The 144,179-nt window shown below is 41.5% G+C and overlaps 5 protein-coding genes across 15 annotated transcripts in view; 2 read left to right on the top strand and 3 right to left on the bottom strand.

The window, feature by feature from the left end:
- The window catches only part of casz1 (castor zinc finger 1), a 166,671-nt gene extending 113,786 nt beyond the window's left edge, over positions 1–52,885 (top strand). For 2 of the 8 annotated variants that reach the window (XM_083976137.1, XM_083976134.1), the window contains 18 exons: positions 18,589–19,149; positions 24,819–25,719; positions 28,186–28,251; positions 30,992–31,088; positions 33,573–33,737; positions 35,344–35,516; positions 36,259–37,121; positions 40,389–40,521; positions 40,950–41,013; positions 42,016–42,179; positions 42,453–42,575; positions 42,683–43,003; positions 43,124–43,322; positions 44,117–44,288; positions 45,899–46,047; positions 46,858–47,062; positions 47,890–48,243; positions 49,020–52,885. In XM_083976137.1, the coding sequence (XP_083832263.1) occupies positions 18,633–19,149; positions 24,819–25,719; positions 28,186–28,251; positions 30,992–31,088; positions 33,573–33,737; positions 35,344–35,516; positions 36,259–37,121; positions 40,389–40,521; positions 40,950–41,013; positions 42,016–42,179; positions 42,453–42,575; positions 42,683–43,003; positions 43,124–43,322; positions 44,117–44,288; positions 45,899–46,047; positions 46,858–47,062; positions 47,890–48,243; positions 49,020–50,290 (5,937 nt within the window). In that variant the 5' untranslated portion in view covers positions 18,589–18,632 and the 3' untranslated portion in view covers positions 50,291–52,885. Of the gene's footprint in view, positions 1–4,232; positions 4,389–18,588; positions 19,150–24,818; positions 25,720–28,185; positions 28,252–30,991; positions 31,089–33,572; positions 33,738–35,343; positions 35,517–36,258; positions 37,122–40,388; positions 40,522–40,949; positions 41,014–42,015; positions 42,180–42,452; positions 42,576–42,682; positions 43,004–43,123; positions 43,323–44,116; positions 44,289–45,898; positions 46,048–46,857; positions 47,063–47,889; positions 48,244–49,019 lie in introns of those variants that run through there. The other 6 variants (XM_083976136.1, XM_083976133.1, XM_083976132.1 and 3 more) reach the window with 6 other exon arrangements.
- A 14,494-nt stretch (positions 52,886–67,379) lies between these two features.
- On the bottom strand, positions 67,380–111,504 carry pex14 (peroxisomal biogenesis factor 14). Of its 2 annotated transcripts, none has more exons than XM_083976347.1 (11): positions 111,475–111,504; positions 110,952–111,045; positions 109,806–109,856; positions 92,291–92,375; positions 85,822–85,947; positions 83,710–83,795; positions 81,668–81,770; positions 77,833–77,930; positions 71,700–71,791; positions 69,440–69,944; positions 67,380–68,071 (listed from the first exon to the last, which is right to left on the bottom strand). In XM_083976347.1, the coding sequence occupies exons 2-11, from the start codon at positions 110,985–110,987 to the stop codon at positions 68,048–68,050; spliced, it is 1,206 nt and encodes a 401-aa protein (XP_083832473.1). In that variant the 5' UTR covers positions 110,988–111,045; positions 111,475–111,504; the 3' UTR covers positions 67,380–68,047. The 2 variants fall into 2 exon arrangements, with proteins under 2 accessions (XP_083832473.1, XP_083832474.1); XM_083976348.1 differs by having other exon boundaries at positions 69,511–69,944.
- A 1,061-nt stretch (positions 111,505–112,565) lies between these two features.
- On the top strand, positions 112,566–125,934 carry dffa (DNA fragmentation factor, alpha polypeptide). Of its 2 annotated transcripts, XR_014595528.1 has the most exons (7): positions 112,566–112,746; positions 113,912–114,070; positions 114,192–114,346; positions 114,587–114,791; positions 115,908–116,035; positions 116,561–116,839; positions 125,867–125,934. XR_014595528.1 is itself a non-coding variant. In XM_083976350.1 (6 exons), the coding sequence occupies exons 1-6, from the start codon at positions 112,653–112,655 to the stop codon at positions 116,783–116,785; spliced, it is 966 nt and encodes a 321-aa protein (XP_083832476.1). In that variant the 5' UTR covers positions 112,566–112,652; the 3' UTR covers positions 116,786–119,538. The 2 variants fall into 2 exon arrangements, 1 of the variants encoding a protein (XP_083832476.1); XM_083976350.1 differs by lacking the exon at positions 125,867–125,934 and having other exon boundaries at positions 116,561–119,538.
- On the bottom strand, positions 119,755–124,750 carry masp2 (MBL associated serine protease 2). Of its 2 annotated transcripts, XM_083976351.1 has the most exons (6): positions 124,698–124,750; positions 124,402–124,624; positions 124,145–124,322; positions 123,185–123,316; positions 121,778–121,974; positions 119,755–121,551 (listed from the first exon to the last, which is right to left on the bottom strand). In XM_083976351.1, exons 1-6 carry the CDS (start codon positions 124,703–124,705, stop codon positions 121,378–121,380), a joined length of 912 nt encoding a protein of 303 aa, XP_083832477.1. In that variant the 5' UTR covers positions 124,706–124,750; the 3' UTR covers positions 119,755–121,377. The 2 variants fall into 2 exon arrangements, with proteins under 2 accessions (XP_083832477.1, XP_083832478.1); XM_083976352.1 differs by lacking the exon at positions 124,698–124,750 and having other exon boundaries at positions 124,108–124,322; positions 124,402–124,561.
- Positions 125,935–141,794: 15,860 nt separating the features above from the next.
- sst6.1 (somatostatin family member 6.1) lies at positions 141,795–142,470 on the bottom strand (the record flags this gene model as incomplete). The annotated part of the gene is made up of 2 exons (XM_083974890.1): positions 141,795–142,022; positions 142,366–142,470. 2 exons carry the CDS (start codon positions 142,468–142,470, stop codon positions 141,795–141,797), a joined length of 333 nt encoding a protein of 110 aa, XP_083831016.1.
- Between the last annotated feature and the right edge of the window lie 1,709 nt (positions 142,471–144,179).

Raw genomic sequence — 144,179 nt, 5'->3', positions numbered from 1 at the left:
GCCTGCACCCCTCCCCACCTCTACCCCCCACCCCCGCCCCACCTCCCCGTGTGTGTGTGCGCCTGCCCTCAGATGCTAAATGATCAGATCCACTGAAATATTTGTGGGCCTGTTTTCTCACAGAATGAGTCTGGGTGTCATGTGCTGTATATCACCGTACAGCTGAAGGTGTGTGTACACATTAGTCCCACTGCAAGGCCCCATTGTCTGGCACATGGTTTGGCTTGGTTTTGTAGGCCAGAAAGCACACGTTCCTGTCACTGAGGCTGCCTCCCCTTGGCTTTGGGTCAGGGTGACACTGGGCAGGGGGAGGAAAAAAAAATCCATCACCTCCACACCCTGCCCCCACAAAAATGAATAAAAATTGGAAAACAACATGCAAGGTCCACCTAATACAGGAACACTTGCAATATGCTGATGTTTTCTTTTGCACACTGTGTTTGCTAAATTGCCTTTGACTGCGTGCATCAGTAATGAAACTTTATGTCCTTGTGGAGAGGGCAGCAAGTCCGTTCCAGTTAGGACCGGGACTATCTCTCCTGTCTGGCTTTTGTGAGACTTTTTTTTCTAATACATGTCCTTATGAATAAATGAAGCCCATGAAGTCATTTTTTCCATATTTGTGTAAATTGCTTTAAAAGCATTTTATCATGTCATAAAAAAGCGCAATTGATCTGCTGGGCTTAGCCCATTGGACAGCTGTGTGTTTTGTTAATGGCCACTTTGCTCCGAGCAGCTTATTAAAAAATTTATATAGAAATGCTAAAATTGCATAAATTATTTAGATACAGTAAGCATTTTTTTGTTTTGGTCAGGCAGGGAGGGGCTGTTATCAGTATGGAAATTTACCATAGTATATTATCTGCTGAAATATAGTAATATATCTGCCCAGACACATATGTGTCCTCCTCACTGCACCCCCACACATGCAGAGGCGCAGGGAAAAAAAGTATATATTTTTTGATGACTTCGTTTCAGCAACCACGGAATGTCACCCATATCCTGGTTGATTGTACTTTCGAGTTTTATGATGTTTTTCCATTGATTTGTTTCCCCGGCGCAGCTGCCGACCTCTATTGAGGGACGAACGTAATCAGCGCTGACGCAAATTAGATGGTTATTCGTTTCGAAAATTGACAGAAAAACAATAAAAAAGATGAAATGCTCCCAAATCAATAGATATAATGAAATTCAAATAATCCGAGAGATGAGGTCTCCATGGCAACTGATAATGTGGAAAAGAAAACAATTTAATAAAGGACAGACACGCTTTGAAAACAGATTGGGGAGGGGGGTGGCTGTAAAGCGGGGAGAGGAGAGGAGAGCAGAGCAGAGGAGAGAGGAGGTGGGGAGATGGAGGGATAGAGAGAGAGGGTGGTGGAGGGGTGTTTGTGGCTGTAGTGGTTGCTCTATAGCTTGTTTCCCCCGGCGTGTGAAGGATCTGTGTCTGTCCCAAGGACACCGGAATAATTAGAAAAGCTTTCAGGCCAGAAAGTGCAGATTCAGGTTTTAATACACAAAATTATTTCAGGGGCAGTGAATCGGAAAACCATTTGTTGGTGACCTTCCTGAGAGGCCTCCCCCTCCCCGGTACAGGGCAAGATGGAGGCTATGTGGCAGCACTGCCTGAGTTATGGCATATTTGTGTTTTTATAGAGGCAGGGGGAATGGAGTTGGGCAAGTTGGGAGGGGGGATGCGGGGGTAAATGTGTGTGTATGGCTGTGTGAGGGTGTGTGGGTGGGGGGTGGGGGGGTCATAGGGAGACCTTCATGTTGTGTGTGTATGTGTGCGGTGGGATGGGGAGGAGAAAGAGAGGGGGGGGGGGGTTCTAGCAGTTTGGGCAGAGGGAGGCAGAGCAGAGATGAGAGGGGAGAGAGTGAGGCAGCGAGAGAATGGGGGAAGTTGCAGATCCGGCTTTATTTACAGATCAGTTGTCAAAAGGAGCCATTTAAGGGGAATGCGCCCGTTCCTGCGCTATGACAGGCGAGGTGCCTGTTTAAAAATCACAAGACAACTATGAACCTGAGAGGGAGATAGTCAAACACAGGCTTTTTCTGTTGAAGACAGACAGAGCAGGGGGTGGCGAGGGAAGCGAGTGGGTGTTAAGTGACTTTATTTGTAGTCTATTTAAGGTATGTTTTACTTGTCCTTGTGCTGCTCCTCCAACATCTAATACAGGGGCTGCGTTCTAGTTAGCACAGCAAGGGAATAATGACTGAGTGCATCGTTCTTATTTCCTGTAAATACAAATGACTTTCCTTCATCTGCCTAAAAACCTGTATTTGATTTCAGTCTTGCTGTCAAGGGAGATTTGCTACTGATGCAAACAGTGATAAGTCAACCAAAAGCACAGCTCTGTTTCCCTCATTAGCTTATCACGACTTTAAGTATGTACTCTTTCTGGTTGCTTTATTCAACATCCGTGTCCTGCTCTTATAATGTCCTATTTTCTTTATTACTCTTTGTCAACATTTTGACGACAGTCTGGTTGGGCGTTGGAGCCTTGTCTGTCAAGCAGTGACTACCATTTTTGTGTCATTATAAGGCTTTGTTTGACTCAAATAAAGGTGATCCACCCTCTGTTCAAATGATACTAACAGCAGGTCCGGAATGCAGATACCCTTATCCTGTTCCAGGAGCAATAAATGGAAAAACAAGTCCTCACACAAAGCTCAGCCTGATAATTACCGTTGTGATATTTTAAAGGCTTACGATCCTGATCGAGATCAGTGCTTTCCTGCAATAGAAACCATCATAAAAGTTGGGCAATATTTGATAAAATTATCGGATCAAGTTCCAGGTAGTGGTGATCTTACTACTTTCTTATGATTGGAATTAGTTTGTAATCAAGATTACATCTCACGCATCTTTCTTTCTTTCTGTTCTGTTCTTACTTGAACATTTTTCTTCTTTCTACCTTCAGTTGTTAACATGATGTTGCACACTGAAGATAATTACAGACATATTATTTAGACTCTGATAGCTGGATACTCCTCTCTTTCACCCAGGGGAATCAGCCCTTATTCAAAGGCAAACGGAGATCTGACATTCTTCAACAGGACAGCTAATATTCTCCAGTATTGATATTGCGATGTGAAAAGTGCCCCACAAGTAGGAGAGAAACTAGAAATTCCCCACTGTACACTAGCTAAGAGCCTTCAAATCTAACATGGCAGTGTCAATGAAAACTGTTTTCTTTTTTTTTAAATTAAAAAAAAAGAAAAGAAAAAAAAGAAAAACTCGGATAGAGTAGCAACCTGAAATATGAGAGCCGATAGGCATCCACTGTGTGTTTGTGGGTGCATGCACATGCACATGCACACCGACACAAACACACACACACACACTCTCATAGGGTACAAAGCACATGTTATCACTGTCAACAGCGGCAGTAGCAAACAGCAGCAGTTGTTCTGTGTGGGTATCTGTGTTGTTGTATATGAGTGAAAGTGTGTGTGCTCGTGCACAGTCTCTCTCTCTCTCTCTCTCTCTCTCTGGCTGCTGGCTCTGAGAGACCCACTGTAAGTCAATCTGCGTGTTCATATGACTGTGAGCGCGTGTGTGTGTTTGTGTGTGTGTGTGTGTGTGTGTGTGTGTGTGTGTGTGTGTGAGCCACTACTGTACTACACTTCAGGGGCCAGGAGCCAGGACCGAGCAGAGCAGAACAGGGCTGAACAGGGCTGGAAAGGGCCCAGGGCCAGCTCCCTGTGTACACCACCCACTTCACACCTGTCTCCCCCCCACCCACCCACCCAACTCTCTCTCTATCTCTCTCTGTCTCTCTCAGACACACACACACACGCACAAACACACACACACACACACGGCTCATACTGCCGTGCTGCTCGGCACAGGGCTCTCATTGTAGCAGTGACAGGAGGGCGCCCGTTAAGTGGCTCCCTCTTCCTGGGGCCTGTGTGTGTGTGTGTGTGTGTGTGCACGCGCGTGTGTGTGTTTTGTTCCCCCATGTGGCTGTGGGGTGGATAAGGGCGATGAAGGACCCCTACTGGTAAAGTGGGTAAACTCGCACAGCCTCGACATCTGTGCTCAGAGAGAGAGAGAGAGAGAGAGAGAGAGAGGGAAGGAGGGAAGGAGGGGGGGAGAGAGGGAGTGGAGTGGAGAGAGAAAGAAAGAAAGAGAGAGGGGGAGGGTAAGGAGGGAGGAGAGATAGACAGCGAGAGAGGAGGACAGAGTGGGAACAAGGAAAGGAGTGAGAGAAGGGAGGGAGGGAGGGAGAGCGAGACAGAGGGGGAGAGAGAGAGAGAGAGAGAGGGAACAGAGCCTTGACAGAGAGCAGTTGAGGAGAAAATGCCTTGCTTTGTGGAGAGAATTCTTCCAGGGCAGGAGGGAGAGGTGAGACAGAGCGCAGAGGGCGGTCTGCTGCCAGGTAAGACTCACACACACCTTCCTCTCCCCCTCTTCCTCTCTCCCTCTCTCCCTCCCCCCTCCCCACACCCCCCCCCCCCCCCCCCGCTCCTTACACACACACACACTCACACACACACACACACACACTAGAGTTGAGTGCTACCTCGAGGTGAGCGGGTCTGCTACTAGTTGCAGTTGGCATGAGTCAGGCACGCATGTGTAGTGATGTGGTGGGTGGTGTCAGAGTGTGTGTAGGTGTGTGTGCATGAGAGGGAGTAAGGAAACAGAGCAGGTGTAATGTTTGTTTTTTTGGAAAATTTGTGTAGCTTTTAATTACCGGTGCACATTTGCACCTATAGTGCACTGAATGTCAGTGATGTGTTTAATTAGTTTCAATGGTGTGTTGCTTCCTCAAAAGTTTCCTTGTTGACTTTTTGTGCCTATAGGACTCACACTCTCACTTCTTATATCTCACACTTAGCTTTGCTACTTTCTTTTTTTTAACATAACTACATTTTAGTTTTTTATTCTACTAAATTTACGTGACTCTTGGTCATTCGTTACTTATTTTGCAAGTAAATGAAATATATGTCAAGCTTATAAAATCCAATGATTTGTTATAGATTTAACTGCTAAGCAGTAAACAAAGTAGTTTTTAAAGAGCTCAACCTCAACCACGGACCACACTAATGGATTGCACGTTAGATGATAACACAGTTCAACATAATGTGAAGGTACTTTTACTTTGGATTTATTCAGTTTATTTTTGTAATAATACTAAAGTAAAGGCACATAATTGTTTCATTCATTTTGAATGCAGTGTTTGAATATTTCTATTTACTTTTTAGTTAAATTAGATAAAAAAAACTTTATCCACCTTTAATTACATATTACTTATTTTTTTCAAGAAATACTTTTTAATTATTATTAAATCCCTGTCAGGCTCAAAATTATTTGACTTGTAATGGAAAAGATACTTAAATACATAGTTCTAAAGGCTAAAAATTAAAATTATTGAAAAGCACCTAAAATCCCTCCGCTCCGATGTCAAGTGCAGATGTTCTCAGATCTGACGTGACGTAATTTGCGGTGTTGGTCGAGATTGATTTAGCTGTTTAGATACTGATGTTGTGATGGAGAGGTTTGTCATCGGAGGGATTTTCCACTCTGCTGGTGTAAACAGTGTCTGTTTAAGAAAGGCTAAAGAGTCCTTTTCTCCCTTCTTCAGACACAGTTCTGAGAGGAATAATCCTCCTCGTGTACAATTAGATTTTCTCCTTTTGTTTAAATAAATACTGTGTCTGAGAACATAAACACAGATTTACATGCGGCCTAGTGGGTGTCTGTCTCTCTAACAGCTACAGCCTGGGCCTGATATTTCTACTTGAGGCCCACAGGAAAAAAAGAAAAGAAAAAGAAAAGAAGACAAAGCGGAAGTTGGCCAGCTCTAACTTCACGCTTGCTGTTTATTTGTTTTTATAACAAATGGAACCAGCTTCCCGAGTGAAAGGTGAAGTCAGAATTGAATTTGGCTTGCGTTACCGTGGCGATCTGGCAACTGCTCCAGTGTCCCATAGGACTGCTCTGGTTGCTGTGTGCCGGGCGCGTGTGTTTGTTATTTAACTGGTGTGTGTGTGTGTGTGTGTGTGTGTGTGTGTGTGTGTGTGTGTGTGTGTGTGTGTGTGTGTGTGTGTGTGTGTGTGTGTGTGTAGGCTACTGCACTTCGTGCATATTGTGTTGGTGTGTGCGTGTGTGTTTGAGTAGTGGGTGGTGGTAGCAGCATTCACGAGAGAGACATTTTACTAAGCAGACATTTCCCCCTCTGTTTTCACTCTGACCTGGTAGGAGATTGATGACTGAATTGTGGAGTACATGTTAACAGTAACTGGTGATTTATGAAGATACTTAGGGTAAGTGAGGCCGCACAGGCTGGAGGGGAAGAAAAAGATATAGCCTTTTAAGTTAATGCAAAAATATAGCCTTTTTAAGTAATAATTGTTATTACTACTGCAGGGGTTTGGAGAGAGGTCTGAGTTAGAGTTGGATGTGCACAAAGTGCAATGTGAAGCTTTTCCTTTTTCTTTTGGCCATGTGCCTTTCTTTGTTTCTGGCTTTTTAACTTTAACTCCCCTCAACATTGGAAGATTTTTGCAAGGAAAAAAAATGAAATCCAAAATGAGTGCATTTAGATAGATACAGATTTTATAGGTTCATTTTGATAGCTAACTTCAAATATTTGAATAGAACTTTTTTTTAAAAGCTCTTCTTTTCCTGGGGAAACCACAATGGAAAACTTTTCTTGGATGAACCCTTGCACTGCAACAAGTGCAGTGTGTGTTTTGGCAGACCCCCTTAGCCAAAGATCCCTCTGAAAATCCGCATGCAATTTTAGAAGAATCAGATTCTTTCCCTTTGCTTGGCTCATGAACTGCCTTGATGTCATGCACACAGAGAATCCTCCTCTCTATTCAAATATGAAATTCAATCCACTTGGATGTGATCTATAGCATTTTTAAGGAATAAAGCAATTTTAGGGAATACGGAGCGGTGCTTCCTCTGGAAGAGGGATGGCTTTCATTTTTTTTCAAGGCACCTCTTAGACTGAGTGAAATGTTTCCCCTGTTCGCTCAAGGACAACTTTATTTCTTACCAGGGATTTAACACTCACTCAGTCCCCTCATAAATACAGCGTCCCTCGGCCCTTCGCTAGCCATAACTCATACACTAAGTCTCTAGCTAACTAAACTCATATAGCAGAGCCAACACTTGTTTGTCTTTTACCTCAGCCTTTCTCTCTCTCTTTTCCTCTCTGTCCCTTTTCCTCCTCTCAGCTGATTTATACATGACAGAATCGTCTCTGACTACCGTCTCACCAGGCTCCTGTGCTGATCTGCTTGGCCCACTCATGGAGTGGGTTTTAGAAGAAATGTGCATTTGAATATGAGCCAGCCTAATCTCCTTGAGGCTATTTAGAGTGAGCCTAATGCTCCAAGAATGAGCGAGAACAACACCGGAGAAAATGCGGACGTCCCTCTCGGCGTGTCACGACACAACTCAGGTCTCCAAACAACTAAGCAAGTCTTTGATTTGCTGATGAAAATCTCTGTGTAAGGCAAAGAACATAAAAACCTTACTTCCAGGGCACCTGTTGAAGCTCTCAGTCTCCTTCGAAAAACATCTTAGTGTGTGGTTTCCTTTTTGTCTTTCTGCCTTTATAGCACCTACCTGTGGAATTTTCACTTTTTTGCATGTTATCCCAATGGTGCAATAACCAGGAGACACACAGCAGATGAGAAACTTTCAAGCCATTTCACTTTCAGTGGATGAAAGTGCTCAGGTGGGATATTACAGTATGGTGGAAGCCTTTACTGATCTGGTGCCGACTGGCATTTTGGGAGGAGACGGTCTTCCTGGCGTGGTTCCCGTATTGGTTGTTAACAGCCTTCTGGTACCTTCTGTTCTCTCTGTTCAGTCCCACTGGCCCGACTCTGACAACTCCTCAAGCATCTGAAGACCCTCTGAAGTCAAAATCGCCCATTTTGATGTCTCATGGCAGTACCCAGCATTTTGTTGTATTTGCGTCTGAAAACACGGGCCCTGCTTGGAGGAATTATCCTCAGCACTCGTTGGCGTCGGATGGGGGAGGAGGGCATCATTCCCCTTTTTCCCCCCTATCTCCCTGCTCTCCTCGCTGTCCTTCCTCTCTTTTTGATCTCACCATCAAATCTTCCCCGGTTTTTATGAGTGACGTTTACCCGAAAGCATCTTGGGAAATGGCTGGCTGAAGAAGACGTTTGAGAAAATGCGCCTGAGCAAGCTATCACCTTTGATAAAAGCCATAGTTCCAGTGGGAGAGAAAGAAGAAAGCCAAAGAGCAAGAGCGTTGTTAGTAATGAAAAATGCCATGCAAGAGGGAGCATCTCTCTGATCCCGGCCTGTTAAACCAACAATGTATAGTACAACAGATACTGCACTGGTACATCAAGCATTTCTCTGTTGTTGTACCACAATAAGTGTTTGACCCAGAGGACTGATCTGAATCTGGGGTACCACACCGTGCCTTTATTGCACATCAGCTGGGCACCAAATAATCTCATAATACAGCGCTCACACAAACACAGTGAGTCACACTAGTGCTGCCAGCAACGTTGGCATACCTACAGCTGTGTCACCAGTTGGCAAAAGTCTGGCAAGGCATTTGAGAACACCGCAAAAAAACGGAGCGATATAATGGGGAAGTGGAGGGTAGTTGAAGGCACAGAGAGCAAGAAATGTTAGCTTTAGTAATTACTACCTCCATAGAGGAGCAGCGGAGAGGACAGTGAGGCAAGCGAGCGCACGAAGGAGGCCCCGTGTGCAGATAATGAAGGGGTATCATTGTAGCTCTGACAGCGTTAATCTTAGAGTGCTCCACAGTGTGTGTCGGTGTGTCTCTATCTGGTTGTGTGTATGCTCTGCGCGGCATATGTACATACTGCCAGAGTGTATGGGGTCGTGGTACAGTGCCACGGACTCTCAGCCCACCAGTGAGACCACCTGACAGCACGGTTTATCTAACCACGTTGACAGTTGCCGCCTCTCACAGCTTCTTGAAGATAGTCCTGAGTCTCCGCAGCCTCTCACTCGTCTGCACTAAAGCACCGGGATCACATCAGCACCCAAACCCGTCTTTTTCAGGAGGAGGGAGGAAGAAAAGAGGAAAGTGGGAAAGGGGAAGAGCGGTCCAACTTTCTTTGTGCGCTGCTTTTTCTTTTCTTTTTTCCTCTTCCCATTTGAAGTTGTGAGACACTCATTTAAGCCTCATTGCACACCGACACTCAACACACGAGAAAGTGTTATGAATATGTATCAACACAGCATATGGCAGCAGTAGCGCTGGGACTAGGTGTGTCCAGAAGGTAGAGTGCTGCCGATGCATTATTCTCCATTCAAATTACCACGGTAAGAATGCAGCGGGAAACTGAGAGCTGTTCGCCACCTCTTTAGACGGGGCAGGAGAAGAACCTGGATCATGTGAAACAGCAGGAACGGAAGAGCTGTGATGAGCACAGTAGTAGGCTGCCTGAGTTTCCGTGATTTGGTAGATTTTTTCGGCAGGTTCAAACCCAGCACTCGCTGACACAAGCGTGATTAAAAGTGATATTTCTGACACATTAGGATGCGCACGGGAAGTAACCTCCTCTAAAGCGTTCATTATTAGATGCATGACAGACCTGAATATTTATAAAATAGGTTTTAATAATTAATAGCAGCAATCTGCTCCCGTAATTCATCAGATTTGCACTTCAACAGAGTATCCGTTTTCACTTTAAAATAATAATAAGAGGAATATTAATGTTGCAGAAATGTAAAACGGGCAGCTGGATACAGCGCAAATAGGCAAGCGCTCCCTACACTTCTGAGGCTTTCCGTTAACATGTCACTTTTAAAATAAAATTACATTTTAAGCCATCAACACTGCGCCGTTTGAAAACCTTCAGCTGTTTGTGCTTGACAATTTACTGAGTGGCTTCTCACAAATGTGGCAAGTCATGAAGATAAAGCTGCAGGAAACAAAGTGGGTTTGGTGTAGAATGCAAAAGTAGTTGCTGTGGTTTTATCAAAAGCAAATTTATTTGTTTGAGTCAACTTAGCAGCACTTCCTTTTGTATACTGAGACCCAAAATAGACAGCATTCTTTTTTCCTGTAAAGCAGCTTTGCTTGTTTCATCGTTTCACAGTCATTTTTTTCTTCTTTTTTTTCTCCCTTATTGTGAGTGTTGTTTTATCACACCTTCAAATTCAGTCATGCACATTCCTCCTGCTACTGAACTCCCAGAAACAAGAATGTTCCTGTTTAAGGTGAAAACTGCCACGTTTAGTTCCGCCTCCAGTTCACATTGAACTTTTTGGTAAAGCACACTGTTTTAGTGCAGTCACTGGCACCGGTCCGTGTTTATCCTCACTGTGGATCCGTTTTTCCTGAGTGTGTAGAAATGTCAGTGTGCGTATTTGACAGTGTGTGTGTCTCAGAGCAAATGACGTGACCTGCAGCCACTAGACAGAGAGGAGCAGAAGGCGCACAATGCCCTGCTGTCTACAACTGTGCAAGCAGGCGTGCAGCACACCAACACACACACACTTGATATTGGCTCCAGCCACTTAACATGTGTTCACTGTGGACTGTGCACGTACCCACACTTCCCTTAGCAACACACTGACACTCATACTCTTTAAAAATGTCATATATCATTGCAACGGTGTTGTCACTTCCATCCTGCTTATCAGAAAAGTAAAAGATAACAAACTAAAGTTCTGGTATGGGAATCATAGCCATGGGCTCTAAAAAATGCAAATCCCACAAGCAGGAAGACTCATTGTCATCACTTCCTCTCTTAGCCCTACAAAGAATGTATTTTGATCAAAATTTAATTGTGCTTCATAAGAAGAGTACACGGCACATTGAAAGTATAAAATGGGATTAAAAGCATGTTTGAAAAAGCCTCCGCTTTGTAGTGAGCCATGGGTCATTCTTGGACAGGTAGACAACCAGCCCAGGATGACATTTTAACGGGCACCTGTGATTCATTCTACCGCATATAAAGTCCAAAAGAGGAAAAGTCTGTCAGGCAGAGCAAATGTTTTAATGGTAGCCAGGGATCGATGTTGTCAGCGCAGGCATCCTGTCTGGAAATACATGCTTTTTTTTTTTTTTTTTGGGGGGGGGGGGGGGGGGGGGGTAATGTCACCTCCTTCTTTCTTTTCAAGGAGAGAGAGAGAAGAAAAAGAGCAAAGGCAGGAGAGAGAGAGTGAGAGGGAGGTCAGTGAGATCTGAGCTGAGAACTCGGCAGAATTTAGGGAAATTGCTTGAAAAACATTGACTCTCACTCTCATTCACAGGGCCCCCGTATCTGAAAAACAAATTTGAAACATAACCTTGGAAATCAATTAAGAAGTCCCTGGGAGCTTGAGAAAAAAAAGAAGGGAAAGGTCCACCCCTCTTTTTTTTTCTTTACCCCCCTCTCTACATGTCTTTTTCTCTCCTCCACTTAACAGGGACTTGGATCTGCCCATCACAACACTGCCTTGTGTGAGGAGGCTTTGTCAGCGGGGGCTTTATTTAATTTTTTTTTTTTTTTAACAGCAGAGTGCCTTATATGCTGTCAAAATGTCTTAAGAGTCTTATTAAAGAAATGCCACAGCTCATTTCCTTGTAATGCAATTCATATGCTGGTGAAAGGGGGCATGTCTAAAGATCTAAACAGCTTTGCTTTTTAGGCTTCACATTAGGGGTTATCTGTGAGGGCTTGTCATTGATTGACATTATCTGGCCTGACAGGGCCTCATATCAAGGTTAACCTCATGGACAAAAGTGCCACCCGCACGGACACACAAACACTCCCTATCACCCACACTCATAGTCAAATAAGACACGGTCTCCTCAACTTCCTGTTGAGAGGGGTGTTACGTATGTGCGCCCGCTTCATCTGTGTGTGTAAGCCAGGTGGAGATTTCCAGACTTAATTGATAACTAATGGAGCGGCGTGTGCTGAGTTTACCCTGGAGGATTGACACTGTGTTTGTGTGTGCGTGCGTGTGTGTGTGTGTCCTGTGGAGAGACAGAAGGGTTAGGTGGTGGTAAGAGGATGGGGATGACTTACTCAGCGGTGCAGCTCCGGATTCTGGTAAATTAAATATGGCCCCGAAGATAATGACATGGAGTGACACACACCAGTCCGGGGGGCTTCTGACCTCTCGGACGAGCAGGCCGTTCACTTTGTTACAGAAGAGAGTGTGTAACTAACAATCATGTGAGCACTGTACGCACACAACCTCCCCTTCTCCCTCCCAACAAGCCACAAAGGCGAGGAGAGATCCCCGTGACCAAAATACAACTGAAGCAGTTAATCTGTACAGATATTAGCTCAAGGGCCCTTGAGAGGTGTACCACTGAGCCCCTTCTCCACTGTACTACCCACACTGCCTTGCTGCCGCACCAAGCACAGCGACCACGAGGGAGAGACACAGGGGTCGTCTGCTCATTTGCCATGGCGGTTGGCTTATCAAATTGCACCCTTGGTGTCTTAAAAACTGAACACGGGAGCCGAGCTTAAAAACAAAGCTGCTCAAATAAATATTGCTCGTTTCAGTCGGTGGTAGCACGCCACTGTGTGCAACTGTGCACTTTTCTTTTTAAAGCAAAGCTTCTGCCCCCTGCAACACACATACTTATAAATTAAGCCATCATCTGGCGCCAGCTGTGAGTCCAGATTTGATGTACAATTTTAACAAGTTAGCCGTGTGTCCCATGAATTACCCTAAGCAGCAAACTGAATAAAAGTTGGCTGTTTTGGTACGTGGCTGTCAGAATGGTTCTCGTCACTCATGTCAGATTTGATTTTTTTTTCTCTCCCTTAGACCATTTTAGGTTGCCTGTCCTCTGCTGTGGAAAATACCATAATTACCCTGTTTGTGATGAAGGCGGAGGGCGTATTTGTCCTTAGATTTCAACTTTCCTGCCTGATTGCCCTCAAGTTCAACGTCTTTCCTCTTCCGTCTGCACTTGAAATATACATTGTTTTCTTCAGCCATTGTCCTGTGCAGTCAGTGTGTGTGTTAGTGGGGCCGTTTGTGTCTGCCTTTGTCCTGCAGCGTCTTGTTTGTGTTTTTGCGGCAGTGTGACGGGAGCGTGGCACTTGGCTGAGGGCTTGTGTTTGATAACAGCCAGTGGACGGAGCTGAAGTGAAATAGACCAAACGGGTCCTTCAAGGTCGGCACCCCCAGAAAGACGGCACACAATGTGCAAGGTCACATTCTAGACTAAAAGCAATAAGTGCTTTATTGATAGAAAAAAACACACAACAAGCAGACAGATGTGCAACCAACTGATTAATAATAAAATAGATTTGTGAGAGAGAGGGACAGGGGGAGGGTAAGGGGCAGGGGAGAGAAGACAGCTACCTCCTGACTCTATGTCCATGTGTCTGTGTACTGTATGTGCGCCTGCATGCATGTACAGTACAGTACAGTACGCTTTGCAGCATAACATTGATCCTGTAGTGGAACCTAAAAAAATCTATGAGAAAAAAAAAGAAAAGAACCAAATGAAACATATTGGTGCTGGTGGAGGGTTTACCGGGTGCACAGTCTCTCTGCATGCCTGAATCATTTCCTATCATCACCGCAGTTTGTGTGATCTGCAAAGTACAGTGTGAAAGTGCTGTTAAAAAGAAGATCACAAGCAAACTCACTTCTCCTGTTTTGACAGTAATCTGCGTATCATATCTCATCAGTATCATGTTTTATGACAGAGACAACAGTCACTGTAGGTTCCTTTTTTCCATTCAGTCACTTTATGAACAATGTGCCTTTTGTACTGAACCTACTGTGCTATTATCTTTTTATGAAAATAAGCAGAGGGTATTGGACTGTCGTCATCTTTTATGTGCCTTTATCGTTCTTTCTCTTGTACTCTCTCTCTCTCTCTCTCTCACACACACACACACACTCTCTCTCTCTCTTTCTCTTTCCTTCTCGTCCCCAACCTGGCAAACCTGCCAAGTGAGTAGAGCTCCGAAGTGGATCAGTCAGTGGCAGGTTTAGATTTGAGGTGGGGAAAGCTAAGTCCCAGTCCCAGCCAAACCTGTCTCTTCAGGAAGGCTCTGAAGGACAGGAGGGCTGGGAGATTTCCATATGCTGTGCCTCCCCCCTTCACCTCAGTGCTATGGCAGTCTCCCCCCACTATTCTTCCTCCTTGGTAGTCTATACCCACCTTTACAGCCCTGTTTCTAAATCCCCTCTCTGCATAAACTTCTCCTCAGATGTGCCCACCCCCAAACCCCCATCTATCAACTAGTTGGCAATGGCATTGTTTTTAATCATCAGAACCTCAAAATTATTATTATCGCTTCTGATGCGGCAATTAAAACTTCAGGTCAGAGGCACAACGAGCGGTGATCAGCAGCCGAGCTGAGAAGTTTTAATTAGACGATCAGAACCATTAATGCACAAAAAAAAGGTGTGCGCTGGGAAATTAACGGGAACGTCTTAATCAGGGTTAGCGACTCCGAAGAGGAGTCAAGTGAACAGAGAGCAAAAAACAAATCATTTCCGCACCACTGGGACAAAACTCAATTAAATATGCATGCGGAAAAATGGAAATTTCTCAGCATCGGCTGCACCGACTGTTGGAAAACTATGGCAAAATCTCACGGCAGGGTCGGCGACCCGCTTATTGTTATTCTTGTGTAATAAAAATGAGAGAGGGGCCAGATGCTGGGGTCTGGGTGTCGTGGCGTAGTTGTCCATCAGTGGCTTTCCGCTTGACTTCCTTGCGGCTGCCGCAGCCCTCCACCGTGCAGGGGGGAGCGAAGAGAGAGAGAGAGAAGAGGAAAACATTCTCTTCCTGCGAGCCCTAAATTTACAAAAATAAAAACATGGTAATTTTCGAGTTTGTCTGTGCATGTTTGCTTGTGTGGCTCAGTGATTTCCCTGAAACACACACGCACGCTCGCTCTCTCATACATACATCTCCCATGAGAGCCCGAGACACAAAAGGTTCAGTGAACTACACACAGGGAGCTGCAGCCTTGTCGATTAATCTGCCAAAGGTTCATAAAGTTATAACTACACTTTTTCTCTTTTTTTTTTTTGGAGCAACTCTCGTTTGCGTATTGTAAAATAATCCTGAGCTGAGCAGACATCTCCCAGACCCTGTTTGTATTAATTAACTCCTGATATTGCAGGGGGTTTGTCCCTGTGTCAGTCATGTTGAAACTCAGCAGGAATCTCCAGCAAGCCCTGTACCTGTGTTTGATTAGGTGAAGAGATTAGCTTCGGTTTAAACAAGTAATATCTACCTCTCTTATATACGGACCCTCCTGTGTGCTCACTCCATACAAGCTGACAACTCTGCAGGAGGTGGGTGTGTTCATGGTGCGGCACTGCACTTTGAATGAACAATAAAGTCAGGTTATTTCATTTTCTGTGTGTTGCATATTTCCCATAAGATGATTACACAAGTGTTTTGGACATGAGCCGCCTCATCTTGTACATGTATGTCTTGTAGGAATGAGGTAAAGCCATGGCCCCGCCAGTCACAACTATTGTTAACTCCGACATCCCTTTTACCCATAGCTGCCTTGATTATAGTCTGTGCACGTTCACACAAATAATGCACTTCCAACAGCGTTATTAGGATTTGAAACACCACTTGATTGGGCATGATATCATTCTGGCACACAAACAGAGACTCTGCATCAAAAACCAACAAGACCTGTGGGGCTTGGAGCTGTGGAAGAGTAAGTTTGTCAGTGCGGCAGGCTAGACGGGAACACAAGCTGTGTCATCCAGCGCTGACGAGAAACAGGACTCGAAAGAACTTGATGATGCACTTATTTTTGACTGAAGATGAAAAAGAACCTGACGGAGTCCAAATGTATTCAAAATAGTTTCTTGACTTTTTCCTCAGGTTTTGGCCTTATACAGACAGTATATGGCGCTCCTTTGTGGCCCTGCTCTGTTTCCAGTAAAAATAGTGTCACAGTTAACATAAGCAGTTGGAAAAATTAGTTTCAGCTGTTGTGTTCAGATCTGAACCTGCCTATTTTTTTTCCACCTCACAGTGCTTACTGAGGTGTCTCCTCCTTGACAATTAGCACACCAGGCTAAAACAGAAGTGTAAATAATGTCCAATGCATGTGACAGTGTTGTTTTTCTTTCTGGTATTCATTAATAAGGCAGAATGCTTACTGGACTCTCAGGGAGGTGGGGGAGTTGGTCCCAGAGGGAAAAGTTGTTCTTTCATGTAGGTCCCCACAGATTTTATCTCATTGTACGCTATCATGCACACAAACGACTTGAGGTAAACAGCTTAGTGTTACCATAGCAATCCCTATTGTAAGCAATGGCAAAAAGCTGCTGTGGACAGAAACCCTCAGCATAAATAATAGTTTAGACAGCTTCCATAAACCATCGAACCATAGCATGTTCCTCCTCAGGGAAAGCTCACAATATTAAATTTGTTTTAAAGCACGCTTCACCTTTTAGAAAGGAAACACTGAATATGTGCTTAAGGTGTCTGTTAATTCTGTTAGGGGCCTCAACCAGTAGCACTCAGTCCTCTACTCACGCTCCTTATTGTTAACCGAAAATCATACATAAATAGGCACTAATGGAAAGAAACAACTGCGTAGGGGTCATTTCCTACAAGGAGCTTGAGATTGCAATGGAAAGGAAATCAGTAGTTAAAGCATGAAATACTGAACACAGTAAACAGAGAAAAAAAATCACCTCCACTGCAACACCCAAATGACCTCAATCTTCCTTTGGAGAGTATTTCTAAAAAAAAAAAAAAAAATCGAAAATTTATGTCTTCTACTTCCTAATAGTTTTTCCAGCTGATTTTTTTTCTTTCAAAATTGCTGTCTTCTAAAAGGTGACCCTTTCACCCCCGCCAGCAATTGTCTAACACTAAATTGTACAGTAATGCGCCGCTGATATATGGCCCCCTCAAAACTACATAATTCCTGAAGTCATTGTTTCAGAGAGGAAGCCCGCAATGTAAATACAGTAACTGAGAAAGCATGTGTGGGGAGCACGGGGTGCATTGTCTGGCGTTGGGGTAATCTGTAAACTCCTTCAAATTGTATATCCTCTAATGATGCCACAGCTTTGCAAAAGAAAATGAAAACAGGCTTTTATGTTGCACCGATGTGATTTACATAATGCCAGCAATGGCTCACACATGATTGTGCTTGGCTTTATGGTCGAGGGGAAATGAAGAGGCTCGTACTCATTGTTGTAGAAAGTGAATTGAGTCTTTAAGACAGAACTTTGTTACCTCTGATATCACACATTTTTCTCTGCTGAAATGGTGTGTCTGTAGCTCAGTGTAGTCCATCATTTGACTCACAGTGCAGCTGAGTTAAGACTCCACACAACTTCACAGAAGAAAGATCTCTGCTGTGTTAAACAGTTTTCACACAAGTTTTACATACTTCTGAATAAAAAGTTAACATGTGTGTTTCATCCATTGTGAATCTACAACTTTTTCTAATCTTAAATAGTGTTACTCACACTCCCCTCCTCCTCCTCCTCCTCTTCTTCCTCCTCCTCATTTTTTAAAAGTTATTTACAACTTGATAAAGATCTGGCCTTGATTTTGAATTTGGAAAACGTTGAGAGGTGAACTTTGGTGGCTCTGGAAATCAAGTGAAAGGTAACAGTGTGCAGTTTCTGCCCTAAAAAGGCAGCTCTGGATATGGAATGCCACAAGCAGCTGTTCCTGCCTCATCAGAGGACATGTTATAAAGATAGCCCCACTTGGGTTGAAATAATGCCACCCATTCCTGCCCCAAAGCACACTCTATCATACTCTATTGTTCAGAGAGGCCGCACCGAGGGAAAAAAAATGTAGAGACTGTGTAGTATGTTTAGTTAAGTTAAGATATGTAATGCACAGAAACAACAAATTTTTTTTGCATGATGTACCCATGTTGCTCTCGCGGCTGGACCGACAGTAAAAGGAGAAAGAGCTTCAACACATGGTGCATTATTTTCCTGTTAATAATGTCCTGAAATCAGCAGCTTCCAAAGAAACAGTTATGGAGTCTAATCTCACTGAATAGCCAACATGAGAACACGGCTCCAAAAAGCCCAAAAGTGCTCAGCATTTTCGCTCCACATACTGACAGCTTTAATGCTGAGCAGCCCCCCCACTCAGTAGCAAGACCACAGCCTCTTGAGGTGAGAGTGAAGATAACATTTCACAGTGTCTCTATAGCGCTGTCATGTGAAGGATTATGTAGCCGTGTATTTGCTGCTTGTAGTACCGTAGGGGGTCTGATACCTATCTGCCTGTGGTTTCAGCTGCCTGTGCTTTTTTTTTTCTCCTTTTTTTTCCACCACTGCATGAAACTCTGAGCTGGCCGAAGAGGTGTGACTTAGAAAGATATGTACAGTATCTCTGCGTGTCCTTCTAGTCTTGTGCTGTTATTGTTAAGTGCTTTTGGGTGTTATTAATAGCAGCGGTCACTGTTGTTCTATATCAGTTTGTTTTTCCACTGTGATGTTCAAAATCACAAATTTACTGACAAGGAAAACCTGAAAATGTGTTTCTGGTGATACTGGCACAACTTTGTTTGGAGGGACTGAGACATTTATTTCTTAATGTTTTTAACTGAGACACTAATTGTGATTTCTTTTGACTAATTTTATTCGTGTTGTTTTTGTTTCAACAGCTGAAAGGAGTTTATGCACTGAAACGACCTCAGGAAAATCCAAGATGGCCGCCAAAAGGAAAGGTGGCCTAAAACTCAATGCTATCTGTGCCAAGCTTAGCCGCCAGGTGGTGTTCGACAGCAGCTCCCAGAACGCAGAGGGAGACCAGAGTGTAGCAGAAAACAGCGAGCGTGGCAGTTCGCACTACGATGACAATGAGACCAACTTCCCTGAGAGCCTGAACCTAAGTCAGAGCCTAGAGGAGGACCAGAAAAGACGCGAGGCCATTGAGAAGTGGGTCAACGGCGAATATGGCGATGAACCGCCAGCTCCTGAGGACGAGCAGGAGCATGAACTCAAAGTCAGAAATGACGATGATGGCCCTCCCGAGGGCGTGTACATGGTACAGCCCCAAGGCTGCAGCGATGACGAAGACAATGCAGAGGACGCCGATCCTGTGGCGGGGTCTCAGGATGGCAGTTTCCATGACGACAAAGAAACTGAAGAAAGGCCTTCCAAAAACGAAACCTACATGCCACCAAGCGAGGCCCAGAGTCGCCGAGCACCTTTTTCCTCTCCAGGTATACACTCTGACTGTCTGTCCTCCCGTCCATGTCACACTGCACTTGACTTTTTTTTTTTATACGTCTTATACCAACACTACCTTTGCCCTTCAAAACATTCCACTGCAGAGTATTAAGGGGCAAAGGCTCTGATAAAGGGCGGGGGACACTGCCACATCCACATAAGCTTGTGTGCCCATTATTGGAAAGACACACTCTAGAGTTACATTATGAATAGCCAGTGACATTATTACCCCAAAGGCAGATTCAAGTGGCAGGCCAGGGGGGAAAAGACCTACTTGTCAGTGTGCGGTTAACTGTACGAAGAAATTCATAAATGGAGTAGGCTTACAACGTAAGGCCGTTTATGCACTCTCCCAGCAGCTGTGGGCCAACAGCGCATGGCAGGGCCAGGCTAAGCTTCATATTACACCCAGGATTACATATTGAGTCTTTGATTTTTCCCTAAGCTCACTAAACTTAGCCACTGCCTCAAGCTCCTCTATTACATGGAGTCGTAGTTTGCCTAGGAGGAATTTTTTTTTTCCACTATGTCAAATCCAAGAGATCAATTCTTGAATAAAGTAAGAAACAGGGAAATTATGTTGTAGCGTCATATCACACTGAAATATTCTATTGTCTCCCCACAAACAACAATGGCCTCGTGTATTTATTATTAGCAGACAGGAACATATTTTAATAAATTCCTTGATACTATGTGCTCTTGTAAATGACTCATAATAACCTCTGTTTAATTGTGACATGATGTTCCCTCGGTATAATTTACTGATTATCAAATAGATAAAGCTGGCAGAGACTTCCAACAGTCACGCTGAAGTAGCAAGAGAATGTGTTAACAGCACAAACAATCTTTTTAAAAAAGTGCCCTTTACAGTTATACACTTTGTGACCCTTGAAACTAGACACATGCGTGCTATAGGAGAGATTGGCCTTTGTATAGCAGAAGTAAAAACACAGAGCTGTAAAAAAGGAGAAAAAACGCAGCTCGGTTATATGAATAGATAAAGCCTGAGAGACAACCAGAGAGAGGAAAAAAAAACAGCAATTTGCAGGCGCGACCGGTTGTTGTGGTGCAAAAACAAGTTTTGTTTTGTGCTTGCTCACATCAGTTTAACAGTTTTTCAGTCTTTCATCTAGGTTTAGGTATCTACCTCAGAGTCATGTGCATGTGCTCTTTTTGTCTTCATTTCTTTTTGTTTTCACAATGTGCACAGCAGTAGCTTTGGCCATGCAGAATTGGGGGCAGGGGCTTCTCAGAAAATAAAGCAGGTTTCATTTCAGAGGCAAATGAAAAAGGCTTTGTGGTTTTAATTAGTCATTTTGTGTGTATTTCATTGCCTTTAAAAAAAGCCTGTCTGTAAATATGTATTACTGGTGTGTAGCAGGCCTACACCTTTCCCTCCACTCGCTCTTTTACAACTTTACATCTTACAACAAAGCCAGAGTGTTTGAAGACTGCAGGGAGAGCATACTGCATCAGTTGCAAATCTTGTCTTTAGTGTGTGTGTGTGTTTTTTCAGAGTTGCTCTTTGTTGATTGTAACTAGGGCATCTATATTGCCCTGTTTCTGCTCAGCTCACAATTAAAACATTTTTTTCCCTCTCTCTCTCTCTCTCTCTCCCTCTCGCCGCTGTCTTTCAAAGGCTGATGCGGAGTGCACATAATTATGCATATAAACATAGTGGCTTAATTATCTCTCACAACATCAGTGACAATGTAATTAACAAACATTGCAAGATCAATGAGAGAAACTGCGACCTTCAAAACATTTAACTCCTCACATTGAGGCATCGTGCGGATTTCCTATCAGTGCAAAACCCCAGAATACTTTTCCTAGATAATTTAGATGTCGCATTAGAGCCCTCATAAGCCAGTCAATGGAAAAACCAATGAATAAAAACTATGAAAGCAATGACAGAGATGCTCATAGCGATGGATCAAACAGGCTTGACCATGACTTCCATTTGCAATTCTGGGTTCACTGTAAAAGGTTATTGTTCATTTCAAGCTATTTCAAAGCCCTCTCTATTTACTGCCTGTTAATTAACTAACCAAACAGCGAGGAAGTTTGAAGCTCCGTACAGTTTTGTGTGTGTCAAATTAGTCCAAACAGATGCACATAATGTCATTTATTCAAACCAACTCTTTATTAGGATACCACTGTCCATTTAAACAAAACACACTTAAACTAATTCACGAACATGAAGACAAATTGCTTTTTAAAACTCTATTTAAATTATTGTACCATATAAAAGAACCTCACTATTCGAAACTTTCCCAGACTGAGCTCCACTGAAAACAGCACATTTCTAAGACATTTTCTTCACCAAACTGTCTACATTGATTGTGCATGTGTTGCCTCAAAAGTGACACCCTTTAGAGGGTATTCAAACTCAAGATTAGTCCATATATAGCCACATGCATGCACCTTTATCAGCAGTGACACCTCAGCCTCTCAGTCCTGTGAGTAGAGAAGCTATGCCACACCGATGTCCATGTTTGGTAGCCAAAAGGAGATATAATGCCCATCTCTTATCATATCTGGGAGGGAAAATGTGGCCTAATTGCAACAAATATAGACAAGGCAGGTCTGTGTCGTGTGTTGCATTTTGCTTGCCTGAAGTGTCAAGATTAGGAACCACTTCTTTGTAGATTTTCCGGTGGCACCAGAGAGAGTGCAGAGGGAAATGTCAGATGTGTTAGCAAACTGGGGGAAAAATTATGACAGTAGAGGAAAAAGAGAAATTTAATCAGTTCATTTATTTATTTGTTGAATTAAGCGGACGGTTGGTAGTAATTAGGATTGGGCAGATCTCACCTTAACCCACACACCACACATAGTTTCCCACTTGGTGTCACATCATCTTTAAGAGGCAGCCAGATAGGGCGTGAGTAGAAACCTCATTTACATGGTGTTTTAGAAAGGTTATCTCCTGTCGGTCCCAGTCATAATCCCTTCAAGTCCAATCATTTGCCTTTCGTTGATATCACGGCACGTGAAGGAATAAAGAGACTCCGCTAATTTTTCAGAGAAGGTGATGGTAATACCCTAAGCAAATAGAATATGAAAAAGGGGATGTCTGTGTTCCCCTGACAGAACCCACAAGTCTCTCTGCAATAATTATCAAAGACTCAGCAGCTAAAATTATTCATGTTTCCTTTAATTTCATTCCTGCTCCAAAGCAACAGTCAACAGGCCTGAAACCGCTCAATACAAAATCCACTGTGACATTTTTTATATTGGTGATGACAGCAGTGTTTTATTATTTTTATTTTTCATTTGAAATATGATTCCCCTCCAGTGATACTTATCTCACATGCTCTTTTAAAAAAAAAACAGCCCTCTGTCAGTAAAGTGTAGTTTCACTCTCTGTGTCGTACTGGTGTGGGTGGGTTGGCCCTAACTTTAGAGCTATATGATATACTGTGACCTGAGATGCCCTTATAAATACAGTTGCAGTTAAATCCGACCAAGCACTAAGCTCATCTAAACCTAAATCAAACAAGAAGACTATTCAGCCAAATTGTAGTTTAATGTTTTCATATTTTAAAATACTGTAGCCCTCTGTGTACTCTTATCAGTTCAGTAGCTAAAGAAAAACTTAAACTTCACTAGTGAATAAAGTCAATTGTAGTGGAGCATGCAGTAAATACTTACTATTTGTATATACAGCATGTCACTCTGTGGTTTTACTACATGTGAAAACACGTGGATCTGATAAAAATGATCTGTGGCAGACATGCAGGTATTTCCTCTCAAATACCTGATCCATTTCTCTTAAATTTTTCATGCCCTTTCGATCCACCAGATACTCTTTCATACTGATCCACTGTGCAGAGGAGCAACCCCATTGCAGTGAATGGAAATTTGGGGATTATTTTACATGCTACGCAGGAGATGTGAAAAGCAGGGCACAGCGACTGATTTAGCAATAACTGAGAAATCTGAGACAAGTGCAGAAATATTTATGTATTAATTACCCGGGTGGTAGCTGATATTACCTCACACCAGTTCATGTGTGGTTCGGTCACAAAAAAAGCAATAAAACATGTTTAAAAAAAAAAAAAGGATGACGACTGTGGTCTTGTGACTGTGCCAATGATGAGTTAAGATTGCCAAAGGTTTTAAATGACCCGTGCTAAATTATCATTGGGTGAATTACTAGCATATCTATATCCTGGTATCCTGCCTGCAACATGCAACCTGACATAATACAAGATATTTGAAATTGAGATAAATAAAACAAAACAGTTTGCAGAAAAGCTGCCTCCTGGGTCGTGCCTGTCTCTTAATACTTAGTTTCCGTCTCACACAGCCTTTCTCTGTGCCTTTTACCAAATGCTCTTCGTCTTTATGCAGAGCTTTGTCCCTCCACTGCTTTCAGGCCAAATCATTTTCCCTTTTCCCCACTCTCTGACCCCATGCACTAACCTGGATGAAAGTTAATGGGCCAGAATTAATCTCCACATAATGCAATTAAGCTATACATTGACTATATTTTGCTATGTCCTTGGGGAAGTTGTCCAATTTAATGGACTCTTAAAATGAAAGTGGTGTTTCAGTTCACAAATGTGTAAAAAAGAGGAAAGGATTCATTCTGTTCACTTTTGAAGGTGACACAGTAATGTTATTTTTAAAATACCTTGCACCAAGCTTCTTAGGGGATTTTATGAAATGCACTTAACATGCCATAATTTCTCTGCAGAAAGTAGTGATCTGTCATTTTAATAATGTTCAGCATCAGTCATCAGTAAATTTACACTTAAATGTGCTGATAGTGTTTCTTTTATATATTTATTATATACATGGTCCCTTAAAGTGGTTACTGTCATGTATGTAGAACATGTAGAATATTTGTTTGAACTATAAATTACCGTCAAATGTAACCCCCTCATTAAATTTCACAGCAGAAAATGATGAGCATAGACAATCAGAAAAAAGGTTTGTTTTTCAGTGTGTCCTTTGGTACAGTCACCTGCAAAATGTGCAGAACTGACTTATAGTGCAACCAAAACAGGAAGAGCATCACCTCAGACTGCTTGTTTTGCTTGTTTTGTAGACACATAAATACACAGCATACTATACAGATGTTGTTGTAGCTTGCAGTGGAGAGTCACTTTCCTGTGATTAAATTTGCTACAGTTCTGACGTAACAAGGATAATGGCTTGGCTTCAATCATAAGCAATCATTGTTAAAAAAAAAAATGAATATGCTATAATGTAGATATAGTTTTTCCAATATCTAAATGTTACAGTGTGTTTCCTGAAGTGGTGATGAGATATCATAGTTTCATTAATCGGGCTAACAATATACATTCTACACTTCACCAATGTGTCATACAGACTATACACTTTGACTTAAGAGCACATCAACAGTTGTCAAACAGTCAATATGAGCCGAGATTTAATCATCCAAAGTCTGATTTAGTAACCTGAATGTGGCAGCTGATGTCTTGAGCAGTCGGTTAAGTTTGGTGCGGTTTCAGTACTCAAATGAAAAAAACAAACAATCATTTTGATTTTGGATGTACTGTTTTAGTAAGCAAGAACTTTGTTACAGTCTTTTCAGTTTCAGTTTTTGTGTTTACCGGTAGCAGCTTCAAAAGGACAAATATGAATTCAGTGGACAATTTACAAAGTAGACTTTTTTTTTTTTCCCCTGCAGGAGAAGCATCTGCCCTGAGAGACTATGCAGCCAACACCATGAATGAGTTTTTGGGAATGTTCGGTTATGATGACCAGCAGGTAAGGGATGAGCTGACCAAGAAGATCAGCTTTGAGAAGCTCAAAGCCGCTACCTCAGACCCCTCATCCCTCAGCAGTGAGGAGGCCTCACGGCGTGCCCGCTTCTCCAAGTATGAAGAGTACATTCGCAAGCTAAAAGCTGGCGAGACCCTACCTTGGCCCATGCATGCTTCCCCACCAAAACCAGATGACCTCAACTCAAAACTGGCCCAAGAAAAGAGCGCTACCATCATCCAGTCCTCCGGGTGCCTCCCAGGGGCAGAGGCACAGATCTACCCTTCCAGCCTGGACCACAAACAGCCAGGAGGACCTCAGCTGGGCGCATCCCAGCCACCCAATCCCTCTCACATGCAGAACATGGCATCCAGAGCCTCCAAATATGACTTCTTCATTCAGAAGCTGAAGATGGGTGAGAGTCTACAGCAGCAGAACGGTAATGCTTACAAGCGCCCCTCAAAGTACGACCTGGAGAACGTCAAGTTTCTGCACCTCTTCAAGCCAGGTGAGGGCAACCCTGACATGGGCGGAGCGATCGCCTTTAAGACTGGCAAAGTGGGCCGTCCTTCGAAGTATGACGTCAGAACAATTCAGAAACTGATGCCAGGAAATCCTGAGGCCTCACTGATGCCCAATGTCATCGCTTCAGCACCGGGAAACCCTGGAGCACCGGGTGTCCCAACTGTTTGTGCAGCTGGGGCCAGCATCACTCCAGGACTCACAATGGACCAGACAGGACACATAAGCTTCAACGCCGCTGACTACCTTAAGTCCAGCTTTTCCAAGACTGACTCTATCACCACGGGCACTGTGTCCTCTGTTAAGTAAGTCTGCTCAAACATTGTTCATTTTTTTAAATTATTATTTGCATCAAAACACAAATTTTGCTGATTTGAGAATACGTAAACCCTGACCAAAAATATTGTGCTCTATCATAAAATGTTACAACTTCAACATCTGCTTTATTTGTTAAATCTGGTGCAAATTATATTAAATTTGTAGATGAACCGACCAAATAAGTGCTTTGAAGAAATAATTCAAAATAATGTAAGTTCTCAGTAGTGTGATTTGTATTCATCAAGATTGACTGAAATAATATTGCTCTGAAAATTGACCATCTACACCAAAGACAACAGTTACAGAAGTTACTCCCAGGCCCGTGACAGAATTTCACAATACATGTAACTGAAATCTGAAAACTGAAGTAACAAGTATGGCAAACTATTAAGACAACAATAAAGTGATAACATACATGCAACAGGTTCCTTTAGACCAGGGGTTCTCAACTAGTCTCACTCTGGGCTCCACATTTTCCCATGGTCATTAAGTCGCAGCCCACTTTTATAGAATTCAAACCAAGAATTTTTTTTTAAAGCCTTTAAAAACTAATTTTGCTTTTTATTGAGCAAAGTGCATTTCAGGGCACATGAATGAAACTGAGGAGGACCATGACAACTGCATGTACGGAAGTGAATAAAAAAATATCAAACTGCACAAAATAGAGACCAACAAAATGATATATTTGACTTCTAATGCATCTCTGCATTCAGAGCATATTCACAAAAGTGAATAAATATCAAATTGCACAAAATAAAGACCCACAAAACAAAACTAGATTCACTGCATTCAGAGAAAATAATAAGAAACTGAGGAGGACCATTACAACTGCATGTGTTCACATGACGCGTGCCTTTCAATATAAGTTATTTTTCAAAATAAAAGACATGTCTAACATCAGATGTGCATTAAATATTATTTACTTTTTTGACCAGCTGTCCGCGACCCATCCAGAACGGGTCCGACCGCGACCCACTTTTGGGTCCCGACCCACCAGTTGAGAACCACTGCTTTAGACCATGGCAGGCATCCTTTGTGCTTTTTGACAGAAATATTTAGACGCACTGGTGGATTGAAGAGATCTCAGGCTTAGAGGCCTATCTTCTTCACACTGATAGTCTCTCAGTGGAACACCTTGGAGCTAATGTGAAGCTCACATACACTTAACTGCTACTGTGAGTCAGTTAGCCTAATGCAAAGGTAATTGCTACCTCCACAGCAGCCAACAGGAATGTAGTGTGAAATAGCGCATAGCGCCCAATAGATCCACGACATGATGAGTTGCGAAGGCACATGAAGTGTTTACTCGCTGTAGCACTCCGTGGAGACTGATTTAGCACAGTCATCGCAAAGTGACTGACTTCTTTCGTTTGGCTAGGGTGTAACAACTCTCCCTTTAATTACTTTGGAGCCATGACTAACCTCCCGGCGAGTCACAGGGGCCGACTAAACACTGCCTGACGAGTGCACTTTAAAGGAAGCAAACGAGGGGTTTGGGGAGCTAGCCTACAGTCGTCTGCACTACCAGTAGGAAACAGCTCCCAGAGTCTGTTTGATTGGTTTTGACCTTGTCTCTAGTTAGTCAAGACCTATCAAAGACACTGTTCAAGAGCCCTCAGGCACCTCTCCCTCAGGCTTTGGCCTTTGTCAGGTTAGGGCTCAGTGGAGCTCCAAGCTTGGCTAACTGACCCAGTGTGGTGCTTGTATACAGGGAGGATAGGGGGTGCTAGGGAGAATGCCTGGCAGCACATCCTCCCCTCTGGGCCAGATTAACCTCAGGTCATCCCCCGTGTGGAGCTGCTCACATGGAGCTAAATGCCATTCCTGAGAGGGAGCAAGCTGAACCAATAACTGTATTATGACATCTACAGATAATACTGCCACCAGCTTCATGAAGGGAGTCACATCACAGGTGTAATGCGAGGAAATTTCTTCTCGATTTCTTGTTGCAAGCTGAATGTGATGGAGTTGAAACTGGTACTAAGTCAACTAGCTCGGACCATATGCATTTGAAGATGTAGTGTTGTCTTACATCTTATTTTGATCTAAGTCCAGACTAAATGGAGACGATTTCACATCAGCATTAGAGCCAAGGCCCTCTGAGATTATCAGAAAAGGCCTTTTCAGAGCCCCCCCCCCCACACACACACACATCCCCATTATCCAGTTTTGCATACAAGCATTCACCAAAATACCCCTATAAAAGATTAATGTCCCTTTGCTCCTGCATTTTGCCTCTCGTTGGCTGCGAGACCATGCATCAAAGTGCACACCTTACATCTCTGATTCATACACCACATGAAAACGCTCTTATGCCACAAGAAAATGCATATTGATAGTCCAAACTTTGGGAGCGGCTTGTAAGTAAATATTGTGTCAGTTTGTTTTTATTAACAACAGGCAACCCAACCTCACCATTAATCCTGTCTCCTTTGTGTTTGCTGTCGCATTAGGAATGGCCTGCCACCAGATAAACCCGCCGGTGACGAAACCAACCTCTACCAGAAATATATTGCCAGGTATGCAAATCCCTCAATGTGCCACACCAACGAAAAAATATACCCAAAACAGAGATGGAGCTTTTTTAATGTACTGATGGTGTGGTTTATTCAGTGATGTAAGCAGACTGCAGACAACACGGTGATATGAGAATGTTCTGTACGCAGTGAATTAATTAAGAAAAGAATTTATGTGCTGAGAGGAAGTAGAAGGATGGGGGTTTAATGAAAGAGAAAAGGTTTGATGGTAGCTTACTGTAACTGGTTGAATAAATGCTCACAGTGTGTATAGCACTAAAACAGCTAGGAGAACATAATTCAGTGTAACACTCTACTGGTAGTTGTGACTGACACAGAGAGGATATGAGCTCAGGCCGGGTTCTTCTTTAGTTTTGCCGTTTATTGTTGAACACACAAGGAACTGACTGATCTAAAAAGTCAGTCATTCACACCAGCACAGACAAAAACATCAGGGGAGGGGAGGTATCTTTCGTTTCAATGGACACAGAACAATGTCCCCCATTCTGGATTAATTTTGAGCCGACACTAGAAAGGTGATTATCACTTGTTTGTTTATTCCGTTTAAAAAGAAAGAAAAACAGCATTTGAAAAGCCAAAGTGGCTTTGGCATTAATGATTACTTCTCTAAGCCATAACATGAAGGGCACAAATCAAAGCCTTGGCACTGACAGACACACATCCTCTTCTCTACACACATACACACACACAAAACCCCTTCCTTGGACTGATTACATTTTGCAAGAAGATTTAATTAAGGAATTTTTAATGAGGCTTCTGCTGGCACTGCCAAGAACTGTTTTGATATTTGCGCTGCATAATGCATAAAATTTGTCTAAACATCTCGGCAGTTGATGCACGGGGAGGCTGCAGATAAGCCCAGATACAGTTTCAATTTCCGTGTTGAGGTTGGGAAAAAAAGAGAAAGGAAAGAAGAGGAGGGAGGAAAAAAAATGGAAAAGGAGGGCTCATAAAAAGGGCAAATGTAGCGCAGAGAGGGGAGGTAGAGGCGGGGGATGGTCCTCCTCGCAGCCAGGGCTAATGAGTGCACACTAATACTAAAAACCAGCTTTGTAAACGTGTTCGCGCCCAATCCTTGTGAAAAGAGAAAGAAAAAGTTCTTCATCTCCTCACCACACTGCAGTTTGATGTTTTAAAGAGCTTCCCTGGTAGTGTTTAGTTGCAGTTTTCACTCTTTAAATGCTTTCATGCACCCACTATTGCCTCGGCACTTTGATCTGTGTATCTCTATTGTAACTGGAGATGCGCTGCAATCTCTGTATCGTGGCGATATTAATATTTAATCTGCTGCTGAATAGCAGCGGCCCATTAGGCCCCCTGACGCGGCAAGTGGGAATTGTCCAGAGGCAAAGTGATACAGCTGGGCAATGAGCAGAGGGGTGGGCCACGTTCTCAGGGGGATAAAGGGGTGGGGAGGGGGCTTTGTGTGTTCATAAGTGTAAATGTGTGTGTGTGTGTGTGTGTGTGTGTGTGTGTGTGTGTGTGTGTGTGTGTGTGTGTGTGTGTGTGTGTGTGTGTGTGTGTGTGTGTGTGTGTGTGTGTGTGTGTGTGTGTGTGTGTTCATATGTATATGTATGTGAAAGAAGAGTATAGAAAACACTAATGTGTGGGCCATATGTTGGCTTTATTACATACACGTAGTTCCACTTGTTTTGACTGGTTTGGTCTTTTCTAAAAGAACCATCAAACCTTTCCAATGCCCCCCCCTCCTGCCCCCACTTCCATCACCATTTAGAGACTCACGCATACACTCAGACAGCCAACTTAAAAAGTGTAGTGGATATACCGTTCAATTAGCTTAATGAACTCAGCAAAGTGATCCGTAAATGCAGCTCTGGGATAATCCTAACAAGGAAAAACAGAAAGAGAGATGGAAAAAATATTACTTAGCCCCCTTTTCCCCCTCTCCTCTGCACTTGCAGATGGAGCTCTTGGCAGCAGCAGTGCAAATGTTTATTTGTGTGTTTTCACTGGTAATTGGAGGATTTTAACAGTCATCATCGTCAGGCTTATAATCACCACCGTAAAAGTGGTTGTACTGTAGCAAGCAGTGGACTTTTTTTTTTATATCTAGTGCCAGGCTAAAATCTGGTTGTCAGATGAGGGAATGGCAGGGTTTTTGAAGAAAAGTAGACAGAGATGTTCCTGCATCTCAGGATACCTGACCCCTTTCCTCACAGCGTAAAACTGTGGTTAACCCGAAAGAACAGCGCATTGATTTGACAAGGGTTTTCACAGCGTCGAGAAATAAAGTAGTTATGGGGCGTGTGAATGTGTGTCAAGGGAAAGGGTTTCAGTGTAATAAGTGTCTCTTACGGCTGCTTTAGAAATAAATGGAGCTAATTTGGCTGAAATTGGTGTGACAGACGGGTAAATTGTTGCAGCAGTGTGGAAAGCAGAATTCAGTTTGAAGGTGTAAGCTGTGTTACTTTGAAGGTGAAAGACATGCACTGCCTTTGAAAACTCCTTCACCTGTTTTTATTTTTTGCTGTTCCTGGAATTTTAATTTCTTCCCTAACCATTCTTTATTTGCTGTTAATCATTTTTGACATCTTCCCGAGCTGGTTTATCATTCAGCTTTTTCATCCCTGCAACTGTTCTCTGTGTGATAAGCTCTTGTGTGTCCCCAGGTTTTGAACCAGTCTTGATGTCGTCCTCTCTGCTGCTTACTGTGGCTGTTTAAAATGTGTAACTGTTGAAATGTGTCCTGTAACTTTTTCAGGTTCTCTGGAAGTCAACACTGTGGGCACGTGCACTGTGCCTACCAGTACAGAGAGCATTACCACTGCATGGACCCTGAGTGTAACTACCAGGTGAGCGTGAGTATTTTATCACTTTTTTGAGCATCATCCAAATACACATTTAGCATTTGTTCCTATAGGAGAAATGTGCCTCAAATTCTCACACAATGAGAAAAATGTGGTGTCACCCTCTCTGGTTAAATCCAGCCACTTAGTGCTAAGTTGCATTATTTATTCATAATAGTTAAACTCATGTGTCTTAAAGCAATGTCTCTTTTTTTTTAGAACATTGGGACACTGTAATAGGCAAACAGTATTATGTGTCATCCCTTCATTAGTGGTCACACCCAGCCAAAGTTTACAAAGGAAGTGTATTGGCCTTTAGTTTTCCTTAACAGGCAGTAGCTGTTTACACTTGTGCAGTGTGCAAGCACAGTTGGTCTCTGCCAGTTGCCCTTTTATCACAAGGGTTAATTGTAAATATCTTTGAAGTATGGCTCTTTTTATATTATTAGTCTTTTTTGTTAAGACATCTGCCAATGACTGCGGGCCTGCCTTTAATCCCCCTCCACGTTATTAATCTTGTCCTGGTCCCAGGAGTTGTCATGTATGGCACAGGAAGGGGAAAAACACAAAGCAGATCATGTTACAGACCCTGTGTTTGCTGCAGCATATGGCCTGAGAGAGTTAGACAAACACGGGTAGATTTGTCAGAGATGTCAAAAATCCATGCACAGATAGCGCTGTGTGTGTTTTCCTTCCTTTCTTTACAATTTTCCGAATTAAGCCATCTTCATCTGTAATCTCCTTTGTCTGCTCCTGATCAAGAGAGATTACCGCTCGATAAATATTGTTTATGTGGTGAAAAGCATTACATATCCAAGCTTTCATTTTCTGCATGAATTCCACTTCACAGTCTGATGAGACACATTCTTGGAGGAATACAAAGGAAAATCATTTCATGTCATTATTTAGAGTGTTAGTTCAGGTTATCATGGCAATTTCCACGGTCAGGTCCACATTTCTCTGTTGCTCTTGCGTTGGGTGGAAACACAGATATGCTTTGGAAGCCGGCTCTCGGGATGTCAATACCCTGAAAAAAACAGGCAGGCAGTGATGAGCAGTCCCTTTCGAAGCGATAACTCATGAAATGTTACATGACACACACTCCTGGAATATTATCCCACTGCCAGCGTCCGGGCGATTGGCTGAGTCTTAACATTCTCCTTTCATGGGCTTGTACATGAGCGAGAGTGTGCATCTTGCCACACTAGTGGGAATCCTAAAATAAATGTAGCAAGTGGCTCCCAACCTTCATCACCACTCAACTGAAAATTAGATCTTTTTCCCAGTCAGCTCTCTCCATGGCCTATTTTGGACAGCTTGATGGATCGAATGTACCATGACCGCAGTTCAACTTCAATCTTTCGTCATCATCAACTATTAGATATTATAAAGCCCAAAGGCCAGAACTATGATTGGGATTTTTTAAGGAAAAGTGAAGAATCTAAAGCATTCATCAATTAGATTAAAAATCTTAATGAAGTGTTTACTCCTACAGGAGTCAAACATCTCAGAAATATGCAGTGGGAAACGCGCCAAGAGTGGGGAAACAGCTGTGTGAGATCTTAGCTTTTTACTTGTGTGCGAGTGGAACACATGACACAAAGCAATTACCCTACTTTGTACAGCAATTAGTTGCTTTTTAGAATAGTTATTTCTGATCTTTTTCCCTCAACTGGAGATAAATATGGACTGGAGAACTGTCTCATTGATTTGTGCTTCTCCCGTTACAGTTTCTGTAACATCATCTTAAGTCCAATTACAGCAGATTTGGTTGCTGCAGGTCCCTGTGGAGTAACTTTTCAGTTTTCCTTCTTGACTCGTGGGTGTGGGAGGGGTTATTTATTTATTTATTTATGTTGTAATTTTCGAAGGCGGGCCTCTTAGCATATTCACTCATCATTACAGGCGAAGCCTGCACCAAAAGCAAGTGTTAATGCTTTAATTAAAAATGGAATCATATCTCAGCGAATTGAAAGGGAAAATGTTTTTTGGTTGGCTTGTTTGTTTGTTTGTTCCTGTTGTCTTGTGTTTTCCCCTGTGCACGTCTGAGAAACCATCTGCATGGAACATAATTTTTCCAGAGTCAGAAACATCAGAACTGTGATCTTGCATGCCAATTGATTCATCTTAATTAAAAAAAGAATAGATTTTGGTGGAAGAAAAAAATAATGTAAAGACAGGGGGTGTATGGGGAGCACACTGCATGTTTCAAGCTTCTCATTTTACTGAGAAAGTCCCAGAGCCGTTGGTGCAGCATTTGGATAGGGCACAACTTGGAGATATGCAAAGTAAATCAATAACCACAGAACACGTCATATTTAAGGACATCCTGGCCCTCTCCATTGCAGTGTGTGCAGCCCTCCCCATCTGCCAATTGGCTCCTAAATGTTGCAGCTGCTGCTTCCACAGAGATAAAGTGACTTGTTGCTGATTCTGTGACTGGTTTAAATAAACACCAACCTGTTGCTGTACATTTTTCCCCCTCCCCTTTTGCAGAGGTTTACCAGTAAGCAGGATGTAATCAGGCACTACAACATGCACAAGAAGAGGGACAACTCCCTGCAGCATGGATTCATGCGTTTCAGCCCTCTGGACGACTGCAGTGTCTACTACCATGGCTGCCACCTCAATGGAAAAAGCACCCATTACCATTGCATGCAGGTACACTACACATACTCACACCTCCTCCTCCACCCACGCACATACCCACAATAAACCCACAAACGCGTACAGTAGGTATGCATGTACGCACACGCGGAAACAGACAAATACGCATCTGCAAATATGGCCACATGTGCTAAAGCATTCCATACACAACCAACAACCCACAGTATGCTGATTTAAAATTTAAATGTATTTTGTCTGCACATTGTTTATTAATCATTTAATTCACATGCCAGGATATAAACATTTTAATCCAACCAGTTCACACGCAGTCCATCAAAAAAAAGTTAAAACAACCTCAACTTTAAAAGTAAGAAATTAGTTGCAGAGCATAATGACAGATATGATGCCTTTAAGTGGCCGCGTAAGACACACACAACCTCAGGATGTTTGAGAGTCGCACGCTTTAAGTGCATCTGTGAAATGGAATCACTGTTCCACGCTTTTTCCATTCACACCAAAGTGTCTTTAAAGAACAGTTTGGCCAAACGTGTTCTAAAGTAAATAAAAGAAAATTGAAAAAGGAAGAATACACGTGAGGCTACTTGTGCTTTCCCCACCTCTTCACTCTCTCGCTCCTTAATTGGCATGGATGAAATTCAGTTAGGTGTTTATATAAACTACACATTTTTCATCTTTTAGTACCAAGCAGCCTGTTGAAGGTTGTTCCCCCCTCTGGATTTGTTTAATTTTTTACATCTGCTTATTTTCAAAGTGTCATTGTGCCGAGAGCTTTCTCACCGGCAGGGCAGCAGTGCAGCGGAGGATGGCTTGAGATATATTCTTTTTTAAACCCCTCTAACGGCGTAATTGTTATTAGGACGTTTCAGCCCTTGTTTTAACAGTCCCTGAGAACCTGCAGATGTTGGCATGGGCTCTCTTGATTTAAGGGGGAAAAAAACAGAGTGGCATTTTTTTCATTGTTTGACTCAATATGGAGAAGTTGCCCGCTTTGTGCGGATGAAAAGTGCCAGGGATGATATACAATTGCTGCTTTTAATTCAAACATTACCTATTTTTTCCCCCCTCTGTTGGCTCTCAGGGCTCCCGAGTAGCAGATCATTTTAAACTACAGACCAAGACTGTCATCTTCCTTGTGTTTGCTTTCCTCTGCCCCTCCACCTCTGAAATTTGTTCTCTGAGTTACAGAAAGTGTGTGGTAACTGCACTATCACACTCTAAATATGAATTTCACTCTCTAAAAGGCAGCTTTGCCAGGAAGGTACTGTAGTTTCAGCTGCCTTCTGTGGCCACTGCTTCTTTCAGTCACTTTTTTCTTTTTTTCCAATTGTCTTGTGACAAGAGTGTTTCCAATTCGAAGGGGTTTCAGTTGAAACTTGCACTGCTCTGATGTGCATACCTACAAGACATTAAATGGTGAACGTGAGAAACAGCAGTCTTCCATCCATTTCTAGGCCACTAGCATTTTCTTAACCACACCGAGCTCCTTTCTCTATGACTTGTACATTATATCAGATCCTCTTTAAGCACACTGTTTTAGAAGTTGGCTTTTTTCAAACCATTCTTGCAAACTGAAACTCTCATGTCTGCTGTGGGCCTGCACCTTGTGTTTCAATAACCGTGCTTTGCCTCTTGCTTGCAGGTGGGCTGCAGCAAGGTGTACACCAGCACCTCCGATGTTATGACCCATGAAAACTTCCATAAAAAGAACGCCCAGCTCATCAATGACGGCTTCCAGAGATTTCGTGCCACTGAGGACTGTGGCACAGTCGGCTGTCAGTTCTATGGGCAGAAGACGACACACTTCCACTGCAGGTGAACAAACCTACAGTAGTAGTAGAGTTGTTGTTTTTTTATTTTCTTTCTTTTTTCCTTTTTTCATTCATAAAACCTTCACTGAGCATATATTAAGCTTTAGTATATTTTATATTATATACACCTATATATTTTCACTTTTTGATATTTGCAATTATTAATATTATCATATGAATGTTTAGTGACTTACATGGGAACTATCAGCTGTAGAGGCCATAATAGCAATGTGCATAAAACAAAATGGCAAAAAAGAGAAGTAAAGGTAGGTTTCTTGTGTAAAAGTAAAGAAAAAGTAGACAGTCAGCAAACAGTCGAACATCACAAATGAAATCATGACTTACAGTCATTTACTTTCAGTTATTTGTTCTGAATACACAGAATCACAGTGAGAAGGAAAGGGGAGAAAACCTGTGCATAAACCTGCATAGAGTTTCACAAGTTTGCATCATGCTCTTATTTTGAAGAGAAAGCAGCTGTCATTGATAGCTGCAGATAATCACTTGGTTGATTTATCAAACTCTCTCCTTGGAACGTATCCCTCTGGCAAAGGTTTCAGGTGGCGACGTGTCAATGAGCCGCTACTGTGTCACTGAACCACCTCGGTTATCATTCCTCTATTGTAAAGTATTTAAATCATGTGGACCTTCTCCATTACTCCCAACTCTACCCTTGTGCGGAGGAGGCTTTGTGACAGAGCATCATGTCTAATCATGTTTTACCTTAATTTCCATTCTTTTCCCAGGCGCCCAGGCTGCACATTCACTTTCAAGAACAAGTGTGACATTGAGAAGCACAAGAGCTACCACATCAAGGATGATGCCTATGCCAAAGATGGCTTTAAGAAGTTCTACAAATATGAGGAGTGCAAGTACGAAGGCTGCGTGTACAGCAAAGCTACCAACCACTTCCACTGCATCCGTTCAGGCTGCGGCTTCACCTTTACCTCCACCAGCCAGATGACCTCCCATAAGCGCAAACACGAGCGTCGGCACATCCGCTCCTCTGGTGTCATGGGCCTCTCCTCCACCTTCCTGCCGCCAAAGGACGAGCCAGAAGAATCGAGCAATGATGACCTGATGGATTTCTCCACCATCAGCAGCAAGAACTCAAGCCTGAGTGCCTCGCCCACGACCCAGCAGTCCACCACTGTATCGCACCTGTTGGCCACACCCACAACAGCTGTCTCTTCCTCCACAACAGGCCACACCCTCAAGCCTGCACCTTCACTGTCCAGCGCGGGCCAGCGTATGTCCAGCCTGCTGGCACAGGCGCTGCCCAGCAACATGCCGGTAGCTCTTGCTCTGTCCAACAGTGCCCTGGCTGCCAACCCGTTCCTCCCATTTATGCCCAGGCTGCCTCTCCAACCACCTCCACCGGCTGCTAGCCTGATATCAGCGGCATCCTCTGGGGCCCACTCCATGCCCACCGACTCAATGTCCCAAGGCTGCTCCACAGCAGGGGCAGACGGAGCCATGGCGTCCACCCCAACCTCTTTTGCCACCTCCTCCATCATGGAGAAGATCTCAGCAAGCAAAGGCCTGATATCACCCATGATGGCCAGACTGGCAGCCGCTGCCCTGAAGCCCTCCAACAACCCAGATGCAGGTCAGTCGCCACACATACTTCACTACATCACTACATAATTACACAATGAAAAATAGTCACCTTTCCCAAACAATGTGTCAATTGCCAAAAAATATCAGACAGATAAATTCAACCAGTTTAACACACTTGTGAAGTCTAAAGATACAAATTAACCAGTTTTTGTAAGGCTCAGTCACTCTCATATACAGTACATCTCTATATCTATATATATCACTCTATATATATTTAAGAGAGTATACTGCATGTAAAATAAAAGCCACATCCTCTTTTCTGTGTGCGGACCTCAGAGCAGAGAGAGTGCACTTAGAGGTCATTTCTATCACTATCCCACATTGGAGAGAAGGACAGAAAAACTGCTGCTTTCAGGCTTAAAGGGACATACCAGAGGCATGGTCCTCTGCTCTGGGCTTGTTATTGTGTTGATCGTTTGTTAGATACCCACAATCCATTTGGAGATAAATGCGCTGACAGGGGAGAGTAGAGCCTGTAAAAGTCTCTTATGATGTTCAGAGTGGGGGCTCCCGGGGCTTGTGTTGAACATGTTTCCTCATCATTGGTCTCTTATCTATGTCTGCGCCTGTTCCAAGCAAATGGAGGTGGAATGAAATTAAGTTCAGAAATTGCGAGAACAAAAAAAAAATGTTTTTTTTTCTCTGTATCCTCTATGCAAACTGATAAAAAAAAAAAAAAACTGAAATCGCTCAGGCAGAAATGACTCAATGCACCAGAGCTGAGAAGGAAGCTTTTTTTTTCATTGATACAAGAAGTCAGACACACTTGCATGCATCAGCAAAGACACACTTTTTGAATTTCCAGAAACCTTCTGTTCCCAGAAAACATGTCAATATCTATTTAGCATAAACACAATTCACATAATTTTTGGAGGTAATTGGCTTGTCTCTGTTTATCATATTGCTCTAAACAAAGCTTCCGAAAATGAAGTTAAAGTATTAAATTGATAATGCACTGCAGAGCACTGTCGTGCATTCAAGTAGCAGTGGGGCCTCCTGCGTTGAGCCTGAGCAGGTGGGGTGTGGATTGGAAATGGGGCTGCAAAGGGGGAGCATCTCCGGATGTTGGGGCTGGGAAGGATTACAATTCCTGGTGGTGTTCCTGGAGCAGGACAGGCCCTAGGAGAGAGCTGGGGCAGCTGCTCCAGGGAGCCGAGCTCAGCCCAGGCTGTCAGCGTGAGCTCCACCTCTGGGCTTCCAGCAGGTAGTCTGAACACTGTGGAAGGCCCCCACTGAGGGCGGGGGCTCCACAGATGGTGCATTCACCACCTCCTCTCGCTGGCTCAGTGAACGGGTGCAGCTCTTGCTTCTGGATAGCAGGGCTGCTTTAAAATAAACTACCTTACCTCACTCATGTTTTATCGTAAAAGTTGAATGCAGATACAGGATGGAGGGGTAGATGTGGTTTTGTTTCTCATATTTGCTTCATAAAACGTGTGAACAGGACATTTGGGGCTAAAATAGGGAGGAAGTGGTTGTGCTTCTCTGCCAAAAGGTGTGAGAAAAGTCACACTTTTTGTGGCTATTTTTCACTGTTTATTTTTTCTAATGCGATTCTGAAACTTCGTCTCGATTCCCTGTATCTGCTTTCAGTGTTTTCTCTCTATTTTTTTTATATTACTGTTCCACTCTAATTTACCCCTAAGTGTTTTTCCCAGAGATTCAAGCATCTGAAGGGTTTACTAATTAGACACACAGTACAAATGATCTTTCACAAGCTCTGTATCTTATCCGGAGTAATTACATGGTGGTACATTATTCCTGGATAATTTCCAGAAAGAAGCTGCTTTGAGTCAAACTCATTTGTTCTCCCTCTTTGGGAAGTGGATGGGAAAAAAATAACTTCACCATGTGCAGCAGTGTGAAGCGACTTTTGCTCTATAATCCACCTTAAACAGTCTCTGATGGTGCGGGAGAGCTTTTCTCTTCCTGGTGATCATGCATGGATCATATAGTGAGTGGCTGTTCTTGATATAATGTGCTCTCATTTGGTCTGAGAGTTGATGTAATTGTCAATGACAAGGCAGGATCTGTCTGGCTAGTTAATTTTGGGTGGACTGATATCAAGTTGGGGGAGGAGGGTGTTGTATGGAGACTCGGTAAGCATTCAGTGACCTCAAACCAGATGCAGAATTGTTTGACTGCTGTTTTCCTTTAGCCCCACCCCCAGCCCCTCCAACCTCAGCCATTGTCAGACTGAGCTGACACTGACACTTCCCCATCTCCTCGCTTTCAGCTGACAGGGCCCAAGACTGGCTTTTCCACTCGTATTCTGCCTGATATGTCTCTGGGTCATCTTGTATCGGGGGGGAACTCTGGTCGGTTTCTCCCTTACGTAGGCTGGTCTTGTTTTCTCCCCAGCAAGAAAAAGGAGAGGGGCTTTACCAGGCTGAGGGCCAAGGGCGTACACTTGGTTGCCCATGACCTTGCCTGTCACAATCCCTCAGCACCAGCCCCGATTCCTAAACAACAGATTCCTCACCAAACCAATCACAGCCGCCAGTGCTTTCCGGTTTTACAGTATCTAAGAGACCACACCAGGGGCCTCACCCCTCCTGTCTTTTTTTTATTTTTAATAAAACACCACTTATTGTCTACCAAAAGCCCAGCTTTCTCTTCATAGCCCCAGGACAAATTAATATTTCAATCCCTTGGGGATCAGGGGGTGGGGCAGAGTCAACTTCCTGTCAGCAGTTTTACGCAATGTCGTTCCCTTGGTCTTTATTTATTTCATTTCAGCGCTCCTCTCCTCGCTCACAGCATCCACTGAATACCTATTTGGAGGAGAATGTGATCGAGAGGTCACGCTATTTGAACCAATCTGATTGGCTGTCAGCTCCAATCTGACCGACATAGCACCCCTGTTCCTTGTGGGTATGCTTAGTGGCATTGGCTGCCGTCCGTTGTCAGGCCAACGAGGAGCCTGGGAAGGTGGGAAGGGAGGGGGTGGCCAATCTGAGACTGCCACTTTCCCTCAGCATTAGCATCTCACTTAATGACCAGTTAAGAGGCAGCCTGGCAAATGAGTTGTGACAAGTGCTGCAGAAAAAGGAGTATTTTTCCCTCATATCTCCCGCCTCTCAATCACCATTTAAAAGGCTTGACGGCCTGACATAATTTCACAATAATTATCACTCGGAGTATTCTTTTCGGGCCAGGACAGAAGTCAGATTGGATCTCATCACAGCGTAATAATGCTGACCAACAATAACTTTGTTGTCTCTTCTCTCCTCTGTGTCTCTCGCTTGCTCCTCAGGGAACGGGCAGCTGGCTTCAGCGAGCCAGTTCAATCTGGTTCAAGTAAAGCAGGAGCCAGTGGACGGCAACTGTGGGGTCTCCCATGACTCCACACAGGAGCACAGCCTGGACCTGAGCAAGAAAGACCACAGGTACGCAGCTGCATGGCATGTAGGGGGTTAATGCTGTATGCAGAATGTTAATTCTTGTTGTAAATTCCACTAATATATTCACAAAATAAATCAACAAACGAAACGAGGTTTCTCTGATTGATAGGTGATTTCTACACTCTTGGCAGCCAGAGCCCCGGTTACATTCACAATTATTTATCAAAAATATCTCATTTATATATATGTGCATACAATTACAAAATCCGGGCCATATTTCTCAATTTTGGTGTGAGAAGGATGTTTACATAAACCTTCAACTCCAATCTTCCCTCCAACTCACATTAGATCTTATTTCTTAAGAAGACAGCATTTTTCTTCTTCATTATACAGCACACCTTGTGTGATAAATAGTAATATTTACTGTTCTCATGCAAATCTTGACTAAACATTGTTCATTTTCCTTGTTCCAGTAATGAATCAAACGGACACCCTGTACCAGGGAATACATCTCTTTTATCCTCGCTTATGAATAAGGTAAGATCCATCCATCAAACGCCTTTCATCCCAAGACAAATTAGCGGGACACGGAGGGGCCTGTTTGTTTTTTAATGTTTCACCGCTAATAAGATGAGTTTGTATCATTTAAATTTTCCAGCCATTTTTCATACGGTGTAATTTTCACTGCACCTCTCACAAATTAATATAATGAAGCAGTAGCTGGGTGCCATGCCAGATATATAGAGATGTTTGTTTTTTGATGAGCTGTTTTGAACTCGCCGTCCATTTTTTCTCCTCCTTTATACTGTTTTCTTCCCCCGCCTCGCTCCACATTTATTTATAGAGTTTGTAAATTATTTGATTAAAAAGTCATGGCAGGAAAAAAAAAGAAAGGTGCTGCCCTCATTTTTTATGAAGTCTAAATGTTAGCGTATGGAAATTTCAGTGTGAGTTTTTTTTGTTGTTGTGAAGATTAAAATGGACATCGTCTTAATCATATATCTTATCTGACGGATACAAATGTGAGAGGTGGTTTCCATTATATTGATGATGTAATGACAAACCAGACTAACATTATTTTACTCTTGCCAACTGGTCAAGTCTGACCCCCCCTCCTCCTTGAGGCTTCCCCTCCACACACGTCGTCTTTTTTTGTCTCTCTGTGGGAGAGGTGAACTTCAGAGCTGTTTTCCTCACATTGCTCATTCAACCCAGTCCATAGAGGAGCTTGTGGATGCGTTGTCCAACAGCTCCTGTCATGTCAGCTTTTAGGGGTTTTGATTCAAGCCACCACATCACATAAAAGGGTTAACAGTTGCTCCCAGAGGACACTTGGCAAACGGGCTTGGCACTGCACTCAAGCAAAAGCCTGGATGTTTGTAAATCTGGCTGCGCTTTTTTGCTCTGCCAAATCATTTGTGTGTGTGTGTGTGTGTGTGTGTGTGTGTGTTAACAGTCACACTCTTACTAACATATGCAAGAACCCAGTTTACGTATGTTTAGCTAACGTGGTGCTGTATGTTGCTCTGTGTTTTGTAGATGTCGCAAGTGAACCCTGCCCTTTTCAACGCCATGAACCTGAAGACAGAGCTGGAGTCCGGGCACGGCAGCGACAGCTCCGAGGCAGCGCAGTATCTGAACCGAGTGCTGAAGAGACCCATGCCAGACAAACCCAATGAGTTATGGAGGACATACCTCCGCAGGTAGGAAACGTCTAGCTGGATTCAGTTACTTATTCATTGTGATAGTGAGAAAACAGTCAGAGTGTTTAAAAATACTTTACCTCGAAGGCCGTTTTCTCTAAGTGCCATTCCTCACATACAGTAAAGATGGAAAACCCCTAAACTTAAAGAATCCGGTTTTGCAGGAATTTGAGATGACTTACTGTAGAGTGAAGAGGATGAACAAGCATTAACTGTCAGATGAGGAGTTTAACTGCTCTTGATTTACAGTCTTTATTGTCTGTCTCTGTCAAGGTTTGACACAGATGACTTCTGTGAGGCTCAGTGTGACTTCCTTCAGAAAGTGCACTTTCACTGTCTGGTCGAAGACTGCGGTGCACTCTTCAGCACCGTGGATGGGGCTATAAAACATGCTAAGTGAGTGTCACACCGGTTCATGATCGGAAAATATACCCTTACTTTCCACATTTTAGTTTTCAGCTTTATTGATCAACATAAAAACGAGCTTCCATCTCCTTGTTTAGCTTCCACCTCCGAGCCACCTTGAAAGTGAAGTCAGAGCCTCAGTTCGGTGAAGGCAAGGAGTCTGGTGAGGGCGCCCCCATGCAGCCCGCTGCCCCGGTCTCTATGGCCAACAGTCCCTCCATGGACATGGCGCACCTCACCTCCTCTGGTGGCTACAGCTCCCCTTCATCCTCCTTGCTCGCCTGGAAGCAGCTGACGGGCAGCATCCCTCAGATGACGGCCTCGATGCCCAACCTGCCGGCCAACTCCCCTCTGGCCACCACCTCTTTGGAGAATGCAAAGCCACAAGTCAAACCAGGTTTCCTGCAATTCCAGGAAAAGTATGAAAAAAATCTTGTTCCTCAGTGCATGACATGATATATTAAAACATGTTTCTTTGTTTTCTTTTTTTTTTTGCCAAGTTGTGATTAAACCACATTTTTCCGTTCTCATTCACCCAGTGATCCATGTTTGGCTACCGACTGTAAGTACTCAAACAAGTTCCACTTCCACTGCTTGTTTGGGAATTGCAAGTATGTGTGCAAGACCTCTGGCAAGGCCGAGTCCCACTGCTTGGACCACATCAACCCCAGCAACAACCTGGTTAACATCCGCGACCAGTTCTCCTACTACTCTCTCCAGTGTCTCTGTCCCAACCAGGTGAGTGGTACTTCATAACTCTGCCAGGAGCTGAATCACCTACTGTCATCTCCCAGAGATTTCTAAGCATGAAGTATGCTATCTATTAGACCAGTATTTGAGGTTATTTGACTCAAGGCTTTCACAACCGCTGCTCCGCGTATTCCATCTCCGCTGAAAAAGACAGTCGACTCACCCCAGTAATGCCTGTTTATATGTCAATGATGTCATTTTGACTGCCGCATTCTCCTCTCAGAAAAGGCCAATTTAGCTGATATTACCCAATAAATCATTGTCACTTGCACAGTAAACAAGGCTGTCTGGAATAGGGCAAAAATCAGGGGAATGCTTCACAAATGAAACCTAAATGGCAGCCCCTGCCTGCTCTCATGAGCCCGTATTTAGAAAACGGTTTAAATGAATTCATTAATGTGTCGAAAATCACCCCTCTCACGAAAAACCCTCCCCCTCCTGTCCTACTCCCCTCGCTGCTCCATTCCTCCTCCCCTTAGTCTCCATCTCCTGAACTGAGGAGATCTTATTTGGCCCAGTCCTTTGGGATCTGGGTCTCACAAACAGATGGCGGTGTACAGACATGTTAGAAAGGAGGGGTGTTTGTGGGAAGTCTGGATGAAAAATGTAATCATACCTCAAAATGTGGGATGTACCAAATGACCAAAAAGGAAGGAAAAAAAAGACTGTGAGGTGTTGATTATGTTTCTTTAAAGATCAAATCATATTAATCCGCTATTGCCACTTTCAAACATTCACCACATTTGACTCATGAAATTGGAAATTGTGTGTCTCCACTGCAGCACTGCGAGTTCAGAATGAGGGGCCACTATCACTGTCTGCGGCCTGGCTGCTACTTTGTCACTAACATCACCACCAAGCTGCCATGGCACGTCAAGAAGCACGAGAAGGCTGAGCGCCGTGCCGCCAACGGGTTCAAGTATTTCACCAAGAGGGAGGAGTGTGGGAGGCTGGGTAAGAAAAAAAAAATCTGAACTGAAGTTTGAAGTTTTGGCCTGCTGTCTCTCTTCTTTACCTTTTTTTTTTTTTTGCTCTCGCCCTCCTAAATCACCTCCTATGTCGGCACAAACGCACCAACTCTTCATAATATTTTGCCAAGGAGAGATGTGTGGATTAAAGATGTTAAATTGAGAAAGATGTAGATTGATTTTTGGCAGCTGTTGCAGAAAGGATATTCTCTGTGTATACAAAGGGAGAGAGACCAGTGTTGGCAAACAGCGCCGTGCTATTTGAGTGGTTTAAGAGGCGTGAAACAAGTCTGCCTCATAGGTTTTGTTGCTGTGTTTTGCATTTGTGTATTCACAATGGCACCTCAAGTCCCAAAGGTAGTCTTGCCTGTACTATATGAGCAATAACGTCAAAGGGGGCAATCACATCCAGGTTGTTTTCTTCTTCCTTTTGCCCCTGTCAGAAATGAGCAATTAGGTTTGTGTTTGTTAATTATCCGGCTTGTCTGGTTTAGCCTGTTTGTGTTCTGAAGCTGCGCCTCACAGCCACCGCTGCCATCGCACAGAAATGAATTAAAAGTGATCTGTTTTTTTCAGGCGGTTACACAAGCTTTTCAGATCGCAGAAACAAAGCAAACAAAAACAGGCCCTAAACAGCTGTTTTTTGTCCCCAGCCTGATCTGCCAACTGTATTGTTTGGGCTGGGGGAAAAAACAGAAAGGATTACCATCGCTAGCACTCCAGTCATAAAGAATTGATGGGTTGCCAGTATCCATGGCAGCAACATTAAACTGAACACAGCTGATGATGTTACCTGGTTTCTGTCTCACAAAAGGCTCCTCGTGTCAGGGGGGTTACTGTTATTTGCTCAACTTTGCGTGTTTAAAACGTTGTGTGTGCGAAAGCTATTTGATGACACAGACATGTTGTGCTCTTAAACCGGGTGCCATGGTTACTGACATGCTAGCACCTGCCCAGCATGTTACTCTTTCAATTATTTCTGCCTGCTTTTATATAATGGTATTTGATTAACAGGCACAAAACAGAACATTCATTTAATTTGAAATCATAAAGCAATTAGACCCAGACCGGTTAAAACATGAGAAAAGAACAGAAGAGTATGAAGCAGACGGCAGTACAATTGAGAACAAAAGAAAAAATGACAATGGAGATACTTTGAAAAATGAATTTAATATGGTAATAATTGTATATTTACTTTGGTTTGCAGGGGTGTGTGCATTATTGGCCCACAGAAAATGAGAATTTATTTATGTAAATTCCTAATTGAATAAAGCATGTCAGTGTAATAAAAGAGCTCCACAGGTTTAGTGCACAGAAGCCTTGACTTGCTCAGTGTGACACCAGAGTGATCTAATATTCCTCCTACATGTGCACTTCCAAACACTTTGAAACCCGATCCCTCTTTTGTCAGAGCCATATCATGAAATTAAAAAAACCTAAAAATATTTCTCTTCGTGTTTGATCTAATCATAACACCGTCACACTGATAATATTGCATTTACTACCGTGGCTGCTCTCAGACGCCTCACAATGAGCCCGAGACAAATTAATCAAGCGAGCGGAGAGTTTACAACTGTTGCTGTTTTCTTTTCGCAGGTTGTAAGTATAACCAGGTCAACAGCCATTTCCACTGCATCCGCGAGGGTTGCCAGTTCTCCTTCCTGCTCAAGCACCAGATGACCTCACACGCACGCAAACACATGAGGCGGATGCTGGGGAAGAACTTCGACAGAGTCCCATCCCAGGTACACAACAAACAGAACAAACGGTCGCATGTGACACACACTAATCTGAAACGGGTAATTACTGGTATCTTAAAATACGGGCTGAACGCCTCGTGAGTGAAAACAGCCGATGAATAGTTTATTGACACGTATTGCAACAAAGCCAAGCTCACACACCCTTTAACTGACAGATTAAATAAGGTATGGAGTCTCTGCCTTTTAATCTGCTGTTCACATTTATGGTACATAATAAAGCTCAAGTGAGTTGTTTTTAGTAAGTTAACAAAAACAAATGTGTGTGTTTTTTTGTTTTTTTTACATTTTACACAAATTTAAAAGAAAATGCAGATGTTGTGGTTTCTCCGGCAAAAAGACTTTTTCAAGAACCAGTTTTTTAGAAATTACATTGTCACTTTGTGTTTATTTTTTTTATTTTAACCCATGAAGACAGATTTTTAGTTTTTTGTGTACATCCTGTTCTATGAAAGGTTCTACTCATATCCTGTCATACCAGTAACTTACACTCACCGGTGACCTTTTATTGATGAAAATTTTGAAGGAGTGCACACTCAATTCACTAACATAACCCCTGCGGTATGCCTTGTACCATCAAATATGTGGATTTTCTAGTTCTCGTCTCTAGTTTGTTTTTTCGTTTTGAAGTCCTTATATATTGACTCAAGTGCGAGGCTCATTCTTTTAAAAACACTTCTGATGTTCTGAGAAACGCTTGGGTGTAAGCCAAGAGCCAACACCTGCATTAATAACACGTTCTGTCCAAACATCATTGTGTAAAATTTTCATTTACAATGAAAACGATATGTTTCTCAGGCGATGTCACACCAGAGAGGAGATGGCATGGTTTCCATGTCCCATGGCATGACCTCCAGCTTCTCCTCCAATGCCATGGATGAGACTGATGACTACATGGACTACATGGGAGGAGGAGGCAGCCCCCTGGGCCTCTCCTCCGAGTCCTCCAACCAGGACCGGAGCTGCACCAGCACACCAGTAGGCAACGATGGCTCTCCAGCAGGTGAGACTTTGGGAGAAAAAAAAAAAAACCTGACAGGCGTGGCAGCATGTAGAACTGTATAGTTGAGTCGTAAAGGAAATCAGTGCATTACAAGTTTTCTTCTCTTATATTCAGCATTTTACATGAAGCTTTGCTCAGTCCACACTCATGCATCTTACCCAGAAATCCAGCATCTTGTCATTTCATGCATTCTTGAGTCAGGATTTAGTAGTTTGACTTTAATCAATAACATTAGTCATATTTTATGAGGTTGATGACATTGCTGTATTGTTGTTGATTCGTGGACAAACTCTTTTGCAGTTTGCGCGCTCATCCTCATAAAACATCCATTTTGTACATCAGTGGTTTGAGTTATTGCACTGTATGTAGCTTATTACATTTTCCTTTGGCCAGAGATCATCCCTGTGGCTTTATGTCTACTTTAGCACTTTTAGTGGGTTGAATTGTGGGAGAAAGGAAAGGAAAGGAGAAAGAGGCTCTTTTTTCCTCAAACCTACTGCACCAGTGGTTTCTCCTCTGCTTTTTTCTAAGTCTGAGCCTGCCTGTGATTTTCACTTTTCTCCATATGTTGCCAGTATTATCCACTACACTCATCATTGTTGTTTTGCCTGGTGTTTGGGTTACTTGTCTTGAATGGGCCTCATTTTGTATCATTCTCTTATCTTTTATCTTTCCCTTTTTACCTCCCATCCCTGTGTGCATGTGCGTGTGTGTGTGCGGGTGTGCGGGTGTGATTTGGCCCTTGTCTTTGTGTGTGTACCCGTCCGTGTGTTGTTTTCCCCCCTCTTGTCTGTCCTCCACTCTCTCTGGTCAACCTGTCTCTCCAGGACAAGGCTTCCCCGCCACCACTTCTGCTCCTACCACCCCTGCTGACACTAGCGCTACCCAAAATGCACCTCCTTCTTCCCCTCCTCCTCCACTACCACACCTTCCTCTTCCCTCCGCTCTTCAGCCTGGTCTCCAGTCCCAGGTCCCATCCCTCTCTCCTGCTCTTCTCCGACCTCCTCTCCCTTCACTCCCATACCTCCTCTCTCCATCCTGTCTGTCATACTCTCTGCTCAGCGCCTCTCTGGGAGCCACTCGGAGTGTTGTCATGCCAACCAACACACCAGCTTTCAGCCCCATCATTGCCACTCCGTCTCCGGTTAAAAATGACGTCCCTATAGTTCAGGATGCTGCAGGTACTTATCCCCGGCGCAAACCAACACTGCAGCTGTCACTCTGAATTGAGACCTGTACAGCATTTAACTGTGTGATCCAGCTCCTCTCTGCACAACTGTTTAGAAAGACTAGAAAGTTTTGGGGCTTTTCAAGCATGCAAAGAGTGATTATGTGGAAATGATGACACCTGCATGCTTACTGAGTAGGTACAGTAACAGGACAAATGTGTATAATTACTTCGCTTACACCTATGTGCGTGTTTTCACATTTAGTATTACAAGGATTTAGAGACAGAGTAGTAAATTTGGAACCTGTAGTATGAAGCCCGGGCCTTGCTTAGCCTACATTAACAAGGCTGCATCAGCAGCATTTTAATCACGCTTTAAGTTTTATCGAGGCCCACTGCTTCCTGTCTTGCAGAACAGGGATCACATCATTAGCAGTGACCCAAGGGTGTTGCAAAAGGTGGGTGCCCCTCGTAAAACAACGTGGAGATAAGAGGGTCGGTTAAGACCCACAGCTCCGCCTCTGTTTGGAGGCTGGAGACACCCTGTAAAAGTGTCATGTTCCAAAGTCAATCTATCATTTCCCCTCTCCTTTAATCATTCTGGGAGTTAGGAATAAAAAATTTGTTGCTCTCTGTGCTTACTCAGCTGTGAACCACTTCGGGCTGAGTAAGGTCGCATATTAGAGTTTCAACCAGGAGGGTCTCGCAGGCTAATTTGCTTGTAGTTTGTGGGTTTTGCCTTGTGAACCAACTGATTATGCTTTAATGTGCTTCCCTCCTTTCTCTCAGGCAACACCATCTCAATTCCTACGGCCACCGGTGCAAAAAAGCGCTTCTGGATCATCGAGGACATGTCACCGTTCGGCAAGCGCCGCAAGACCGCGTCGTCACGCAAGATGCTGGATGAGGGGATGATGCTGGAGGGCTTCCGGCGCTACGACCTCTACGAGAACTGCAAGGACACAAGTTGCCAGTTCTCTCTGAAGGTGACCCATTACCACTGCACACGCGAGAACTGCGGCTACAAGTTCTGCGGACGCACCCACATGTACAAACATGCCCAGCACCACGACCGCGTGGACAACCTGGTCCTGGACGACTTCAAGCGTTTCAAGTCGTCGCTCAGCTGCAACTTCCCCGACTGCCAGTTTTCAGGCAACAGCACCCACTTCCACTGCCTGCGCTGCGGCTTCCGCTGCACCGACAGCACCAAGGTGACGGCTCACCGGAAGCACCACGGCAAGCAAGATGTGATCACCGCGGCTGGATTCTGCCAGTTCAGCTCCAGCGTCGACTGCGAGGTTCCCGACTGCAAATATAAGCTCAAGTGCTCACACTTTCACTGCACCTTCCCTGAGTGTAAGCACACGGTGGTGGGCATGTCCCAGATGGACTCCCACAAGAGAAAGCACGAGAAGCAGGAGCGAGGCGAGCTGCCGTCTGTGTCGCCCAAACAGGAACAGGTGCACCACCACCTCGGAGGAAGCGTGTCGGCGGTCCCTCCGGTCTCCATGGGTCTTTCTACTTCCTCACCCGCCGGCCTCCACGTGCTGTCCCGCAACATAAACAGCAGCGCTCCCTCCATGCTCTACGCAACAGGTGATATGGGGTCCGACTATAACCACCCGTACCCCCCGCCCTCCATCAGTCTGGACAGCTCCCTCAACCTGGGCACAGACACCAGCAGCTCCCTGTTCTTCCTGAAGAACGCAGTCGGCCTGGGTCTCAGCGACTCGCTCGACCTCAGCAAGAAGATTCAACACGACGCGGTGCGAACTGGCCACAACCCCACACCCCCGCTGGGTCTGCCGCCAGCTCAGGACGACACCACGGGAACATCTGGTGAAGCTGAAGACGACCTGTCACCAGAAGAGGAGGTGCACGCTGAGGAGGAGGAAGAAGAGGAGGACGAAGAGGAGGAAGCAGAGGAGGACAACACTGATTCAAATGATGATTTGATGGCGGAGCCGGACGGCGAGAAGGACAACAATGAGAGTTTTGATGCTTCCGTTAACCACACTGATACTTCCCAACTGGAAAAGCGAGATGCTGACCCATGAAAAAAAAAAAAAAAAAAACTAACAGTGACCATAGGAACTGAAGAAAAACCCTGTGTACTATGAACAAAACAAAAATGAAAGTGGCCTCATTTGTCATGTTTAGAGACTCGAGATGACAAGAAAAAACAACAACAGCGTGGAGAAAATGATGGCCCAAAATGATTTATTATGATGTTTACAAGATGACCAACATTATTAATTCAATTATGCATTAAAAAATATGAACGGAGACACAGAATTAGGCCCTGTTTTACACACGGGGCAGCAATGTAAAGCATTTTACTACACATCAGTCTTTTTGTGTGCGTGCATGTTTGAGTTTAATTTATTTTTAATTTTTTTTTTCACTTTTTTGTGTGTGGAAAAAAAAAACGTTAGAAAAACAAAAACAAATCTCTCTATATAACTATATATGTAAGTGTGTGTGTGAACGATGATATACAAAAGGAAATTGCTGGCACAGACGACATGAACTGCAGGGCCGCAGATCCGTAGAAAAAAGGGACGTGAATCACTAAGGGGAAACAGGATGAGTTCAAACATTTGATCTTCTTTCTGTATTAATCTTATATTATTAATTATAATTATTATTATTAGACACAGAGAGAAATGGGGTAACATCGTGCTTGTTCCCAGCTCTCTCAGGTGTTTTTTCTTTGTTCTCAATGACATGTGGAATTGACCAGTAACTGTCCGGTCGGTCTCAGCTGCAGTTGGGCGTCCAGCAGGTCGCCATGTCTCAACAGTTCTCTGACATTCTGCTAGAAATGTTCTACTAGCACCAAAACCAAGCTCAGCCCTTGTAATTTTACATGCCCTGTGGAGGAATCAAGTTTGTGTGTGGATAGTGCACTTTTATATTAGCTGACCACAATGATACCGATGATGATGATGATGATGATGATGATGATGATGATGATGATGATGATGATGATAGATAACTCATAAGCATATTTAAAGATATTTTTGTTACCATTTGCATCTTTGCATTACAATGTCGTTTTGTTGTGTTGTTAGTCAGAAGCATATCGATCTGTAAGCGGGCGAGGCCGTGATTAACGGCTGTGGAGTGGAGGGGGAGATGAGGGGAGGGGCGGGGGTGTGTGGGGGTGGGGGTGGGGGATTGGACTGACCAGAGGAAACAGTGAGTCACTCACTCAGATGCAGCGACACCGGGGGCGACAGAGGAAGCGTCAGGCAGTGTGTTTTATGTTGAAAATGTACAGACCGAAAAATGTCTCAACAGCATTTTGTTTTCCATTCACTATGGCTGTGGTTGAGCTCCTGTTGTAACGGTTTTTATTTAATATTTATGTGACCTTCCAATGAGAAATTTCTAGGGTGTTATTGCACTTTTTAGGTTCATTTTTACCGTCTGAAAAAAAAATGATATATATCTTTTAACAGGGATTTTGCTTTAAAGATGTTGTTTTAGTTCACTTTTGCTTTAATGCACAAATAGATGTTAGTGTGACAAAGAACTGTTGTTCTGTGATTTATTTAAGACTGGGTTTTATTTTGCTTCTGTGATTGGACAGTTTGAAAAAAAAAAAAGGAAACGGGCGCACCAGAAAACCAGCACCCTGACAAGAAACACTAATACGGACTGTGATTTAAATTAATTCTTAAGAAGTTGCTCACTTACTGTAGTACTAAATTATGAATCTGTCAAAGCCACCCTGGTTCATATTGAGTGAATATGTACGACCGAGGAGTGGACACACTGATCATGAATTATCTCCTGAGCTTGGCATTGGAAATAAATGATCATTATATAGGGAATAATAATGTGTGTAAATGATATTCCTCCAGATATTGTTTTGAGAAGAAAAAAAGGTTGTACAGTATTTTCCTCTGTAAAAAAATAACTATATATGAACAAAATGCTCTTTGATGAACAGCTTCCTTTAAAAAGAAAACCGTAAAAAAGGAGAAATGAATAATAAAAAGTTAGAAATTCAAATAGCCTCATTATAGTTTGCTTGTGTGCGTGACCTTTTTTAATTACCCCAGACTTTTGGAAAAAGTTGTTGATACTTTAACATTGGCAGATTCCGTTATGATATTTGCAGTATATTTTTCTCTTTTTCCAAACTATGTCAGAAGCTCAAACTAAAATACACTGATTTGAATTCATTCACCGATGTTTCTGTTTTATTTATCGACTCGTTTTATTCATTGTCATTTTTCTGTGTGTGTGTGTGTGTGTCTGTGTGTATAATTTTTTTTCCTCATTAATTGAAATTCCTGGTTTTTATTTACTTTGCTGTGGGCATGCCTCGTTCACAGACTGAACTGTCTCCAGGGACTCTGTTACAGAGGAGAGGCATTACTACATTTGTTTGTTTTCTCATCATTTGCTGAGATAACTGTAGTGGCTTGGAGACGCTGTACACTTGAATTTAGTTTGTGTGTGTGTATGTGTGTGTGAGACTGTGTAAAATAGGAGGATTTGTAAAAAGTTGAAAATAAAGAAACTAAATATTATAATAACACACATTTAGTGCTTGATAGTGCTTCAGTCTGAGGAGATTCTGGGTGACGTGTTGAGGGGAAAGGTGAGGAGGTCGCTGCAGCCATCTCTGTCTGTTCTTTCTGTAGGTGACACTAAGTGTGTGTGTCTGTGCGAGTGTGTGTGTCTCCCCCCGAGAGAGACAGATAGGCTGCAACTGTAAGAACACAGACCTGTGGCTCCGTCCCAGCTGCTCAGAGCTTCGATTCATATTTCATGACCTTGTTCGTCTTTTCCCTGCTTTGTTCTTCTAGAAATTCAACTGGGACACTTTTTGCCACAGAATTTGGAGAAAATGAAAAAACAAAACAAAAAAAACAAACATCTGCATCCATGCAGGTAGAGGAATCAACAATATTTGTTGTTGGGGTCGCACGTTGTTCATGCTTGACTTTCTCGTGCAAGAACAAGATCAGAGCTGAGGACCATTAGGGAGATTTGGAGGCCTGCTACTGTTCACAAGATGGCTCTCTGTGTCTTGTTTGATGTTAACAGGGCACATTTAAACATTTATTTATCTTTTTTTTTCACTTTTTTTTTTCTTTTGCCTTGAGCCATGTGTTGGGTTTTCCTCCCACTCCCTCATGTCACCCAGTGGTCAGTGTGCTGTTTCTGTCTGTCCCCTCGTCTACAGCTGCTCCTGTCCTTCCTCCTTCTCTTCCTTGTGATGTGTTTTTTTTTTATTAAAAAAAAAGGAGAAAAAAAAACACACGGGTAAAGGCATCACCATCTGTCAGCCAGCTGGCATCCTGTATATAATCTACCAGAAAAAAAGAGAATAAACATGAAAATTATATTACACAAAAACCAGACGGAAACGACCTCCAAATCCTGCATAGGCTGCTGCTGAAACAACAGATCATTTTACTGTTTTAATTAACAGAGTAAAAAGGATGGTATAAAAAAGTGGTGGGGAAATAAACTGAGATGTATTTCCACTGCTGGAAAAAATGTAATATGAAAGCCGCCTGCTTACTGCAGCGTAGTGGCATAAACAGAATAACATTTTAGACTTTGTAAAATATATTGCACTTTTGGACTAAAAGCCATCTCCCTTTAGCGTTCAATTTGGCTAGATTCATGAGACATTTTATATGAGAAGTAGACAATGAAGCAATTTTTTAAAAAGTCTCTACTTGAATTTGTTGCCCTCAGCACTATACTATTCATTCTAGACCTATTGCTTATACTCCACTTGGATACAGTGCTGTTCATCTTCATTGTGCTATATTTATGTTTTTCTTCTGTTTCTGCATGTCTTATGCAAAGATTGAGCTTTTCACTCAGTGAAATAAAAACGTACTGAACGACTTTAGGCCTGTTTTCAGTGTCAATGTGTTTTTCAATGTTGAACTACAGTACAACGCATCTCCCAACAGATGCACTCTTTCTACCTTTCCACCAAACACCTCCAAGTCATGTACGTTGTAAATGGGTGCCAACAGTGTGTGTGTGTGTGTGTGTGTGTGTGTGTGTGTGTGTGTGTGTGTGTGTGTGTGTGTGTGTGTGTGTGTGGTGAGGGTGCGTGTGTGCCGGCCATGGCTGACATGCAGTCAGTTGATGTGCCAAGAACAGGTTGAGTGAGAGTGTGAGCAGCGTGGAGAGGCAACAGTCGGGGCTGGGAGCACATATGACAGGTGTGCACTGCATATGTGGTCACATGATGCCTATAAGGCAGATTAGGGCCCAAACAGATGAAGCGCTGCTTAATGGCAGCTTTTATTAAGTTCACAAAGCGTGGAGGGAGGGGGTGAACAGAGGAAAAGCAGGTGGCTGGGCCTGTGCACTCCTAGATGAAGACAGATATTGTACAGTGGAGTCTGAAGAGGGTAGCCACTGTGGAAGGATTTATGGAGATTTGCCCGCTCTGGACTACACCGCCTGACTGTTCCCGAATCCTGCACTAATAGCCAGAGAGAGAGAGAGCTGGAAAAACTCAGGGAGAAAAATGTGCCAGTCGCGAAGCCGCAGAGTTATCATATAAGATGAGATGAAACTATAATGATACCTGTGAGAAGAGTCCGTTACTGCCACCAGAGAAAAATTAAAAGACAAAAAGACAAAGATTACAGCTTTAATATTATGAGCGAAGCGTCAGTGCCAAGATAACTATCATAAACATCTGACATGCATTTTAAAATAAATGATCAGTGTACCTGTAATTAAAGATAAATGAAAGAAAGATCAGATGTGTGTGAGAATAAAATGTCCTTATATGACATACAGATTATTAATGTATTCACACTTGTTTGAAAAGAAGTGTTGAGAATGAAGATGTGTATTCTAATGATAAATTATCTGCCTACTGTAAATTATATACTATTCATATGTCAAGATAACTAAAAACCTGCAGGTTTGTGTACACATGATTACATTTCCATTTAGAGAGCTGTAAGTGGAAGTACAGCATGAAGGCAGCAGGGAAAGCTGACATTATGTGTACACAGGTCTGCTCTCATTATTGCCACATTGTGAACATTTGAGGACACAGGTGTCAATAAGTGCACTGGGGCACAAAGGTGCTGATTGGCTGAGTCTGTCTGGACTGTACGTACTGTACGGCATCATGGCCTGAGACAGACACTGTACCTCGGCCAGATGTGATGTCTACAGTACAGCTGATATTAGTTCACATCTCTCTGCACCCACTGCCTCCAGGCACACACCACTCAACACACTGTTCACTGCATTGTTCATTTGTCTGCCCCCCATTTAGCATTTTTCTCAAGTTGAATTGTTCCTAAAGAAGAAATTACTCTGTTAATTTGTCTCTTGAGAGGTGAAGCTGCAATTTTCCAACCTGACTGAAATGTGTTAATTACATAAAAAGAAATTAGTGAGTAAAAAAAATGAAAGCTAGATTCATATTTTTTATAATAAGAGTAGGTTAGGTTGCACAATTATTCATGTGAAAGGTGTTGCTTGTAATGTTGAACCCACAGGATTTTTCATTTTCCCACTTTCACTGCCTTGGTTGCCCCACATCAATGTTACTGTTTGGTTACACTATGCCGTTCTGATAAACGACAGACTGACAATGCCAACATTTAACTGCTTGACCATTGAACAGCAGGACATACGTGCTTTCTGCAGAAATTGGTAGGGACCAAAAGAGAGTGAATGTTGGTCAAAGATCTATCAGGCTCATCACAAACAACTCAAATTAGACTAATGTTGCAGTTTCTGCTAAACGTGCAAAGAGATGCCTATAACTGGGTTAAACACATCAAGGTAACTTAGTTACATTTTTATATCACTCAATCATTGAAATTTATCAAGGATTACAGTTTTGCATAACTAAGGGTGTGGCCGCTTTAAAGGAACTATGCAAGATTTTTACTGTTATCAACTTTAAATTAAATTAAAATTAAATTAAATTTAAATTAAACTTTTAAATTATTTATTTATTAAACAGCTTCAGAGTAATTGTGATGGTTAGATGACTTGTCACGAGGAGAATGGAGGCTCTCTGCCTTCCACGTAGCATCTCCTGGTCGAAAAACCAACTTTGCAAGATCAGCACCTCCGCCCGGTGTCCCAGCTCTTGTCTCAGCGTCACCATGACACGTAACCTGTAATCTCTTGTTTATGACAGATAAGACTACACAAATATACGCATTTGTAACACGTATATGATATATAATGTTATCCACCGCTGCACGGATTGCCTTCTCGTCGGCTTTGTTGAAAACAAATACACATGGCCGGGTGTGGATGGAGGAGGGTTAGCAAAACGGCAAGCGACTAGACTTGCATAGTTCCCCTTTAAGTGACAATCCTGAGTATACTTACCACAAGCTGGCATCTACTGAAGTCTTGGCAGTGTAAGGTAGCTACTGGCAAGATTATGACATTGGAACGGCCCACTTCAAGCTTCAAAACCGCTATTCAGATAGTTCTGGGTGACATCATGGTGGCTATGTCTATCTGTGCTCAAAGGTGATGATACAGTATGTTAGCTTTTCTACCAAGCAGGCGAATAAGGAAATACAGATGTATGATTGTCTTAAGAAGAATCAGCAGTAAATGAGGAAAGGATTTGTCAAATTTGGCTAATTAGCACAACTTGCTATAGCAAGCAAACAGATCACGTCAACATTTTTCATTCAAGTTGTTAGCTTTGATTTCCTCAAAGCTCTGATACTTCTTCTTCACAACTAAACAAATGTAGATTCCTCGTTTCTGCAGAAATACCATTGATTAAAACCAAATCCATTGGATAATTATTGTGTCAATTAACTGTATATCTCCATCATCATTTCCTCAATCTTCACTAGCCATCCCAAAGAAACCCAGTCAGTAAAAGTAGGAAGAAAGTACAAAGTGATAGAAATGTGTTTGTGACAACTGGAACAAATAGTCCCATATGAATAGGAGGATATAAAGGCATAAAAAAATATACAGTATGAATAGGCTACTCAAAGGACATGACAACTCTGCTTGTAGTTCATGAGAAATGCGGATTTAGACATGAAAAAGTTTTGACTTGAGCAGCTGATGTTAAACTCATCCAGTGAGTCTCATTGTGTTTGAAAAGTTTTTTTTATAACAAAGTCCCAGAGTTATACCTACCTTAGCAATGCAAACATGAGGCACAGGCCACAAACAGAAAAAAAATCATTTTGCATAAAATGAATCACCTGCCATCGTATCATATCTTTGTCATCAGACTTGTTTTGCTGTTCACTGGCAGTCGTGCAGGTATACTGTATATCATGTGTCATATACGACAATTTTACTGCTTCATTGACCCATTTTTAGTTCACGTGTTTTGGGATGAGATGTTTCCCCCCTCGCCTCCCTCAGCGCTCTGCCCTGGTTAGACCTCTCTTTAAATCCGGTGCCCTTTGCAATAGATGTTCATTTATCTATTTTTGCATGTGTATGGGCTTATTTTGGAAAGACCTTGGTCACCCAGCAGAAAAGGGGGCTGTGTGAAAAAAGCTGCTTTGCCATTGGTAGCAGCTGTTGCTGCTGAGACACCTCTGAGGAAATGGAGAATTGGACACACACTCATCCAATTTACCATTAACAAGACCTTATTGGATGCAGGGCCATAGTAACATGCGGCTTTGCCTTATGTGGCTCTGTTTAGATCTGCCGCTGTTCTTCCTGAATGTGTGCGACTGGGATCAAAGTGTGACGTGTGCGGTAATCTCCAGTCTCTTAACAGGCATTCGGGCAAGGAGCCCTGTATTGTTACATATGGCTACTGTACAGAGAACAAAGGAGTGACAGCACCTATGATCTGCAGCTACATGGAAAATGTGGCATTTGAGAGTAAAACCTGAAGGAACAGTAAAGTGCACAACAGTCACCAAAATAACATGAATTTCCATGTCTAGCATGTCTACGGAAGAATTACTATTAAAACCATCCATTGGAAAGTCTGAGTTGTAACATGAGATAGTTTCAGACATCAAACACTTAAGCTGGTCTACAAAGATCTGCAAAAACGAGAGATTTCCATCCGTTTTATATTTTCCACTTTTAAACCCAACCACACCAAGAGAACTAGGTTGTTGTTAAGCTTTTCAACATAGCAACCACTGGTCAAATGAGTTCTGGCTTCATCTTCCTCCATGATTTCATGCATTAACAAATATATAATTATCTTTTAAAGATCCTTTTCTGCGTGAGCCACAGATCTACTTCTCTATATGCTCAGCAGGTTTGAATCAGATATTATTCTCTTGTGCAACACCTGTGTTTTGTCTCTGGTCGGGTAAGATTTTTTTCTTTCTTTCTTTCTTTTTTCCATAAACACATCTCACATTCTTTAGTGGGTGGTGTATCTAGAAATCTTTGTCTTTCAACACATTTTTCTTCTGTTAGGACATAATGATAACAAAGCATTCTTCTCACAGTTTTGCTGGAACATTCGGTTGGTGAAAACAAACAACGGTGGTGTGGTTATTAACTTCAAAAACCTGAAAAACCTGATTAAACTTTGGCCAGTTCACACAGAAGTTGAGTAAACCGTCGGCAAACTGCTGATCCACTCATCATGGTAATCAACCAGATCTATTTTTTCCTTACCTTTTCTCTTTGATAAAGCTTTATTCCTTTTTGTCTTCTCATCTCTGCAGAGAAGTCGGGGTGTGTTTGAGGGCAGGGGTTTGCTCTCACTCAATAGCACTTTTATAAATACATTTTATTTTATTTTTATTTTATAAATTAAAACCCACTGTTTCAACACACTTGACACAGGCGTTCTGGATGAGATGATAAACACCTGATGCATCTCGAACGTTGATGGACGTTTGATTCTAAATAAAAAGTCAATGTGTTTGTGTCTCTCACCACAAGTTCAGATGTTGCTGTCATGCTCAAAATTAAACGCGGTTACTGTGCTGAGTTGGGAACAAACACAGTTCCTGTATTTCTGTGAGCTTTGTTTGAAGTGAACACAGTTTCAAAAAGGAGGGAGGCGGGGGTGTAATGTTACATGAGAGATGTTATTTAGTAAACACGCAGTTGTCGTCTCACAAACACAAACAGAATCCAGTGGAAAGATAACAGCTCGTGAAAAATGAGCCTCCTGTCAACCCTGTTACATAAATGTTTACTAAGAAATACCAAACGTTGTGTTCTATTTGTTTTACGTTGCCTCAAGTTTTCCCATTGCTGTAGATTAGTCATCCCCAGAGTTAAACACGACTTTGCCAGCAGAGCAAACAACTAGTAGCAGATGATAAACCAGAAGCAAGTGCACAAAACGGTTGAGCCGAGCTGGCTCGTAGCCACACGGCCATTACCCTTCAAGTAGTTTGCTTCAGAACTGGACCAGAGGTCTCCAGAGCTGAGTGTTTCATCACTTTATAAGCCGTATCCAAAAGCAGAGAGCTTGGAGCAAAAAAAAAAAAATCTAATGGGCCAACGCTCTCTCAGAAGCCAGAGTAATTCTCATTCCACTTCAATTGCCACAGCGCAGCGCTGCTAACTGGCAAGTGAAGCCTGCTGCTGCTGCTTTCTTGGCAAACAGAGAAGTTCTTAAGTGCTAAGCTGTAAATTTGCTTAATTTGACGTGAGTCCGAGGGGAATGGGATCGTTTTCTTTCAGGGAAAAGCCTGGCATATTGGCTGACAATAAGCTGGAATGGTCCAACATGGTGTTTCTGCTCCGCGATGACGACTTGAACACACAACGGACAGTGTTTGACAGAGCTGTAAAAGCGTTTGACTCTGGCACCAACGATGTGTGACTCATTCTTATGTTAATGCTGTGAAAGCCTTTCAACTGTAATTTCTGTGGAAAGAAAAAAAAAATGATTTTTTTTTTTCTGAGGTAGTTAAAGTGGTGTGTGTGTGTGTGTGCGTGTGTTTGTACATAAAATAAAGTAACATTTACTGAATATGCCTCTGGTCACACACTGATGTATTTATCCGCCTAAATAAATTCCTATTATTCTGAGTAGTTCTGAGCCGCCATGCGTGCGTGCAGCAAGTAAGTTAGCTACGTGACGCAACAGCCGCCACTTGTGGCCACAGGATGCAGGAAGTGTCACTCATTTCTGACTTTGGTCCAGGAGCATTTACAGGTCAATAAAAAAAGATGCAGATTTGGTCACAGACGTGGAAGTAAAACCTTTTTTTTAAATTGATAGGAACAAGTTAGTGTTGTAATACAGAGCAGTTACTATATAATAAAGAGGAAACCGTTTGATAACAAGAGGAAATACAGTGTGGGACTTTGTACAAATTACAATATATAGCCTACGTTGAAATGTATAATTATAATATATGTGTGTGTGAATATACAGTATGTATACTGTATATAATACTCTGGGTGACACAATTAATGACACTGCTCCTCTGTGGATGACACTGGCTGGGTGGGAGTGAGTTTATACTTGAAGTAGCACTGGGTTGAACAGAAATGTGACAACCGTGGCATTTGCTAGACCGCAATGGGTGGAGTTTTCTGTTTTTTAAACTTCATAAAAACACTCAGTGGGCTGCAGTCGAACAACATTTGGGAGTTAACTGTTGTTTGGATCTGTTATTTCACAACAGTTACAATACAATTAAAATGAAAGCATTACAATGGGTTTTATTTTTGTTGAATGACTCTTGAATATCACCAGCACCCCATGAACATCACGAGTCTTTAAAAAGACTGGTTTCAGTATCACAGCTGTGACCTTCATAAAACAGCGCTGGGCAACAGGTGGGCATCATGTGTGTGCTAATCTTCCACATTATGGTTGTTGATAACAGACACTGCACAGCCCCGCTCAGTTAAAACTCAGTAATTTAATATGGAAGACATCAGCAATGTGATATTTGCAGCATGGAAGAAGCAAAGGTTGGGAAGATTCTGCTGATGCTAATAATAGAAAACGTCCATCATTCACTATGGGTTTCTGTTACCAGAAGAATTCTGTGAGTACCGCAGACCCTCCAAAACAAGACATTGGGTGTCCACTGAGGGATTTTGGGATTATTTTTTTTCACTTACTCTCCTCCTCGCTACAGGCATGAAAATGCGGATTGTATTTCACTGTGACAATCCATGCCAATTTTGGAGGACAAGGTCGGTGAATGTGCAGCCTTCCCACTTTTCACAAACCTTCCCACTTATCTCACACATACTGTAGCTCTGGGAAGGGTGAAAGGTTTGGAGATCCTGGCTGCCAGAGCCAAAGTAAAAGAAAGCTAAAGCAAAGTTCTGCATTTAGAAAGGTAAATCTAGTTCCCTCATCCAGACTTTTGAAATAGATAGAAAATAGATTTGTTCTGGGCACAAACTGAAAATGAAATTTGATGGTCATTACTAAATTACTTACTAATCTTATCTTCATGTTTTCATTCACCTGGCAAAGACTCTGGCCTGTTCCTAGTGTTTGCTTCTGTCCATCACACTGGTGGCGCAGGCAACTGGAATTTCTCCTTAAGTGTTTGCAATAACAGTTCATCATTGTCAAGTTTTGAGAAGCATCTAAACTTATTATTGCCCAAACATTGTGATATGTTTGATTTAGTACAGCATCTGGACCAGGATGAAAAAAAAATCACCTGGTATTTGTTTCAAGGAATAAATCTTCAGAGAAACTGACCGAGTTGAAGGCTACTATGACTGATTGGAGTCTGGAATCGAAAACATTGTTATATCTATATTTTCAATATTTTATTTCCACGCATTTACTCTCATTTCAGTAGTATAGGCCGACAGTATGTTAAACTGGAACTTGGCCATTTTCTCTGAACTCATCAAAACAAGTTCCTATCAACTTGTTTTTATGACGGTACATTTTGCTGAGTTCATGATATGTAATCTAGATAATGTGAGTTTCAATTTTAACAGTTCTTCCTCATCTATGTGTTCGGTTTTAGTAATTATCTTTACTTGAACTTGTTTAACTGGAAATGAAGTGAATGAATAGAAAGGTTTTTATGTTATGAGAAATTCACCATGTTGTCAACATCTGTCCTGCCAGTGTGTGTTTTTAATTTTAGGCATGTTTTTGACGTGGTTCTAGAAATGACATACACATTCATGGTTCAGAGTTGATGAACTTGAGACCTTGTTTACACTCTGACTTTCCCTTGAGTGCCGTCAGAGTTCATATTTGCAAGGAACTGGAATATCTTTGGTGTTCCCTGACTCTGACTGTTGCACCACCATCAGGTCAAAATTTTGATTCATACAATACTTTGGTTTATGATCACTTACCAGAGAAGCTAAAGACATTTACATAAGTTTTCTCTGTGTATTGTGTCCAGTAAGCTCTATAAAGCACATGGTAGGCATAAACATCATACCATTTCAGTGCAGTGGTGCTATCATGCTAACGTTAGCAATTAACTCACAGTACTGCTATGTCTAAGTACAGACTCAGAGTCACGAGAATGGCTCTCGCTCATGCTTACTTTTGGTGTAATTTCAAGATATAGATACATCAAGAGAAAGCTTTTTAATAGACTCTAAATGAATGGCCTTCCTAGCAGAGCGTGAAGAGCACTGTGAATGAAAAAAAAAAGAAGACAGCATACAACTCTCTTTTCCCCTTTATTCCCCCGCCCCCACCCCCACCTGGCTGCTAGCATGCTTCAGGTGTTCTGCAGTCAGGCCCTGTGATTAGTCTAATTTGCACAAATGTTGGCGAGCGCTGCACCTGTTGCCCCTGCGCCGCCTGCAGCCGCGGTCCCTCAGCAGGCTGACAGGCCTTCCCTTGGATAATCCAATCTCCTCACAATGGCGTAGCTGCTCTCCACCAGTGCAGGACAAGGGCATTCATTTTTTCTACCTCTTGTCCCCCTTCATGTTCTCATGGCCACCTCTCTCCTGATGGCTCATTATTGGGCCATTCATAAATACTGCCAGCCAGAACTCCCCTCTCTGCTTTTTACAGCCTGCCACCGTTTGTCCTCACTGCTCCTCAGCGGTGCCTTCCTTTACCTGCCAATAAGGTGAGTAAAGCTTTGCTTCAGGTTCAGAAGAGAGCCCACAAGCTTCCACATGACAGCCTTCCAGTATCCACGTACTCCATTTGGATTTGAAACAGCGCCAGGAGAAAATCAAGTGACACAGGCCACACAGAGTGGGAGGGAGGGAATGTGATCCCACTTGATTGTTGAGAGTTTATATAGCGAGTGATGACAAAGTGCTTTATGACTTTGCAGTGTTTGCTGGGCCCTGCGATTGAAGCCTTATACAGGCAAAGTCCCCCTGCTGACCTTGGCTTGTCAAATGTTCTCATTTTCACCAGGAAGGAGCCAGTGTTCAGCGGCTACTCAGAGCTGGTGAGCTGCTTTTAGAGAGACAGGCGTGGAAAGCTTTTGGAGGTGACCCATGCCTCCTTACTTTCAACACACTATTGAGGAAAAGCATCAGTCAGAGAGAGACTCAAGGCCAGTGAATAATAAGCCTATGACAAATATAAAATCCAAAATATTTCCAACAAGACCAGGAGTCCACAACCAGCAGCTCTGTGAGACTGAACACTACCCTCAGCATGAAGATAAAAAACACACAGCAAGGAGACTGTCCTGGTGCAAGTAAGTGGTAAAAAGTAAAAGGCAGTCCAATACTGCTGGGTCCGGGGCACTCTGAGGTGTTGTTAAAAATCCTTTAGTTTACAGGGATCAATGTGTTTCGACTACCCTCAGCACGTTAACATACTGACGATGGAGATGCTAACATGTTAATGTTTAGCGAATATAATTTTCACGTTGCTATCTTAGTTTAGCATGTCAGCATGCTAACATCCACTAAAGTACAGAGGAGACTGGTGAGAATACCACTATAGTTTTCCGGATATTTATACCAAAACGTAGGTAGGACCTATTAACATTTTGACCTGATTTATCCTAGAGGGACACGAGTGTGCGTACAATGTTTCTTATCAATCATTACGATAGTCGTGAATACATTTTGACAAAAGTCACTAATGTAAATCGTGGTGAAAAAAGAAAGGTCTGCAGATCACAAGAAATGCATCAGTCTATCATCTGGGCACCATGAACATAAAATAGATTTCTTGACAAAGTAGCGAAAACTTTTTTTTTTTTTTTAAGAATATTTTTTGGGGCATTTATGCCTTTATGGATAGCACAGTTGAGACAGACAGGAAACGGGGAGGCAGAGAGAGGGGGAATGACATGCAGCAAATGGCGCCTGACGCGGGACTCGAACCAGGGCCAACCGCAGCGAGGACTGTGCCTCTATACATGGGGCGCTCGCCCCAACCACTACGCCACGCGACGCCCCAAAGTAGCGAAAACTTTAACCTGGTATCAGTGCTAGAAAAAGTTCAAGCAGCAGTGTTCAAGCAGAGTCATTGGGATTCATCCTCTGGGGAATATGAACACTGTATAAAATTTCATGGGAATCCATCCAATAGATATTTTTGTCAGGGGCCAGTGAGGTGGACCTACTGTATACTGTCAGACTTCCACATCCGTCCCCAACAGCAAACGTGGCGTTCCCTAAAGCCATGGTGCCAGCATGGCCAAAGACTCCATGGTCTCCAGAAACATAGACGGAGAAACTAAATTGCAGGATTTTGATGTGAACATCTTGAAAGGTGGTTAACAGAGATTCACCACAGATGGCGATAACATCAATTCAAACAAGGATTCCTGAGGGGTAAAAGGATATTTCCAGAGGGGTAAAGCAACTTCTGGTGTTATACGGGCCTTGTCACACACATCAAGTATTACATCAGATGCCTGCCACATGCATCTTATCTCACAGGGAAGAGGAAGGAGTAGTGTTTCTTCCTCAGGCCTCCTCTTCCTGCATAGCCTGTGACCTTTCCTATGCAAATATTTCATGGCACTTCCCGTTGGAGAGGGATGTCTGGACGCCATATTGGGTGGAGCTTGATGCTTTAAGAACCGGGCCTATTGGTAGGATGTAAATTATCCTCAAAACAAAAGCTGGACTGGGATCAACGCTCAAGGACTCGAGGAGGAGTCTGAAATGAGTAAAGATGATGTGTGCATGGTGCAGCAGACAGATCCATGGTAGCCCTCTGACTGGCTGCTATGGGCTAACAACCCTTGCATTGATCCAAGGAGACACTCAGCCCTCTAACCTGCTGAGTGCTCAGTTCCAGTGAACAATGGAGTTCAGTCCGCGTCGATACACTATCCTAGTGAGTGCTCTCCGTTTAGCAGCAAGATTGATGAGGTTAAGGCTCCCAACCGGGGAGCCAAATGGTGTCAAAACCAAGGTGTTGCTTTGGACAAACAATCCCTCAATGCACTCCCACGCTGAGAGGCGCTGGTTACTGGCTAACACACCAGCTCTACCCAGAAGTGTATTTATACAAGCACAATGTTACTCAAAAGGCTATCCAAAAGCTGCAAGAGGCTGTTGAAGAGTCAGTTAAAATGTGGATAAAATTATGACGGTGGGATGGGCACAGCTTTCTGAACAGGAATGCACTGCAAATCCCTAAAGACACTAAATGATGTACAAGTGGATTTATTACAGTAGGTCCCTATAAATCTAAGGTTGGCCTGAACTCCAGGGAGAGGTTAATGGATTACAAAGGGATGTGGTATCGAACCTCATAGAAGTTTATACACCTCATCAATATGTGAAACACTATTGATCATTTAGACCTTGATAAATTAAATTCATACAGTTGATAATGCATATTTGGAATCCCCCGTATGAGGAGAATCTGGCTTTTTCAGTTCACCTGTGGTTTAGGATGTGGACATTGTACTGTAACTTACTACAACAGAAAACAAACTGGCAGTTTGCGATTTGAGCTGTACCATCAATTCTGGCAGCCTCGTGGAGTCATTAGTAACTTAACCTGTGTGAGAAAATAAAAATATGACTGAGGTCGAAATTCCGAGGAACATTTGTCAACATGAAACAAGCACCAGTTAAGGTAGTATCTTACAGTAAGTTTTCCTCCTAATTGAGTTTTCCATCTAATTCAAATTATCCAAGTTCACATGTAGCTCTAGGAACAAGGAACCAGTAAGCCCAACTTCTTGGATTCACATTAAATGGGAAATACACAAATTTGCACCATAATGTGTGTGTACAAGTCCATATTAGTGCCTCGGAGAGCATGCTAAGATCTCTCAGGCTTCCTGCCTCAACTGTCATGAACATGACAACATTACGAGCATGCCAACAGCTACTGATTGTATTTTTAAGTTAGTCTTTCATGTACAGTCAGGTAGTCATCCATATACATTTACAATTTTTGCACAGGAGCAGGAGAGTCCCATTATTGACATCAAATTACTTTGAATAACACTTAACTTGTCTCTGCACTTACTAAACTAACTCTCTCCTTTTTGCTGCTTCACCCTGCTTCAGTATTCTGAGCTGCCGGATTAAACAAACTTTTTTTCTTCTTCTTTTTTTTTTTTTCAAAAAGCAATTAAACTACAAACAATTACTCTATAATGTGTAATCTTCGACATCTTCAATGCATTCAGAAAGTAATAGGAAATCTAATGTGAGAAGGCAGCGCTCCCATGACAGAAACTAAATGACAGGAACTGACAGTCCACCTACAGAAATAAACAAAACTTCAGAGGCTTAATGTGTAACCGAGTCATTTACTCATTTCCAGAATGTGAGCTGAAAAAGTGCTGAAAGTCCCTGCCTTGTCATGGTTTCTGAAAATTCACTATAGGCACATGTATTGTAATACACTCAATCTGCTTCTGGCCTTACAGATGCATTAGAGCAGGTTATGAGTTATGAGAGATGACACAAAACCCAGAAAGTAACCACAGAGATTAATCGGAAGCTTTGACCTAAAATTGGCCCTTGGATGTGGATCAGGCAAGTTGGTCTGAATGGTAAACATTTACAGTAATTTACAGTAACACTGTTCCTGGATTCATATGTCTCAACACCGTCTCACACAGTGGAAAATCTCTCATGATTGGATTTCATTATTAATTACCAAACTTCATTTTTAGCCAAAAAAAAAAAAAAAACATTACGGACCGTTGTCTGATATGAATTAGCAGAGACTATCCCACCACAGACTTTCCCACCCTAGCACATACACAACCACAGTCACACAAACAATTCTGAGAATTTTGAGAGAAATGACACAACCTACGTAAGCAATGGACTACATCAGTGTAATATGAGCTCTTGTTTGTTATTGTGCATTTTGCTTTTCTTTAATGTTGACTGAATGGATGGAATTACAAATTAAGTACATTTTACTCTGTTGGGATTTACAATCATCAGTGTAACTCCAGGAAAAAGACACACATGAATAAAACAGAAACTGCATCGAAGAAATGCAAAATATGAACATGGGAATCTCAGTAATACTAGGTTTGTCATTTGATAGCAACAATACACAAGACAAGTGTATTCTGTGTCCAGCTGGTTTGGAATAAATATTAAGCAGCTCCTTGTTGAAATGAACCAAACTTATAACAGTTATGTACACTTCTGGCTTACACTCAGATAATGATCTGCAGCCTACAGAGACGACTGATCGAAACCACAGAGCTAAGAAGCGAAAGTTACACCACTCGATTCTGTACCTCTTTTCACCACCCTCAATCATCCACACAAATTCATTTCTACTAAATCAAAACATATATATAATTGACAGTATACTGCAGTATTGTTGTCATCCTCTGACACTTAGCTGAGATTCAATCAACGTAACCAACAATAATGTGTAGATTTGGGGTGGCGCCAACCAGAGATGTTCAGTGTTCCTCTACCTTTTCTGTGTTCCTATGAAGAGCATGTGATGGAGGTGGAAATGGCACAAGCGCTGATATCCCTCCTTCTCACTCATGGACTCTTCTTGTTAGCTGGAGACAGAGTGAGTAATTCAATAAGTCAAGTATTCATTTATTGCTTTCCTTTTCAATCATGGGGCAACTTTTTTTTTTTACTTTCCCCATCCACCTCCACACCGAGAAAAAAAAGTGATACAAGTTCTGCAACTTCCATCTGTGGCAGCACTCGTTGTTTTACTGTGGCTTAATTACAAAATATTGGCGCCGTTTTCTGTAAAGATTACTCACTGTAGGAGGCCCTACATAATTTGGACCGGAGGGTTTGTCACGGAAAATAATACAATGCAACTGGGCTTTCTGTATTAGATTTCCGCTTTTAGCCTCCTTGACATTTCAAGCTGCATGAACTAATACATCTGTTATTTGTTGATCATTTGATTATTAACATACTTCACAAACCAAATCAGCTGCCCTGCTGGAGACACAGATACAGCTCAGCAGACAGTCTGGGTTTTCTCGCCTGCCACACACAAACACACTCGCAAAGATGCACAATTTAGCCCTCAGTGAAAAAGGAAAGCAGGGGGAAAAAAACATTTATCTTCCCCTCCTTTGAGCGTATGAGCACTCTGACACCGGCATGGAACAAAGCCCGTCATCACATTCTAATCTCGAATTTCAGGGCTTTTATTTCACCCAAATGCCACCCTGCTGGCCTTGTGAATTATTGACAGACTGACACCAATGCGAAAGGACACATAAAAGAGGGTAAAAGCTCTGGCCCTGGAAGAGCTTGTCCTCTCCTATCGCCATCAACAGGGAGGCAAACTGTGTTACTGCTTCTCTGGAAGCTCACCGTATCTTTTGAGACTGAAGAACCAACATATGACTCCTGACCCACAGCTGCACTATACAGCAGAGCTATTCTGTTCAGCGCTGCCTCTTTGGTCTGTATAAGAGCCTTAGTACAATTACAAGGACACTAAGGCAAAGCTGTGAATTATCTGATCAAATCATGAAAATTAAAAGCAGTAAGTCACACACAGTTAGTTCTGCATACAGCCTTTTAAAGTCATTCTGATTTGACTATTGCCCGTCATTTCTCACAACATGGTACTTGGCTCGGCATGCAGTCATTTAGTTTGCATGATGAAAAGTAAATTGAGGTAAGCCATGTGTCAACTAGACAATATTTGTCAGTTTTACGTCTTCTCACACCCACGCCTTCTCCTCATTTTGCTCAAGATTAAGATGTTATAGAAACAAGTGGAAACAGACAGTGGAGATGGATTTGAAAAAGAAAAAATAAAAGGAATAAAAAAAACAAAACAAACAGATTGAGTGCGAGCGGAGAGCAGCAGATTGAAACAAAGCCGTCAGCAGAGATGAGAAGTGGTGTTTGGAGAGTGTTTTTGTGCTTTCTACTGTTGTCTAATCCACCTCGCTCTCATTGCTGGCACCCTCGGGCCGCCTCAGTTTGTCCACCTGTTCATTAATCTGTCCGTCCCCACCTCGTCGATCCTCTGTCTGCATGCTTAGACCCTCCTCCTCCTCCTCCTCCTCTTCCTCCTCCACATGGCTGACATCATCATCCTCCTCTTCCTCTTCCTCTTCCTCTTCCTCTTCCTCCTTCCTCTCCTCTTCCCCCTGTACCTCCATACGGACCTGGTCCTTTAGGTCCAGGGACATTGCTGTGCCGAGGCCCACTGTGGCGATGTCTCCGTTGACAACGTGAGCTCCATCCGGCTCTCCCAGTAGCACATCCTGAGGGCTGTGGTGTCCGTCTCTAATGGGGGAGGTGTTGGCTGACTCATTACTGACAGGGGAGATGTCGCTGCTGCTGTTGGTGTGGTTAACGGATGCGGAGCTGGATGCTGGAGATGGCTTCAGGGGAATTTGCCAGGAGGGGATCTTAGGAATAGTGGGAGTGGAGGGGAACTGTCTCCTGTAAGCAAGGTGGCAAATAACAGAGAGGAAGAAAATGAGTCCTAATCATGACCTCATCAAAAACCTCACAGTGGTCAAATTTTGTGAAAAGAGCTTTCCCACGATTTAATCTGCAACTGCAACCACAAAAACTACATATATAACACTTGAGCATGCATAAACAACACACACATACAACACACCCTGTGTAATTCTCATAATTACAGCAGAGAAAATGGCTTCCCCCTCAGACAGCCAGATGTTCATCACACCTGGTAAAGATGCTCTAAGATTTTTTTTTTTAATTACATCCACTGCAGCTTTTAAGATCAAAAAGACAATGTTGAATTGTAACAGGATCAGCACTACTTGGTTGTTAAAAAAACAAAAAAAAAAAACTGTTTAGAGATAATTTGGATCATTTGAACAGGAAGGGAACAAGTCTGGAGACAGATGGTGATACAGAGACTTTTATTTTGTGATTCAAGCCTTTGCCAGAGAACTCATTGTGAGAGCCAGGATAAAGTCAAGAAAGCAAATGACAAAGGGATTATTACTGATTAGAATGTAGCAGGGGAACAAAACATGCTCAACTAGACAGTTCTGAGGCAATTTTCGTCCTTGCCGGTTTTCTGATGTACACTCTAACTTCAGGCTTCATTATAGACACTGATACATAGTCATGCATGCTAATGGGCATGAGAGAGCAGGGCTGCACCTGACTAGAGTGAGGAACAAATCTGGATGAAGGGACATCTAGCAATATATACGGAGATCTTTTTTAAAACAGCGACACAGATGCCTTACATCTTATATTAGCATGTAAATAAATTATATGATCAACAAATGTGTTTGCTGTATATTTGATAGGCATGAAGCTGATTTGTTAGCGCACATTAATAATTTCTTGTGTCTTTTATTTTGCACTCATAAAATGTCTGAAAGTTGCACAGGAGCAATTATGCACGTGTGAGGTTATCTTGCTTACCAATAAAAGCAGTAAAACACAGAAGACCAGCTGATGCCTGCAGTATGTTAATTGGCTGAGCCAAGTTGTGAAGTAAAAGAAATGGTGCAATCAGTATTATAACCTCTAGTGCCTGTGAGATTAAACATATTTGAGATTAATGATTATGCTTTAAGTGCACTATTTGGCAGAGCAATGTGACAATATGTATTCTTACATTTTATTTATTCATTTACAGAACCAAACTTTCAGGCCATCTACAACAATTCTGGACTGTACAAGAGTGTATGCAAATATGATTGCGTAATGGACGTGCTGTAATTACTCTTTGTACATTGTCTTTTCGAGAGCTGGAACTTTCATTCACCTCACCTCTTCCTGAGAAGCCTATCACCCAGTCACACAAGAGTTTTCTCCTTTTTTATTTTTTGTATCTTTTTTGACACATCAATTATTATATAATCTTAATTTGTGTTTTAAGTTGTCAATAAGGTGCATTCATTATCTTTTTTGATGAGTGCAAAGCAAAAGATACGTGACATTTTTCAAAAGCAGGACCACATTATGTGGAAAAGCATTTAATAAAAAGCATGTGAAAAGCATTAATGCCAGCAGTAAGTAAAGTGTGGCCAACATCAAATCTGTTTTCCTGTTTAACACTGTCACATGGTTCAACTGGAGTGCATCCAGGAACTCAAAAGTGCATGAAAACAGTAAGTTCTAATCCTTCAACAAAGACACATGCACATACACCTGTGCTGCTTTTTGTTCACCTCCACTGTTTCAGGGTCAAGATAACACTCTTACCTGCTGAGCAGTAGGCCCTTCAGAGAGACAATCTCTTGCTTCAGCTCTCCGATTGTTTGGTTGTCCAGGATACGGTTGGTTGAAGATGATGCCTATAGGAAAAAACACAAGTGACACAGGCACAAGCACTGATCAGGTCACATGCAGGGGCACAGCACAAAGTCAATATACGTCTTTCAACAAGTCATCTATGCTCAGTCTCAACAATATGCAATAATTAAAAGAAAAAAAGAGCTTTGGTTTCTAAAAAAGGTCATAGCCTGCAGGGTAAACAAATATGGTGAATGCAAATGCTAAAAGGCACATGTTTTTGTGTAGCCAGGTCATCCATCACCATAACAACCTCACAACTGCCGACTGCTGGTGGTGACAGAAAGGGAGACAAAGAATAATACTTCAGCCACCTCGACTGCTCAGAAAGTCCAGTGAGTGTGGATCAGGCTGTTTTTACATAATTTTCCATACTATCTAGAAAAGATTAGGCCAGTGTCCAGTGTTTTGGATAATGACTTTATCTTGAACAATGGCCACATTCATGAAGGCAGACCATAGCTTAGCAGTTTGTTTTGTTCTTTTTGTCTTTTATCAAAGGCATGTGTTATCACACACACTGGTGCAGCTTGAAATGCTACAGGGAATAATAGCAAAGTATTTGAATGGCAAATTGCTGCTGAAAATCTGCCCCTGCAGCACTTTTTTAGGGATAGGCAGGACTTTGACAGGGGGAGCTATAAAATGATGAGTTTTGATAAAGGCCTAGAGAAAAAAAACATCACGTGGCAACAGTCAAACGCAACAATAAAACTCAGTTTCAACTGCTGCAAAGTCTTGCAGACTAATCATTACCACAAAATGAATGGAAACGACTGAAAAGGGGAAGACCTTAGAGGCCTAACATGCAGGTCGAAGTGACATGACTTATCACATAAGTTACTGTCATTTTTCATTACTTTTTGTTCTTTTTAAACATTTTTCTGAACTATTGCTTTTACCTGCTTATGACACTCAAGCGGTTCATTGGCTGGATTACTCACACACAAATGCAACTAGTGACAAAGAATCATGAGTTGGCATTGTTTGGCTATAGAGCCAAACTGGTTGGGAGCCAGTGATGTAGTTAATTGCTCCCCATTCTTAATCTATTCCTGAATAAAGAGTACAAACATGTGCAAGAGCAGGAGGATAGACTGATGAGACCAGAGGGAGGAGAGGGAGAAGACAAGGGAAAAAGTGGGATAAAAGAAAAGTAAAAACTGTAATTAAGACTCTCCTGACTCACCAGAGGAAGCTTGTTAGGAAGCGTGGACCCCCTATCGAGGGTAGAGGGATAACTTGGACTCTTTCGCTTGTAATTAAATCTAAGAGAAATTAATTGAATCACATCTGAAAGGGATCAGACTCATTTACAGTGGAAGGAGGGAGGCAGAGGAGGAGAAGTGAGGGGAGACAGAAAAGGAGACGAGGAGGGGAAGGAGATTTTTTTTTTTGGTGGGGGCTGTTATCGGCTCCTAAAGCTCACTGATAAGGAGCCGTGTTTTAGAGGTGGTGCATTGGAGGCCAGCTGAAGACACTCTTATTACAGCCGTCACCTCATTAGAACCATCTTAATCCCTTGCCTCCCCAAGGCACCCGTATAATAACGCTGGATTCTGCTTCTCTCTCATTTTACATCGAAAAAAAATTAATTGCTGCATAGGCTGAGCTAAAAACCTACCAAGGCACAAAATCAGCTTATGAAAATGTCAGATTTTTTAAATAACTGAAATGTGAGGATCTCTCGTGCTTATATCACTATGCGTAAGAAAAAAAAAAAGATGACAACTTTAAAGTACTGTAACCGCTAGCTACATCCATAATGTGCATTATCTACAGAGCAGCACCATATAATATCTCACATCAAGGCTTGTCACACAACACTACCTCTGGCATATGTCTAATTAAGTCTGAGGAAACCTAATTAAATGTTGGGCCAGGACTGAATTTCAGCTTTGAGATACATTATGTCAGTGTTTATACACAAGAATCTTGTGTTAAGTGCACTAGGTGCTTGGGTGGAGGCTGAGTGGTGGGGTATCAGTGACCGGAGAGATTGAAAATACGCTGTGGACTTTAAAAGCCCCACCTTGAGTGCTGACACGTGTCAACTGGACCGCAAGAGTGTGTTAATTGTGACATTGCATCAAATTGCTGATCAAAATATTTAATCTCTGAAATGATTTTTGCAGCTTTAATTACAAAAGCTTCTGTATTGATCATTTTTATTCTCATCATTATGGAAAATCATTCATTTATCATGTACTGTTAGTATGCTGAATTGTGTTGTCTTAATGTTTTTTTATCCTGCCTTTATATACATTCTTTTTTTTAAAAGACTTTGGAACTTGACTATCATTAAAACTGAAATTTCTCACCTTGCCATCACTTGTTGATTTAAAAAATATTTACTCTGTGATTCTGTATTATGGGTTTGCCGTTTGTGATTGTTCCAAGGATCTGATAATATAATAAATAAAATATCTGTTCATGTCTTTTGTGATATCACTGCCTTATACGCTACATATGAAACTTGATGATGATCTGTGGTTTCATCCTGAGGAAGGCCATGTGTGCTTAGATAAATCATTTAGAAATGAAAAGACTCAAAGTAATGAGTGAACATCTCTCATCTTTCTTGTGATGTTTGACTTCTTCCAGCCTTCCTGGTGTACAGATGCAGGGCTCTGAGGGATCTGTGTGGCCTAAACAGTGGAGAGCATAATCCTTCTCTTGGCACTGCACATTGCAGCAGACATATAAACAAATAAACAACAAACTAGAATTACCTCCTTGCAGCTGTCTGCCTCATCAACCAGTCAAGCCTACATCCCTCTCTGTACAGACATGTACATGTGTATTTAAAACTTTAATAAATGGAATCTAATGAAAAGGTGTGTTCTTAGGCAAAATGAAAGTTGTCACTATATCAACATGTACGAATCCAGTCAATAATTTGCCTACAGTTAGAGACTATTTTCATAGCGAGTTACAGAGAACTGATGGAGAGCTTTGTCATGTTGTGAAACAACAGTCACCTGAAGCTCAACTGTTAACAAAAAACAGGATAGGATATGAAGGGGGTCGCCCCTAGGTGGACACTTATATATACATGACATGACTGTTAGACTCTGTTGCTTTGGTTCTTTTGTAAGTCTCCTAAGTCTGTAACTTCATTTAGAGAAAATAACCATTTTTTTTTAGGTCACAGGGACCTTTGACGCTTGAGCACCTCCCCCTAATCAGTGTCCAAGTCAATGTTCATATGAAATTTGACGAAATTCACTAAATGTGTTCCTGAGAAGAAGACCAATGGCTGTACCAATGAACTGATGGACACAATGCCGTTGGCCACAGCTGCCGCTGTGTAGGCATAACAAATGCCAACCAAAAAACCAAAACCTGAAAAACAAACTGCATTGAATGGGGAAGGGTTTACTATGTAAATATTGCATATGATAAAAATGTTCCTCTAACTGGTTTAAAAGCTTTGAACCTATTATGTCTCAGGTGTGTGCCCTGAATGTGATGGGCCTCCTTGTAGAAAAAAGGGGACATAAAAAAAGGCATACATACAAATATATACATACTGTATGTGTGTGTATACATGTGTGTATAAATATATTTTTATGTGTATAAATATTATATACAGACACATACAGTACACACACACACGTACATAAAACAAGCAAAGAAAAACGATTATCAGCTTCAGCAGCACCCAAGGACGGCAACGCATCTGGCTAAATGAAGATAAATGCCTGTGGACCATTAGCAACAAGATAAGATCTTTAACAAGGCTTGTTTAAGAGTGTCTGAAGGCAAATTAATTCACAGTTACTCCGCCGGCAGACAGTGTGTTTTCGTGTAACGCATGTATATTTATGATGGAATTAGTTTCAAAAGGAAGTCCCCAGAGGAGTGTTTTTGAGTGGAAACACTGGTACAGCGCAATTGCTCTATTTATGCACTTTCCCACTGGCAGTATGTCTCGCGCAAGCAAGGAGGCGGTTTCTAATCTTCAATGTAGTATGCACTAATAAAGAGAACGATCAGTGAGTTGAGACAGCGGGGCAAACACAGTTAACAGTTAGATTTGTAATGATAATGGCGCAGAAATAGACTTGGCTGTCTAACATCAGGGATGAATCATCCTGAGTCCAATCCATCTTCAACACCTGCAATAGAATACAGCAGCATTTCTTTTTAACATGAAAACTGAGAAAACAGGGAAAAAGAGAGGAACTGTCCCAGGCCCTGAAGTCTGGAAAAGTGCAGCATCAGCGTGTGCTGTGTGTGGACATGAGTCACTCTGTCTCAACTCACTTCCATAATGAGGTCCCCAGTTTAGGGACAGTAAACACGCTCCGCAATTGAGCGGTTTCCAAACTACGAGAAATGTTTACTTAGCAGCTGAGGAAACAGAAGTCTCCATGTGTTTCGGGTTAAAGGCACATTTCCGTGTCGAGAGGTATAATTGCTAAGTGTGGTGCACATTGAGCAGCGTGGTGAGGCAAACCCCGAAAGCCGCAAACGGTGAATGATAAGTAGCTCGCCAGCTCCAACATGTGTTTCTCATCAAATATCCCGGACCTGAAAACAATTTCCCAATTTCCCCCATGGCCTGAGACAACAGAGGGCCTCGTGCCGACTCGCAGGGAAAATTTAAGATCAACACTATAGCTATAAAGCAGAGTTTATGATTTGTTTAATGGGTGTTTTGATGTGAAATATACTTTTTATACACTACTGCTGTCCAACTAGGCACTCATAGCAAATGAAGTAGACACTTTTTAATCCAATCTATGATTTGGAGATGACGAATGAAAAGAAATAACATCCGTTGTCCCTGCTGTGAAGGGACCTCATTGTTTAAAGTGGGTTGACAGACCACCTCAGCTAGGTCTGCTTAGGACCAGCATGGGGTCACATCAGCGCCCATCTTGTACTGGAAGCCAACTGAGCTGCCACTGCCACCGCTGCTCTTCACACCAGAGAGACTGTGTGTGGCTGAGACCTTGAAACAGCACAAAATTAGGTACGAGTTGTCAGTTTTTGATTAACCTTGTCCGGTGAAGAGAAGAGATTCATATTTTCCTCGTTTGTGCTGAAGCAGATGTGTTCGCATATGTTTTCTTGCGATATCCAGATGCTACAGTGAAACACCAGTGTGCTTAACAGCTGTGGACATAAAACATTGTCTAAGATTGTCTCTTCCGAGGCCCTTTTTTAAGAGCTCAGAGATCCTAAAGCGATTTACGAGCATTGTTATAAAAAGCAAGAAACATTTCATCCCTTCACATAAGTTTTTAGAACACTTACTCCGTCAGATTCACCCAAACACTTACAATTCTGAGTAGATTATGAACAATGTCTATAAAAAATCAAGGCAAAGAGGAATGACCATACAGTTAAAGATTATGGGCCCATGATGAGATGCACCATACTATTTTGCAGCTTGTGTTGTGATGATATACAGTATAATAAGGCTGTCTGTCTTAGGTAGTTACGACTCAGTACAGTGCAAGTGATTTTAGTACACAGGGGCCTCGAGAAACCTTTTCTCTCTCCTCATCAATCTGGAGATTTGAAAATGCAATTTTATGTTTACTGAGCTCTTCTGTAATTTCAGAGTAACTACCTGTCAAGCCTTCTTCAAAATCATAAATCTCAACACAAGAGACCTTACAGTAAAAAGGTGCAAAAAAACACAGCAAAGCTTAGTTAAAATGTTTTCTATGCATCTTGTTTACGGTAAGATGTTATTATACTATATTACTTCAACTAATGTGAAAATATTACTTAATGTTATTACTTAATTAGATCTTACTACTTTTTTCAACCAGACTTGACATGCCCGATGGAATATGGATGAATGTGAGGAACGCCTAAAAGATTATATTATAGTACAAACAACTTCTAAAATATTATGTTCAATCCTGGGATCCGATAAAAGGAGAAAATGTTGCAATCAATAAATAAATAAATAAATCAGGTAGTTCCAACTTAAAAACAACTGATATTCTAGCAAATTGGAAATTTGGAAAGAAAACAGGGTGGTGAGTGAAGGATGTTGAGTTGCTGATGAGGTGGTAGCTACCTCTGCTGCAGCCAGTTCCTGAGAGAGCTCCTGGATTCTCTGCTGCTGCTGGACCAGGAGCTCCTGGACAGAGACCAGGGTCTGTTGCAGCTGGCTTACTGTGGAAATGAGAGGAATAACAGATGATAAATTCCACAAACTTGAAAACACATAAAAAAGGGGGGGAAATAAGATTGTGCGATAAGGTTGTTTTGGTGCCAGAAAACTGAACATTTTCTTTCCAGAGATGATGACAGAAGTGATGAGACGCAACTCGTGTCACTGATCAAAGCTGTCCTCTAAGAATTGTAATCAAAGCTAATACCCCGTAACTTTAGTCGCCGCTTTTTGGTCAGAGGCACTGAGGGCGGAGGGTGGGAAAAGGGAGGGAGGGGGGGCGCATAGGATGGAGATATTAATCTCTAGTGTCTGAACTTAAATCAAATAACAGTCTCTAACCTTCCATTACCCACCCAGACACTGCCTTCTAATGCATCTTAAATCCTCAAACGATCAACAAAGGAAAAAACAAGGCTCTCATTTGGGAGGAGGCTGCCAGACAAAATGTCCCCCCTAATCCTAATAAATATTGTTCTTTTTCCATTGACTTTGAAGATTGAATTAGTTCAAGTGTTGGTGTTGGATGAGGGTGTATGATTTCAAATAACACCAGGCACAGTTTGTTGCCCCCTGCTTCCAGTCACGCGTGTATTACCAAACAATGCATTAAGTTTCCCTGAGCTGATTATATTACAGAAAACCAATAAACATTCATATAAATCATGGGCGTGTAAAGTGTTAAATCAAGCCTAATAGGATTAACATCAACAGATATTGTGGCGGTCCACTGCTGAGGTTGTCAGGCCAATGGTTAAAAGCCTGAGCTGCAGCCGGCTGGACGCAATGTAAAGAACCCTCCTCTCACATTAACCCAGACCAGGACAAAAGACAGAGTCAGGCTCGGAGGCTGCGTTTCGTTTGAAAAACCAACACAGACAAAATATTTGATCTTTCAAAGACACTAATAACTTGTAGTGACACCTGTGTTTAAAAGGGTGGAGTTGTATCAATATGGGTGGGGTGCTGAAACCTTTGATCTTTTCATGCTCGGAATACGAGTTTGAGCAGGATCGTTGGTTTGGGCCTAAAATCCAGTGAGCAAACTATTTGAGTTTTTTACTTGGTTTGTGATCCAGAGTGTGACCAACCTTTCAGAAGACGGCAATAAAACTAAAATACCGCAGCCATCCCTGCTTAAAAAGGTGTTAGTGTGACAGGGTGTGCACGCTAAGCCAAGAGCTGCCCTATTAGTCTCCGATTCCACCTCACCACAAAACAGCTTGTCCAGATGTGTGGGTCAGTCTGCCAGCCTATAATGCTGTACCTCCTGAATTACCATTGGCACCACTTTTTCAGCCACTTCAGCCAAACAGTTCACAGACCAACTCTTTTCATGTCTCTCCACAAAGTTGACTCCCCTGCACTGCTCACACACTTGACAAAAATGCACAACTTCTTATCCCTAGTTATCACAGATATGAAGCCAAGAATAATGAAGTCAATGACTTTGGCCAGGCATGAATCAGAGGGATGCTGGTAACTGCAGTGTGTGTGTGTGTGTGTGTGTGTGTGTGTGTGTGTGTGTGTGTGTGTGTGTGTGTGTGTGTGTGTATGAGCAAGAGAGAGAGAGAGAGAAAGAAACAGAACGAATTAGAGACAAGATGATGTGTGAGGCTTGCAGCTGCTATGAGGACGGTGCACATTGTGTATTCAGTAAATTATTCAGTAAATACCTCAATATAATGTACACTACATATGTCCAGGCCTGTCTCTGTCTTTAATGGCCAGCTGGTCACCAATATGGCTACTACCGACAGAGAGTGCCCAAACAGCCGCACAATTCCATTACAGCCTGGGTACGCTGAAGGAGTTCCAAGATCCATTCATTAATTGTCTGTGTGAAGTTGTAGGCAAATCATAATGGGAGTCAAGGCCCCTACTCTCGAGCTGAGGCTGGTGAGAGAGACTAATGTAGTCCCCATTCAAAAGGATACATCACCTCATTGCGCCCGGCACTAGAGAAATACATGAACTTTAACAAAAGGGGGTTCAAGCAATTGGCAGCAGTGAGGCAGTCGGCCGCTATTACTCAGTGCAGCGAGAAGAGTGGGAGCGAGAGGGAGAGAAAGACAAAGGGAAAGCAGGGGGAGAAAACTCTCAATGTAATTGCAACCCCTCTCCCCAACTGTTAACTACAACAGTCATTAACTACAATAGCAGCTTGGCTACTGCAGTCATAGCAAATTAGTTCCCCACACTGGCTAGAAAAAAGACCCGTGATTTCTTGCCTTTTTTCTTCCCCCTCAACCGGAGGCTCACCTACTCTCTGTGAAACGGAGGGGGACTCATCCTGTGAAATCCACTCTTTACCGACAAACAAAACAGGGTTCGTAAGTTGGCAAATCTCCAAAAAGTGATAAGTAGAGCAAGAATGGGCAGTGAAATAGCCAGAGGAAGTGTGTTTGCATAGTTGGGAGAAAATGACCATAAAAGAGCATAAATTTGTTAATCAGATTCAGGGTGGCACACCTTGCACGCAATCTCGCACAACTGCTGACCTCAACCTACCTTAGCCAGCCAGAAAACAATGGCATGGGTGTGACTGGATGAAATGATAACAGCAATACTTTCATCTACGCCATGTTGCGTCTGTGACAGGAACTGTAAACTCAAACAACTTGATTTAATTAGGAGTTGATGTGAAAATCAGACAAAGGACACCTGTAGTGACACTCACGGTATCACATCAATGGTTCAAGTATTGTTCCTCTTTTTTCTCTAGTTTCTCTAGGCCTGATTCTAGTGTATTTACTGCTGTGATAATTACTGTTATACTAACCATAATAATTTGGCAAATTACATGTGTTGGCTTTAACACAATCATTTTAGGCATAAAGACCACTTTATCAAATTTAAAAGAAATTAATTTGATTTAAACACACATTTGGATTAACAATTTCTGTTCCAACCAAGACTTAATTATGTAACATTTCACTGACTAAAGTTACTCATAACCTCTTTTAACTTGATGTAATAATAAATGCATATTTATTTATTTATTTTTTAAACTGCAGCCTATTTTTCTACCAGGCTGATTATCTGGGATTGGTATCTTTCAGGTAAAAACACTGCAGTTCAACACTAGTACTAACGAGACCAAACTTTCTCAGAGTGCCTCTTTCATTTACGCCTCCCTGGATTTTTAATTATACTGACAACGAGCTAGGAAAGCATCTCTCTCCTTGCTTTTCTCTCTCTCTCCATGTCTGACAGCCAGGTTGAGATTCCTCACCTGTCCAACATGGGAGCCGCACCTGTCACCGTGCACTTAATCACACTAGGGCCAATGCTGAGCCCAGACACCACACAGTGCCATGCTGCACGATGGCACACACATACACACACATACAAATACACATACACACTCACACAAAATTAAAATGAACTTTCTCGCCACCTACGGGGAAGAGGGTGGATGATGATGGCGGTGGAGGTTTGGATGGGGCTGAGGTTGGTGCAGGGGGAGACGGATGGAAGGGAGGGGGGGGAGAGAGGATGGGGGGGGGGGAGAAAAGTTGTCATTTCCCAACTCCTCATTAATATTCCGAGGTTAAGAGCTTTTCAGCGAAACGTAATTAATTGAGCCCGAGCCTGACAGTAAACAAGCAATTTCAAATTAAAGCGAAATGACAGCGGCGTCATTTGTTAAAAACGTGCGGGGCCCCCCGATTTTGGCGACAGATAAATGAGGGAAAATGTTAAGGAGGGAGAAAGTGATGAAGATATTAATCTTCACCTGTCTGTGTCAGCGTGCCACTCATTGCCGCAATGTTGCTTTCCATCCTCTGCAGATGCTTCTTGTCCTCTCGGCTGCCCATAATGAGGGGAAGGATGTATTTCTGCAATTAAAAGCATGGCACAAAATTACACTTCTCTCCGGTGGGAAGGGGCAGAAAGATGAGGAAAAGACAGGGCCACCTAGACTTGGCCATGGAGGGTCAAAAGCATTGTTTTATTGGACTCAAGCCTAATTGTCTAAGCTGCATGATTAAATGCATCCATATCTATGGCAATGTACAAGCAGCTGATAAAGGTATGTTAATGTGACTGTTTTTAAACCATTGGTAAATTAGAAAATTAATCAATTAGTCGTTTAAGTCATTTCTCAAGCATTAATGTCGAACATGGCAAATTAAAAAACTTTGGGTTTAGACTCTTGGTCAAGAGTAAAAACACTCTGAGGATGGAACCTCAGATTCTAAGAAAAGGTCCAAATTTCGAATATTTATGGACTAAACAATTAATCAAGTCTGAAAACATAATCTACAATGAAATCAACTGTTCGTTAGAGTCCTAAAAACATATTTCTACCAATATAAATGCCGGAACCTCAGTCAGGGACAGTTAAACAAAGAAATTAGCAGACAGGGAAAAACATGTTGGTTAACACTGAAAGTAGTCCAAAAAACAAAATCAATGTCATGTTGTTCATAATTTATCTTCAACAGAATAAACAGAACTCTACAGAATCACATGTATATCTGAATGCCAAATGAGTGTTACCCAGATGAGCAGCTTGTGTGCATCTCACTGAATGAGTGTATGAGGAGCCAAGCTTACAAAATCATGTCCGTTTAACCCGACTGACCTGAGTTCAAAATGTAAAATTAATGTTTCCTTGCTTTTAGGGCTGATAAGGAGCACTTAATACCTCGCAGCCAGTTGCAGCTTGTTGCTGCCCTGGCCAGGTTTTCTCTCCAGCTCAGGTGGCAGGCAGACACACCAGTGCAAGTAATAAACACTTTTTAGAGAAAAAGATTAAATGAGTGTCAACACGTGGTAATTAATAAGTGGGTTGCTGGGAGTGTGGTGTTTACAAGGTGCACCATAACATAAATAAAGTATGGGCAGAAGCCTGGACATATGGTGCGACTGGCGCTACGCTCCAGTGACATGACAGCAACCTGTGCTGTCCCGCCAGGGAATCCCACCTCCCAGGCGACCGGTGGCTGGCAAACACTGCTGCATGAAGTGGACTGGTACAGCGTGTGTTTTCATCAGCGAAAGATCGGAGGCACAGAGGAATGAGAGTGCACGCGCAGCCTTATGAACGGCCTGGTAAAGACGAGCGAAATAATAGGACATTACAGGATCTAAAGGGAAGCCAATACGTCTGACAGGGTCAGGTAGGCATATGCATGTACATGATACACGCTCCCTCTCTGTTCCTTACAGACACAGAGAACGGCCTGTCATCTAGGCCAAGAGCTACTGCTGGAGCTCCTGTCCTCCTCTAAAACGAGAGTAATGGCTTCCACATGCCACTCAGACTACTACTAACAACCACTATGGGATTAATGTCACCGGGGACAAGGGGCCTCATGAGCTCATGTTCAAGGGCTGCTAAGCCCGATAAAAACCAGGGTGATTATTTTTAGACGGTAGGACGGCAAAAAAAATGGTTGTGTGCTGTGTTAGCAACTATATTTTTTAGGGGAATAAAAAACATATCTGAGAGGAGGAGGGAAGGGGAAGTTAAAAAGAAGGGGGTTCAAATGAGATCATGCTTTGACGTAAAGCAGGGTAGCTTTAATAACAAGACCAGAGTGATGTTACATACTGCAGAGGCGCCTTCTATTCTAGCACCATAATTCATCATAAACTGATGTACTTGCAAAGCCCACCAATTTAAATGTAATATCAGGGAGAGGCAGTACTGACAGATCTTAGGATGCAAAGCATAATATATATAACAAATTTTGTGAAACATTAACTGTGAAGACAAAGTCAGTGAGGAAACACAGTCAGAAAGGGCAGGAGAAGTAGGGTGTAACTTGCCTTGTAAAGCTGGTGAAAGCCAAAGGCGATGCCCACCATAATGATGGTGAGGGCACCATAGTCCCTCCATCTGTAGCCTGCTGGACCTGGAGAGGAGAATAAAGCATGTGGTAAAATACTGATTTGCTTTCACTTTAATGTGGTTTCTAAAAACACATTCGCATGAGCTAAAACAGGCTAAACAACTGGGATAGACCTTTGGGGTAAAGAATCATTTACCTCTACATTTAATAAACACAATGTCATTCAAGCCATCTCTTTGCAATTATAAACTCACTGCATAAACACACAAAACATCAGAACAATATAAAAGGTTAAGTCTGCAAAGCAAACAGGTCGTCTCTACCCTGTCCTTCCAGAAAAGGACTCCATTATGCTCAACTTAACTTTGGGGTGGGGCCAAAAACAGTGTATGTATATAGCCCTTTAAACAAGTGCAATGAACAGAAAGGTGTGTGAGTGTGTGTGTTTGTGTGTTTAGAAGTTGACTGTCTTGCTGAGTGACAGATAATGTGAAAGTGTGTCATTGTGCAAGCTGTCATCTGGGTAGGCCAACTGTCTGTCAAAGTGGAAATTCCCCACATAAGAGAGGCATTCAACTGAAAATGTCACTAAACAACAAACAGGTTGGAAGGAAATATATGAGTTTTTCTTTTATTTACCCTGGTGGGGCCCAAATGAATAGGAAATTATTAGAGGCTAAGCCACTAAAGTACACCATTGATATTCTATTACAGGTCTGATTTCACCTAATGGGTTATGTGGTACGTGTTTACTGGCTTGATGCAAGTAAACCTGATTGATCTTGTGTGATTTGACATGCAAATAAAATGAGAGACCCACTGTCATGCAGGACTATATGGTATATTTTCAAGGTGAATGCCATTTTACTCGTTTTACTCAAGGGCAGGTTTCATCGCTGCCGCAGCATTTAGGGGTGAACCTGTAACCTTTCCCATCGAAAAATTTTGAATCATTCTCCAACATCCATATGGTAACCACATAAATTTGGGGCTTCATCAACATTATAACTGCTATAGTCTGTCACCTATCCCAGAATACTGTGCTTCTGAAAGGCCTGGGAGTCCTTGGGATGGGTGGTTGACCCTGAGCGGGCCTCACTGCATCACCAGGGGTCTTCACTTGCTCTTTTCCCCCCCTTTAGGACCCTTCACTCTTCCTGTCTCTCCTTTTTCCCTCTACCACTTCCACTCTGCTATCTTCTTTTTTTTTTATTTGGTCACTTAAGCTGTGGAACTGTGGTCTCCATCCCCCGTTTTTCCAATCTCCTCTCAAATTTATTGGGTTCAGTGGAGGCCTTCCTGTCCTTCTACCGCGTGGAAATAGAGATCAGAGTATCCATTACTTCGACAGAGATGGATGCGGGTCCCCGTGCACCGTCCCCATAACAAGGACATCAAAGGGAGGTAGCCCCCTCTTTTCGGCATGACCCCCCATACAAGACTCCCCGCTCTCACCTCATTATGCAGCTCCCTTATAGCCGTTTTGATATAAAACCCCCCACTATGGACGGAGAGCCGCGAGTCTCCCTAACTACATGGCCATCCCATCAACATCACTTTCATTACAAAACATGAGATGCCGGGGGAGTCAAGGACAGTGTGGTAATAAATGAGGGTGGAATACATCTGGAATCATTGTCATATGGGTTAAGCATTACGCGGACTTCATTCTGCATTGGTAAATCAGTGGACAGCACTCATAACCTCCTGAGGTAATAAAGATACAGGTTGCGGCGTGGGGTCTTGCCAGGGTGCAACCCCTTGAAACAGAATAGCAAGGGAGACTTCATGAGCTTGTGCTGTGCAATATTGTATTCCCTCGGCCTGAATTCACAATCAAGGCAAATGTTGCATGGTGCACAGTCCTGTAGTCCTTGTAAAGATCCTGGTATTTGTTGACTTATGGATAATCCTGTTTAGTGGGTTTATATTAATAAAAACAAGAGGGAGGACTCTAAGAGCAAATCTGCACTGCAGGGATCCAAGTTTTCAATTAGACTCAACCACAAACTGGTTTTTGAGGCGAGACTCCGCACAAACACACAGGTATCATGTATGAATCAAAGGGAAAAAGGTGGTGTGCACTTACTGGGAGGTGCAGGAACCAACTGTGTTGCATGAAGAGGATGTGGGGGCCCCACAGGGCTCAGAGGCAGGACTTCTTCTGTGCTGCCGGAGCGCTGGATGGCTAACTCTACCTCTTCATCTGTCAGGCCTGGAATCAAGACACACACCTTTAAGACATTTGGATGGGGTGCAGTGACTCTGTCTTAATGGGAAACACCAAATGGCTCCTTGGCTATCATAATATATACTTAAATACTTCCCAAGCCCCTCACAAATCTTTTAAGTACAATTTAGAGAAAGTATGTCAAATCGTCATTCAATTTTACCTACGCTCTTCTAAAAAATGCATTTTCATTTCATGATTCTCAATGGAATTCTCCATTGAGAGTTTCTGTTTCAGGGACATCCATCAAAGAAAGATAGTCTGGAAAGGTTCACACAATGAAATCTGAAACTCTGCTAGCCTATTAACTGCCACCAAAGGCAAAGAAAATAAGAGTCTGTCCACTTCTCAAGTTATATTTCCCATGTGGAGATTTCATACACCCCAGACAGTGAAAATGCATTATTTTAATTTCTTCATTGTAATGTAAATGTATTACATAATTTTGCAAATGCCAATATAATTTAATCTTCAGATCTTTTTAATGATTTTAGTGATGATTAAATTGCAAAGGGCTCCCTGATGGAGAATCAGAGGGGAGGAGAAAAAAAAATCTAATATGAACATCTCCTTTTGTGGCAAGAAAGGATTTTATTTCAGGCGCCATATGCTGCCATTGCTGTGGGTCTCATCTTTTAATGAGTGTCTTAGTCTAAACAAAGGGAAATCATTACAACTTTTGATGAACAACAATAAAATACAACATTAACCAATTTACTGTGAGACAATAAGGAGAAAGCTGAAAACAAAGAATCAAAACTGTTAGGTACATGCTGTTGTTCTTAGATATTGATGAGCTTGGTTTACCTTATAATGAAAAATCAGCGCAGTTTGTTTTATAATGTTGTATACTGCTCATTGTAGCTTAACAGCATGTGTCTTCTAACATTTTTTCCATTACTTCTGTAAAGCATTTTCCTCACTTACTGACGGAAAATCCCATTTGCAATAGAGCCTTTTACTTGAACTTTTCCCTCAGGATTTGTAGAATTTACACAAGCTCAGAATAAGCTTCCTGCATCATTTGAGAGACAACTGGAAAGTGCCCAGTTGCAGTGTTTCAAGAGCTGGCTCTTAGTTTTTATTAAAAGTATGTGGGAAAAGCCAGATCTCTGATACTGACCTCTAGTCTCAATAAGAGAAACATAAGGAAATACCCATGAGTGTTAATAATATGTCCAGATTTGTCCACTTCTCAATGTGAATGAGATTTTACAATCAAAATCTTTTCAACAAATGACTCCCTCCATTTGAATGTGTTTAAGAAGTTTAATTGTGAGGCAAATCTGAACAGGCCGGTTGAACCTTGATCACAGATCCCACATTGACCCATGCCTGTATCAGCAGCCATAAAGCATAAAGAAATCTTTTGATACCCTATCACACAGCTTATGCCAAGGGGAGGTCCCTCCAGTCACCTATTTAAATGCTCTGAGGACTTCAAATGGCCATGAAAATTGTTGAATAATTGAAGGCAAATATTGGCCAGCCTGTAGTCTACAGCAGGTCCTGAGTGCCAGGAAGTGGTGAGCACCATGTGCTGAGTTTGTGCAGTCAGACTCCACTGTCAAATAAGCAATAATGTGTCCCTGGACTCCTGATTCATCTGACCACAGCAGACTACGTGGTGGCAGACTATTGAGTGAGACTTGCAAGGATCTCAGTTTCACCAAATGAGAAGAAATAAAACAAACTTCAGGTCTTTTCTTTCACCTTGCAATGTGAAGCCTTAAAAAAAAATCCACATTTAGGGGGCTATTGAGATTTATGTATGTATGGCTGTTCACATCTTTGATGTTGTGTTTGCAGCAAATGAAAGGTTGTTTTTTTTCTTTTACCCTTGCATTAAAATAAAATACATGGAAATTCCTAAAGCTGTTTTCTAGTCAAATTACAGCTTGCTAAGTTGTGTTGTTGGCTCTGATCTGTTTATTGTTGAGGGGAAGACAACACCAAATGAAAGGGCCCTTAGATCCAAAAGAAAGGGGAACAAGGTGAAAGTGAGTTTTACATATAAAAGGAAAAGACAAAAAAGGGATTGTGAAATTTATTATGGGTTCCAAAACCTGTGGAATGACCCCTGGACCTCCATTTCAGATCGACCTGTGGGGAGATGAATTTTTTAAGACATAAATTACACCTAATGACGACACCATAAAAAAGAACAATAATGGAAAGCTATTCTGTATTTCATTATACTGTATTATTTGGTGCACCTGATACACGCAGTGCCTGTTTATGAGTCACCGTATTAGCAGATGCTCAGCCAAAGCATTTGCTTTGACCTTGCCATTCTCATTGGGGCATGAAATTACGGTGCTGGCACCTCGATATTACAGCTATAAATACTGTAAACTGCATATCTGGGCTACGTTTTCTATTGTCTTTCAACATAAACCTGATCGGTATTTATTTAAAGGAAAACCCATTGCTCGTCAGGTTATTTACAGCTCTATTTTCAGTGGCTCATATTCTCTGGGTATTTTTTAAGGGCAAAGAGGCAGCAAGGCTCTTACATTAAATCCATTTCTCCAATTCTGGCACTTCTGGACTTTATGGGTCAAGACCTAGGCTGGACAGCCAATTATAAAAATTGCTTACTAAAATATTTTGGGTGGTAAAAGGTGAATGCCTTTTTTGCTGTCCTCCAAGGCCTGAATTATGAAGTTGCCCTTGAGTTAAAATTACTTACGTTTAGAATAACATATTTAGGAAAAAAAAAAAGCAAGGCAGGGGTCATAAATAGATGGAGGTCAATGGGTTATTAAGAAGTCGACCGCAACTTCAACCTTTTTTTCACGCGTTGCTGGCGAGGAGATTCTACATGTCATTTGGTTCCTTACAACTGCTTGAAAATGGCATGCCCTAAATAATGACCACTCTCATAGAGTATTCATTTATGTATTAAAAAAGTGGACTCTGCTCTCATTTCCCTGCTTTATCGCCTTGTACTGATGACAAAGTAGGCAAGGCCTAGGCTAGGTGGCGCCGTGGAGTAATTTATAACCACATCAATCCCTTTACCTTCTATACAGGCCTTGGTCATTGTCATTTTTGTCCGAGAGGTGAGTCACATAACCCCACTTACAACGAGGAACCTATTAATATCTGGAATGATGAACCTTACCCTTACCTTCATACCAGGTATGGTAATAGACCAACAGCCTACCTGTGTTCTCTGTGACCCTCGATCACTGGCCCTCTACTCAGGGTGAAATCTATTAGGATTATTTATACAAGTCAATAACAACTGGGATGGCATATAAAAGAAATAAGTCAAGCCATCATTTATGTCTCACCGACGGAGAATGTACTGTGCCTGTTTCATATGCTGAAATTACCTGTAATGCAACAATGTATGTCTGTGTAGTCTGAACTCTCCCAAACTGCACTCAGTGTGTCGATGTGAGAGCGACTGAGAGATGTCATTTTAGGGGCCACAGTCAATGTGACACGCTGAAAGCTGTAAAATGTTCTTGACTTTGTCTCGAGAATAAGAATTTTTTGGTAATTACATGTGGAACTGCTAATTGTCTGGGCTAAATGGTGGTGCCAAAATGGGTCCCAACGCACTTTAGTTGTTACATCTGTTAATTGTAGAGGACATAGATGGCACAATTCACTAGATGAGACTGTAGCACATTATATTTCACTCAAACACAATAAAATTTACTTGATCTTGGCAAGGAACAAGTCAAGCAAAATTGCTTCAAGATGGTTGCGAGACAGTTTAAATGCACTTCATTTCCCCCACTATGCAAAAAAAGAGAAAACATCTCTAGGTTTAAATCTTGATTTATATTACAACTTAGTGACAAAGTTTCAATATTTCAGCCGGTTTATTCAACAAGGACTCAAGAAGGGCAGCTAGAAATATTGGACTGCATAATTGCCAATTCATGCCCTGAAATTGACAGTTGAAGGAAAACAGAAAATTATATTTTCCAATGAATATTGAAATAAACCACACTATTAGGATCTCTTTGAAAAAAAGGAGATGCAACCAGAGAGGCATCCTTCAACGCAGATTAGGGCACAAATGTGCAGAGAAATAATATGCACGAGCGAGATTATTGTGTAAAGATTCTGCAACATGTAATCAAAGTGGGCCCTATTTTCCCCTTCATCAGCTGTCCAGCGTAAGTACTGGCAGCAAGAGGAATCCAATTTAAATTCCACTCTACCAGGAGATGGTATTGTTTCATTTTATGTGTGCTTTGACATTTCTGGCTGTTAATATAGAGTAAAATCCAGAAGTATTTACATAAATATGACATTAAACTGTATTAGAAATTAAGACTGACACATTTGCTGTGCTCGACTGTCGGAGGAGGAGGCTGATTGAGTTTCTAGGTCAAAAGGTTGAGAGGACAATACATGCTGGATACAGAAACAGGGAATGTGAGTATTGGCCAAATGTTACAATCAGAGTTGACCATGTTTACTATGGCCAAAGAAGAAACCAGTCACCAGATATCACAACCATATTCTATTGCAAGTCTGAATCAACATACAGTATTATCACTTTTATAGAGGACAAGTGATCATGTCAAAACGGAACGCTTCTTCACATAGAAACTTAAACCGGAAGACCAGACACTGAAATGCATCTTGTAATGTAATGCATACTGCGTCATACACATTATATATAATTTACTCTGAATGAAAACGAGAAGTACAACTCATATTGATGTGTGCTGCTGCAGCATAAATAAGGCTACGGGAAACTTATATAATTTAACTCCATGAGACATAGACAAGCCTCAGAGACATAAGAAATGCTGCATAAAGGTGGAAGTTTGACTCATAATTTATCACTTCAACAAAGTGAGTTTTACTCCTGTCTTTTGCCTTTAATTAGTTGTTTTTGTAATGGCACTTAGATTATAACTATAGAGTTCAATGTTTATCTTAGAACAACCTTTTTCTAAAAGATTTTACTGTAAAACAAATACTGTATGTAAGTTTAAAATGAGTGTGTCGAAGTGAAATCAAAGCCACACAAAACTAAGTGATTCAATACGGTATGAGGTTATGGTGAGCAGTTTCCTGAAACAACTCGCAGGAACTTAAGCATGGATGGACAAGATGTGCTACTCAAGTATACTTTGTGTTCAGTCTATATTCCTTCATCTTTGCCCTCTGTCTCCCTGAGATCAATGTCCTTATGCAAATCAAGGGTTCTTGTTTAGATGTACAATGGAACAGACATTCCAAAATAAATCTGCATTAAAGCGTCATTCATATTTCATGGACTTAAAGTGCAGTAAGAGCAAACCATTTTGGATAGCGAAGCTCTTTGGAGTTTACAACAAAGGAGAAAGTAAGAAGAAAATTAGGTGTACCATGACATCATGTAGTATTGATGAGGCCTTGGTACATTTGAGATAATCAACAGTATATTGTGAACATGCCTCAGTTGTCAATAATGAGGCACAAAGACAGAGAAATTTCAAAAGATACCAAGAGTCATTAGAGCCAGATGAGATGTGTATAGTAGCAGCCGGCAACCATGGATTTGGTTTCAGGTTACCCTCCCCAGTCATGGAGCTTTTAGGCTCACTTTTCACTGTTTGGCTACTCTAATGCTGGAGGCAAAGTCCCTGAGCACTGCAGAGGTACAGTCCCATAAGCACTGAACTCTTCTTGTGAAGAACTGAAATAAAAATACCAACCACAAAGAGTTTATCTGAGGCAAAACCACATACTCTCCGTGCACACAGTCACTGCTCAGCCACGGGCCGACTGTAACAAATACATGGCATAGCACTGCACATTTCCGCTGCCGCATTATATTGAACCGACTTAAATGAGTTTGGAGTAATAAAGCTATTTGCAAGTTTTATTGCACAAACAATATTCTACCATGTGTCAGAAATAATTTCACTGAATAGCAAAGAAACTGAAGAGCCAGCAAACATTTCCACCGTCCCTGCATTGAAAACCTGCGTGTCATGCCTCAAATTTACGATAACAGTTAAATTAAGTAAAAGGGTTAAAATGCTGGAAGGCAATATTGATAATTCCATTGAAAATGCAGAGAGAGTTTGTCAATATTAATTTTCCTGAACCCAAAGGAGCATCCCAACTGGTGTGTCATTTATTCACAGGGCCTGAATCATGCACTCTGAAGTTAAAATCGACCCCTGTTAGACCCCCTCCCCCAGGGCAAAGAGCTATGCCTATAACCTTTGACCTTTACAGACTAATCTCACACCCATTCAAAAAAAGTAAAATAAAACGAGTTCATCTCTCATACATGTATGTATTTTTTATAGGCTTTCAGCACTGCATTCAACACAAAGCAAGAGCAAATTTAAAGTATCACCTTTTTTCTTCAGGAAAGCTTTTCTGGTGGCCAAGGGACTCTGACGTACTTTAGGGTTCTGTAGAAATTTCACCGCGGTGGTTATCTGGGAAGAGATAAATGTGATTTAATTCTTCACAATGAGATAATGTGTGAGAGAGAGAAGATACGTTGCACAGGAAAGTGATGCTTTTAAACACTACAAACAACAGTCTAGACCTTCTTTAAGAAAAAGGTTCGTTATAAACCAAGCCTTGAAAAAAACCCCAACATAAATGGATTCCATTTGATATTTGCTTCTAAGCCCCCACACCCAGGAGTGAGGAAAAAGACCACCTGACCACTTTCCAGCTAAATGTGGAGAATGACCAAATCAGCAGTTATAAAATTAGCCCATCAAGAGTGCTGGACAAATGGAGTATGGAGCTTAATTTGCTATTACCCTCTTAAAGACAAACTTCCATTCTTAAGTGCGCTGTGGAAGAAAATCTATACTTAATGCAGAGGTGATCATTTGTATCTAATAACTTGAGAATCCTAGGCTGAAAACTTCTGTAATTCTTCCAGTTAAAAACCTGCCATGATCAAATCACCCGGCCTGAATGTTGTAATGACTTGAAACGTTAATGCACTAGAACGTTAAATAGCATCAGAACATCAGTAGTTTTAAGTGCACTGCGTTCATCGATTCTATTATGTTTTCCTTCGAGATGCACCTTAATTTTCCACCCCAGTATGCATTTCCAAGAATTGGAGGGAGAAAAAAAAAATCTTCCTCAAATGGCATTAAAACATAAATTTGAAGTGGGCGCCATGAAGTGGCGCCTCCTAAAATAGATAAATATGTAAGAACACAGAGAAAGGGGGAAACACACTGGAGGGGAGGTTTAGATGACTTATTATCGCACCTGTGGTCCCCGTGATTCAATTGTAAAAGTCATCCCTCTAATAGGTTGAAAGGTTTTGATTACTCTTCTTTTCTCTTAGTGTTGAAAGATACAAAGTGATTGAGCGTCCTGCCAGTGGTAATTCGTTTTGGGTAATGCATTGCATACACTATGAACGCGTTTCAATCCAAAAGAATTGCAGTTTAAACTTGTCCACGGGGTAGGTGTGGCAGAGAAACTGAGTAAAGAGCTGGATTTCTGTGACAAACAAACAGTACAGTGGAGAATCATGGCACACAGCATGGCACTTTATTAAACTTATGAAAATGACTTTGACTTTTCTCCAGTAGGCTTAAGAGCAACTTAAAAGCACTTTTCTTCTATTTAGGTACACACATGACAAAACCACGCGGTGACATCCTGCAGTAAAGTGTACTTGCTGTAATGAAACTTCTACAGTGAATTTTATCAAAATGTACCAGATTCATCCCGAGAGATGCTGCCACAATTCATTTGGACACTAATCTACCATTTCACCATGACACTACCGTGACCTTGATGTACGTAAGGGTTACGCAAGGGGTATGGAATTTCCTGGATCTCTATATGCTGAGGGCTTATTAAAGTCAGTCACCCGTAACCTTCATTGTGACAAGCAGATTAAACCATTTGCATGGTGAACCCCCAACTGATGTTCTGGGCCAAAAGATACAGTCAAAACACAGAGAAAATATCCCTTTGATAACGAGACCAAATCACCCTGCTCTTGGCAAACACTCCTCTGCTCAAGTAAGTGAGCCAACAAGGCTACTTGTGGTAAAGGCAGAAAGCAGAGATAATGAACACACTAAAATCTAACACTCTAATATTTATTCCAGTAAATAACAGAGTGATGTCGGCCCTGTGAGAGGGAGATGACCTAATAGAGGAAGAATATGCTGAATGAGCACACCTTGTTTACATTCCCTTAAAATTTCAGTAGCACAATATTGACAAGAAAATTGTGTCAATGTTAATAGGCATAAGTATGACATCTTAGTAAGGACCGCAGCTAGCTCAGCGGCAAACTAATGAGGTAAATGTCCATTTGGTTAAAACTGTAGTGGTAGATCTTCAGGGAGAGGAAAAGTGCACTTCTTAGCAGATGACATAGATGCTTTGCACAAGTTCCACCCAGACACCTCAATCAATTATAACCACATTGCACAGATTTCAGTCTTGTCTTGTTATCGACTTATGGATCACCCCAGTTATAGTGTTGGGTAGCACACAATCGGGCTTTTAGGGGGGTAAGATGGATAGCAGTATAGGGCACATTTGGGTTGGCAGCATAAATAACTAAGATAAAAATTGGGTGCATTTCCCTCCGTTCAGGAAAGGGGTGGGTCGTTTTTGGTCGAAACTGCAATTAAGCCGTACTGTGAGCTACTTGTAAAGCTCTGACTGCTAATGCACCAAAGTGCTCTATGTTAGAAGCAATAATCTTTGTAAACCAGATAACCAATAAAGTGTCAGGTAAAGCTGAAAAAGAGGCGAAAACTCAATCATGAGAAGAGATAACATTAACCAACACACTTAAAGACAGTGAAGTTGATGAAAGGACAAGATTACAGCAATGTTATTGAGTTTGAATTGGACAAGTCTTTGCACTGCACTTGTCTGAAAATTACAACTGTGATACCTTGAATTGTGAGAAATGAGGATGAAATCCAATTATGTTCGAACTGCATGGTTGGATGCCTGAGGAAATCCATGTAACCAGTTGTATATTTTTGCTTTAACTAGTAATATATTAAACATTATATACTGTAAAGTAAGACGTATGGATGTTTTACAGGTACACTGTGGGGTATATGGATATAACCGGGAAATTCAGATTCTCTGTACTGAAACAACAATTGTTCGTCTTACATTAGTTTCTTTTAACTGGTTTCACTATGAAATAAATTGGAGAACATTTTAACCACAACAGATGAGCAGATGCCTCACAAAAGAGTAGTCAAGGCTCATGTTTTCAGTCTTAATAATTTAGGCCACCTCAAACCACTGATTATCTGACAATTACTTAGAAAAGAGAGCGCTATAGGGTACAAGGGGATTGTTTGCAACTGTGGCTTTCCTTTGCGAAGATTGCTGTTGATCCCCAATTCAACTTTTTTATATTTTAATCCGAACACTATACATTGTAACAAGGCATGGTTTATATTGCCAAATATTATTTAAAAGTAGTGAATCACATCTACTCTTATTATTATTTTTTTTTTTATGAAAAATTAAACACTTACCACCTAATATATTCATGTCATCTACTCCACAAAAAAGGTGTATACACATTTTATCTGCAACAGTGAAGACATTCAGAGGGCATGATGGAACTAGAACTTGGGTGTGGGGGTGCAATGCAATGGAGGGGCTAAAAGGAAATCATTAGCAAGTATAGGATTCAGTCTCAGTGTGAATCAATTCATTCCAAATTGCCCCGGCCTGTACATTTGTGGAGAAGTGCCCCTGATATAATAACACACTGATAGACACGAGGAAAAATTGTGTTAGGCTAGTCTCAAATTTCCCCCCCAAACACACGTTTGGAGGACCAAAAGTGAGAGAAAGTGAGAGACAGCGAAAAATGAAGCTCTATATTAATTTGGTGCTTTCATGGATGATTTGCTATCAGGGGCAGCTGTCTTAAATGACTTAACCCAATACCTTTGTGATACCAGAGCCCTGCCAGAGAGGAATGAAGTTTTAATGCAATTACTGTATTTCCTTTAGTCGCCTGACTGCTTGATGTGGCCAACAGTGCTTTTTAATCTTTTTAAAAGAGCAGCTTTAAATGCCCTTCTAATTGTGACATCTTTCCCGCCTTAATGTGACCTTTAGCGGAGGAAGCAAGGCCTCATGGGAGCTGCTATAGGAAATTATTGACCCTGAGAGACATCAGGAAGTGAGGTGCAGACTCCACCATTTAGCTAAGCGCCACATCTACACTCGCTCAGACACTGCAGGCTACTGTACATCAAGGGCCCTGCTGGAGGTGAACCTTCCGGAGAATGACTTTAAAAAAAAAAAAAGACATTTGTTTATTTCTTTCATCACTTGTGGGCAGTGTTTTTCAGAGAAGCTGCAATGTGGGAAAATTATATGTAAAACCATTACGGAAACTGAACTTCAGAACCTGTAAATCTGATAAAGAATTGTTGCAAACTGTGGTCTTTTTTTTTTTTCTTCTTCTTTTTCTCTTGACAAACTATTAGAAAGATACCGGTATGCTTCTACATGTGTTAAAAGCTTACTGTCAGTAGGGTAAATACGGTGGTTTGTGTTTTTTTGTGTGTCTGTCTTGTATTCTGACAGTGGTCAATCTTTATTGAATGATCCTAACTTCTGAAATTTAAAGGTCAAAGACAACATTTCAGCAGATGAAAAAGGGGTCATGGAAAACTTCATTGACATTTGCATTGCAAAGGTTTAAAAATAACATACAGCACTGTATCAGTGTCAGTGTTAGAGCCATGGGCAAGGCTACAATCATGACATCAAAAGCACATTATGCAATTTTTGTAAGGGGGGGGTGGGGTGGACGGAAATCAAGCTTTTTTCAAGACCACTACATGTACAGACTAAACTTTCCATTCAGCAGCATTTCCCTATCAGAGCTCTGTCATCACAAACATGGAAAAGTTGAGTCGGTTCAGCGGTAAGAAACACTGGGGGCTAAAGTACATTTGATCCAACGAGGACACTATCAAACTGTAAAAACTGTGCAGAGATAAACACAGATAATAAGGCCTTGGAAGTGATTCTAAGGCTATCAAGGGAAAAATGGGCTTGTTCTTTGCACCCTTCTCTTCTTGTTGCTACAGAAAGACATTTTTACTATGGTGTGAAAAGACTGTAGCCACATATTTTATGACTCAATGTGCTAGGTATGCATGATGATGTCATGTGACTGCTACACTTCCTTTATATTGTAAATTATAAGAAAAAGTACAAAAATAAGGTCAAAAGTCTGTTGTGTGTTTTTACAGGTTGTGGTTGGTGAAAGAATAGAACATCCTCTTTCAGGGTCTGGCTACATGATAACAAACAAAATGACATTATTGTAGCATGAACCAAATATTTCAAAATAAGATGAATCAACATCAAAGTGTCTCTTTTACTCTTGTGAGATTGCCAGACAAGCACGTGGCATCCAGCCAATTCAAAACTAGCTTGAGAGATACAGTATAAAGCCGAGTCTGACATTTCTTAATGTGTAACTGTCAGTGGTGCTGCCTGGGGTTGCCCTTGCTAAACTAGCGAGACAGATGACTGTTTAGATAAGGACATCCCCAGCGGGGCCCTCAGAGCCCCGAGAGCCCCGATGACTAAAGAGCACCGACTCCGTCAGTGACACCTCACTTTCACTTACTTTGGACAAAAATACTTATATAGCCCACAAATGCCGTCTAATTCAGGTAAAAGGCCCAAACCATGAGTCTGGAGCTGCTCTGAGAGATGAGGGTCATCAGAGATTAACCCATGGCACTTTAGCAGTGGGGGTGCAAGAGGAGAGTCGCAGCAGAGCACAACAAACTACTTAGCCACCACAAAACATTCCAGCCCCTTCTCAGCTGCAATCCAGTAATGGATACTTCCTCAGCTCCTCGATTGGTCAAAATGTTTTCATACAATAATTTAATTCAGAAACACATTTACAAAGCAGGAGTAATCAATTTTAATTAGTTGATTTTTTTTTTCATTCGCATAAAATTTAATGTACTGCCATCGATCTCCTTTGTTCTTTAATGCAGTGCCTCTTTCCTGTAATTCGAAGCTTTTCTTTTTCTTTTTTTTTTTCTCTTTCTATTACAGTCAATGATGACATTCTGTGACAAGCTGCTCCGTGTGCTTTTCAGTACGGGGTATGTGCATTACAAAGCACAGTAGTGCTTACAATGTAACTCAGTATCTGCAGAATGTGCTGAAAAATACTAAATAATGCAATTCCAATGTGTACAAAAAGTTTGGTTTGAAAAAAGGCAACATATATTTATGATACAATAAAATTACTCAAGTGGATATAAACTTTGTTCACTGATCCTCGCTTAATGACTCAGATAACGATTAATATTACATATTCTGGTCATTTAATTTTGCAGAACAGTATAATAACCATGTACCACTTTAGAAAGGCAACCTTAAAAGAGTGTAATGGACATATGATGTGGTTATATAACTCCTCTGTATGTGTGAAAACTTTTGTTAAAACAAAGATAATTTACTGTCACTGATCAATGGCTGCTGAGTTACAATTTACAAAATTATCACTTGACACTCTTATTTAATAAGATCAACTGCATTCAATAATTTAAAAAAAAAACTGTCGTAGAAGTGTGTAAAAACATTCAACATTTACATTTTGAAGGAGTAATTTTTGGCCAAAATTAACCGATCGTGCGTGAAATCCTTGAAATGTATTCAGTGCACAGAAATTGGAGATGCAACTGTGGATACTGTGACATAAACAAGCACACAGGCTTTTCTTGAAACTGCCACGGCTCTATGTGTTGTCTTTCATATCATCAAGGCCCGCTGGCCTTTCACGTTCAATTAGCTGATTGAGGCAAAATGCAAGCGGCACCAGCAGCAAACAACGTGGAGCTTGTGTCCGAGCGACACACCACAGAAGTTGTGTTGTGGTGTCAGGAGAAGAACCCACTCCGTCACAAGCAACTTACAGTGACAAGCCTATCCTCCTCTGTTGATCCAAACAGCTCCTCTCACTGAGGCAGCACCCACCCACAGTCGCACACACACACACGCCCTACAATACACACACAGCAAAGCAACTTGAAGTGAACCATTACGATAGGCAAATAAAGCAGGGAGCCGAGGTGAGGATGCAGCGAGTTGGCATCAGTTTTGTGTGCGGCCCTGCCAGCCTGCCAAATTGCCTAATAAAACTAGAACAGAGAGGCCAGTGACAATAGAGAGAGAGGTGTCCTTTTATTGATCAAATTATTCCTTCTTGGGTACACTGTTCCACTGGATGAGAGTATGCTCACAAAGACAACCAGACAGATTGTGACATTCCAGTGACATTATAATCACACGTCAACCCTTCTCCAGTCAATAGGCTGAATGCACTAATCGTGCGTCTTGGATCAGCAATTTCATGGTCTTCAAAGGGGGCCAGGAATTGGTGGCATGACCCTCCACACGGGGTGAGACCCCTCTTTCCTCAGCGAGTGTCTCGGAGAGAAGGAGAAAAGGATGGTGGAAAGGGAGATGGGTCGAGGCAGGAGCGGAGTCAGAGAAGATTAACATCGCCATCTACTGGTCGGAGAGGGTACAGGTCGAGTCAAAGGGGGGAGGAAAGCCTGGCCGTTTACCCTTGCGGCCTGTCTTTCACTGAGACCTGTCAGAAACATTTAGACACACTTGCCAAGACAATGGGCCACACATCTACAGCAGCAGATAAGGCAGACTGAAATCCCCACCAAATGAAGAAGGCAACTTAAAGCAGCAGGCCTTGGTTTGGTTTTGGAGAACGACCAAACTGAGTCTGTTCCTGATCACACTAAGTGACAAAGAAAAATGCTGGCTAAATATCCTTTACTGGAGGCCTCCAACTGCCAGTAAGAATCTAACCTTGACACTAGGAAGAGCCCAAAAAAAAAAAGAGTGTGGTGCTGACAGCATCAGAAAACAACAATCATCAGGGTCACAGAAGTAGAAGTTCTCTTTCTTCTCATTTAACCCAACACCAGAGAGGAAACGGACATGACAGCTCGTCGGATCAAATAATAATTCTTCATTTCAACCTTTCTGAACTAGTGAGGTTACACACTGGAGATCATGCTGGCTGTTAGATATAAAAAAAAAACACAAAAGAAGGCATGACATTTGTTCTATAGACACCACACCCAGATATAATGCGCCTCTACTGAGAAGTTGAGAGAGAATATCAGGTTTTGCAACATGTTTGTTTGCTGAAAACTGTAAAAGACTCGTACTAGACAGTGATATAAAGCAACACGTAAACTCAATGAACACGATGAACGTGCCTTAAATTACATATGCTACTTGTTTCTTTATGTCTTTCTTCAGATCTCAGATATGTAAGAGTTTAAAATAGGAGTATTCGTTTTTTTCTCTCGCTTAGTGTTTCCAAACACGCAGTTGTTGTTCTGTTCTCTATGGTTCTGTTGCGTGTTCTGTCCTGTAAAAGGTCACGATTAAGATGGAATCTAAAGAAACAGGCTTTCCTTTTCAAATTGTGTCTCCTCAAATGGAAAGATTTAATCAGATTCAGACCTCAGAAAAAAAAGAGGAGTAATCAGAAAGGAATGTTGCACGTTCCTTCTGCACAGCACCCTTACTTTTTTGTGAGTACATGACAATCAGAGGCGATGGTCAAAGTTTAGGTGTCGACACCCATGTAAACTCTAAATCAACTCATGTGGTGACAGTGGGGAGAGGGGGGGGGATACATGTTTTACCAGGGTCCTCCAAAAGAATGAGGAGAGGAGACAACACACAGTGAACCACTATAATGTCACACAGGGTGGCGTGTTACAGCAAAGGGGCTGAGTTGGCAAGCAACTCAGCAGCAGACGTGCACCTGTTCTGACATTTTCTGTCGACCTTGACACAGAAAACACATGACAATGCCACTCTCTGCTTTTCAAAAGTACAGAGTGTTTGTCGAAACCCCTTCACTTCCCCTTTCCTCATCCCCCATGATACCTAAAACCACTTTCCATGCAGTATGGAAGCAGAGAAAGCCATGACGTAGTCCTATAGATGTGAGGAGCGCCAGGAAAGAGGCAAGTCACATAACGCAGTGGCGCTAAATAACAAGGAAGAACAAGGACTTATAGGGAGAGATACTGAGGCGTATTTGGGGACAACCAAAGACACTTTCACTCTTTCTGCTGGCCACTTACACCTCACCTTAAATCCAAAAATCCACAGTGCACAGAACGTGGACGGGACAAAAAGGCCTCTGCCTCTCCTCTGTTTATTCCATTTCTGTCACCTCCGCGTCTCCCTTCCATTTGAAGTTCATGACAGAGCTACAATTCATACATTCATCTACTACCTTAATCAAAAAGAAAGCAAAGTACTGCTGCCAGGAGAGCTGCACCAGGAAAACAAATGCAATCTTCCTGTTAATCACTGCATTAACAAGAAGTCGACAGTCTTGACGCACATGCCAGGGAGGGGAGCCAGTCCAGGTGTTAGATAATTGTCAGTTGTGTCAGTGGCTATGGCTGCTTTTTACTGTGCCAGCCTCTGTTTCACTGCTGATCCGCACTTGTGCCTTACCTTAATCATAGCTTTTATAAGTCTCCTTTCTGCTGAAGACTACACGCAGACACAAAGAAGTCTTTGGCAAGGGCTTCACCGTGCTGACTGTAATGGACTACGGATGAAGGCATAGACGACACGTCCAACAATAATCAGTGCCAAGTCAAGTGCAAGTCAATTTTCAAGACACGCGAGTAGTGTGTATTTCCAAAGAAAAGCTGGAAACCCCTTGCAAAAAAATAAAACACACACCAAAGCTCTGTAAACCCTCCGAGAAACAAGTCCATACATTGCCTTCCTGGCAAACAACGATATATTAGAAACACATCACAGTAGCCAGAGAAAAGACTTGCCAAGACAGCAACTTGTCAGAAATGATTCAAGTGTTTCTCGCATTCAGAGAAAAAATCCTTCAGCTGCAGGTGAGGGAATGTCATTCTGAGAGGAGGAGATTAACTGAAAGCAACGCTCAACTTTTCATTATAGCAGACTGAAACTTTACAGTTTACTGTCAATACACTTCTGTATCACACATCTGAAGACGGGGTAATTAGAGTGTAACATTCTCACACAAGCTCTCAATTTTTGCAGGTTTTAAGATAATTTGCCTCATTTTCTGCATTTCGCTTTCATTTTAGCCTGGATAGTAGCGCACTTATCTCCTTTTTTCAGATTCCCCTGATAAAGCCACAATCTCAGGGCGCCACACACAGTGAAACTCTGAAATCCCATTAGCATTTTGCTTTCATTATTTTTAATCAAACCCACAAAAGTGACACATAATAATTAATATCCATTACCAGTTTTTTGCCCCTCTCCCTGAGAAGACGTTGGGGGGGAAAAGAAGCAATTAACTTAACAAAATAATCAAAAAAATTGTTTCAGAAATCCCTGATAAATGTCATGTGAGGTCCCGTCTAAATGTAAGAAGTGTAATACATTCTTGCTGTCATATTCCATTAAACTGCTATTACAGTCTTGATAGAACTATTAGTCACTACATTATTAATAACATTAATGTATTTACATTTTTGGTGTACAAGCCTGCTTTCATGCAATAATTTATGAACCCGACTTCAGATATGTTATAACGTTCCCCATCTAGGCTCTTTTGTGTTTATTATTGATTGTGAAAACAGTCAAAATTCCAAGTCAGATACCCCTCTGCCCTCCCCCCTACCTCCTTAATGTATTGAAGTGGGCTGTTTACATTAAAGGACTGGAATAAAGTGCATTTACATCTGAAGCATAACTTCATAATTTACATTCCAACATTTATTAGAGGTGACAAACGAGCATTTGGTCCACTCGTGCTTTTCCACAATGCAGCACTCATTCAATCCATATAAATTACAGCTGGGCTATGGAGTGCAAGAGCAAATTATTTTATTATATTTATGCATGTATGACTCTATAGGGGGTTACTAAGACAAACAGGGAATTACTTGATTAGGCCAACTGTGGTTAACAAAGAAAGAAATATGACACAGTGGGCAGGGCCAATCAAATCTCTGCATTATTCACATTTGGCTTTAATTCAAATATCTAAAATGCACAGATCTCTGTGTAAAAGCTTTGCATCTGTAAGACTTATTTGTTTTTATAAAATGAGTAAACGGCACTATAGTGACAGTATGGGGAGCTGTTTTAAGTGTTCCAACAGCTTACCCTTAGCTAGAGCTAATATTATTCAATTAAAAGAAACTTGCCTAAAAGGCAGTATTATATTACATAATTAGACAGGGCAGCATTTTCAGAAGTGTAGTAATGCACTGAGGGGATCCCAGCATTTGAACAAATATCAGGCGCTGTAGGGGAGCTTGCCGACAAATTAACAGCTAATAACTTACTGGGAAGCCAGATAAAAAGAGAAAAAAATGTTCCCCAAAGTGTCAATTAAAAATAATTTTTCCTCTGATTCCCACACTTGTGAAAGCATGATGTCCTAAAAAGCTTTTGGCATAGTGTGCCAAAATTGCGTGTTGCTCATTTCTGTCTTTTTTTTTTTTTTTAATTCTCACAAACTGGATTCATTCAGAGACAGATAGCTCAGCATCAGCTGCAGGAGCTGTGAAAGTGTAACTGTATGGCTCTCTTGTGAGAACACTTGCTGGTCTGAGAGGAGAGAGAGACTAACGGGTGAAGGGATACAGGGAATTGAAGGGAGATTCAATCAAATTCATGTTCATTAAAATCAGAGGACATCACAAAAATTAGAAAGATGCTGACAAATCAAGGGTCTCAGTACCTGAATTACCATAGTCATTTACTTATTAAAGCCAGGATGCTTCCTGTCAATCAAGAGCCATCACATTCTCCATTTGCAGCGGAAAGCCAGCGTAATTGCTTCTCATACTAATCAACACAACTTGTGTAATTATGCCTTGAAAGTGACATTGGAGGCTGAGAGCGATGTGAGCAGTCTTGACAGCGGAGACATCTCAGATTCATCGGGAGATTTCCAGCCTCGCTGCAAGGAGACAAGCCACTCTCAGACCAAGTTACTCACTCGAGCAGTTTACAACCATAAACACAAAGAAAAGACGATAAATCAAGCTGAAGTAATTACAAAGCAGAATAGAGAGTATAAAGGAAGCTCAGCTCAATAGGGCCACTTTCCCAAGTATATTGAGGCAAAATGACTACGCTGTAATTAAACTGGTGTCGTATTTCTATCATTTCTTAAGTAAACACATTATGACAGTTCACTAAATTGTGGGAGAATAGGAAATTACAGCTCTGTTACCATGCTGTTTACATTAATATACTTGCTGACGAAAACCCTACAAATAAAGTCCTAAGTATTCATTAAAGTTTATTGAATTCAGCTTAATCACAGACTTTACATATGTCTCCAAAATGAACTTTGCGTAAAACTCGCTTCAGCATTCCTCGGAGCATTGGAAAACTATCCAAACCATATTCCCAGGCTGCATCTGTCACTTTAGTCACATGGCGGCCCACGCAGGAAGGTCAGAGCGAGGTCACATTAATGCAACAAATCAAGAGCCACGGGTCATGACACGAAACTCTATCTACATGAAATATGTGTATTATTGACATACAGGGACAACTGCTTCTTCTTCATTTACCGTTAACTTTACGGCAAATTGAAAGGATTTTCAATGCCTTCATCAAAAACCCCAAGATAAAAATGCTATTGTCTCTGTTGGCAGAGCAGATCTGGTCCATCTCAAGCACATGAGGCAGAGACCGCAAAATAAATAAAATGTATAAAATGGGTTGGACTCATCTGTGCTCATCATTTTCAAAGTGGTGGGTGGGACCATCAGAAAAAAAAAACTTTGCTACATCAAAAAGGAGTCAACTGATAATTCTGGCATACTATGAGGGGAATAGGCGAAATGATTTCATCTGTGAACAGAAACAAAGATGAGAGATTTATGGCTCATAAAAAGTTCAAACGACAGAAAAACCAAAAATCCTTGTCTGTGTCATTCCTCACTCATGACCTCCAAACTTCAGCACATGGTGAAGACAAAGTAAAGACATGCTCTTTTGTGGCCAAATGTGAGAAAAACAAGTACAGTTTCTGATAGAGAAAACAGAGGCTTTTACAGGAAAAGCCTGTGTGATTCACCCCCTGTGTTCAACTCTAATGACTCAAAAAGTGTGACCTGCACTTAAACAAGAAGTCACAGCCAGAAGCTGTAAACTCATTTTCCCCATCCAAGCCAGCAACGTCTGCAGGACCTGGAAGATGTGCTCCGAGCATGCACAATAAATCTGACGTGAAATCATAATCATAAAAGCAATTAGCTGACCCTGCGCCACTCGTCCTTGGACATGACAGTGAGAATTCATACAGAGTCCTCTAAGGAGGCTGGCTGCCGGGTTGGGCGAGGAGGGGAAAAAGTGCAACACAGCAACAATAAAATGGAGGGCTCTTCCTGTATCATTAACCACCGAAACAAACAGTGCATGATACACAATGAGCGTTGCGCAGAGAAACAGAGAATGGAGCTTTTATGTTTTTCAATGAGAAAACTTCACCTCGACCACTGAAACAAACTGCGGTGTGCAGCTGTTTCACATGTTAATGAATGGGCACTCTGCATCGGTTCCCACTGTGAGATACAGTTTTCAAATATCACTCAAAGTGAGTTTGGTTATTTGAAAATGATCCAAGGATGAAGACAGATGACATCCACACACACCTTTGTTCTGTGCTTCTGCAGAGCATGTAGCATGTTTACAGTCAACATGACAGGATACAGGATCTATTGACTGTGAGATGGCAGGTTATCAGATTTATTGGACTTTTCTCTTTCACGGAGTGTGATAGAATCTGAAAAATCTCTTTTCACGCACTCTTGCATGCATGCACACACAGACACGCGCGCGCACACACACACACAGTTACTTGCCATCACTTCCCACCCAGTAATTACAGCGAGGCCGAACTAGTGGCTGCCACCTAGTGACCGTCTTCTCCAATAATCATGAAATATCTCTATGGCTCGCGCCCCCACTCGGACCATAACTCTCGTTTACTGCAGACAGCTCCAATAAAGGATTACAATTACAATTAAAGTAATGAGCAAAGAGGAAAAAAGGAAAATCTCAGAGAAGGTTCCCTTGACTAACTAAATGGTAGCCTAGTTTCTTGACAGAATGGAGTTACCATACCAGACTCATTACTGGCTCCCATTTCTTATTCTGCCCCAATAATTAATTTGGAGTGTGTTGAAACCTGGAGTCCTCAAAAATTAAACTAATGGTTTTAAAAGTGTTGAATGTGAAATGAATTGAAATATGAATTATCAAATATGAGATTAACTACTTGTTATTTTTGCTTTATGGCACTGTAAATCTAAAAAGATTAAACCACTCAACATCGTGCTTCAGTTTTTCTGGTTTGTTTTTTGTTTTGGAAAAAATCAAAGTTGTATAATGCGTTGAAGAAATACACACACACACACACACACACACACAGGCGCAGAGGGACGTATCGTAAGAAAAGTCATTGGGGACATGAAATAACAGAGTCAAGACCCGAGAGTAACCTCTGACTTCTTGGTATCACCGCTGTGTTACATTTGTGTTACACCCTCTGAGTGAAAAGAAAAAAAAAAATCTCTTTTCAGAGCAAACATATGAGCAACATCTGTCCGCCTGCCGACTCACAGGGCTCAGCAGAACAGCCTCCGGGGAAGCGGGAGGTGAAATGAGGAGAAAAAGAGCCAGAGAGAGACAAAAGGGGACAGTAGCAGCAGTAGTGCCTTCATGTCACCGGCTGGACCAATTACTGCTGGCACGTCCTCTGCCAACCAGCCAGGTCCCCCACAACTCCTGCACTTAGCATACTGTTCCTTTCCCCCCACCACCACCTCTCCCCCCGTCATATGATGGCTATTGCAGAGGGGCTACGGAAATTTGGAGACTGCAGAGCCAAAACAGATCACTTCAAAGCGGCTTATTTAACGCTTGCTAAATTTTTCATCACAGTCGCTTAATATCCTGGGGAAGGGGAGCTTTTGAAGTTGCTGTGAGACCGGGGATGTTCTTCTTACAATTCTTTTTCCCCTCCCATTACCGCCCTCCCTCTGCTGTATTAAAACCCCCAAACCTAAACACATACACACACTCCGTTTACACTACGTATGCCCACAACATTCACGCGCTGAGGTATACAAATGGTACAGATACACCTACCACACACATACTGTATAAGCCACATGCTTGCCATTTCCGCATAGAAATACACGCTTTTATGTGCCGGGCCTGTGATTTTTTTCAGTGTACAGAGACTAAAGGGCAGTGTTAATATTATCATGGAGACCCAAAAGACTAAGAATCCTATTTGGCAAAGGGACAACACTTTAATGTAAATCGGCTGCAAACCCACATGAGCCTTCGTGCACACACATCACAACAAAAAGTTTCTCGCTGAGTGGCAGCAGTTAGCCTTATTATGTGCAATTATTATGTGTTACAAATAAAATCAGAACCAACTGGATTCACACTGATAATATTATACCTCAGATACGTGCCTTGATAAATTACAAAAGCCATTTCAATTTGACATTTGATAGACAAAAGAATTAATTGAAAAATGAATTAAATAATCCACAAATTAACCAATAATGAAAATATCGTTAGTTGCAGCACTGATCTACACATCACTGATGAGAAGATACTTTGGTTGTGGCCATTCTTTCGTGCTATTTTATTTTGTATTTATATCATGTTTCCAGAGACAAGAACATTAGAGAAGTGGATGTGATGGCCAAGCAGGTATTCATTTTTCATTTCATTCAGAGGAGTCAAGTAAGTTCAGAAAATGGAATTACTTGAAACAATAATGCAGATGCAGATCTGCCTCTGTTTTCTTATGTGATCAAAGGGACTTTGTTCACACATATAATTATACTTGTAATGTGTTATTTGAAAGCAATGTGGACAGAGTGATTGAGGGAGACTAGAGGTGAGCACAGAGGAACACCGCAGGGAGACAGCACAAAGACTATGGAGACACTGGCAGGAGACTGGCAGGGGTAATGGTCATGGCAGTGATCAGAGGAAGGTGTGATGGGGAGGGGGTTATAGGCAGAGAAGAAGCAGGCCATGGTGAGGGCGAGCAAAGAGCAATGCCAGAGGCAACAGCAGCGGCTGGCGGTGACTGGTGCACCAGTCAGCTATGGAGCACACACTCACAGTCTCCCACATACATCCTCTCTCTCTCTCTCTCTCTCTCTCTCTGCAGTCACTGCAGGTCCAGACCGGCACCTCTGGCCTGGTCAGTGGCAGAGAATGTGGCATCGGCCCCTGAGCGTGGCCCTTTTTGCCACAGAGGAGAGCCCACGCCATGCAGTGTGCCAGGGCCTGCTGATCTGGGCGAGGTGAGTCAGAACCTGTTAACATGACTGGTGTCCCCAGCCTGATACGCACATGTGCACATAAATGTTATACAAACGTGTGTGCTCGCTCTTGCTCTCTCTCTCCTTCTCTCTCTCTGCCCTCCCAACCCTGCCAGCACTCCCTTTCCTCTCATCCAGATAAAATCCTTTCAGACACAAATTTCAATTATTCACCTCATCCAAATAATGCCATGTGACAAGAATTATCCCTACTGTAATAATCCACTTAACTGGGAAAGAGCAGCTCATCAAAAAGAGAAAGGAGAAAAGGGGTTGGAAGTGAGAGTGGTGGTGGCGTGGTGGTGGTGGTGCTGGGGAGGGGGGGGTGGGGGGCGCTTGTCAACCAGTCTTGAATCAAGACCCTCATAACAAGAATTTCTTCCCTTTTTGAGAAGGCAGTCTTGAAGCGCACTGGGATGATGAAATTGAAGTAAATTGAAAGAAAGCCTGGGAGAATGCTCCCACAATCAATAACCCCAGGATTAAATTAGCCTTGGCATGAAGGGATGATGGGGGGAGGATGAAGAGTGAATGGTGGTGAATGACATTGAGACATGTAGACTGAACAACACTGCACTCCTCTAACCTGGATGCTGTGTCCATACAAGGACAGTGAATGTACCTGTGATGTATTCTATCCCACTTAGCAAAAAGGCACTCCTGCTTATAGCTGTTGTCATCACTTGGGACGAGCACATCTTTTTAACACTTTTCTTCACAGATTATTCAAAAGCAACTTGTGCAATGGTGCCAACAAAATTTTCAGGGGCATCTTCCTTAAACACTCTTCTCTGAGTACAAAACATTCAAACTATTACTGTACCAACCTCATTCAAAAACTTCCTGGATCCATTTTGAAAGCCAATGAACTTGTCCAAACACAACAAAGGTATGTGGTAAAAGTTTTGTACTAAACATGATTAAAGCAACTGTGGCACCATTGTCACTGCTAAAACAGAAATTTCTACATGCTTTTTTTTCTCTCCAAAGACAAGGAACATGAAATACTCTCTCATTATGGGCTTGGGGACATCAGCGTGGTGCTAAATGACTGGCTGCTAATTGGAAGCCTTTAACACTTGATCTCACTGGGGAATGTGTAATATCATCTGATTAGTCAAGGAAAAGTGGTTTGTTGATGAAAAGATGAAAACAAATGTGTTTAAGTCACAAGATCATAAAAAAACAAGCCCAAGTTCCTCAACTACATGTCATCTCTTGCCAAAAGTATTCACACTTTCATTGTTTGCAAAAAAAAAAAAAAAAAAAAAGAGGAAGTAAATGGTTGCACTTATCAGTAAATGAAAGAAAAGTGTGTTTACGATTTGAGATTAAATTAATTTGGCCTTTTTGATGTAGCTTGCCAAATTAACCTAATATGCATTCAAATCAAATGGGAAACTTAAATTCTTTTGCGATTTTTGTCCACACTGCCAACAGTCAAGTAATGTGCATTCAATACTGAATCCTTACCAGTGCCTCTCTTGGGGGAGCTGTCGCACTATCTCCAGGTGGAAGGCCAGGCTGACAAGACAAACAAACACTTGTATTAGTGTGCCATCTACTGGACGACTGAAGGCATTGTTGGTTTGACACAGCAGCGGGGTTTTTTTAAAGATTGGGTCACATTAACAGTGATTCTATCTATCTATCTATCTATCTATCTATCTATCTATCTATCTATCTGCTGTTTAAATTGATTTAAAACTTACTCAACATATGATACAAACATGAAGAGACATTTCCTCCTCACCTAAATTCATTTAAAATGGAGCTACCGTATGTAAATGTGTAGAACATTGCACAATCAGATCATAAGCATTATTTGTCTAACCTGCTGCCTCCTACTGTATAAAATAAAGCTGAATATTATGTTGTGCGTGTATGTGAATAGGAGATAGATATGGGCAGGTATCTGTTGCTCATGTATAAACTGGGTAATTGCAATCAGCTCATATAAACTAGGCCTTTCAATGCTCTTGCAAATGCCTTTCACATCTAAACTTTTACATAGTAGGCCCCTATATACTTTCTGTAATCATACACACTGTAAAGGCAGCAAAGTGCAGAAAGCTGCACCTGGCGAGCTGTCTGGAGTCACAACTTTCTTTAGCTTTTGTTTTCTCGGGCATGATTGATGCTCGTCCATTTAAACTGACACAGCATTAGCAGAGAGCAAAGTAGAAACACCAGGCTTGTCCGGTAAACAGTGACCTTTTCACACCATGTCATTAACTGCACATAATAAGAGAGAGACCAGGCGACATGGGCAACTGGAAGGACATCACTCGGTCAGGGTAAAGAGCCAGTCGACCACATACGCAAGCCACGTGAGTTTTGGCAACACATAGTTAAGCACAATACTGTCAGCTCGGCCCTTCGTGTCCACTTGTCAACACAAACAATTATCTTGGAGGCAACTTTTGAAACGCCATAAGGGCTGGCTAGCTAGCATGCTAACTAGCAAGCGTGCTAACCTATGGCTAACTGAGTTGTTACAGAAGTAACTGACGAAAATGATGGCACTCGGGGGTCACGAAATATAAACACAGTGTAAGAGTTCACTGTGGCATCTGGACACTAAGAGGTAAATGTTTTTTTAGTTGCATAAATGTAGACCTGTGTTGGTAGATCAGGTTGCTCAGTGGATGCCATCTTCCTACTCCTCGTTTGTTGAAGAGGCTGCTCGATGAGCGACGCTCGATTGCTTTTCCTGAAGAGTAAAGACGGTCAATGTCCACAAAATGTCACTACTTGTTAACTACACTGAACACAGTTCATTTGAAAATTGGCACATTTTAACTGGAGTACATTGTCTTTATGAATAACATGAAAATAGCAAATCAACTGAACTGTTGTAGCTACTAAAAATAAAGAAAAAGTTATCACACAGACAAACAAACTTAGACTTAATTTAGGCCTCATAGGTCTATGAGGTCTACATGTGGTTAATAACAGGATCCTGGCCTTAAGATGCTTATTGTTTCAGATAATATTGGTACATTTTCTTATTCAAATGAACCAGGACAGAAACAATATCATCAGCTTTGGAAACAAACCATCATTAACTTTACTCAACATCTTCAAACTAAATTGACAGAGGTAAATCCTGGCTTATTTTTTTTTAAATGCATCCACTCACCATACTCATGAGCCCAAAATCAAGAGGATGCTGCTAACTCCATCGGCTGACAAAAAGTTAGCCAAAACGACCGGATCGCTTACTTCTGCTTTAAAGCATAAGTAAGCGGTCCGGTCGTTTTTGGCTAACTTTCTGTCATGGATCTATTGGTCCTTGTCCCTACGTCACCACATTCACGCACATCCCTTGGCTGCACACACAGCCCTTCATGCCGTTCTCTCTCATCATTGGATAAAGGTTGTAGGATACAAGGAAGTATACAAGTTTTCTCCTCAGCTTACAGCAGAGCAGACAGACCCATGTGTCGGACCAAACACTATATGCAAGTGATTGCTGTCGGACGATATAAATTTAAGACTTATATTAACACAAACATTCCGCTTACTTCTGCTTTAAGTTTGTATATTAGCCAAAGAGGAGCTACTCTGCAGAGGTAGTGCCTTTACTTAGACATTGTAAGTACAGCTGAAAGTCTGCTACTTTTATTGAAATGGACTAATAGAGTTTTCCTTCATGTAAAGAGTGTTTTACCAGTGTCATATTCTGAGTATGACATGAGAACTTATTTTACCACTGAGTAGAGCAGGTGTTGAGTCTCCTAATGGTCAGTAAGCCCTGAGATCCTGGGGCCCTCAAGCACTTACTAACCCACTTTTTCCTCTTAACAGTCTCGGCAGTCCGAGATATCCTAATAAGGCGTAATAAGTTATTAATGGAATATTCATTTTCATTGCCGCCACCTAGCGACACATTAAAAGTTGTGAAATAAGCTATTAAAGACCATACTACCCTGAGAGAAAATGATGAGTTTAGGTTGACAGGTGGTTTTAAAATGAATCCACATTATTGCGTATTAAAATTCTTCCATATGAGCTTCAGTTGAATGAACTCCTAATGCTACTTTTTTTCTAGTAGTACCAACTGGTTAACTATTAACTGTTTTGAAACCCAAACTGTAAATAACTGTTGCGATACCTTGTCATCTCAATGCCTTTTCTCATCTTGAGTTTCTCGGCACCTCTCGCATGTAACTACATTTCCCAGAGTTCGTAGCGCCAAAGCGGCGGTTCCGCGTTCGAATCAGCCAGACCCTGGTGAGGGAGAAAGTGTCGGTAGTTTTAGTCATTGTCAAGGTAAAATAAAAGAAGAGAAATACGTTTATCCACGTAAAGTCTAAAATGACGGATAAGAAACCGTGTAAGGTGTGTAATTTCACACGACAGAAGTCGTATGGACTGGTTGTTCCTTCGCTGGAAGACCTAAAGACAAAAGGTAAGTTATCCAGAGGGGTTCCAACTGGTTAACGTGTGTGAATGAAATAGAAATGTTCAGTTCAGCATGTAAAAAGTCAAGGAGATGTGACTTCAAAGTGAAGACCAACCTCATTAGGTCGTATATTTGTATTTGCCATATGTAGCAGTTATCGTTAGCATTGCTGTGTGTCAAAAACTATGTAGCTGCTGGATATAATGTGAAAGTGAAACCCCAATTGTTTTGTTATAATTCCCACAGAGTGGATTAACAGCAACTGCCAAATAGCGATTTTACTTGAGAATTTACACGTAACGTTACTCGTCTGCCATGCCTGTAGACTAGCTGTGTAGCAACATTTCCATCGTGTCCAAACATGAAAAGTCAGATAAGACCTGCCCCCCTGTCCTGCTCATTCCTAGGATACCAGTCAGAAGGCGTTGCCTTGATCATTGTGCTCCTCAAGGTGTCTGTCCATGAGAGGTGCAAACCCAGCTTGTGTTTTGCATGGTTGTCTTTTAGGAATATGACCATCTGCATCTGGGAAAGATTGTTGAGCTTACTGAAATGTTGGTCACTGGTAATCACACCATGCATGACATCATTTGAGAAAACTTTAATTAGCAAATCAATTTTGACCTCATTATAAATCAAATGTGTTGTTACACGTGTTGGGAATTATTGAATAACACACTTTCCCTTTAAAGCACCTTCAGTCAACATATTAATTCAGTGAAATACAAAGTGAATAGGTCAGTTTTAACCACTTTAAAGATTACATTGATGTCCGGGGTCAGTGAGGGACACAGACAAATCTACCAGAGGCAAACCCACCAGACACATGAGGTGAAATATGGATTCATCAGTGATATTAAGTATATGTAATAGTAAAAGGCAGGCCAAAGGTTAGGGTGATAAGGGCCTAAGCAACACAGCCATTCAATAGCAGTCTAGTGGTGATGAATAAGTACAGCTGTGATGTAAGAGGAGGTGACTGCTAAAATGACACAACTTGCACTGAAGTCATTGGTAATTACTGATGGTCAGTTGGTTGGTGGGTTATTCCTTCCATAAATATTTTCCAGCCTTTTGGTAGGGTTTTCCTGATTGTTTTGTATTGCTTGCATTTGCGACAGTGTATCACAGTTTAGTGTGGCAGTCTGTAATTTCTCTTTTCTTTCAACAGGGTGCGAGTTCCTTGGGTTTAGCCCCAGTGATGAGGTTACAGTGGTCCTAGAGGATGATGGGACGATAGTGGAGGACCAGGCCTACTTTTTATGTTTACCCTCAAACACAAAGTTCATGCTGTTGCATGAAAGAGACACATGGTCTCCACTTCGCAGGCGTAAGCAGGTTTACTTCTGTCACAGATTTGGCGACTGTCTGGAGCGATTCTTATAATTTTAACAGTTAAGTGCACAGCCTTGTGTGTTGGTACTCATTTACTTTTCATTGTTTAATTGTAGTTGATGGTGGCACAGCCTGGATGGCCAGGGAGTCCGTACTGCTGGAGACCGATGCTGTGGACTCTGCCAGTGCTGTGGCACCCTGGTGGGGCCTGGCTCAGCAGCTAAAACAGGACCTCGCCAGCGTCATCCTCATGTCTGAGGCAGACTTACAGGTGCCAACAGTATTCCTCCATTTCACTAACAGTAAACTGTCATGCCAAACATCATGTATGGGTAACTTGAAATCAACTTTACTGTCAATTTTTTTTTAATTTGTCCATTTGAAGGATAAGGCTGATAATATTCTATCGTTTCCTCCTGTCAACAAATGGAAGATAAAACACAGCTTCTTTTTTGTTCAACTATTGCAATGATTTTGAGGCACCATTCACACCTGTCACCTGCTGTTGCAGATTTTAGTAGATGCCCCATGCTCTGAACTAGCCGCTGCTCTGGGCTTCCAAGAAAAGAAGGCAGAGGACCTCCAGGACACACTGCAGAGGGTTTTAGACAGAAGAGAGGAGGAGAGGCAGTCCAAGGAGCTGCTGCAGCTCTACCTCAAAGCCACAGAAAAAGAGGAAAGACCACAGGAAGAGCCAAGTCAGCCCAGCCAACGAGGTATGGCTGTGTCATTATGTGGAAATGGTTATACTAAATACAGATCTGGGACATTTTATTCTTTCCTTACACTTTTAAGAGGTTGCATAGTTTATACTATGTTAGTCTTTGGTTAGGAAGTTATGGTTTTTGTTGTTGTGTATTTTTCAGTTTAAAAAAACATCAGAAACTTTATCTTAAGGCAGCCCTTCCTTCTTGCTTTGTCAGAAAGCAGAATTAGTTAAATAGAAAACAGATTTTAAAAAAAACAATCTATGGGTTTTAAATGCCAGACATGCTGGCATGTCTTCCTCTGTCCTACAAAAAAAATTATAATGAATAGCAGTGATCAATAAGCATGAGTACAACATAATCAATATAATGCCATGGCTGTGTAGCCCTGCAGGATGGTAATGACCTATAAACTGCTTGTTCTGCGAAAACCCTTAAAGGGATGTTTAATTTTTTATTTTTTTAAGTGGGGTTATGTGAGGTAGTCATGCATATTCTTTATATTACGTGCAGTAAATTCTGATCAGCATGCTGTCCGGTGTCAGCTCTCCTCACTGGGAGACTTGTGATCAGACTCCACTGCAGGTAATGTACTGACTATTCCTGACTACCTCATCAAAAAGCCTGAGCTATACCTTTAATCAGTGTAGACTGGCAGGAAGAAGAAATTGTAAGGGATTGTGAAATCTGACAATAACATATCATAAGAACTCTGTTTGCATTAAAGATCAACATGTTAACATGTCCATGTTTACCTAAAGCCTTAGGTTTTATTTTGTTTTTTTCAAAACTGCAGAGTAACAAAGCATATATAGTCACAACAACAAAATTAATCAAACAGAAATAATTCCCCTAACAACAGTATATCTTAAAAAAATACAGATGGTGATATCAGTGCTAGGCATCAGTTTGGACATGTTGTTTGTCTTAAGCATTTCAGTGGCAACACTTACTGATGAATCAGTCACTATCCCTCTGCTGGCTTACAGTATGTACCGTAGGGGGAAGAGGTGTGCTTGTGCACTTTGGTCAGTAGGTGGAACCATTGTCCCATCTCTTGGGTGATTCACTATAACCATACCCTTGTATACAACAACTGACAACAGAACCTTTTCGATGTGCCAGGGGCCGGAGACGTGGACATGCCTGATGGCTTGGAAGTGGACTCTGCGTCTGGATTCATGTCCAGGACACTGATGGTCCTGAAGGGAAAAACAAGCCCAGAGACCAGGCTCTCCACTGAAGACCTGCAGGTAATTCTACTCATCCAGCCTGCTTCAAAACCTCTGCAGACAAAGAAAGCTCTAGCTTTTTTTTACATACTGTGTATGATTGCTAATGTAGTCATTCTGATAACTTCTGAGAAAAGGGTGATAAAATAGATGAGAGAGAACTGAAAAACCAAGGTCCACTTCTATGTCCTAACAATCTAGGACTACTTAATTATATTCTTATAGCTTCCTGACACCATGCTCATCCTATAACATGCCCCATCTGGTCTGATAAGCAGCTGTAAAAATGATTATGCAATTACTTAAAACTGCAAGTCCTGACACAGCACATCCATACTTTATTATGAAAAAAAAAAAGTGTTATATAATCCATGGGGCATTAAGCCCCAAAGCAACTTCAAACTGACACATTCAACTCAACATTTTAATCTTAACAAAGGATTGGATTTCTTATGGGCCGTCTGATTGGATTGCATTGTTTGTGTATATTGAGAAATTATGAATCAGCATAAGATTTCATTTGTTCACATTTCATTAATTCTTTAGATGGTCGTGAGCAGAGGAGTGGAGGCTATGGAGCAGGTGCTGGGCTGGGACCGAACAAAGACGTCAGTGCTGTTGCAGGCCTGCGAAGCCGAGCTGAACAGTCGTCTGCAGCAGGTTCAGGCGGTGCAGTCCATCAGGGGCAACACACAGCTGGACAGCAGCCAGCAGTCCAGTGAGACCAGCACAGAGGAGGGCAAAGAAACACCAGCCCAAGGCAGCAACTAGGCTGATTCTTCACCTGAGCAGATACTGATAAGAACTCACACTACCTGCCTCAGGGTCAGTAGAATGGGATTTATCCTGTGTTACTGATAGTAGACATAATGCTGGAATTCATGAATGCTAATGGTGTTGATGTTTGCATCATCTTTTGTTAAAAGTTGCAAACCACTTGAATTCTTTTGCCTCAAGAGGAGGCAGAGTGATTTTCACAGGTCGTGTTTATCAAAGACATTCTGGTATTAACCACTGACTTTGATTTTCTGTTGGCTTCTAATTTTGATTGAGGGCCATGCTGTGAAAATATACCAATACAAACATAAACACAGCCCTGTGAAAACTTAAAACAGAAATAGAGTATACAGTTATATTATAGTTTGACATTTTTGGAAGGGTGCTTATTTTTCTTGCTGAGAGTGAGGCCTGGGACACACTGCTTGTGTTGTATGTGCATGACGGTCGCAGAAAATTCTGGTTTTCATTTCGGCAGCAACGTTAACAGGTTTGAGGTCGAGCCTCGCGGCTGCGGCGCATCTTTAAGGGTTTTGGCATCACGCCTATTTTTTAAACGCAACACACGTTTCCTAGCAAATATGGAAAGGAAAGGTTTGCTGGTAGACATATTGACATCACAGTAAAGGCGCTCTCTTTGACTGACATGTTTTACTGTAGTTTCATTATCTTGGCTTTATCTGAGTGCATGACAGATGAAAAATATCACTATTGCATCTTACCATTTTTAAGCAAATGCATATAGAGACAGTGGAGGTCACGGTGTGCTAATAGTCATATGAGGAACCCAATGTAGGCTATACATATATTATGTTAATCAGTTAACAAGTAAATGGCGGTGGGTTTCCAATGCTTTTTCTCTGTGTTTCCCTGAATGATGGAAAATAAGGCTAACAAGGTTTGTAAGGAAATTGTTTGATTTGATCATTGTTGACGCTGTGCATAACAAGTTCAGTGTAGAAATCTGGAGATGGCAGTAGTAGCACCGTGACCAACAGCAGTCCAAGCTGTCACGCGTGTGCAACACAGGCAGAATGTCCCGGTCATTAGACGAGAAGATCAACACGACTCTCACATCTGCCTGTTCAGTGTGAAGCTAGAGGCACCAGCCATCCATCTTAGCTTTACACAGGTACACAAGGTAAGGGTTAGTGGGGGAAAAAAAGCTTGAATGGCTCGGCAAACTTAACACCGTCCACTTAACAAGCACCTTTTAAAACCACTGGTGACAATGTTGTATCTCTTTGCTTAACCAGATCTTCTCATCTCATTTCCCCTGTTGTCAAGCTACAGTTTGGACATTTTGTATAACCTGTTATTGTTGAATCTACTTTGCAGTGTTATTGTTTACATTCTTAAACACTTCCAACTAAGACAAATTCTGCACTTCTTTTTCTTTTTACATTCCTTTTTTCTTTTAAGGGTTAAATTCAGGTACGAAATACACTGAAAACTATCTAGAGAAACCCTGTTCCTCTTGAGTATACATAAAGAAAAACATTTAGTGTGTTGTAAATAATTTAAATGTGCCATCACTGAAATCACATTGATGTATGGAGTACGAGGGATTTTCTGGGGATATGTACAGTGGCAGCATGCTCATATTCCAGCCAGCAGTATGGCTGAGCCTGTGCTAACCTGCTACTGCTCGTCGTCTTCCCCCAGTGACCACTGCAAAAACGAGACTGACTGTTATGTTATGTTATGTTCCCACTACAGCTCCATAGATTTACCCTTTTTCCCCAATCAGTTTTAGACTCTTAATGTTCAGCAATTTCAAACTTCAAATAACAAACCACATGTTTGAGCACCTACATGTGGATTTTTCTTTTCTTTCCATTTTCTGCCACAGCCTTCATGTATGCGCTACTTTGTGTGAAATGTCATTATTCACTGACCTGTAACCATTATCAGAATATGCACATAGAAGACTGAATGATAGAAATGCCATGAAATAATGAGGACACACAAGACACAATACAAAAGTAACTTACAAAGCACAAAATAAGAATGACCTGGAGGGCAGACAGAGACCACGAGCAGGTTTCTACTGAAAGGGATACATGTAAATCCTGACATTACACAAAATGCTGTTTGCGTAAAAGCTTATTTGAATGGGTCACACAGACTAATTCATCATTCCTACATGAGAGTTAGACAAGATAGGAAGTGTGTCACGTACATGCAAGCCTCAGTGAACACATTATGTGCTGGTATTATGGGTAAGAATGACAAAGCTTCATCTTTAAATTACGCAGAACCAATATTTCTAGATGAATGCGCTTTAAGACTATCAATTATACACCATTGTAGAAGTTATGTATCAGTCTAGTGGCTGTGTGATATGGGACGGTGTGTACAACATGTGCAGGTCCATGTGACTCATAGGTTATGTAGAAGATTGCCTTTGTCATGCCTGTCATCACATCATCTGTCTGTTGAACAATGAAACACAAAGCGATGTGGATTTAAATTTGCGTAAGGATCTTTTAGTGGGGTGGTCACAGTGAGATGTCATCACAGGCCCCCACTTTAGGAACACATATATTAGTGATGAGTGGAAGATTTATTCAAATACATATCCTATTAAATCAGTATTGTTTTGTCTTATGGGGGAAAAGGTTGGGCCTCAACACATCATTTCAAAATGACCTGCTTTTTTTATTTACTAAATCCTGTAAGAAGTGAACTTGTGGGTACTTCAACACATTCACATATCGTATTTAAACATGTATGACAATTGCTATAAAGAGAACTTTAATTTGACTGTACAGTATGAGATTTAAGGTGCCTTTTATGTATTTTTTGAATGGTGGCAGGAGGGTCTTTGAAATAAATCAACCTTCAGACAAGTGCTGTTGTTTTGATTTTTTCCCAGACTTAATTAATTACATATTGTATTTATTTTAAGTGTAAACATAATATCCAAGGGCAAAAATATGAGGATTTAATGAATGAATGAATAAATGAAATTGTTTATTTCGGTCACACAACACCAACATCAAAGTCAACCGTTTTGTGTGGACAATTTAGCCAGCACATATTACTACCGGTATACATAATTGCTTACATACCTTTCACACACACACACACACACACACAGAAATATATACGTATATAGTGTCATACAAGTGTCATAAAGTGACACTTTAGAACAATCTGAGTGACAGATTCAATCTTGTATTTGTGTCTCTCCTTCCTCGGAAGACTTATTGTGTTGTAGTGAGATGCTCTTTGTTGTGTTATGATTAATTAAATTGAATACCCACAAGTACTCATTACTCAATAGTTGCTGTTGTAGCACTTTTTGTTAAATATGAAGTGCGTTACAAATAAAATGTATTATTAATTTATTAATAGTGAAGGGTCTTCAATGATCAGAATTTAACAATAAAAAAAACAGTACATTTATTGATTCAGTGAACCTCCTTTATACGCTACGTCAGTCTTCCCATACTCTGCGGTGAGTTAATGCTCGAGATGCAGGGTTGTCAACAAATAAGTGATGAGCGTATTAGCTGTAAGCCTGTTGGCTTCATGCTGCTGCGAGATATTTTCCAACAGTTGGTTAATGGGTTTCATGGTGTGCGTAATTCCTGTGGAATTGGCTCCAACTAGGCTGAACAGTTAAAAGTGAGTGTGATACGGGAGCAGTTGATTGTGCTATCATGTGTCACACTGTCTTGTTGGATTAGATTATGAGTAAACAGTGCTCAGGTAACAACTGGATGTTTGCTCTGTAAGCACCCGACTGCCCCGAGGACTGTCTGGGCATTTCATGCTGCAAACAAGCACCCAGCCCTCGCAACTTCCCTCCTCCCTTTCAGAGAGCACATGTCCACCGAAGACTCACAGGTTCTGTTGGGTTGCAAATGCCAAGGGGATGTACAGTATGGGTCAGTACATACTCTGATTTGCTAAGTTGCAATGGCCTTCAAACTATTCGAAACATGCAGCAGCACAACAGTTCAGTCAAAATGAATGTACTGATGGTCATGGTCTGCTCATAGAAAAGAAGATCCACTGTACTTCCAAGGGACAATAAGAAAAAAAATATCACATACTGGAGAAACAGGGCCAGTAAAGATAAATCAACACAAGTGTAATTCTTTCTCATATCAGGTATGCTCTTTTGCCCCACTTGTGGGACACATATGGAGGAAATGTTAGTGAGTGAACGCAAAAGTGTCAAAGAGAGGCAATTTCATGGGATTGAAGGACCCTATAATGACTGTTTTGATAGAGGAGTAGATCTGGGATTGCTGAGAACAAGCTGCATAATGTATGAAGGTTAAACAACTATATTCACAGCTTCCTCGATAAGTCTGACTCATGTCCAGAATACTTAAAACTGAATTAATTTATTGTTTCTGCCATTAAAATGCAGGGTTAGGTCCTCCGGTAGAACAGATGATTTTTTTTTTTTTTTTCCCATAGCCTGATATATAGGAGTCTGTCTTTGTAGCGCAGTTGTCAAAATGTCTTGACAAGGATTCATGAAGATGTTGCTAATCACAGTTTCAAAGCATAATTAAAAACATTAGTTCCCCCAAAGTAAAACACAACACACAATGTTCATGTCAGTCTTAGGTCAAAGTGTGGATTTCAGCTTTAGTACTGGTGTACTTGATCTTCCATCCGTTGTTTTTCCCACCAGTGTCGGATCTGAATCTAACATGCACTTGGTAACTTCCTGTGTCAATGCGGGCCGGTGAGGTTGATCCACAGAAGGGTCCGTACTCTTGTCCAGCTGTTGATATCTGGAAAAAAAAAAAAGAAACACCAAATAGGGATGTTGATTCATTAAATGCCTGACTGATTGATGTCCAGCCAACTTAAATATGCAGGAAGCTGCATGGCCAAATAGTACATCACCCAGGGAGGACACGTTAGTGACAGACTGCCTTCACAAGCATGAGCAGGAATACATTGCTTATTCATCATTTCTTGTGTGGGTGTGTTAGCCTCTGAACATACATGACTAACCTTCAACATATCGTAAGGACAGGGGACGTCTGGGTGTCCCTCAATGTCGAAAGGTTCCAGGAAGTCCAAAATTATTCTGTAGCCCTCCGGCAGAGATATGGTGTGATTACACTGACTCATAGGTGGGTAAGGGTTTGGGTAACCAGGACTGGTCAGAACCCCCGATGGTGAGGTCAGCACCTGGTTGTGGCAGGGCACTGTGAGGAGACACGCTCATTGAAATAATATTCAAATGTGGTCATTTGAAAGATTTCATCCGGTCCTCACTGCTGACCATCTTTCCATCTCATGCATGGTAATTGACAACTGATAAACAAGTGTTATCATTTACCGGCCACGGCTTTGTCAGACACAAAGTCCTGCGTATGAAAATGTTGTTTAATTAGAAGAAATTTTTCCTGTCATCATAAATGATGGGATTCATTTAGGTTAGCATTATTGCCCTGGTGAGTGTGCAGATGTTGTTACAGACAAAAACAAATGAGTATTGCAGGCTGAGTTGCTGTAATTCATATAATTAGTACAATCTGTAGGCAGATAATCATTTTTTGCCTATTCATTGCATGATTTGTTTTGTCACCCTTTTTCCTCTGGCAAAGAATAATAATTTAAGGCACATCAACTGGTAATTGTGATAAATTACCGAGTGTCAGTACACTATTAGCGCTGCACACAGGTATCAATTTTTAATGTCATTTTGAAGTTGCTTTTTCCCTTAGGAATCGACAGTAATTAACCTTGCTATACACCAGCTGGCAAAGATCAACTACTTTATGCATCACTGTGCCTTTTCAGTCTGAAAATAGTCAGCACAGGCCAAGCTTTGAGGGAGAGGATTTCAATCTAGGACAATATCAACTGCGTGACCAGTGTGAAATGTCACATAATTGTGTATTTGAACATTTGTTCTGCGGTACTGTGAAATATCAAGACCATTTTGAAATACAAATGGCTTTTTCTCACAGTAATTAGGCATAGCTACAAGTTTACAACACAGTCATGTGATCTCATTTTCATCCACCACTCTCGTGGAGTTGGAAATGAGCAACATTTTGTATGTTGATTGTTTAAATTAACACCTTAATACCACATCGACTAACTGTGCCAGCTGAAAAATTTGTCCATTATTGTAGTTGAATTATTAACAAATGTCACTGAATTAAAATATGTTGTGGCCAAATGCCTCAAACAGAGGTCCGTGCAGCCTAGCTCAGTATTGCTTTGCTTTATGTCCACTGATATGCTCTGCTATGCTGCATGTAAGTGAGGATTTGAACACTGTATTTACTCACCACTACAGACTGTATTTGCAGAGATAAATATACAGTCAAACACTGTGTGCCGATCCTCATGACACTGCCCCTCACGACACAGCTTTAAGCTCAGATGTCTCTTGGTGGTTCTTACCTGTGCAGGATCTTTTGTTGTCATGTAGCAGGTGTCCTTGTCTGCATGTGCAGTAATATCCACCGATGTAATTGTGGCAAAAGTGATCGCACACCTTCTCCCCGTCCAACTTCAACTGACATTCATTGATATCTGTGAGAGACACAGAGATTGAAGTGTCAAACACTGCATAATAAATGTGTGTATGTGGTTTGTATGGAAGTGCAGAAGATGCTAAATGAATCTATGTAGCCTCCGAGTTATGATTAGTTAAAGCAGAAGTAAGCGATCCGGTCGTTTTGGCTAACTTTCTGTCAGCCGATGGAGTTAGCAGTCCCCGCCCTCGTCCCTACGTCACCACATTCACACACATCCCTTGGCTGCACACACAGAGAGGGCCGCCCCTTTATGCCGTTCTCTCTCCTCATTGGATAAAGGTTGTAGGATACAAGGAAAGTTTTCTCCTCGGCTTACAGCAGAGCAGAGTGACTGACAGACCCGTGTTTCAGACCAAACACTCTATATAAGTGATTGCTGTCGGAAGATATAACTATTTAAGACTTATATTAACACAAATATTCCGCTTACTTCTGCTTTAAATTAAAATGTTAATTGAAATAGAAAAAGTATTGATCATACGAAAACAAAAATCACGCATATAATTTTTTGTTTGCTGTAGCACAGCACATTAAATGTAACTGCATGATTTAAAAAACAAAAACAAAAAACGTTTGACTATTACATTTGTTCCTTCTGGTAACATTCCTGCTGTGTGTCATTGTTTTGTTTACCCTGTAATTTGTTAATAACCTTTCTTCTTTTTCTTCTAAATCTGAATTAATATTTTTGAAATTATACTGTGCATACTTAATGATATAAACCAGCTATTCTCTCTTTAGAAACTCCACTACGCCCCTGTGTAATTACAGCCACCAAACACATACCTGCCTTCTGGCAACAAATGTCACTATTCTGCATCACCTTCTGAGGTGTAAAATGCTTGGAAGCCGGTGAATCGGCCCTCGTTAGAGTAGTCACTCCTAAAGACCACTGACATGACGTTCCCGGCTGATAGGATGACGGTGTTCCTCGGGGTGCTTTCGTAATTCTTCTCTTCCTCACCACAGAACCGCAACGTTTCATTCCCTTCTGCCAAAACCTGGTTTGACAAGGTCAGAGATGCTTTAGTACAGATCCCAGTGCAGCTACTGGGAGTTGGGAGTTTCTCCGGTATTTACCTGAATGTAGTCATATTCACATTGGTGGGAGGGTTCCATGCTGAAGTGGGTGAAGTAGAGTTTGACCCTGTGGCCGTCTGGGACAGTGATGTTCCACACTATGTGCTGGTTGTCAGGGTATGGCTGGGGGAAGTCGGGGGAGGTGAAGCTGCCATATAACCCTGTCATTTCCACACTCATGGAGACATGGAGGAGGGAAAACAGGACAAATACACAGGCGCCGCTGGGCAAAATGAGGTGTGATGGTAGCAGTTTAAAGCATTCATTTGCACAAATAAATGCTAAGTGACACTCACCTGGTCATGCTGGCCTCACAGTCCCCAGATAGATTGTGTGTGTTTTTGGATTGGGTCAGTCACCGATCTTAGGGTAAATGAACCCTGCCGACATTTGGGCAAACAAAGTGAGACAGGCACATGATCAGTTTGTCATTATTCCCCACCTCCCTCAGTCACACACATCTGTCAAACTGATGAATGTCACGCTCATTTATACTCATTATTCTCTTAAAGTTCTCTCTTATTTTGAAGAGCGTTTTATCACTTCAAAATCAATTCAATCTTATAATGTATTGTCAACAAAATGTCTGTGAAGGAGCGCTTACAGGACTCTCAGGAAATTGTTTCCTAGAGGTGCTCTTTGGATGGGACAGCTAAATGATAGTGAAGAAGATATTCTTGGAGATCCTTTTTTTTTTTACTTAAAATGTATTGTGTTAGACAAAGGACAAATCTTCAAAAAAAAAAATATGGAAAAGATCCTTAATCTTTATCTTTATATTGCATTTTTTCAGCATTAAAATTAAGATCTATTCATAAAAATGAAGATCACCTGTCATCTTGTATCACACTTCAGTTCACCATGAAAAGTATTTAGACAGTGACGCTGATCAGACCAGACTCTAATTATTTCAGCTCTTGCTCTCATGATTGCTGAGCTGTGAGGCTGTTAAACAAAAGCCCCACAAAATAAATACACTACACACATAATTTATCATTACCATTTATCAGCACAGACCTTTTGTTGCTCCCAGGTTACTGTATCAGGGATGAAAACAGTCAGCAACTATTTCTCAGTAAATTAAACCAGATTTCTTATTTTGATAGATTATTTCTATTTATCCATTTATTTTACATTTCAGTGTCTTTGCATTGACAGATGCTTTCAGGTCTGACTTTATTGAGCAAACTGAGAATTTGTGTTGTCTGTTTTGATGGAATACGGATATTGACGTTATTCAAAACTGATGGGGCCTTTCAACCAGCAGCAGTTGTACAATAAGTAAGCATATAATAACCAACACCCATTTCCCCTAATGCTTAAGCACTAATGGCTAGTATTGAAGTGAATTACAATAATCATCCGCATAAACATCAATGTTAATTTTCCTTTGCAAATGACCTCTCTGATGGTACTCTTTTTAAATGGTGCCATAACCTTTTCCTTTTCGCCTCATTGTGAACAGACTGGATGCTGAGCCACGGTGCCGTCTGTGCTGAAAGCAGATGTTCTCCTCTTGGATGTGGCCCAGCTGCCACTTAGACTTTGTTATTCCAGCCCCGACAGAAATGACTCTCTCTAACACCAAATTCCTGGAAAATCCAACTTCATAAAGAAGAACAAAACAAATCAGAAGGAAAAGATGATAATGATTGTGGCCTTTATGCTCCGTGTGTCATTCAGGTCTCATTTCAGTTGCCTCTGGGAGTGTAAATTGATTTCAAGCTTCTGAGCTTTTATTTCCAAAGCAGCAGGATCTTCAAGGTGAAAATAGAAAAAGATGCTTGGCCTTTTCCACTTAGGCTTATACCTATCAAGGAGCTGCATCACCACTCATCACACTATCAACCTCCTGACAACCTGTTTGTTATGTATTTTGAACTCTTGACTTTCAAAAATCTTTCTCCTCAACTAAATCACTATCCCTGCTGATGAGACACAAGACTTTAACATGCCTTTGTATTTTATAAATTAGTATATATTTACATAATTACATAATGAAGTAGTCAGTAACCACCAGCAACAACCCACTTATTCAGGAACTGGACTCCAGAGACCAGTGAATGTTTCTTTGTTCCAAATGAAGTCACAAGTAAATGATACTACACTGACCTTCACAGAATGGTTGAATGTACCATTGGCGACTTTAACTTCTGTATGGAAGCTATATTACCAGACTATACGCTGCTTTCTTTTTATATATATATATATAGTACAGTGGAGAGAGAGACAGGAAATGGGGAGGCAGAGAGGGGGAATGCCATGCAGGAAAGGGCTGCCCGATGCGGGATTCGAACTGGGGCCACCTGCAATGAGGACTGTAGCCTCAACATGGGGCGGCAGCTCTACCAAGTGAGCTAAATGCCGCCCCTACGCTGCTTTCTAAACAACAAAGCTCGGATTACCAGGACCATCATAGCCTTTCTTAACCATCAAAGGGCCTTCAGGCATGAACACAGGTAAATGCTCAGGTATATGCAACAGAAAGAGGAGATTAAAGGCTTCAGATGCAGCTTCTTTTGTGGTACCTGCAACCTGACAGTGCAGCTAACTCCCTCCACAAGTCTGTTGTCCTTTACAACAGATACTCTCCAGAGGATCTTCAACTTTAGTCCACAAACAGGGAGGTTATAATATAACAACATATGGACTGGTGGCCCTCGTATCACACATCATGAAGCAGCTACTTCTTTGGAGGCCACAGGTTGAACATGCACCACACCCCCTACATTTTTCCTAGAAGGAACATACAGGAGTGGATGACGCTGTCCTTTACATGCTCCACCAGGTCCATTCTTGCTTGAATGAACCAGGCAGTTACCTGATGATATGTTCTTCCCTTCCAAGACCAGACACATGACCATTGACTTTCAGAGATATACTGTATGTCCACCCTTCAGCTGAAAAGAACATTGAGGTGGCGCATACTTGAATTTGCGCCTGGACAGTAAATTAGACTGGTCCCTGAGCACTGATAACATCTACTAAAAGTGACAGAGTTGACTCTTTGTCCTCAGGATGCTCAGGTGGGTCCTTTAATGTCTGCAGTGAAATGCAATGTAAGACTGTACTGTACCAACCACTCCCTCTCCCAGGTCAGGGAAGCAGCTACAGCAGCAGTCAACATCTCATCTCACTGCATTGAAGGACTGAGAGGTTCAAGAGATACTTTGTTCCCACTGCCATTAGACTGTACAACACCTCAAAGGAAGTGGCTCATGGAATAATGGACTCCTGAAAATCTTTTTAAAAAAATGGATAACGAATGTTCAAAACTGAAAAAGTTGAACAGCTCCAAAACATTAGTAGGCAACTTCTGTCCAATCTATTGTTGAAGAAGACCCAAATAAAGTACTATAATACCTTCATTTTACTAAGGCACTAACATGCATGGATAACATTATTCAGAGTCAGATGATAATTTCAAGCCCAGTCTATAGCTGTAACATGTTGTTGCTGTAGGTTTTCTTCCACGTGGAATATGTATATATGTTTATGAAGTATGGCATCTTTTGTATCAGAATGTTTAAATTTTGAACTGTGATTTTTTTTCCCATTATCTCTCTATGAGGATTAGGATCAGTTACCCTCTACATCCAATAGTTTGATACATAAAGACTAAACACAAGTGCAAACCTCTATTTTTTCAGCTCCTCCTTCGTTTAAGGTAACTCTTCAAACTGTCACTCCAGTGATTGGCACTGCTGCTAATGTATTGCTTGTTTGCTTTATTGACGCGACACATTGCACACATTATTCTTTTTTTAAGGGGGTAGGGGGCTGGTCAGGGCTCTCATCTGCACTGCAACGTGTTCTGAAATATAAAAAGTCGCAGCCTCCCTCTGAAATGCTTGGGGCTTACTGACACCTGCACCTTTACATCTTTTTCAGAGCATGCTCTTTAGCTGCCTTGCTTTATAACCTTTTACAGCCTGAGGTCATACCTTTCACACCCTTAGTTCATACCCCAAGCTGTGACTTTTCATTCACTGTTGTGACTGGCTGTGGACGACAGTACTCAATAACACCAATGGAGATAAAAGTGAGAATAACACAATTAATACATCGGAGCATGAATGTGTTTTTAGAATGCCCAACAAATGATTTAGGTGTGTAAAACAAAAGCTTTACATCAAGAGTGGAACACAAGAAATCAAACAAGAAAAGAATAATATTTCTGTGATCTGGTGCACTTTCTGCATTTGAACACGTCTGTCTTGAGGCTGAGCAGCGGAGAGACAGAGTGACTGAAGTGATGATGTCATGTAAAGACAGAACTAGGAGCCGCTCTAGACGGTAAATAATGGAACAACTGTGCCGACACTATCAAAGCAGTCAAGGTGGTCTTACTGGGATATGAGGACATTTTTGATTCATAGAAACCCTTTATTTGAATAAAACTCTTTTAGATCAAGTCAAATCAAATTTATTTATAAAGTACATTTAAAAACAGCAGGATGGAAATAGCCTCAAACGGTCAAATGGCTGACTCAAAATATTATCACCTGGTCACGTCATCCAACAAGCTTCATGTAAATACATCTTGTGTTACCTGAAGGGCTTCAAGGTGACTGAAATCAAGCAGCTCAGAATCCCATCCTCAAAGCACAAAACACATTCATTATAAATGCATCAGAATACATTTGAATATTGGGGCAAGTGTTGCACATGTGCGTCATGAACAAAGCACATTTGCAAGATACTGACTGAACTCGATCATGTGTTTGTGTGCATGCACCGCGGATAATTTGCTCACACACAGAGCTGAACATGCACTCAAAACGTGCACGGACACAAGGCACAGGCCATTTTGATTTCAGCGTGATCAAATCTCAAATGTCCATGTGCACAAGACAGACGCTGCCCTCAGAGCATTGTTTTACCTGCTTGCTGTACCATGCAGTAATGAAGTGCTTCCTTATATGAAGTCAGCCAGTCATTAAATAACGAATAGGCCACTTGAGATCAATTCATACCACAGAGACTGTTTGTATCTTGAGAGTCATGAAAAGTGGGAAAGTTTTTGTCTTTTTTTGTAAAGACAAAACAGACCTCTTTGGTTATGTGGCAACCTCTTGCTCTGTTTCTGTGTGTCTCTGAACATTTTGTGCTAGAAACAAATTATACTCCCAGACCTGCTTTGTAAGTATGTCTCCCCTCACTGTGTTATCCTTTTGCCATCTTCATCCTCACTCTCATCCTCTTTCTCCTCTCGACCGGCTGCAATCACTGCAGTCTCAACCACCCACATGCTGTAAACTGTAATTAAGGACCTGAATAAGTGGGGATGTGTCACTTGAGCGCAACATCGAGGAACAATGTACAGTTAATCCACTGTAATTTCCTCCTCCACTGCAGTTATGTAGAAATGATAAGAGTTTCAGCTTCCAGAGCACAGTACCTGCTGCAGAACAGAGTCTTTAAAAGCAGCAACAGGCCCAGATGTCTCCCAGTGATTATCATTCATTCATCAGTGTCAGACTTCAAGCCTCAATAAAGAAATGTAAAGTGTTGATGGTGGGATGTTTATCTTAACAATTGAGAAAACAGGTTTTACGTGACGTTGCTTCTGGCTCTCGCTCTGTTCTCAAACCCCACACAATTGACTTGGGCCTCGAGGCCAGATGTTCAAGAGCTACATAAACAGAATTGATTGAATGCTGCCGATATATTAACTTCACTCTTTGTTCTGAGCAGAGCAGCAGGTTCAGTTTAATGTTTCCATTAACACTGCCATTGTTCTTGCTCATTGCGTGTGGGTACAGAGAATAAGAAGAGTACATTTTCTAAAATAGAAATACACCTGGAAATGTGTTGCAGTTGACTCATTCAAATTTTCTGCAGGTTGTCTGTCAACAAATTGCTCTCTCTCAGGGTGATTAAGGAATGTATGAATTTAATGGAAAGAAATGAATGGAAAGGATTATTTTTTGCTGTTATCTACAGTATGTGGATAGGTGATAACAGAAAAGAGAAGTTATCTTCAATTTGAGAAAGTCAGGAGGTTTTAGAAATATAAGATTTTTTTCCTTTTACAGATATTACATATAAGTCTGACTATCATGTGTGGCAATTTATCTGTTATATAAATTTTTCCCTCCTTTTTTTCACTACAAATAGTTCAGCTCATCTACAGTACATCATCATCAGTACAACTAATTGATTGGAGACTACAACAAGACAATCTAAATTTTTTACACATAGTTTTTATATTGACCTAAGATTATATTAAAATTTTTCTATCAAAACTTTGTGTTTCAATGTCTACCTCATGTGCCCTTTGAATTTTTTTCTTTTCTTTTTTTTTTTCTTTTTTACAAAGAAACCTTCTCGAATTGCACAGAATTCAATTAAATTCACTTCAATTCAATTCAGGAACATTATGATAACTGAATATCATAGCAAGGTCTTAGTGAACTTGCTAAAAAATGTCCCAAATGCTAATGCCACATACTGAATGTATGATTCATTATTTATGCCAGTAGCACCCTCTGATGCTAATGATCAAGAATGGCTGCTGATGAATTGATGTTGAGCCTTTTTGTGCTGGATTTTATTCCTGACGTCAAGCCCATTACTCTTTCAATTTAGCCTGGCTTGGCTCTTTTTCACAGATAACAAATATGGTCATTTCCTTGCTAATTCAAACAGGCCCTGGCTTTAGCGATTCAGTGGACTGCCATAAGGCAGTAAAGCAGTCAGTGACGTTGGCACGAGGAAGCAATGATGAGAAATGGCACACAGGTGCTGCTCTCGCCCAGGAATGCTTTCCTTCATTATAGTGCCTCGCCACCACTGTGCCTTTCCCTTCATTGTGTTTCAAACAGCTCTCTTGTACAGAACACTGAATAAAAATTCAATCCAAATAAGAATTTTTGGTAACACTTTACTTGACGCCTATCTCTGTAACGCATTATAAACATACTTATAATGAGTTATAATGCAGTTATAGCACTGTATAACTATAGTTATAAACACTCATGAATGATCATAATGCTTTATAACAATAGTCATAACACACTATAAAACATTTTATAATGACTTATAAGGTCAGGTATTATAATATGTTAGAATTATATAGTTAGTAACTCGTAACTCGCTATCATTATAAACACTCGTAAATCACGCACCATAAGGCTTTATAACAATAAGCATAACACATATTATAATACTTGATCTTATAAGCCATTATGAAATGCTCTATAATGTGTTATGCTTATTGTTATAAAGCCTTATGGTAATTTATGGGTGTTTATAATGATAGTCATACACATCTATAAGCCAATTATAACACATTATAACTATAATTATAATGCATTATTGATGTGGGCATTGTCAGCGAGTTACTAACAACAATAACGTATTATAATACCTGACCTTATAATTATAGTGTGTTGATTATTGTTATAAAGCATTATGATAATTTATGAGTGTTTATAACAACAGTGAACTTAACACAGTAACATCATACGCTGATGAGTCAAAACACTACAATCCCATCTGCATAACATATTGTTGCCCCTCTGCTGTGAAGGAGCTCAGAAGAGCTCTGGTGCACCAGGTATTAACCCTACAATACTGTGAATGTGCCCCATCTGACAGCAAGACATTCCAAGGGTTGTGAGGTGGAGCTGCCTCAGATCAGATGTGTTTTAGCACATCTACCATGACCCCCTGTCACCTGTTTGTGGTTTGTCCCTCCTCAGAATGCTGCAAGTCAGTCATCGGGCCCTTGCCAAAGATACATCCACTCATCATGAACACACCCATATCACTGAAATGAAATTATATAATAGTGCCGACAGGCCATGACTCAATAACTCCAGCAGGGATATTAATGAGGGGTTATTTCTTGTATAATTGATTGAACATTTTCAGGTCTGTTAGGCTTGAGAAAAATGACGGTCAGCCTGAACATTAAACATGGATTTCCAATATGAGTAATGGCACGACTCTGGTCGGCAGCAGAGAGGACTTCTCATGCCATTAATAAGCGAAAACCATCACTGTCATCCATAATGCTGTACTGACATTTAGGATCTTGGTGGCTGACACTGTGTGTGTGCGTGTGTGTGTGTGTGTGTGTGTGCGTGTGAGAGTGAGATTGTGTGGCTGTGCATGCCTGCATACATGCGTGTGGCAGGCAGACAATTTGACATAAAGGGATTTCATGTTGTTAGAGCAACTGCAATCAGTTGTATTGCCATCCCACAAGGGCCCAATTGTCCTGAAAATAGTCATAAGTAGCACTACAAACTGGGAGAAAATAACATTACTTGAGATCCTCATCTGGTGCTGTGGCAACAAGTCTATTACAGGTGCAAGCACTGGGCCAAACAAGGACGGCTAATCACGGGAGTGTGTCTCTTGTGATTAAAGACCTGTATTATCACACAGGACATTGCAGTGCTTAAACACAGCGATCAATATCATCTTGTGATGCTTTTTTCTTTCCACATAGTCCGATTCTTTGAGTGAAACCATCAACATGAGTGGCTCCTGTCCACGAATGTGACGCTTGGTGTAAAAGCCAAACTAATGACTTGTGATGGTAACTCCCACTGCCTGCTTTATCATGATGGATCACATTTACTCTCATGGAAGAATACCACTCAGCATTTGAAACCAAATGACAGTCTATGACTGTATATGACTTGAGTGCTTGACTTGCTTTTCTTTCTACAAGCACAATTTGTGTCATACATCCAATCAGCTTCCTTCATCACAGGATCAATGCTGTAGAGATGCGGAATAAAACCAATATAATTTTCTAACTACCACTATATGCCGGGATCAGACTACACAATTTTGTCCTGCACCATGTCAACAATTGTGGACTCGCAAAGAGGACAGTATGGACTGTCTAATGTAACTTCACTGTGTGTAACAATGTGTCAGAGCACTCTGTCATCCTATTGGTCAAGATTAACGTTGTAGAATCAAACTAGGCTGGGGAATGATAAACATTTCTAATATGATAGTCTACTCATCAGGGTGTCTTGGAGTGTCCTAGACACAAAATCACTGTTCTTCAGTTATTTTACACTACACATCTGTTCATTGTTGCTGATGTTCATAATCGGGCTCAGGGCTGGAAAAAAAACAACACAATCATGTGAAAATTGGCCTTAATTCGCATAGTCCAATCCCAGCATATTGGTCTTGAGGTCCACAGTCCACTGTAGGATTTTATTCTTCACAACCATGAGACATGAAGGAATTTGCATATTCTCACAGGGGAAGTCAAAACAGTTCAATGGATGAGCTCACTTGACGGTGTAGAGAGTTACTCAGTTGGTCAATGCAGGACAAAACAAACAATTTTATCTTTACATGGTTTGTCACCACAAATACAATCCCTGCACATATCTGCTATGCCGTGCCTCTGCTCCTCTGCTTACATCTGTCTGCTGAAATTTTCTAAAATTCAGTAGTTTGGTGTGAAATATTTGGATGCAACATTTTAAAGCTAAACCTTTATCAGCACCAGAGATAGGCTACAGCCTTTAGGTTCAATCCAAGGATATAATGGTTATAACCCTCTAGGCTAAAATTAGACCAGAAAGCTTTTTGCACAAGATGTGGAAGATATACATTGATATAACATTATGTCTCCTGCTGGAAAATGCATGAAGCTTCTAATGTACACTTCATACTGTATATTAATCAGATACACACTATACAGCAGGAAAGACTGGGGATGGTTGTAACAGTTACAGGATCACTTGTATCACCTGGTTCACTATCTCTTGTTCATGCTAAAAAGTATTGAATTCTCCAGACTCCAAGGAAACACTTTCTGAAATATTTTTCTAATTTGTGTTCCAGTATTTTGTGGTTAGCAGAATCAAAGGCTGTGCTAAGATGTAGCAATAAAAGTACCAATCTATTCAGGAACATGTCATTTTGTGCCTTTATGAGGGTGGTTTCATGTCCTAGTGGTTTAAGATGCAGAGTGATTTCTTCAAGATTTTAACAATCAATGGTAATTCAGACAAAGACTATATTTGGGATTGGTATATAGATTTTGTAAGGCTGCTGCTTGAGTGGGTGGAGATAATACTTGCTCTAGTATTTTCTATTCTTTGATTAAAAAGAGAAGCAACTACTGTAATTTCTGTCAAGTAATGAGTTTTTAACAGGACCCAAAATGCAGACAGATTTGGAAAACCAGTTTGTTGAAATGAAAAAAAAAAAAGATCTATTAGACTCACGGTGGTACACAAAAGAACACGCAGGCAGGAAATAAAAGGTGACAACGAGCTCCGAGAGAGGAACTAACAAAGGGCAATGGGAAAACACTGAGGTGAAAATAGGCTACATGATGAAACGAGACACAGGTGGGGCAATCAAACACAGGTGAGCCCCATAAGGTAATCATAGGAAGACAAGACATGGGAACCTCAAAATGAAACATGAACTAAACAGGGAACAAGAGAAAAATCATGACGATTTCACTTTTTAGCCAATGTAAACTCTTCCCATATTGTCTTTTGATTGGCTAATGTCCTGACAGGTGAAATAGTATGAAGGACTCTGTAAACACAGTAAACAGTAAAAACTAGTCAACCCCCAAATCCCATGACAACATATAGCATGATGTTTAAATTTTTACTTGTTTATTAATGGGTATATGACTACATACCAGCACAAGTAATGGACATTACCTGCTAATTACCAAGTGTTAGCTGATTTGCTTGTTGAACATTATACCTACTGAACATCAACACAAAACTGTGTGAATGATACTGACATTAGCATTTAGCTCAACTGTACCTACATCCAGCATTTGAGTTTTTATTTTCAAACTTAGTCCTTATTACACTGAGAAAACAACCCTGCCCTGGGAGCTATTTGTTGTCAGAACGCACTAATGAGCCCTAAATTAAGACGTTTTATATTCAACTGATAAGGCTGCTACTTTTTCCTGCAAAAAGAATAAAGTGTGGTTTGAGTCCTCTGGGATTCATTCATGTTGACTACATCTTTGAAAACCTGTGTTTTACTTTCACACCACAGACCTGCCCAGCTTCTCCACGTAGTGTCATCCAGTATGAACAGGGTCACTAATAGTGACCGGTGTGTTGCATTCCTTCCTCATGCGGGTGACAGCTCATTTTCTGAGCCATGGCTTTTGCACTGAGAGAGCAGAAGGCCCTATAATGATGAGCTTTTAGCGCTGGCACTGGGAGGCTGAATAAGCCATCAGGCATCATTAGGCCCTGCTGGGGAAAACAATGTCTCCATTCCTATTGGTGCTCCCCAACCAGGAGAACTCTTTGGGAGAAATACATCAGAAACACTTTAGCCTGTGTGTTGTGTGCACTAAAATGCTTTGCTCTGGTTATGCTGGGCATCATTCAGCAGTCAAGAGTGCATCCTGACGATGTCGTGCTTTATGATGCCTTTGAAAAGCATAATTTTTTTCACCTGTAACATCTGGCTGGCAGTTTATCACTCACAACCAGATTCTTACTTATGCTGTATTCTTTTTTTTAAAAAAAGGAAGCAGGAACTCATCAACGGCAGGAAGACATGAAATTGCGACACTTTCAGCTGAATAGAGGAGGGTCTGTTCTGAAAAGGCACTAATGATCTCTCAACAGAGTAATGCGAACCTGTCGCATACACAGCGAGACAGGTCCATTATTCCTACTGGGCATGTCCTTTACTGAGAACATTTTTAAAAATGGTTATTTATATATTTATTTTACTTCAAAATGCCTCAGCTAGTCAACCACACTGCATTTGTTCAGTGCACTGGATACAACCTATCTAAAATGTCACAACTAAACAAATTGAGCCCAGCTGACAGAGATGAATAAGGCTGCTGCAGGCGCTGTGTCCTGAGTCGCTGGCTTAATAAAGTGCAAGTGTACGTCTATGGACTCCATCCAACTTCCATCTCTGTTTTTCAAACCAAACATGAACATTCACTGTACAAATACACCGAACAAGGTGCCTATATATTCTCCTTCTTTATGTTTTAGCTGGACTATAAAATTGACATGGTTGTATAGTTTACATTTTCAATTTATTCTGGTACACACTGAATTAGAGCATGCTTTGAGGACATGACACATTCTATTAAACAAACGTCAGCTGCAGTGGCCTGCATCTCTAATACATCTAATTTCAAAAGATAATTCCAACCCCTTTCATGTTTGTTCAGCATAAGTCTCTGTTGATAGTGTTTGTTTTGCACAAAGAGAGAGAGGACAACAGCCTTTATTTCAGTGGGGAATTGCCACACAACCTGCCTGTTAACACCTTTCCTCAGAAGCATCAGCCAAGCACTGGGTGTTAATTTGGCTTGTCTTGACTGATCGAGGCCAGGTTAGGGAACCGTTTGACATTAACCATTTCTACATTTTTTCAAAGGCAGGTTGAAAATGAATTCTGACATCTGTGAAGTTGAGAAGAGACAAACACAGTGGTCATGTGTCAGCGAAGTTCACACAGTACAATGATAAATACATATATTAAACATGAATAGAATATGTATTTGTAGGCAATATTTGTATAAGAAGTAAGATGTTGACTACATTTATGAAATGAATGGATTACATCCTTTTGTGATACAATAACATCAATCAACATCACACATCGATTTGGTATGCTTCATGATGGTGAAATCATCATGGATGAAATCTTTCTCGTTTATTTCGTAAAACACAGTGGTACCATGGTATGTTAATCTGTGTCTTTGAAATAACTGGTATAATAGACTTGGGGACGTGACTCTACTCATGACACAAGTGTCTGTGTGTGGGAGTGTCTGTGGGTTCATCACCATTGGACGCCCGTCTCAAAAGTGTCTGCCTCTTGTTGTCTGTTAATAATCACAGAGAGGGAAGAGATACAAAATCAGGACATAGAGGACAACGACTGCTTCTGCCCAGTTATTAACCTAATCCAGCCAGGGGCCGCCTGGCTCTCTCAGAGGGGTGGGGGCTTGGTGCAGCCTCCCAAACCCCAGTCATTGGCATCACCACTGAGTATGTTGAGCCCTCACCTCCACCATTCTGTTATCTTACAGTACACTTTCTGATAATACTTACTAATAATGTCAGTCATAAAGCAAAAATACTTTTCACACGATCTATCATTTTAGAAAGCAAGCTTTTCTTTTGCAAATATTGTTGATGTGGGCAACATACTAGCCATGAGTGGGATTGAAATTCCCAGTTTCCCAAAGTCAATGGCATTACCCACTGACATATCCAGCTGGATGTGTTGAGTCCTCATCTTCACCAACTATTATCTCACATTACATCTTTGTCTTGCTTTGAACCTGTGATGTGGAACAAGGTCAGTCATATAAATGAAATGTTCTACTACCGATTACAGCAAATAAGGCCGCTGGCGACAGGCAGCCTTGGGTTCGGCCATGCACATGGCTTGTGCCAGGCCCCTGTGCATGAGTGAGTGTCTCTGTGTATGTATGTGTTGGAGTTTGCTGCCTTGCCATTGAGCTCACATTTGGGCTTATTGTGACAGAAAAGTTGCTCCCAACGGAACCAGAGACAAACTGACAGACAGACAGACGCTATATGCTAAATACGGTATATCTGCTATTATACCTATGTATTGTCAGAATGGTGAGAATCAACCTACACTTACACTATGTATATTTCACCATTTAATTAAAATAAAAAATCTGATCAGCATTAATTATATTCAGACATAGTTTCCTGGCAAATGTGCTTTTAGCTATTCTATACATTTGAAGAAGAGAGTGCTACCAGTGCTCTCTATTGTCGTACTCAAGTTCTTACACAGTTCTTACACAGCGAGAGGGGATTTGATAAAAGACCACACTAGGGTATTTTGTTGTGATGATGATATTGTTAATTAGAAATCCAATACACTTGTTCTCCATGATGACTCCCAACTGGACAGATTTGAAAGAGAGGAAAATCTGTATTTATGGATTTGGACTTCAGTCAATCAGAAAAGGATTTCAATCAGTTCTGGATCGTGTCACAAACATTAAACAGCTGCTCTGTTGTTTCTACATAAATGTGGGTCAGTAATGTTACAACAAAGAATTGCAAAAGGGTTTTCTCCTCTCCTTTTGTAGAGGCAAGTTCTGTACTTCCTGTGCTGGAGGAGATCAGATATGAAGGAGTGAAGCACTTTTCCTCATCAATTAGAGAACTGCACCAGAACTTTTCATAGCTGCGGCTTACACATATAAATTCTCTTACTCTGAACCGTCATAAGCAAAATACAATTTTTATCCTCAGCCCCAGGCCTTGTCAACGTGACTTTCATGGGCACGCCCCCGATGACAGTGCTCATCCCTGGACATCATCTTTGAGAGAGAAATAAAACTAGAAAACATGGCAAACAAAAAATATTCTGGAAATTAAAATAATAGTAATGAATCAAAAACTAAAACAAAAGTAGAACCCAGCTTGAACTAATTAATACATTTAAGATAATCAGTACAAAAATGTTTAAACTTGATGAGTGCCTGGCTGTGTGCATGTGTTTGGAAATGTGGGTGTTGAAACTGTGCACCTGTTTGTTAAAGAGCTTTTGCGGCTTCCTGTTACACAGCTGACCACATGCGGATATACCTATTGTCGAATTAATGGGTAAGATGTTAAAATTTTCCAGTCCTTTTGATAAAGTATATGTTTGTAGTGTTGATGTTAATAATTTGTAGGTGAGAGTATTTACATGTTTAATTTTTTTTCAGAAGTCCTTCCACACATTATTTATATCCACACTGAGGGATAAAATAATAATGAAATAGCCATAAATTAACCATATATCATGATGTACCACCAACCCAAGTTATAACAATATACAGTCCCACAAAGTTTACAGCTTTGCATTTATGTAACTATGGTTGTTTCATTTTGAAGTTGTTTTTCCTCCTATGAGGAGCACCAACAAAACCTAAGTCTTTGTTATTTTTAAACACCGGCACATATGAAGTCACATTTAAATTTGAATTACACAGTTAGGCCTGAGCACTCCCTTCCCTCCTCCTTCAGATCAAAAGGAAAGCCAATAAAATGCTTTGCTTGCAGGCATCAGCTTTGATGTTGCTCCTCTGCATGCTCATTAGAGCCCAGGAGCATAAAGTCAGGAGTGGACAGCACCTTTTACTGACATCAAATTGTTTTGCGCATCACAACACCAGAGATACTGGTTAATATTTGGTGCTGCATTAGTGGGAGTAAAAATATTTTTCATAATTTTTTTAATTCTTGAAAAAGATTGTTTTTTACTTCAGCACAGTGCAGTTAAGTTTTTCTCCCATAAATTGGAAATGTGTGATTTTGATGTGGCTCTTTTTAATCTCTCGAATGAAAGGTGGTGTGAGATGAACTGTAATCATGTAAGCCCATAGGAGCCTTTGTTTATCAAGCATCGTTCAAGGCGACGACAGTGCAGAGTTCCCAGCGGTTCTGAGAACCGTATAATTATATTGCTTTGAAATTTGTGGAACTGTAACTCACCATCAAGTGCGGTTTTCAGGGGATTTATAGTATTGTCTTTTTCAATAAAAACCAGGATGTATCATTACAGAGCTTTTCTCTCCAACTTGTCTCCAATACGTACTCAGTGACAGTAAAGTGAAGAAATGTCATCATGGCTTTTAATGCTCTACCTGTAATTGAATCAGTACCGTGAACTTATGTTAACTCTGCTTCATATCTTTTCAGCACCGGCGAAACAAGTACATTTATGATTCATTACCAGCTATTCATCCTGTTCAGGCAGATGATGAGAATGTAACTCAGCTGAAGAGGGTGCATGGAAATTACTAGGTGCTTCGCCTTTGGCTGTGTAGGATCTCTTTGGACTCTATGGTGGTACATTATTATTTAGTTATTCAAGAAATCACACATTTTTCACTTGATTATATAGCCCCAAACTGCTGCTGAGCAGTGGATTCAATTCCGCATTGTCCAGTTTCTCACACAACTTGACCAAATCACCAAAATGCCATTTTTTCATTTTCACATGAAAAGCTTCTAAAGGTTTGGGAAGGAATTGTCAAAAAAAAATTGTAAAGCTGTACATTTTTTGTAAGGTTTTGATGAGCTGTTGACCCACAGCTTTTATACAGCACTGCTGCTTTGCTCTGGCTCATTTGGTGATATACTGTATTTCACCTGTATGTAATTTACCACATGAAATCTATCAGTTGACTAATTGGGACTGTGGGCTCGCCTTGAAAGTCAATATTTGATTGCAGCCGGTGTAACCTTCTGTGGACTACCTCACTGAGAGGTTAAAAACCACACATATCACTGCGGCCGTTCCAGGAAGACTATGAGAGCCTGTGTAATTGTAGCATGACTCATTGAGAAGTGAGCCACCAGTAGTCAATGCTGGGTCTTGTTGGCTACAACTCGAGGATCGAAAACTGGGTTGATAGGGACACATGTGAGACCACATCATTATCTGAACATAGAGCCGCAGCTTCGTCTGAGCTTTCACTATCAAATAGTGAGGTCAGATTCACATCAACACGACAGCGCATTCTTTTTTTTCTTTTTCTTTTTTTTTGACCAGCACATATCTTTAAACCCGTCATTTAGGAAATATTCTATTTTACTGCACTTTTTTATCTCTCAGACTTCTTATAGAACAGCTGTCAAAGGACAGCGTCGAGTGAAGACGGGGAAGCTCCTAATTTATTTGCTTTCTTATCTTACTGACACGTTTAACAACCTGTGATAAGTCACTGAAGCATCTCCCCAAGCCCGTGACCAGGAATTAATAGGGACCACTGTCTGACTGAAAAAACATATACAAAGACAGGTACAATTATTTCATAGGGCAGATATTCACCACCGAGTTGTGTTAATAAGATATATAAATAATGTTTAATTATAAATATAAATAAATAAATATAATTTAGGCAGGATGCTCACATTATCAACTGTCTGAATTCTCTTTGTGTTCTTAACTAGTACAACTTGGATTTTACTAGATATAGAAATATAGTTGTGTAATAATAAATAACCATGAAATAATTTTCTCAATTCTAGTGCAGTAAATGTTCTGAGCATAATAAAACTGCAACCAGAAGTTTTGCATGAAATGTTGCTTTATATTATTATTTATATCGAAGCAAGTGGTAAATGTGACCTTTTCTTCCAAAGCAATTCACTGTTATTACCATGTCAAATATTATATCCATGCTTTATTGTTGACCCTGAAAGAAACTGTTACATACATAAATACATACATTGTATACATAAATAGATACATAAATAATTAATATTCAAACAGACACACTGTCTCAGTGAAGTCCATCAATGTTGCATGTCTGACAGGTGTGGATGATATGTACAGCTGAGGTCAACTACAGTTCATGTGGAGCTGGGAGGGAAGGAGGCAGAGCCGGGAGGTTTGGGGCTCTGTTAGCAGGAGGTGAAAGTTTTCCAGAAGAAGTTTTTACAGGGGGCTTTGCGGTCGCGCTGAGGCAGTGATAGCCTGTTGTAGACGGCCCTCTCCTCCAGACGAGACTCCAGCGGCTCCTCAAGATCCACAGGTGCCGATTCCCCCGGCAGCATGTTGGTGTCCAGAGCTCCGTCCAGCAAGCCGGACACCAGCTTCAGGATCAGCTCTTTGCGCTCTTTGCTCAGCTCCTGATGAAATATCAGAAAAGAGCAGACTGTGTTATTCAGAAGAGCAGACAATGGAAAATGTGAAAATTTTAAATCTTGTAGTTATTGGGGAGCTCAAAAAATTATTATTTTTTATTTTATTACATAATTATTTCATGGTTAAAATCTTTCAAATGCAAATCAAACATTTTTGTTGATATCTATTTTTGATTTTAAGTTTAGATATTCTTTTTTAATTTGTTTTTTTCGTTTGTTTGTTTTTTAAATCTCAGCAATAAAAATAGTAATAATAAAAAATAAGTCTACGAATAATAAAAGCTGAAATTAAGATAAATTCTCCAGTGAAGAATAATAATCTCCTTACCCTGTTCACGTGGATGGTGCTTCTGTCCTCCACAGGAAGCACGGCGGCTGCTCTAACGCTGAACAGAACCCCCATGAGAGCTGCTAACACCACCAGGAGCTGCATGCTGTGACAAGAGTGCAGGTGACCGACCAGAGCTACAGTCACAGGAGCAAGAGCCTCACAGGAGTGTGTGAGTGTGTGTGTGTTTGTGTGTGTGTGTGTGTGTGTGTGTGTTGGAGAGATAGGGTCTGAGCAGCTCAGACCAGCCAGAGATCCAGAGGTGGAGAAAGTGCAGTGCAGTTGGAGGCAGCTGCAAGTCACAAGATTTGGAAACCACTAATGTTTCTCCTGCTCTCCCTCCAAAGTCCCTCACTCTTTTATACGCCTCTCCCCCCGTCTGCCACTGACGTAGATAGTGGTGGGTGTATGACGGAAGGGTGGAGGGTGTATGTGTGAGAGCGTTTTGGGTGGGGGTGTACTTGAGTGTGGAAGAGGAGGGGGAGATGGAGGGGTCAGGAGAGAACAAATGGAACCACTGAACAGTTAACCTTTTTGACAAATTGTGTGCTGGTTGTGTTCATGTGATTCACAGAGTGAACATCTGCAGCAGAGACGTCACTGGGCTAAAACCAGGTTTTGACATCAACATGTAACTAATGTATTGCCAGACAGACTCGAACAAGACCTCTGCAGGCAGGTGGATGGGCAATTCTACAACTCATCAGATGTACTCAGACTCGTATGTACTCTAACACTTAAGATTTAATAGATCCCTGCAGCTGCAATCATAAAAAAACAGGAAAAAAAAAACATCTACTGTAAAAGAAACACAGAGCACAAGCTGACTTATTGTTGATCCCTTACACATCCAAGTGTTTAGCACTCTCCTTCTGTCAACATCTGATTCCTGTCACAGTGCTTCTATGTGCATCTCTGACACCTGCAGATTACAATTGAACGGTCTGACACTTACCATGACTTCAGGACGTGTCTTCGGGAAATGCACATCACCAATCTAGTGGAGCAAACACAGTTGTTAAAAAAAAGAAAGGGAAAAGGAAGAAGGTTAACATCGGAGCAGTCATTTTGTAATTTGCTTTTGCACATTAAAAACAAAACAACAAAAATTGTGAAAGTGCAGTATGTTCTAGTTTGTTATTTCATAGACTTTAAACTCACACCACTGTTTACCGTCACCAGTCCCCACATTTTTCTCATGGGTTATGTAAAATCATATATTGCAGCTTACGTAAAGTCTCATTTATGTGTCATATTTGTAGATGTTGTGGCCTATGTATATGGATAAATAACATCAATAAATGTTGTTCCTGGTTTATATAAGAAACAATTTGTGTGAGGTTCTCTTGAACTACTGCGAAGCCCAACTATTACTGGTCTGCATTATGTGAACTTCTTGCCAAAACTCATTAAGGAGAGCTGATTACAGCATAAAACATATTCCAGTCTGAGAGAAAATGGTTTCAAGAAGCTGACCACAACCTCCAGGATATATCACTGAAATAGCACAATTAACAGGGTTTACTGGGTTTGCTGTTCTGACGTCTTTAGAAAGTGCTACCAGCAGAGAACATACAGTACTTATATTTCAGTACGCCTTAGTTGATATGTTCAAATGGATTTGTTGTGCTTTCAAAACAGTTTTTAAGGTTTTCTTCATACACTGCTGAACTGAAGGAGGCCTGCAGGCCAATCCACAGATTAGCTGACTGTTGAAATGGCTATATTGGTAATTCAGTTGGTGTTTGAAGAATCCACAACAATGACCTTCCCAGCATGAGACTTCAAACAGTGAAAAACGTCAGCATGACGGC

This window comes from Trachurus trachurus, assembly GCF_905171665.1.
Source record: "Trachurus trachurus genome assembly, chromosome: 7".
NCBI lineage: Eukaryota > Metazoa > Chordata > Actinopteri > Carangiformes > Carangidae > Trachurus > Trachurus trachurus.
The sequence above is the reverse complement of the archived record's forward strand: the minus strand, read 5'-3'. Positions and strand labels throughout refer to the sequence as shown.

Coding starts and splice junctions, on each gene's coding strand:
- pex14 (XM_083976347.1), bottom strand. CDS start 110,987: ATGGCATCCACTGAGCAACCTGATCTACCAACACAG. Junction 85,948..92,290: donor AGCTTTCCTGAAGAAAAAAG/GTGATACTTTAA, acceptor TCTTGATTCCAG/GCCTGACAGATGAAGAGGTA. Junction 81,771..83,709: donor GCTTTCACCAGCTTTACAAG/GCAAGTTACACC, acceptor TTTTAATTGCAG/AAATACATCCTTCCCCTCAT.
- dffa (XM_083976350.1), top strand. CDS start 112,653: ATGACGGATAAGAAACCGTGTAAGGTGTGTAATTTCACACGACAGAAG. Junction 112,747..113,911: donor GGAAGACCTAAAGACAAAAG/GTAAGTTATCCA, acceptor TTCTTTCAACAG/GGTGCGAGTTCCTTGGGTTT. Junction 116,036..116,560: donor TCTCCACTGAAGACCTGCAG/GTAATTCTACTC, acceptor TTAATTCTTTAG/ATGGTCGTGAGCAGAGGAGT.
- masp2 (XM_083976351.1), bottom strand. Junction 124,323..124,401: donor GTGAATATGACTACATTCAG/GTAAATACCGGA, acceptor TTGTCAAACCAG/GTTTTGGCAGAAGGGAATGA. Junction 121,552..121,777: donor GTCCTTACGATATGTTGAAG/GTTAGTCATGTA, acceptor TTTTTTTTCCAG/ATATCAACAGCTGGACAAGA.